At 42.0% G+C, this 123,130-nt stretch overlaps 2 protein-coding genes, 1 long non-coding RNA gene, 4 other non-coding genes and 1 pseudogene across 10 annotated transcripts; 3 read left to right on the forward strand and 5 right to left on the reverse strand.

Annotated features, from left to right (window-relative positions):
* Positions 1-20,339: 20,339 nt before the first annotated feature.
* Positions 20,340-28,136, forward strand: LOC147005672 (peptidyl-prolyl cis-trans isomerase D pseudogene; annotated as a pseudogene).
* Positions 28,137-37,544: 9,408 nt separating this feature from the next.
* Positions 37,545-39,900, forward strand: Crh (corticotropin releasing hormone). Its single transcript, XM_021159183.2, has 2 exons — positions 37,545-38,029; positions 38,708-39,900. The coding sequence occupies exon 2, from the start codon at positions 38,722-38,724 to the stop codon at positions 39,283-39,285; it is 564 nt and encodes a 187-aa protein (XP_021014842.1). The 5' UTR covers positions 37,545-38,029; positions 38,708-38,721; the 3' UTR covers positions 39,286-39,900.
* Positions 39,901-41,468: 1,568 nt separating this feature from the next.
* Trim55 (tripartite motif containing 55) lies at positions 41,469-89,029 on the reverse strand. 4 transcript variants are annotated; one of them, XM_029475361.2, is made up of 11 exons: positions 88,606-89,029; positions 87,938-88,110; positions 74,587-74,752; positions 72,085-72,180; positions 63,325-63,558; positions 63,045-63,067; positions 62,820-62,944; positions 61,503-61,744; positions 59,967-60,254; positions 58,798-58,885; positions 41,691-41,783 (listed from the first exon to the last, which is right to left on the reverse strand). In XM_029475361.2, the coding sequence occupies exons 1-11, from the start codon at positions 88,771-88,773 to the stop codon at positions 41,773-41,775; spliced, it is 1,614 nt and encodes a 537-aa protein (XP_029331221.1). In that variant the 5' UTR covers positions 88,774-89,029; the 3' UTR covers positions 41,691-41,772. The 4 variants fall into 4 exon arrangements, with proteins under 4 accessions (XP_021014285.1, XP_029331223.1, XP_029331221.1 ...); XM_021158626.3 differs by lacking the exon at positions 58,798-58,885 and having other exon boundaries at positions 41,469-41,783; positions 88,606-89,027; XM_029475362.2 differs by lacking the exons at positions 41,691-41,783; positions 58,798-58,885 and adding an exon at positions 55,360-58,743.
* An 11,656-nt stretch (positions 89,030-100,685) lies between these two features.
* Positions 100,686-103,960, reverse strand: LOC115030622 (uncharacterized). Its single transcript, XR_003836214.2, has 3 exons — positions 103,505-103,960; positions 101,230-101,302; positions 100,686-100,931 (listed from the first exon to the last, which is right to left on the reverse strand). It is a non-coding gene; the product is annotated as an uncharacterized LOC115030622 (long non-coding RNA).
* Positions 103,658-103,730, reverse strand: Trnaa-agc (transfer RNA alanine (anticodon AGC)). The gene has a single exon. It is a non-coding gene; the product is annotated as a tRNA-Ala (tRNA).
* On the reverse strand, positions 103,855-103,943 carry Trnay-gua (transfer RNA tyrosine (anticodon GUA)). Its single transcript is given in 2 exon segments — positions 103,855-103,890; positions 103,907-103,943. It is a non-coding gene; the product is annotated as a tRNA-Tyr (tRNA).
* Positions 103,961-104,260: 300 nt separating the features above from the next.
* Trnay-gua (transfer RNA tyrosine (anticodon GUA)) lies at positions 104,261-104,354 on the reverse strand. The gene is made up of 2 exons: positions 104,318-104,354; positions 104,261-104,296 (listed from the first exon to the last, which is right to left on the reverse strand). It is a non-coding gene; the product is annotated as a tRNA-Tyr (tRNA).
* Positions 104,355-104,679: 325 nt separating this feature from the next.
* On the forward strand, positions 104,680-104,752 carry Trnar-acg (transfer RNA arginine (anticodon ACG)). Its single transcript has one exon. It is a non-coding gene; the product is annotated as a tRNA-Arg (tRNA).
* Positions 104,753-123,130: the final 18,378 nt, after the last annotated feature.

Consider the following 123,130-nt stretch of genomic DNA (forward strand, 5'->3'; position numbering starts at 1 on the left):
TTTTTCACAGTTTTTAAAGGGTCAGATACTTAATATCTTTGCAAAGAATTTGACCTCTATGTTATGGGTGGTAATTAAAACCAAGAAAATAGAGAGTTTTTAGGCAATTTGTTAAATACATATAAAACATATTTATATGTATTGGCTATTGCAACCTTTAAGAATAATTGTGTTTTAGAAATGAAAGAATAATGAGGAAGACAACACCGAGGATTTATTCATTCTGTTCTGGGCTAAGCATCTCACGACATTAATCTCATACGTGCTCCCTAACAACTCATGTTGTAGGTGGTGTCACTAAATCCTGTTTACAAATCAGCCCTGCAAGGAACATCTCCAACAAATGGCTAGCCAAAAACTTGAACTCTGCTCAGCTGATTTCAAAGAAGCCTGAACTTCTGAGCCCATAAAGATGTGTTTTCTTATCCCCACCCTTTGTGGACAAGACACCCCTGAGTCTTTTGTAGCATGGGTCTTGCACTAGTGTTGTATTCCTGGAACTCGGCTAAAGTCTAGGACTCAATTAGGACAGAGATAGATCAAGTGACCAGGCTACAGAGCTAGTGCATTATCCCTCCTGTGCTAAAGAGTCTCATTTATGACTATTAATATTGAAAGGGATGAAATGCATCTTTAAATCAGTCATCAATTTCCCCTGCCTTCACACTAGCTGCAGAACCACTCCTGAGAACATTCAAGGTAACTGGAAAGTCTGGAGGGCTGAGGCTCCGTGGGGCTCCTGGGAGGTCCTTATTTTCCCTCATTCGTACAGAGGAAACTGAGGCAGGCATTAAATTATCTGCTCACAGTGCTATAGGAATAGAGCATCCGAAGTTTAAGATGCACAAAGCTTCACTAGGAATCTCATTAAAGAGCAGATTCTGGTTTTGTGGCAGTGAAATGGGATCTGTAGTCTGTCTTACAAGCTGCTAGGCAAAGGTGATGCTGCCCTCCTTGGACTGCACTGGGAAGGGAGAGAGAATGGATATGACAAGTAAGCTAGGAACAAGAATTAAAGCAACTCCATCTCCTACCACAGAGATAATTGCTCACCTACAACTATCTATTGCTGTTCTACTCACAAGAGCAAGGAGGTAAAAGCAGCCTAGATGGATGGATAATTAGAAATGGCTACATATACACATATACAACAATAACAAAATTGAAATCACAGCATTTATAGGAAAACATACAGATCTGGAAATTATTCAGAGATGTAACCTAGACTCAGAAAGACAGACAAATAAGGCATACTTTCTCATATGTAGGCCCTTGTTTTTAATGTGTGTGTGTGTGTGTGTGTGTGTGTGTGTGTGTGTGTGTGTGTGTGTGTAAAACAGCAGTCAACCTCCAGTATTGTTACTTAGAAGCCACCACTTTGTTTCACTGAGGCAGGATCTCTCACTGGGATCTGTAGCTTGCTTATTAGGCTTGGCTAGTTAGCCAGTGAGCTTCAGGGATCCTATTGCCTCTACCTCCCCATTAGTAGAATTAGGAGTTAGCTACTGAATCTGTCTTTTGTGTGGATTTTGAAGATCAAACTCAGGTACTTATTGGCATGGGATGATATTTATCAATTTGTCTATCTCCCCAATCTCTTAATTCAGTTGCTTTAAAAACATCACTAGACTAGAGCAGTCCAGTCGCATAGTGAGAGTACCTCAGAAAGCAGTGAATTTGTCACTCGAGGCATTCAAGTAAAATATATTGACTTCAAAATCTGGGGTTGCTAGTCTTTCACAAGTCTGTTTAACTGCCAAGTCGTTTGATACACATGAGCATGACTGATAGGTCCCCTTCCATCCTGAGGAATCCATTCAGATGGGTATCACCATCTTTCCCCTGGTTATTAAAATTGCAAGTGGAAAAATTGCTTCATTCATGTGCAGCTGCTCACATCTCTATCCAAGACAGAGGGGCAGAAATAGACTTTTTATTGAGCCTTTTCCTCCCAATTCCCAAATGGAATTTTTTTTTGAGTTCTAAAGTGGTATCATTTCATTTTCTGTATATAAGGGACATGTCTTTATTCAAAAACTAATATCATTCAGATATCATATCTCTTTTATGTACCACTTGTAAATAATAACACATCTCTTGGATGATGTGAATCAGGCAAAGGAAAACTCAATCACTGGAAATCATTTTTCCCATCAGTCTTGCTACATGTCTTAACAATTCTCCGTCATTGTCTTTCTTGTGTATGCAACTATCAAAATGAGAATGAGATACAAATCACTAACACTAGGCTATTATCAGCACAGCTATCTTGGACAGATCAAGTTTGGATATAGTGTTGTGTGCTCATGAGAGCACAGGGTTGAGCTTTGCTGCAGGCAGTGCCACTGGCTGACACCTGTAGCTGTTAACACTCTGGAGTCTCCACAATGTGTGCAAACTGCCCCCATTTCCTGAAAGCCACCACTAACCAATGACATACTAATGGAGGTTGATTCCTGAATGATGCAGGGACTCCTCCAACAGATAAGACTCTTAGATGAGGATTTCCACCAGTGGACTAAGTATTCCTAGAAGTTAATCTACTGTCCCAGATACTTCCTCACCACGTACCCTTTTTCTATTACAGGCATTCTACTTGCACTAGGATCTCCTTGCTTCCTCTCTTTATCCTTACAGGTATTTCTCCTCCTAAGTCTCCCATGCATCTGACTCTCAGAGGACCCAACCTCACAAGAGTGGTGGTGAGAGTGTTCTGAGAAAGCATTGCTAAGCTGGGAACGTGCAGCAGGCCTACTCATAGACCAGAAGACTAAGAGGACACCTTCCCGATGTTACAGAGGACATGGGAGGTCCCTGACCAAGGGTGGAGCACCAAATACTAAAACTTGCACTCAGAAAGACTGGGACCAAAGGCTTTTAAAAATCTCGAGGAGAAAAGCAGATGTCTACAGGGCAGTAGGGTTTACTGGTTACTACTGGATAGTATGCAGACAATGGTACTGCAGCCTTAATGAGAACCTGAGGACTAAGCTGACAGTCAGAGATTCTTATTGTTAGCACACAAAGAGCCATGCTTCTGCAGTAGAAGTTGGATACAGATGCATGTGTGTGACTGATTAGATAGTTGGGGAGAGCTAAGGAGCAAGTCTATTACGCTAAGTTCACAACTCTGGTGTTAGAGGCTGGAATGGTGGAACATGGGGTAGAATGGTCTAGGTGTACATTTCTGAAGACTGCTCCAAATGATCTGAATTTTCCAGGGAATCTCACCTTTTCCTGGGTATGGCCCACAACTCAGAGGTGGAAGACAACTGCATTGATCTCTCCACTGCTCAACAGTTCATTCCAATTCCTTACTCACTAAAATCCTAATATTTGACTGTACCTGCTGAGACCAATAAATGAGAAAAACACTTAAGAAGTTTCAGAATTTACTAGAATATACTTGTCACTGGGGAGGTCTCCTGGTAATAGACTCCAAGGGAGCTTCATTAAGAGGATGGAATAATATATGTGAAGCCTGGTTCATTTCTAGAGCTGAAAAATATGTGTATGTTTTGAGGTATTGTAAGTTACATGAAATTCTATATACAGAACATTATACATTAAGGACTTTGTATCACTGGGTGTCCGAGAACCTAACCTCCCCCAGATACTACAAAATGACTGTACTGATGTGAGAAGACTTGGTATCACATAATATTAACACAACAAAGTTTGGCCATGGGAGAGGCACTAACTAACCAAACAGACAAGATGGCTTAGCCAGTTGACATTTAGAAACCTTCATCATTAACCACTGAAGCTGAGAGAAACACCTAGGGAGTGGCCAAGGTCATTGAGCTGCAGCATATGTTTGGAGTACTTGCTATTCTTACAAATAATCTAAATTCAGTTTGTAGAACCCATTCTGCTTCCTGAATCTGGGGAGGAGGGGCAGTGGAATGATAACAGTTGCCATGCATGTGAATAACTCAGATCTCAAACCTCCTACCACAAGGAATATTGACTGCCAGTTCCAGATCCACTACCACATTTTGTGGCCACCTTCCCCAGTTGAGTGATAAGCATGTCTTCCTAAAAGATGTGGGGCTTCTCCTTGCAAATCAAGCTCCCTCTCTCTGTCTCTTTCTGTATCTCCCTGTGTATCTATCTCTCTGTGTGTCTCTGTCTCTGCCTGTCTGTCTGTCTCTCTCTCATTACATAGATCAGATTGACCTCAAACTCACTGTGCAGCTAAGGCTACCCTTGAACTCCAGATGCTCTTCTCTCTACCTTCTGAGCTCTGGAATCACAGGTGTTCAACACCATGCTTGGCATTCCTTGCAGGCTCATAGCAAAACTAAACAGTGCCCCATCACCTTACTTTCTTGATGCAGAACATTTATGAGAAATAGACCTACCACATACCTATTACAGGGGAGGCACATGGCAGGTACTCCTCAAATGGAATTCATTAAACATTCATTGCAACTTTAAGAGAAAGATGTATTTTAGTTGATGAGAAAAAATATAGGAAAGTTTAGATAACATAGTTAATGAGGGCAGTAATAAAAATTGAATCTAGGACTGAGTGAAGAAGTCAGCTGTTTCTCTTTATTGTATGTGTGTTAGTTTAGGTTGTCTGAGAAGCAGATGCAGGGAATGGATTAGACATATAAGAGACAGTGGCGGAAAAACCCCCAAACACCATAACATAAAGGAGGGAAAAGGACAAGCAGATGTCTTCAGAAGGAAACTATGTCTCAATCCTGTTCCTGTGATGGAGAAGGGAGGGGAAGAAGAGAATGAGACAGGGAGAACCTTAGTCATTTCCACAGTTTAGGAAGCTCCAACCAGCTATTGGGGAATTCTTAACCACCCCTGTTGGAGGAGGAGACACCTGAAATAGTACAAGATGATTCTGGAACATTCTATGATGAACTATCAGCAATGTCTTAGAAGAGTCTGTTGCCTGACCCTAACCCAGAACCAGAGCAAGAATCTGTATTTGAATAGGAAAGGGGCTACTATTAAAAGTTACCCCTCCTGTGTGGCTCTTTTCAAGAATCCTCAGACACAGACACAGTACAGGACACAGGGACTTTTCCTTAGGCTTCTGTGACCAGGAAGAACCTCCTTGAAGTTGCCTTGGTTACCGGACACAACCTCAAGATGTTAAAGAGCCACTTCACAGTCCTATCCAGATCTTAGCCTGACCTCAATTCACACTGTAGAATTTTCAGGAAGAAGAAACAGAGGTGTGGGGAGGGAGGGAGATGGAGAGAAAGAGAGTCAGAGAGCAATGAACAAATAGTTTAGTCCATAGAGCTGCAAAGCAAAGTGACATCGAACCCAGAACTGTGAGATATCCCAGCAGTCTCTAATTCTCTACTAGTGCTCTTGGATGAAGTGCAGATGCACATTAATAATAGAAATTACATGGTTTTGTTTTTGTCAACTGAGTCTATTCAGAATGTCTTTAGCAACAGACCTATCATGTTGAGGAGTGAAATCGCAATGTGGAAGAGAAGCCTTGAGCCACCAGGAAAGAGATCAGGAGGTTATCAACATGGGCTGAGTGATGAAGAGTCCTCCCTACTGGGGGCACTATGTAGATAACAGGGTTTGAAGTAGGAAGGGGGATTGCTCCATCAAAGGTAATCTCTCTACCAATCTTTTAAAAAATAAGTTAAAAAACATTTCTCTAAAAGAATGTAAATCTACTTTTGATGTTTCATTCTATTTTTTCTTACTTTCTAAATGTTTCAAAGGCTTGGAAGAGGGACCAGAAAGACAATTCACTGGTTAAAACACTTGCTATGCAAGGCTGGAGAGCTGAGTTTGAGTCACAGAACTCAGAAGTCAGATGCAGTGGCTCCTATCAATAATCATAGCACTCGTGGAGAATGAGCCAGAAGCTTAGGGGCCAGATAGCCTAGAGTGCACTGAATAGTGGCAGACTTTGACTCAAGACCAACTTGGGAAGCAAAAACTAACACCTGAAAGTTGTCCTCTGGCCTCCACATGTATAGTGTGGCATACAGATTCCCACAAATGAACACACAGACACACACACACACCTGAAAGAAATACAAAATTTTATAAACATTGTGGAAGTAGGTAAAGTCTAAATTGCTTCTTTAAAATGAAAGTGCACCCCTGTGGATAAGTTGTCCCCTTGTCTAGCTAGAGCTTTGTCAAAGCAGCTACTCTGGGAACTGCTTCTCTGCGTAGATTCCAGACACCTGTTCTTTGTCATGTGCAATGCAAATTTTCAATTTATTCCAAAGCCTCCTCCTATGGTCATTAGAAACATAGTTACATCTTATGCCCTAAATGAACCTCTCAGGATTGTCTCACATCAGGTGTGGATCCCTAACAAATAATTACAAGCATTTCACTGGGAGGGCATTTCACTGTGACGGCCAGCTCCCTTGTAGCATCCCAAAGAGAGGATCCCTATCTATGGAGCTTAGTGCTTGGAAAGGCAAAGCATTACTCAAAGGCCAGGCATTGTTACAGTGTCATTTGTGGTGTTGTGATTCTCAGAATGGAGGATCTTTCCCATGCCTTGCTTTTCTTTCCATTCTTCAGTCCGTGGAGCGATGGTTTTTAATGAGGCTGAGCTGAGATCATGATGAGAATAGTTTAAGAGTCAGGATAGAGAGCAGAAAGAATCCTTGGCCCAGGAGTAGCATCTGCTCTACAGGGATGGACTGGAGAAGATTATCACATGAAATACTTTGCAGTTTTGCTACAAGACTCACAATTTAAGTTTAATCAATTTTTGGAGCTCTATCTAAACGTTCAGGCAAATTCACACAAGAAGACCACATTTAGGGTACTTTATAAGGCATAACCCCTGAAAAGTAAAGAAAAGCTCGGCCCTTTAAATCAAACTCAGAAATCTAATAGGCTACACAGTGAACTCTAGGGACAAGAACTGAAAAGAAATCCAAAGAACAAGGACACACACTTTGGAGTTGCACACATCATTTTATAGCATGGAACATTTGACATTACTCCTTATTAAAAAAAATATTCCCTCACCTCACTTCTAAGTTAATATCATCATCCCTTATAGAAATAATTATGTTACCAGGGAAAATGAAGGCTGACTACCAAAAACAATTAGAGAAACAAACATGGACTTACTTTAGACATCACTCTGAAAGGACAATGACACTGATGTCATTCTTTAGTGAATATTCATGTGGAATTGGATTATCTGAGAAAAGTCTTAAATGTAAGGGAAGTCAAACTGAGCATGATATATGTCATGGGAACTAGAGATGAAAAGAGTAAGTTGTTTCCCCAGAGATCTGCCTATTAGTCAGTGGGTTCCCCAGCAGACTGCCCAGAATTCCACAGCTAATGGTAGTATTCCTGAAAAATATTTTGTGAGATTAAAAGAGATGAAAAAGGAAGTGATGCAGTGTTGCTAACTGGAATCAGTGAAGAGTTGAGGTTAAAGGGAGCTAAACATCTTAGTTAGAAATTAGAATTTTAGGTGAACCAAGGAATTGAAACTCAGCAGTGAGCGGGTTTTGTGAGCATGAACAGCTCATCAGATTCTCTCCACTGAGATAAAAATGCTTTATAAAAACAGTTTGAGCTGATGTCTCAGCTAGCATAAAAATTGCTCATCAAATGAGAGATAAAATTTTAGTGGAAATTGGAAAGACAATTGTGTTGCAATGATATGCTCAGGAAGCCTATGCCTGTACAGAAAACTGATTTGGGTGAAATTCAGAAATTTTCATAATTAAGAACTTAAGGATTTCTGAGGAACCAGATACTCATCCAGCAAATGGATTGAGCTTCAGAACAACTTTGTTACCTATTGTATGTGTGTTTCTGGTATTTTTCCACTTATGTGTTAATAGAAATGTTTATATATCATTTATAATACAGCTGTATATGTACAAACATATATATGCACATAAAGTCCATCTATTTAATCATGTTTTTAAGCAAGGGTGATGTGTGCATTAACATTGTGCTATAAGGAAGGATACAGAACTTAGTCACTTCACAATGAAAAACACTTATGGAGTAAGGGCAGGCCTGGCTCAGAATTGAAAAAAGCCCTTAGAGTTTGCCTCTCATACTCACTTCCTGCTTACTGTACACTTCCTTGTTAAGTAATTTGATAGGTAAGAGAAGGCAGTACATGCTACTTTCTTCTTGATATGGTTTTCTTTCCAATACTTTTAAAAATAATCCTTGATTATTGACCTCACAATGATCACAGGGCAGCTTGTCAACCAAGTACAGAGAGCTTATACAGGAATGGAAATAGTAATACTCTGTGCCTTCTCATAGTTCCTGGTAATGCAAGAACTGACAGAAGCCATTTAGGAAAGACTATGGCAAACAACTGAATTTCCCGGAGATGGCCACCATTTTGCATGGCTGCAATGGGTATACTCTGGAGAGGCATAGCCCCAGAGCCTTTGTCCCAGGATTGCTTTTCATTGCTGATATACATTTCTGCACTATTACATAGCCCAAATATTTCTGGGCATCAGCACACCCTACTGGGCACATTTCCCATCATCAACATAAAGATGAACTTTCATGAATTAATGCTCCTTAGATGAATTAATGACTTTATAGCATTCCTGATTTGATTCAAATACTTTTAAGAAGAAGGTTTAATGACAAAATTTAGTTTTAAGTTTTGGTTGTTTTGCCAAAAAGAGGTAATAATGTAATAAAATTAGAGTCAAAATAGAATGTAACCCCCCTACCTCATAAAATAATAAATAAAGGCTGCATAATAAGGAACACAAAGAGCTTTTATAAACTACACTAAGAAGAGACATAGGCTTGGGACAGATTTGTGATCTGGGAAAAGCATTCATCCTAAGTCAGGTCCAAGGATGAAGCCACAGGTGTACACTATGATAAAGCAAGGCCACGTGAAACTGTGAATTTGAACTTATAATGAGTTACAGAGTGAAACACTGCTTTGAACTTAATATCAGCATCCTTCTGAAACTCCCCTTCTGTGTAACATTTTATTTATGAGGTAATTTTATAAAGAACTTATTTCTATGAAGGTATAAGAAAGGCTGAGACAAAAAATAAAGTGTGTCTGTCAGGGCTCTGTTCCACTCACCCACATGTATATATGCCTGTCTGTCTATATGTATGTACATACATTATGTACATACATACATATGCAATTATATGTGTGTATATAAGTATGCATGTGCACTTGTGAAATTGATGTAACAGATGTGTTACATCACAACCAGTGTGTGTGTGTGTGTGTGTGTGTGTGTGTGTGTGCGCGCGCGCACGCAAGAGAGAAAGAGAGAGAGAGAGAGAGGGAGACCATGTGCATGGCTGACTTTCATCCTTTTCTCTTCAGCTCATGAAAATTTGATGAACTCTGAGCTGCTCACCTGGCCATCGAGGAGCCCTTGAGCCAAAGTAAAAAGATCCCAAGTAACTAAGTCTTTTCTCTTAATCCCCTGCTGCTATCAGCAGAAATTAAATTGTCAGACGCCATCAGCTTCTGGCCCCAGAGAAAGAGTTAAGTTGCTGGAAGCCAGCAATTTTTGGCTCAAAAATAGCAATAAAGACTTAAATTGCCAGAAGCCAGCAACTTTGGGCCACAAAATAACAGGAAAGAGTTAACTTGCCAAAAGTCAGCTGATTTTGGCCCCACAACCACCGAGACCATACCCGTTCAGTACCTACCTTGGTTTACTCTGTGATATGAATGCAGGCTTTTGACAAAGAGCAATATGAAGGGTCCTTCCATGCTGCTGAATGTACTTTACATGCAGAGGGAAACCGTCATGGATGTGGATGGTTAAGTGGTATAAGTAGTAACCTCATTACCTAGAATTAGCTTCTGTCTTTCATGGGCTCTGAATACAACCTCATTGCCTTTCTTCATCCCATTCTTCAGCTCCTTTCCTACAGTAATATAGCAGATACATTATGGGCACAGTTATTAAAGGGTCTTTCCTATATTAATGTGTTCATTAGTACAGCCCCTCCAGGAGGTAAATGCTATTATTATCTTCATCTTATAAATGAAGAAGAGCCTCAAGGACTATACAGCATTTATTCAGAATCACAGCCAGTAAATCGCAGAGCCTGCATTCTAAACCACCACAGGGCTCAGTCTGGAGTTGTCCCCAATTGCTAAATATATTGCCTTTCACACCAAAGGAAACTAGATGGAGAAGTGAGATGGTAAGGACTATGTCTCAGCTATTAACCTCCCAGAGCTATGTGTGATAGGGGACTGGAGGAGGCTTTCTTCTTGACAGCTTTCTATTTCTATCCTTCCCTATCTCTAGAAAGGACAAAGTCCACTAACAGTACTAGAGCCCATCTCAGTGGAAACTAGAGTTCTCAAACCATGTTGAATCTGCTCAGGTTGTGGTCCAAGGTCAAGACCTATTGGCTATAGTGAGTTAGCAGAGATAGGAAAAGGGTCCTCAAAGGAAGATACATGGGTTCTTCCAGAAATGAGTCTCTCAGTATGAAGCCAGTAGATAGGGAATTGCTTCCTGATGAGCAGAGACCAGGAACTCTGGCTATGCTATTATCAGTTTTAATGTCTCCATTCCTCACAGGGTCACAGGTATAGAACATGAGAGAAGGTGTTGAGAAATGTGGGGCTCCTGTCAGACCTCTTCATTCCTGAACGTCATCATGAGAGATGTTCTCTCCTTTTATTACATTTGGTTGGTTGGTTGGTTGATGAGTTGTGTCCATGCATTGCCACAGTGTGCACATGGAGCACAAAGTTAACAACCACCACCATATTATGCTCTGTCTTTCAGGAACCAGGTAGGGCAAGTATCTCCTGAACTGTATCTGGAGCCAGGAAGGGAAATCTCGGTTGGCTGGTGTCTGCACTACCAGTGCATTTTGCATCTAATGTACAGGTTCACCTAGAAAATATATTCCAAAAGAAGCAGACATTTTCTTTGTCTGGAGACACTGTGGGGAGAGCCACAGCCATTCCCAACCCAGTCTAGCCTGCCACACATGATCTATCAGACAGCCATGTTATGGATGCCAGAGACTGTGTTTCAATTACTCCTTTCACCTCATGCCACCACACCACAGTCTGAGGATCTATGAAGAACTCGAAAACTCATTCTTCTTCCATTGCCTTTTACAGTGGCATTTGAAGACAGGCAACTGGATGGAAGTATCTGTATAGTTTAGTTTTCAAATTATCAGGGAACTTTAAAGGGTAAAATAGACTTGGAAAATATACTTTTGAGGGGAAAAGGGAAATTCTATATGAGTTGAAAACATCCATGACTGAGGTGATGGCAAGCTGCAGTTGGGAGGCAGCAGGAAGGTGCTGGAAAGAATGTGCAACCTTCCAGCCATGAGAAGAAGAGTTGTGTGGAAGCTTAGTTGTTGCTTCTTAATATTGGGGAACAAACTGCCAATATATTGTGATGAGATTATATGAAGTTAAATCATCTTATTTTCCCTTTTAATTCTTTGTTATACGATGGATTCCTAAATACTCTCAAAACACAAGTTCTTACCGAGCTTCCTAAGGTAGAACCTAGGAAACAAGGAAAGATCCACTGTTGTCTCTCCTCAGGGCAAGTGTTATTAAAATTATGATGTGTTTCACATTTACCAAAGTCATGTATGAAGATGTGCATTGTGGACATTTGAAATTGCTCTTTTCAGTTGGAAGCTACAGGGTACCCTATACATGAAAATGTGTATAAAATGGTATGTTGTTCTTCATAGGAACTGTACAGTGAAGAAAATGATCACTGTATGCTGGCTTTCACAAAGAGTGTTAAAAGAAAACAGACATAAGGCTGTATTATTTCAGTGACATAAGATACATACAGCAAAATCTTTTTGCAGTATCATAGGACTAGAAAAGAGTTACCCCAGAGGAAGAATGACTGGGGGAGGGAGAGGGGGACTTCTGGTGAGTTTCTGTTTTTGGGATAAGTGCTGTGAGCATGGGTGGTTTTGGCATATATGACTATGTGCTTGACTAGAGCATTTTCTCATGTACATTTTTCTTCTGTTAAAAAAATATAAGACAGGGCTGGAGCGATGGCTCAGCAATTTAGAGCACTGACTGCTCTTCCAGATGTCCTGAGTTCAATTCCCAGCAACTACAAAGTGGCTCACAACCATCTGTAATGGGATCCAGTGCCATCTTCTAGTATGTCTGAAGACAGCTACAGTGTACTAATATACATTAAATAAATATATATGCATTTTAAAATATTAAAGACAACATATTTATGCTTAAGTAATCAACATGATATGACAAAAAAGTAGATGATTCAGAGAAAAATATAAGAACTCTTCCCTTCTTCGACTAATAGAGCTTGTGTCTAAATAACACAAAACAAGTCTAAACAGATACAAGAAAGTTGAAATGACTTTCTGAATCCTATCTGACCATCATGAATTAAAGCTGCTTATCAACAAAACCAGAAACAGCAGAAAGCTTACAAACTCCTGGGAACTGAACAATTCAATACTGAATGATAAATGGTTCAAGACAGAAGTTAAGAAAGAGATCAAACACTTCCTCAAATTGAATGAAAAATTAATATAAAATATACCCAAAATTATGAGATACAAAGAAGGGGGTTCTAAGGGAGTTCACAACATTTTGTGCCTACATTAAAAAAATGGAGAGACTTCATATTAACAGCACATCTAAAAGAGTTAGAACAAAGAGAAGAAATAATATTCAAAAAGGAGTAGATGCCAAGAAATAATCAAACTTGAGGCCAAAATCAATAAAATAGAAACAACAAAAACAATACAAAGAATCAATGAAATAAAGTTGGTTCTTTAAGAAAATCAGAAAGTTGACAAACTCTTAGCCAAATTAACTAAGAAGCAGAGAGACGATCCAAATTAACAAAATTAGAGGTGAACATGAGACATAACAACAGACACTAAGGAAATTCAGATAATCAGAAGGCCATACTTTAAAAACTGTACTCCTACAAATAACTGCAAATCTGCATAACAGTGTCTCTTAGCAATAGGACTGAACTGGAGCCCAATTCTATACTTCCCGACCCTCCAGGGATCCTTTTTCCAGGGCCACTTGGATGGCTCTCTTCCTGCAAGGTCGTCAAAAGCCAGTATGCCTTCTTTCCTAAAATGCATTGTCTACTGGAAAAGGAGTATTTACATTACAAGAAGGAAGAAATAAAATGAGTGTTTGCTATCTACTCTCCAGGAATTAGGATGTTTGGATCCATTGTGTGTGACTAGGACTTGAACACACACAGATATCAAGGAGCTGGAATCTACTCAATGTCTCAGAGTGGGGGTAACTGTGTGCGTGCTTCAGGAACATCTGCTGGCTTTTCACAGACTTTAAATGTTACGAAACAGTAGCGTTCATGCAGAACACTCGTCTTATGGCACTGTTTATCCTCAGGAGTCTTGCCATGTCTTCTAAACTGTAGACACTCAGAGCTGCCCTGATTTACATCTAGCAATGGTGGGGATGCAGGCAGTCACAGACAATCAGGGGACAGCCCAGCAGTGCAGACACAGTGAAGTCAGTTTGGTGATGTGGAACGTCCTACTCTTCTCCCATGACCAGCTGTTGAGGGGCCAAGCCTGGGAACCCTGGGAACTTCAAAAGGATGGAAGACTTCAGACATCTAATGTGTTCTGATTGCTTACACACACTCTCAATGTCCGCATCCTATTCCCTTTGGTTATTCACTATTTCTTCAAATGTGCTTCAGATTAGGTGAGCAGATAATGAGTTTTTATTACATCCTTCCTCTAGACCAAACAACTGGAGGAAGCGTCTCGGTTGTGTTCAAAATATGCTTGTATGTTGTGCTTCTTTCTTCAGATTCTAAAATTGCTGCTCAGAGAAGCTAAATTGTGTCCTGAAAAACACAGCCAAGCAGAGTTAGGACTCAATGCTAAGTCATGTGGTGTGAGATTCTGAGTAATACCCAACATGTCTGCTTATGCTGATAATGCACATTGGAATTGATGTAATAGCTTCAAGCATTTTCATGAGAATTAAATTTGCGTTAACCAATTGAAGGACTTCCCTACAATTTGACATCTGTTTGACTTAGATAAATTGCACTTTACTATTAGTTCTTTCTTTCTTTCTTTCTTTCTTTCTTTCTTTCTTTCTTTCTTTCTTTCTTTCTTTCTTTCTTCCTTCCTTCCTTCCTTTCAGGTATGAGTGTACTATCTTCAGAGTGCCCAGAGAATCTCTCTATATATAATTCTGAGGATGCTCAAAGACTGCTTCCATGTCCCCTAGATGTATTCTGGCTGCCACGTGGCTCTTCCTGCTCTGCTGCTCACAGCTCCTTCTTGATCACCTCTTGGCACCCCACCTCATGAGAGCTTTATTGACATGGTCATATAATGTGGTCACAGCTCTTTTTTGTTTGTTTAATTTGACTTTGTTTTAAAACATGGACACAATGCTTTCCTTTTATTCATTAATGCTTATTAATATCACAGCATGATGCAGTGGCATTTCATGAGCATTGCTATGGAGAAAAGGGAGAGCTAAAACAATATTTCATATATCAATAATTCAGGAGTCCTGCCCCGTGATCCTTCTCCACCTATCTCTCTAGTCCCTCTCCTGCCCACAGAACAACAGCTGTCTTTCCTTTACAGGTATATGCCATGTTTTTCTTCACAGTGTATATTCAAAATAAAGCAAAATGATTGTCAAAACAAGGGACAATTTGATAGTTGGCTTTGTAATTATTGTACCTTAGACTATAAAAAGATAGAATGCCATTGTTAGAGTTATGGACATTCTCCACTTGAAGCATCTACAGTCAGGATACTCTTTCTATTCAGGGTTCCAGCAGGGTGAATAAGTAGGCATTTCTATATATGCATGACTGAGAAAGACTCACCAAATTAACAGCCAAGAATAAAGAATCTACTCTCAAGAGTATATTCTAAATTCTACTTGAGGAGCAGATGCTTCCAACAACTCTCTAAAATAATCCATTTTTTTTTCTCCCAACCTAAGATACACAAGAGTGATATACAGTTTCATCTCGGAACAACAGGAATGTGTCAGAGTCTATCTAAAACATCATTGATTTTCCCAATATATTTCCTTTACAATTGAATTAGGCAGTATTTGGTGGCCTCACTTTTAACAATTTATTTGTTTTTATTTTATGTCTATTATTGATTTGTCTGCATACATGTATATACATCCTATTTGTACCTAATGCCCCCAGTGGTCAAAGAAGATATTGGATTCCTTGGAATTGGAGACAGTTTTAAGTATCCAGTGGGTACATGGAATGAAACTTGGGTCTGCTGGAAAAACAGCCAGTACTCTTGACTGCTGCACCATCTCTCCAGCTTCTTCCCTTATAGAAGGGAAGAATTACACTTGTTTGTTTAATTACACTTGTTTGTTTAATATGTGTGTGTATGTACATGTGTGTGTGTCATAGTACACCTATATAAGTCAGAGGACAGTTGTATATAATTTGTTGAGATTATAATATAATTACATGATTACCCCCTTTTCTTTCCTCTTCCCATTTGCCCCTTCAGCTCTCATTCAAATTCATGGCTTCTTTTTCTTTAGTTGTTGCTGTTGTTGTGGTGGTGGTGATGGTGGTGGTATGTATTCTTAATACATGACTACAATATGCTCAGTCCATATAAAACATATGTGTATATGTTTTTAAGACTGATTATTTTGAATTGGATAATCAATACTTGTGCTTTTCCCCAGGGAAGGCTATTTCTCCTGAGCTTGGCATTCCATAGTTACCTGTAGCTCATTGTTTAGGGCTGAGGCCTTCTAAGCTTTTCCCTGTCCATGTTATCTATGTGTTGTTCTTGTTCAGCTCATGTTTAGGCAGCCATGTTGGTGAGACTTCATGGATAGTGCTTATCATATTTCTAGGAAACACAATCTCCCAGCAATCATCCTGATCCTCTTGCTCACACAATCTGCCCCTGCCTCGTCTGCCTGATTCCTGAACCTTAGGTGCAGTTGTGTTGTAGATGTATCTGTTTGAACTGGGCTCCACAGCTCTGTGTTTTGATTGCCTGTGGCTTTTATAATTGTCTCCATCTGTTGCAAAGAGAAGTTTCCCTGATGAGAAGTGGTAACTACACATATTTGTGTGTATAATGACAAATCCTATGAATATAGTTTAGGGATTGTGTTGGTTTAGTAAGTGGCAGCTGTAAGTTCTTCTCCAAGATACATGACTTCCATGGCCCTGGGGAGTTGGCTGGGATTCTAGTACCATGCATGACTTTTTTTTTTCTTGTTCACCAGGTCCTATATCCAATTACAGAGCTGTTGGTTAGTGACAAATTATGCATGACACTACTATACTCTTAGGGTTATTTTGCCTTGCTGGTTGTTATGGTTCATAGACACATAGACAATAGTCCTGCCCAGGTAGGACTGTGGGTTGCTTCCTAATTTGGAAGCTTCAATGTCACTTTCTGGTTTTAAGAAACCTAGTCCTTAGGAAGGAGGCTTTTAGATCAGATCCAGCTTCGATCAGAAAATGCCTTTGGGAACCAATTCTCTCCTTCTACCATGTTGGAAGTTGAACTCAGGTTGTGAGGCTTGGCTGCAAGTGTCTTTATCTGCAGAATCATTTGCTAGTGCAAGTACCCCTATATTGATGTACTAGTTCTTATATGCTTATTCAAATATCAACATTCTACAGCCCCAATTACAGTGTGTGATTGCTTTCCCTTCATGAAATAATAATATGCAATACAATACCCTAGGGCAAAGAGCACTGTACTCATCCTTCTACTGCACATAGTAAGTACTCACTGCTGCTGCTGAGTTACTTAGCAAAAGAACAAAATTAGTCTCCTCAGTGAGCATTTGTTTTCCAGGCTCCACCCCAACATACTTGCACATCAAAGGTGTGATTCAAAAAAACAAACAAACAAACAAACAAAAAAAAAAAACAAGCAGAGGACGAATCAAATTCAATGCTTCATAAAAATACTTTTTTTGTAAAGGTAGAAACAAAACCAACTAACTACCTTCCCAGGATGGAGATAACATCTACCCTAGATGTTCTTGAAGCAATGAAACGTGTGTCATAATTGGAGAGACCTCTCAGAAAATAAATAAAACTCCAACTCTCCTAAGGAAGCCATAAGCACAGAGGGGAATGACGAAGGAGATCATTATCAACCTGGTATTTTTAGAAGTTCTTTGGTGACAGGTTGGGCTTTTGAGAATCGGAAAATGATAAAAATAATCTTGTTATTCCACAAAGGAGGCTCTAAATATATCAGGCCAATTTTGAGCACTGGCTGAGAATGTTGAGAAAATATTTTTAAGTGTTGGTGAAATGATAGGCTTTGGGGGCAGCCCTGCTGCGTAAGAGATTTGTCTTGAAGAGATGAGAAATGTTTGCAATGTGGGTGTCACACAGTAGCAGCAGAAAGTGGTTTCTGGGTTTTGTTTCCCAAATTTTCAAGATAAGAGTCCATATGAAAGAATTTTTTGAGATATTGATAGCTAAAAGTTGCCATTTAAGCCTTTTGTTTTGCCTAATAAGGTCTTTCACTCTCCTGCATGATGACCATGCTATGCAGATCTGAAGGACCCTGTTCTTAACTCCACTATAGACCACAGAATTCTAAAGAACTCTCTTATATCTTCTATCAGTAGCTATTATAATATGGAACCCACATTTCTATGGGACTCAGGCATTGGATTTCAGGCAGAAATAAGGATTTCAGGCAGAAATAACTTTCTGTTTATATGAGAAGTTTGCCTCTGTATATATTCAGCTACCAGAGTCTCTTAATTATTTAAGATTAGTCATAAGTTAAATAGGACAAAAATGGTGTTATAGTTTATTGCGTATATATTTAAGGAATTTGGGATAAGTTTATGGATCTAATTATGGAAAGGAGAATGAGGGAAAAGCCCATAACTGACAGTTTGCTTTTCATTCAAAACACAAGTCAAAGTGAAACGCATTCTCCGAGATTTATGCTAGTTGATCTTTTCTTAATAATTATCTTTCTGGTTATTTATTTATTGTCTTCTCTGCCTGAATTTGAGTCTTTAAAGTATTCTGGTTATGTCTCATTTGAGTATTTTAAAATATAAATTAAGAATATAAATTCACATATCAAAGAGACTTTATGTACTTTTGGGGGGAGGGCATGAGGAGTGGTTTCTAGCAATATTGACTTTATTTCACTGGATAGTATAATTGTGATAAGTGAACTTTACTGAGACCAGTGAGACTTGACTATAAAACTGAAGCAATAATAAAATATAAAATTGAAAGATAGGAAGGGAGCTAAGAAAAAACATCCCAGATTTACACAGTAGAACAATAGGACTATAGCCTGCCATGTAGATCTCACTTGTGTGAAAGGCAAGGAGTGAAACCTCCACAAGATTTGAGGACTTCTAGTTCATTTGTCCCAAAGTAGGCATGACATCAGTTTACCTGCCACAGGGTCCACACAGTGCTTCATCTGTCTGCTGTATAGACCCTATCATCAAAGCCTCTTGAAAACTACTAGTGTAATACTGAAGGAAAAATGAGTCAATGCATAGCAAGTGGTGTTGTCCACTCAACTTATTTCCTACGTGTGACTTGGAGAAGAAGAGAAGAAAAATGAGACCTAAAGGGATAACACTATTCTCTCCCAACTAGAGGAAAGGCCATGGAGCCTATGCCTGCATAGACAACATGGAGGAGGGAACCTGGGGACACTTAAAATGGAAGAAAGAATTAGATTGGGACCAAGAAGGCCAAAAGAAGGTTTTATGAGGTTGCAATATCCAGTTTGGCAGAGTCACTTCCAATAGGCAATATTTTCATCAGGAATCTGCATGCTTTTTCCAGTGTCCTGTGGAGTTTCTACAAGTCAAGAGTTTTATTGTTGGGAAACATTTTTGTTGAAAGCTCTTTAGCCTTATGCACCAAAATGAAATTCACTGTAGTTAGCCTGTGTGGGCCAGCACTCCTTGAAAGACAGGCGTCTTTTTCTCAGGCAGGCCTAAGTAGCATCCCATCGAGAACACTACTTGAGTTTTCTACACCCTAAAGCCATTTTACTGGAAGTGTTCCCCTCCCTATAGTAAGAACGAGAAATACAAGAGGAACTCACCATGATGCGGAACTTGCAAAAGATGTCCAGAAAGAAGACAAATGCTTTTGTAGGGTTGCAAATAAAAGGCTCCAGTTCTTCCAGTTGTTGTATATAAAGTCAGTACTAATTGGCTGAGTAAGTCTTTTGGGTCTTTTAATGAAAGCTTTGCTAAGTTTTCTCAGACTACTGGTATTCATGAGCTCAAGTGAAGAAGGCAGCTACCAGTTCCCAACCTCCATCAGATTTCCCAAAGTGCAAGCCTGTAACAGAGGGCAGTGAATTTCCAGAAATCTCAGCTCTTCAGAAGAATATCTTTCTCACTTTTGTCTAGGTGTCCCCGCACCTTAGCTGAAGGGGAAAGGACTGAGTAAGTCCATATGCTCAAATGCATTGTAGTAATCTGAAGCCCATGTCATTTGTCATATGATTCTGATGGTTGAAATAATTACTTAATGGAGATGCTGAGAAGATACAATAAGGTCAAGAGTGAAAACTTGACATTTATTAAAATAATGTTCAAAAGTTTCCCAGTGACCTGAACTGATTGTTTCTAAATGGATAATAGCTTGGATAGACACCAGACATTCTGGAAGACAAAGTTCTAGGGTTCCTGTAGAGCGAGGTGAGCTTCAGGAGCAGTTAGTGTGGGTTTCAGACACAAAGACAGCTTTCAAAATCATCCTACCCAGACCTAGTTTACAACTTCCTAAAACTTAGAATTTAATTTTTAATAAAGTAATGCCAGTAGGAAATATGGGTTTAAAATAAAATATTGCTAATAAAAAGCAAGTTTCTCACCCAATTGCCCCTTAAATCCAACAAAAGATGATGTCTTGATGAATTAAGCCTTATTTGTTATCTAGCATCTACCATTCTGTATTAATACAAGTATTTAGTTCATTGTACCTATTGCGCTAGATCCTCCCAAAGCTGTCATCACCACGTTTAGTGCCTTTGTGCGATAACTTCAAAATATATAAAACACTATTTTACAAGGCTACTAGCACTCTGTCCTTCTAATCCTTTACCCTATCCATCACTAAAGTGGATCTCTTGAGTCCTTCTATGAGCCCTCAAAATCTTCCTTCCTTCCCTTTCCCCTAGTTCTGTCATTTAAATCTTTACCTCTGTGTTTTTAAAGTCAATGACGTAGCACTCTTCTGTATGACCATAATTATCGAATGATTTATTTGTAAGTAGCATACAAGAGCTTAAAATTAATACCCAGTATATACCCAAGGTAGTTACATACATGCAAGTTATAAGACAAATGGAAGACAATGATTGCATTGTTTTTCTTAAATGGACTTTTGTTGTTTTTCCACACATTTATAACTGCCTATATTTTATTATAATTTTGCTCCTTCTAATGGTTTAAAACTGTACATGCTATTTATTAAGGGATCCCTTTACCAGGAATTCTCCATTCTTTTTAAATCTACATTAATTAACTTCCTATATTTGTGCTGATTTTATTACCCTTGGATTTTACTCTTAATTTTCTGTGTTAAATATCATGTTTTCTGAATGTTAAGAGTTCTTTCTCTGGAATTACTTGATGGACTTGGGTACATTGTTCATTTCCCTTAAACGGGGCTGCTCCAATGTGCATGGAACCTTAGATGAGCTTTAAACAAATTATTTAATTAGAATAGTATTATAAGGTACCCGGCATGTCCTGGTGTGATCATTTGTGGTCATGGCAATTAAGAGAAGGGGGTTTGAGTATGATGAATTTGAGGCAATCAGGCTACATAGCAAAATTTTGTCTTGAAGAATAAATTATTTTTTTAAATGACAAGTATAAAAGCATTATATAACTCATGATCCCATATTGGGATACAGTATTCTGCTGAAAACAACTTAAAATAATGAAGATGAGATCATAATATTTATTATTTTGTGAGTATATAAAAATTCTTCATAGTGTCTGATCCCAATCTTGATTGGTAACTACACCATTTTTGAATAATTTTATACTCCTACCACAAAAGAAAAAAATATGTTTATAATGTCAAGTGCTTAGGAACATGTGGTCACTGAAGACAATGTGGTCACTGAAGACAGACACGTATCTATGTGTCTGTATTGTTTTTGTAGTACCACTTATTAGATTCTGCTTATATAGTCCATCGTGACTCTAAATATCAGCATCCAGTGAGTTCTTCAGATGTTGTGGTTTTGTTTCATTCATGATGGCCACACATATATATAAGCAGAGCTTGCAGGAGAATATAAGCAAAAATTTATGTTCTGATTATATCATATTTACCACTTAGAATTTTACAACATGGAGTAACATGTGTTATAAACAATGCTTTCTTAATGGTATAGTTGCTATGTTCCCAGAGAAAAGTTCTTTTAATATTAACCAGACCCTTCTCTTCCACTCACTGTCACCAGTAGAGAGGACTATAAAGAGTAGCCATACTGGTACAAGCAATGTTTCAGAGTAGACAGAGCTTTGGCTAATCTGGGAATATATGACATAAGTGTATCCACAGAAGCAGATAGGAGACATCAGTGGGAATAAACCACTGCTGTTGCAGAGAAAAGGTGCTGAGCACCTGGAAGAAAATGGCACAGCTACCACAAAGACTGCCTATGTGGTAGCTGCCCTGGGGAATGGCTGAGGGCTCAAATGAATAAAGAATGCTGTCTCCTCATTTGCCTTTGAGTTCTGCACTTTGGTGTTGGAGATCAGAGGTAATATGAAAAAATAAAGCTGGAAGAGAACTGTCTTATGGGACCAAGTAAGGACAGGTGTAGACTTGTATATGATATATGTATTTGTGGCAGTTTAAATGAGAATGTTAGCATAGACTCAGATATTTAGTCCCTATTTGGGAAAGATTAGGTGTGTCCTGGTGAGAAGAGGCATGCCACTTGGAGTGGACTTTGAGCTTTCAAAGCTCATACTCTGTCCATGTGTGTGTATGTCTCCAAAGTTGTAGATAAGATGTAACCTGTTAGCTACTGCCGCTGTGCCTTCCTGCCTAATGCCACCACAATCCCCACCATGATGATCATGAACTTACTCTCTGAAGCTGTAAGCAAGCCACAAATGAAATGTTTTAATGCTTTCTTTTATAAAACAAAACAAAATATTTTACATGCACCTCTATCATGATGTGACACCCTCTCTGCACTCATGAGAGGCCAAATCAACAGACTACCTATTTAGAATTTGACTCTCTAAAACTGTGAATGAAATAAATCTTTTATCTTACAGGTTATACTTCCTTGGGTATTGTGTTGTAGTAGTGCAGAGCTGGCTGACAGAGAAATTCAACATGCCAGGCTTGGTGGATCACACCTTTAAACCCAGCACTTGGGAGGCAGAGGCAGACAGATATCGAGTTCGAGGCCAGCCTGGTCTACAGAGTGAGTTCCGGGACAGCCGGGTCTACACAGAGAAACCCTGTCTTGAAATACCAAAATAAAAATAAAAATAAAAATAAAAAGAAATTCAACAAATGCCAATGTCATCTTGGCAGCTAGTCTCCATGGTTCTGTGAAAGAAATATAGCACTCATCAGTAGGAACCCTACTGGAACCAGGGCTTGACCAAAGATCTGAAGATAACACTGTGAGGTGAGTCATCAGTTCCTTGAGGACATCTGGTCAACACTGAGCATAGTGGAGGAGGGAGGGTAGATCTAGTCTAACTGATGGTGATAATGCTAATGTTAGTCAGATTTCTCAATTTATTAATACTATTTTAAATTTCTCTCTATTAGTGATTCTCAATATCTTGTCTTTATTCCTGTTTACTGGTATTTTATGATAAGTCTAAAGGTATATATATACAGGTGGATGTGTATACAGAAACTTAGTAGCTAATTGTTCTGAGTATTCAGCTGGCTTCTTAATGTTAAGACTCATCTCATTTAATTCTGAAAGTCCCTTGTGATATTTCTGTGAAGATTTCTTTCTCCTTCTTGTTCTTTCTCTTCCAGTCTTGTTAATCAGAAGTGAGGCTGCCTGGAATTTCTTGTGTATCTTATCTTTCCCTTTCATATCTCACATCTCCTTTTCTTTGCTCTATTATTTAACTTTCCTAAACCTCTTTGAACTTTAGGGTCATAAGATTTTGTTGTTGTTCTATTTTATTTTATTTTATTTTATCTTCAATTGTACATTGTTTTCCTCTCAAACTCTAGTAAAATGGTCTTTGGTTTCCAAAACAGTGAGCTACAGATCAATCAAGAAAGACATCCATTGTTGATCTCTGATTTCTACATGTGTGGGCAAATGCACACACTGTGCTCACAATCTTCATGAATATATAAGCACATACACACACTAACCTAAGTGCACACACATGCACGAGCAAGCACACTCACACCCACAGAGCTGCAGGAATCCAGCCCAGGAGAGGGGCAGTGGTTTTGAGGCCCTCTTGCCAATGAGGTTCCCAGCACCTTCAGTGAAGAAGCTAAACCCATCCCCAGCAGCCAAGCCGTCCAACCCCAAGAACCTGCTGTTCTTCTTTGATGTAGACATTGGTGAGGAGGGAACTGGCCAAATCATTTTAGAATTGTTTGCATATATTGTTCTCAAAACTGTAGAAAAAAAATTGTGCATTGTATGTAGGAGAAAAAAAGCATTGAATCCAGAACTGGGAAACCTCTCCATTTTAAATGACCTGTCTACCAAATCATTAAGAAATTTATGATTCAGGGTGGAAACATCTCAGATCAGAATGGGACAGATGGAGAAAGTATTTATGGTGAAAAAGTTGAAGATAAAAAATTTCATTATAAGCATGATCAGGAGGGTTTGCTGAGCATGGCAAATGCTGACCCCAATGAAAATGGTTCTCAGTTCTTTATCACAACAGTTCTGACTCCTCATTTGGATGGGAAACATGTTGTGTTTGGTCAAGTAATTAAAGGACTGGGTGTGGCAAGGATGCTAGAAAATGTAGAACCGAGGAGTGACAACCTGTCAAACTGTGTGTTATTGCAGAATGTGGAGGACGGAAAGAAGGGGATGACCCACAAAGATGGCTCTGACGATAGTCATACAGATTTCACTGAGGATGCAGGTACAGATTTAAAATATGGAGATAAAATTTTATTAATATCTGAAGACTTAGAAAACATTGGAAATTCAAGTCTCAGAACTGGGATGTGTCTATTAAAACACTGCGAAGGGTTTAAGGTGCTTGGATAGTTCAAAGGTTATTATTGAGAAAGCAGGTTCATCCAGACTGCAGCCTGTAGCCTTAGGCTGTGTGCTGTGTGCCTGTAAATTGAAGGTGTCAGATTGGCATGGGGCAACCGACAGATGTTTGGAGGTTCCTGAAATGCACCTGTCAAACACCAAAGCAGTATCCCAAAAATCCAGGATGGCAAGGATTAAGGTGGTATGATCAAGGAGTGGCTGGTCCTAAGACAGCGCAGGAGATAGCCCAGGAGATAAAGCTATCCCGGCAGAATTGCTTAGAGTTAAACAAATGATAAAGGCACAGAAAGATAAAGAGAAGGCAGTGTATGCAAAAGTGATTGCTTAATAAGGGTTAAAAGTTCCTTAAATACTGTAGTACATTGCTTATATAAGGGATAATGTGAGTTACTGTCTACATAATCCCTGATGTGTTTCCCTTGATTATCTGTCATTGTTTACAAAGAAATGCTGATACAGGTTCCTTCTTAATAAAGATTTATGAGATAATTAAAACAAAAAAAAGCTCAGTTACCTTCTAACCTAGTGTTCTTTCCAGTAACTCACCTCCTTCAGGATGCTGCTGTTTCAGTGGACAAATTGCTATTCTCAGCAGAATGTCCTTTCTTTAGAACAAAGGCCACCTAAATACTGGTGTGTTTTTGTTGTTGTTGTTTTGTGTTTTAATTACCAATTCTAACAACTGCAGTTTGGGGAATGAATCCTTTAAGTAAATTTCTCAATTAAAATAAAAAACTACAATATTAATAAATAATATTTTAAAACTCAGACAGTTGGAGTGGGTCACTAGACAAGTGATTGCACTTATTTATTCACTTTTTTATCCCTTTTCCCTAGGAGTGTGCATGTGTTCCTATGTGTCTGCACAAACTCGTATTTCTCTCTGTGTGTTGATGGGGAATGTGACGCCTGAGCATTTCTGGGCTCACTGAATGGGTTTGCTTTAAAAGAAATAGTTGACCTGGAAAGTCTACACGGTGCCTCCTGGAAGCCTGCATACACACATCCAATGTTACTAACTTCCATCCTTTACATCAACAGATCACTCAGAAGTGTCTTCTAACACCTCGACAACAGGGACTTGACCCAAGTACCCTTGTCCTAGTTGGGCTGACAGCACTGGCAGCCTGATGCCAACTGCCCATCAAAAAACAAAACAAAACAAAAACCTCTCACGAGGTTTTCAAAACATATAAGCATGTCAGGCTGGTGCAGGGAGTCAGTATTTTTGGAAGAAAACAGTCCATAATCGCTGTCTACATTTCAGATTCTCAGTCCATTGCTTTCCTCCAAAACATTAAAACTAGATTGACAAATCACACTGTCTCAAGCCACCTTTCCAGTGTCCACTGCCAGACCCTGGAGCCTGCAGGCTACTTTTCTCTGACATCACCTGGCTGCTATTGTTTTGCTGATAAAGGACACTCCAGGGAGACTGAAAAGCTAGAAGGGTGAGAACCGGCTTCTGTTTCCTGTTTGCTTGCTGTGGGTGTTAGCATGACTCAGTAACAATGCTGCATGCCAATCTCTCATTTCCTGCACCACCCCCAACCCCGAACTGCCCTCGGGTTCTCAGTGCAGAGGTTCAACTTAGTTCTTTTGAGCTCATCTTCCTCACTTACAGGGCAGCAGCAGCTCCACTAAAGCAGGTTCCCTCTGGGACTCTCAGCTCCTTAGGGCCCTTTCTCTGAGCTGCAGGTATCAGGATCAGGTGAGAGGCACCCAGCACTCAGAGGTGGAGCCCCTCCCCTTTGCTTCCTGGCCCCCAGGGAAGGAGTTATTTCAGCAGCTACCTTCTCTGTACTTTCTTTATCCTTTCTTTTTTAGTTCTCCAAATCCTGTTTTCCCAACTCCTATATCAAAGTTTCCCTGTGAACTAACTTTACCTTTGCTGTTCTCCAGACTGCGATAGTTCAATCAGCAAACATTGGCATATTGCCAAACCCAGCGGCTGTCAGCCTTTTTCTCATTCCACAGCCTTCCTCTGCCTCACATTACATTTCTGACTACTCGCCCATGGAGTCAGGGCTCTGTTCTTTCTTGCTTCCTCGGCTATACTCCATCTATCCCAGCTCAGTCTCCCGAGTGCCGACCTCTTCCTTCAGCCACCCATTACATCTAGGCTTTTCCCAGCTTCAGTTGCTTCCTGAGAATTCTAGCTCTCGGATTTTCATTCTGGTCTTCAGAACTCACTCTTGTGACAGTGGCAAGAAGGACATTTCTATCACAATGTCCCCTAGGCTTTCCACTCTCAATAGCTTCCAAATAAATCTTATCTTCCTTGTTCACTGTTCCCTCCTGTGCTTACCATCTGCCTCACTGTCCAAGGCAAAAAATGAGATTCCTTTGGCCATCTTGTCCTGCCCCACCAAGTTCTAACTCCTGTGTCCTACACATACCATAGTTCATACAATGAGAATTACCACTTATCAAAGGTCTTGGCATGTTCCAAAGGTATGTATCAACTCATTTAATCCTCACAGCAATAACTAAAAGGAGCAAGCTGTCCTTTCTTTTATGAATAAACCAACATGCAGAGTGTTACTTGGCTTGCCTAGTTATATCCATAATGACTCACAGCTGGGATTTGGATCTAGGGAGGCAGATCACAACCTTTTGATTGACAGGTTCTCAAGCACCTTGGTTGCTTCTAGATGGCCTGAATTCACTTGAAGATTTCTACAGAGCGTTGCTGTCCTTCAGTCCTCAGCCTTGTGCCTCCTGCACTCAGCACAGGACATGCTTATTACCATCACCAATTTATCTGCCATCCATCAAATAATCCAGACTGATTGAGTATACTTTCTGAAGTCAGAATCAGCTATTCCCACTTAAAGTCCTCACTGGCCAGGCCCCAGAGAGTTGGCCTCTGATGACTGTTCATGCTTTACCTCTCGGGTTGTCTTCCTCTGAACTCCTTCACATCTTCATGTGCTGCAGGAAATTGCACTTCCTGGAACCCGGGCTGATTTCCCTTAGTCTTGCATCTTCCAATCTGAGGCTGCGTCTCTGGAATAGCCCCCGTTCTAGTGCTTGTCTTTTCCTTGTCTCATCTTCGTTATTATCTTCTACTGCTCCAAAGAGACCTTTTTATATCCTTACCTGCCTCCTTCCCATGGCAGAGGTCTTCCTCTTTGCCTATACATAGATCGCATATTGTAAGGTAGAAATTTTAAGTTTGGCCCCCTAGACCATGTTGGAGCCAAGAAAGAAAAATAGTTGGTCCCTGAAGTAGCCTGTTCTGAGAACTGGCTGACCACAGAACAGGTAATTACACAAGCTGGTTCAGTGACTCTGATCCAGGAACTAGCCAACCACAAAAGTTAGATTAAAATCTTGAGAACAATCTTGAGAACCAGGGAGTCTTCCCTTGTTATTTTTTTGTACCCCATTGTGACTTTTCACTGGTATTCTCGGTATTTTCCAATAACGGCCTCCCTACCCCCTTGGGTTGTGTTTTTTTCCTTTAAATACCCCCTCTCCCAGTTACTCGGAGCCCACACAGTTCTCTACCCGTGCATGGTGTGCGACTGTGGGCTCCAGAGTGTGCCTGGAATAAAAGTCCTCTTGCAGTTTGCATCAAGACTATTTCTCATGAGTGATTTGGGGTGTCGCCTCTCCTGAGTCAGAACGTGGGGGAGTCCTCAAGTTGTGGGTCTTTCAATGTCACAAATGTACTTTGTTCACGTGTCTTCCTCCATGAGCAGTGGACATCTTAAGAGTAGTAGAGATTCTTTTTCTTCTTTGTTTTTACCTCCAGCACAGGGACTAGAGCAAGGTAAATATTTGGTTCCTAGTACTCTCTGTCTACTGGAGTCCAGTGGTCAGAGCCTGGTGTAGGGTATTCTGTTGGGCACATATGTAACAGCTGAAGAATACTTCCTAAAGACAATCAATCACATAGCAGAATTACCTGGAGAAAACCAACAACAACAACAAAAACTTTGCAAAATGTTGTGACTTGCAATACGGCTGCAAAGACCCTACCAAAAAGCAAAGGGAAGAAAGAGAAACTAGCCTTTCACCCAAGGCTGAGTACTAATCAGCTCCTTCTGTTTTGTCTTCTAAGATAAAAGAATCACACTGTGCAGAGTAATCATCTGGCTTCCTTGTGCATGCTTGTTCTTTACTTCATTATGCATAGAATTTACAAGGTGCTTTCTGCTTCCTTTCCATTTCAAATAGTTGGTTTGAAATTTTAGCGAAGGTACACACTAATTATCAGCTTTCTATACAGAAAATATTAATTTAGAAACCAGCGTGAGGCACAAACAGCCACGTATTCCTACGACAGAATGAGGCATTGCAAGCCTTTTGGAGGAGAGAGAGATGGATCAGGGAGATTGGGATCTGTTCTAAGGGTCTCTGTAAAGCACATTTGTTAGTGGCTTGTAACCACTGCCCCTTCTGGTAGTTGCTGGACAGAATGAGCTGCCCAGCATGGTTTATACATAAGAGGAAGAGAATTCATATTAAAGAAGGAATGTGGTTGTGAGCAGCAGAATGATTAGCATTCTATGCTAAGCCAACTGCTGGAGTCTTCTCTTGTAGGGCAAGCACAAATGGTGTGACATTTTTTATCATCACACCTTGTGGTTAATGATGAGGAAAGAGGCATCCTGAAAGCCTGACACATCTATTGGGTCTGTTCCTTCCAAACCACGGGACTGCCCTTGGGAGGCCTGAGTGATAAGGAGAAGGGGAGATGAGAGAGTTCTAGCTCTTCCCACATACCTGCTGGAAGATGTGAGCCAACTTACCCATTCTGGCCCTCTGCTTATTCATCTCTGTAATGTGGATAATAATTCCTACTTCCCAGCAGGGCTCAGGGATAAAGGATTAGAGGCACAAAAGCAAAGTTTCTGGAAGAAGCACAAACAAAGGAAGCTATTATTGTACTTTTCTTGGCCCAAAAGGAGGGAGCTGCAGTGCCCCAAATTTCTTAGCAGAAAGATCTGCGTCTGGCTTTTGAGAAGCTCCTCAGCCAAGGAAAAATCCCTGTAGAGCATTCCTGATGGTGTTCTAGGGGATGCTAAGGTGAGTGCTTAATATTTCATAAGACCCCGACTTTAGGTACAGGGAACTTTCGGGATAGCATTTGAAAATGTAAATAAAAAAATATCTAATGGAAAAAAAAAGACCCCAAACACTAATGCTCATCTATAGCTCATGTTGTTCACACTCTTATTCTTGGCTCTTAGTCTAGTAGTCCTTTACCCAGGAAATTTTTCTGTGCTGGAGAGAGTTGATGTGGAATGTAGGTTTCAATTTCGTCCAGGTTACCCAGCTATGAAGAAACAAAGTCAGGTGTACAGTATACCAGTTGCCAACTGACATTTCAAAGGTCTACATCCCACTAGGGATGTTGGCAAAGCTATTTGAAGAATTTTGTTCTTAAAATATTTAAGAAAAGATACTATGACAACTTCCATAAAAATGTCATTTATTTTCGTGTGGTCATGGACTAGGTGGCTTAAACAATGAAAACGAAACCTGATTTTTCACCATCCTGGAGGACAGGAAGTCCACGACCAGGCTCTGGCAGATATACTGTCTGCTGTGGGCCATCTTGCTATCTGATGACAAAGAGTTGGAAGGGAAGAGAGACCATGTTTTATGAGACAGAGGTGTCTTTTACGAGAGTGCTAAGCTCACGCAGGGTGTCTCTATATTCACATTCTGCTTATCTCACAAAGGTCTCATCTTCAAATCTCATGGAATGAGACTTTGGCCTAGGAATTTGAAGATCACACAAACAAAAAGTTTATTACATGGTGCAGCTCTTCAAAGGCTGAGCAACACTTTACAGCAGAAACCTATGAAGTTATGTAATTATAGCTCTCCATTCAAATTAAAAAAAAAATCCTGTCTTTGCAATCACTGTTGTTTCTGGGAAGCTAAGAGAGCATCAGCAAATGGAAGAATTTTAGAGCTATTAAGAATTAAAGTACAAAGACAACAGGTTGGGAAATTAGGTGCAACTCAGACATCTCCATATTTAACTTCCTGTGAATACGACTATTAAGTCCCACTGCTGCTTGAGGCCATTAAGTCTTTTCCTATTATCCTAGAGATGTTACTGCTTAGATCCCTCCTGAAATGTATGCAAAAGAAGGAGAGCAAATGTGGCAAGTCAAACAATCCTTACTCCATATGTGAGCTTTCCCACAAGCCCCTTCCAAGTGCTCACTGGCTATCAGAAATATAGGGCCACCTAGAACTAATGAGGCCTTTCTACTAAATAGGACACAGTGAGCCTCCAATAGCCAATACTCAGTAGGCATACGCTCTGTATTAAGTGTCCATCTATGAAGGAGTGGGAGGCAAGTTCACAATCAAACTAAGAGGCAAAGGAATGCATGTATGGTAGTATAATTGAAGCTTTTGTGATGGGAGCTAATATCCCATCTTCTACCTATCGACCAAAGAAACCGTGGAGAAGAAAAATAACTCGATGTAAAGTTCACAACAGTCATGAACACAGATCCAGGAATAACATCTTTGAACACAGCTCCTGAATGGTGGCTACTCCATTGCTTATTGCCCCTTGGGTAACCAAATTCCCAGAAAACCAAAACAGTGTCTTCTTGCCATGGTCAGTTCTGTCTAGGTCACTTCCCCTGAGAGCCAGGCCCAGAAACCTTGCACTGAGACCTTGAAATACCCTCACCTGACAAGAGACGCTCATGCCCTCATCAGTGCACATCCTGATGAAAGCTGACCCTTTCAAGGGCAAGAAATTCTGAGCACCCTAAAAAATGCAGGGTCGTCATAACCCCAAGATTCTCTTCTGGAGTAAAACAAGCCATTTTCTGCCCAGAAATGGTAAAAATAACTAGCAAGTCTAAGTGTTGGCTTAAATGCTAGGTGTCAAAGAAAGGAAACATAGCAAGATTCCAAGGAGTGCTGCTGGGGTTACTCTGTTCCCATTTAGTATCAGGGTAACAAGCTGTGTAGGCAAGTCAGTGACAAGAACTAGGACACTACAGAATAAAAACATAAAAACACGAAAAATCCTCCAGTAAAATATATGTTCGAATTTGTTTTAACTCTGCCCCTTCCCTTTTGGAAAAACTAGTAACATCCTTAGGAGCCTTATTTGAGGACCTTTCTTCAGAGCCTAGTAATGTTTATGAATATAAATGTCTATTCAGGATACTTGTCTAGTGGATTTCTTTCTTGTGGCCAACTATTGTAAAATGATTCATTCCTGAAAATTGCCTTTCTTGACAGAAAGTTCGCACACATCCTACCACTGCCCTCCATCCATTATCTGACACTAAAACAGAAAATTTGATGTATTGTGATGTAAATAGAAAGGTCAGTCATGTCTATCGTGACCAGAGGAGTGGGGCTTGTCAGAGAACTGGTCATGTTCCTTTCCTGATGTTCCGAGTCACCTCACCAGGCATAGTTATTTCCTAACTTTGCTAAAGAGGTGATAAGATCCTTGCCATTTTCTGGGCAAAGAAGATGAGGCATCCACGGATGACTCCTGGTTCTGAGAGAATAATTGACTAGTGGGAAGTGAGATGAAGCCCTGTCCTCACAGGATGTCCACAGGTGAAGGGTCCTGGGCTCTCTGGGTCCTCTCTTTGCTTTCTGCTGCTGCTGCTCCAATCACCACCATATGTGGTATCTACTCTGTAATAAGCATGTGTGTGGCGTGTGTGTGTGTGTGTGTGTGTGTGTGTGTGTGTGAGTGAATCATTACAGACTGGCCCCCCAGTCTGCTCCCTACACTGCATTTGGAATGCATTTACATGTATATCCCCTCTTTGAGAACACTAAAATGGCAGTATCATCCTGGTGAGATATAATCCCTAGTAAGACAGGGGATAGAAAAAGAACCATATGTGTGTGAAAGAGCTTGACCATACTTCTGAAGTAATATCAGAGAAAAAAACGAATGAATCTTTTTTCTAAGATTCTAAGGAAGCAAAATGGAGAAACAGATGTAAACTATTGCTCAGGGGCAATAGGATAGAGAATGTGGAGTAAGTCCAAGGGAAAAGGGTATGTATGGCAGGCAGGCAAAAGTGCTGAACTAGGGGTGAGACCAAGGTCAGATACTTGAAATTCTAGGTATGCAAGATTCAGACTCTCATTCTCTGGAAATGCAAGGCATCCAGATGTCTGCCTAGTATGTCCAAACCAAACAGTATGATTTTATGAAATCTGTTGTTAGGAGCTAAGCTGTGTCTTCCCTGAATTCACATATTGAACTTCTAATGCCCAGGCTCTTAGAAGGAATTGAATTTTGAGAAATGGCCTTTCCAAGGGTAATTCAGTAAAATTAGGTCAAAGGCAAATGCTTGTGCCATATTTTTTTTATTACATCTTTTCCTCAATTACATTTCCAATGCTATCCCAAAAGTCCCCCATACCCTCCCCCCTACTTCCCTACCACCCATTCCCATTTTTTTGGCCCTGGCGTTCCCCTGTACTGGGGCATATAAAGTTTGCATGTCCAATGGGCCTCTCTTTCCAGTGATGGCCGGCTAGGCCATCTTTTGATACATATGCTTGTGCCATATTTTAAGCAGTTGAGAGAAATAGCTGTGGATTTACTCTAACGCTTGTATTATGTTAATTGGGTTCCAAAATTTGCATGAGAATCCCCAGCATGTAAGACTCTGAGGGTCCCTGCTCACAGTTGGTTTGGATTGGTAAATAAAGTTGCTGGAGGCCAATGGCTGGGCAGGGAGGGAGACAGAGGCAAGACTTTAGGATTCACAGGCAAGGGAACAGAGAGAGGATGGAGGAGAAAGATTTGCCCTGGAGGGAAAGGAGAAAGACCAGGCCTGAGAAGTGTAGGACAGAGAGACTGTCAACATGTAAGAGTCGGGTATCCTGGCCCAGAAGGGTTGCAAGCCTAGGGTATGGGGCGGCTAGGATGGAATATAGGTTTTAATAAGTAATAATTCAGGAATATCATAGGGGAGAGTTTCATGGAAGTTTGGAAGTGTCCAGCCATTGAGCTCTTTAAGGCATATTAAAACAAAAGGCTGCGTGTGTGTCTTTTATTCAGGAACCCAGAACATTGGGGTAGGTAGAGAAGAACAAGGCCAGGCAATTTGAGCAGGAGTAACTGGCCTACCACAACAGGAAATAATAGAATACAGTTGTGCTATTGAGTTATTTTATGATGATATAGTTCTAGATGAATTTTCTGTCCTGTGTTATTCAATGAACTATGGAGTATCCACTGTACTTACTTAGCTTTTGGAGTGACCACTGCATTAATTCAACAGGCAAGAAATATGAGCTGTACTCAACAGGCTAAGGAATGTCTACTACATTTATTCAAAAGTCTGGGGAGTAGCCACTGCACATATTCAACAGTCTTGGGAATATCCACTGCATTTATTCAACAGGATTTAGAGTGTCCACTGCACTCATTAAACAGAAGAGTGACCAGTGCATTCTTTCAATAGGCTAGCAAGTACCCACTGAATGGACTCAACGGACAAGGGATTTATTTAACAGGCCAAGGAATGAATCTCCATTGTGTTTTGAGAAGGAACTTATACAGAAAACCCATGCCCTGTCACACAGTGTCCAGTCTATGCTGTGACAGTGACTAGTGAAATGTGAGATTTATGCTGAAAGACATCCATGATTTTAGCAGAACATAAGCATACAGGTCCTAAACTTAATCTCAGAAAGAGTCCCACAACAAAACACTTGTTAACCAAATAATTAATGTGCGTTGCCAATAACACACACAGCATGCAACATATTTTGATATATATAATAGAACATGATAGAACATCTAAGTGGAACCAACTAACCTGTATGTCACCTTACATACCATTTCCTATGGTAAGAATATTTAAAATCCCTCCCTCCCTCTTTTTTTCTTTACATTTAGGTTTTAAAATGTAGGTTTTATTTTAAAGTAGAGATCACAATTAAGACCACAGGATTAGTCCAATTAAGAAAAATATATGATCTCATCACAAACCTTTGGGGACAGGTAACAAAGTGGTAAATGTGATTAGCTTTGGCATTCAGAAGAATTTTGTACAGTGTTGTTTGGCCAAGTCTTACAATTTATGCCAGGCTGACTTCCAGCTTGCAGTTCTGCTGCCCACTGAAGGTGCTGGGATTAGAGATGTGTGCCTCCACAGCTAGCTTACATGCTCCATTGTGTTTTTCAGAATCTTCCATGTTCTCTATAGAGAGGATGTATGGCTTTGACACCAGAAGAGATTGCTAGCAGTTACAATATTGTTCCCAGGGAAGCAGTAAGGAATTTATGTTTTTGAAATCCTTTCTTTATCATCTTATGATGATGCCTATCAAATCTACCTAAAGTGCAGTGACCACAATGATTAAGCAACCTGACTGTGAGTAAACATGACAGGTTAATGTCAACTCAGTTAGCAAACTTGAAGAGTGTATTTGATGGCCTGGATTTTGCCAATAGGAGTATATAAAAGTGCAAAGGGATGCAGGCGCTAAGGAGGTACCTGCTCTCTGTCTCTTTGTGTCTTTGTTCTTAAAATCTGTCTCTGTCTCTGTCTCTCTGTCTCTCTGTCTCTGTCTCTCTGTCTCTGTCTCTGTCTCTCTGTCTCTGTCTCTCTCTGTCTCTCTCTCTGTCTCTGTCTCTCTCTCTCTGTCTCTCTCTCTGTCTCTGTCTCTCTCTCTGTCTCTGTCTCTGTCTCTCTCTGTGTGTGTGTGTCTATGTGTCTATGTGTCTATGTGCCTGTGTGTGTGTGTGTGTGTGTCTATGTGTCTATGTGCCTGTGTGTGTGTGTGTGTGTGTGTGTGTGTGTGTGTGTGAGATACTATGGCTTGAACCCAGGGCAAGTTCTCTGTCACTGAGTCCCATACCCTACCCTCTTGCTTCTCTTTTATTTAATTAATCTGTGTTCCATATTATTTAACTCACTCCTATGTTACATTGCTTTTGATAAAGTATTCTGAATAGGAATTAATCACTACTTGGTGCCCATATTTCTTGAACAGTGTTTCTAGGATATAAAAGCATTTGTGTTGGTCCTTTTATGACTCCTTTCAGTAAGTGAAGTGCTATCTCTTGGTGTGAGTCTTGTAATAGAGATTATTAGTGTCTTGTGTAGATCATATCTACATTTTTATGTCTGTAATCACACATCAATAACATAATTTCAAGAATCCTCCCTACTCCCTATATTCTATAAAAAGATAAACTTAATTCTTTTATTTTTGTGTGAATTTTTATTTTGCATTTTCATTTTTAGGTGCATCAGTGCACTTAAAAACCTCACATCACAAGATTCAGTTAACATGAAAATAGCAGTGTGCACACACAGACATTTAAAGCCAAGGGGCACTGCACAAAGAATTTCTGTGTTCTCGTGCCTTGTGAATAAAAGGAAAACCCATGAAAAGGCCTTCAAGAGCTGATATGTGTGTTGCTCCACCTAGTCCTCTCGTCTCTGCTCATTCATGTGCCTCTGCTGGGAAAGAAAGCACAAAGGATGCCGTAATGCTGTGTAAATAGTGAGGCCAGCAGTAAAGAACTGGGTTCTTGTTCTGATTTTATCACTAGCTGAGTAACTTCAGATTCCCTCTGGTTCTCATTTAAGCCAAGCGATCATTTCTAACATGAGTTCTCTGTGGTTTGCTTCAGTAAATTATGGTACCTCACAATTTATATTCCAGGTAAGCCCCGCAGCAAAGGCTCAACAGCAAGAGTGGAGCCCGAATAAAAACACGCCCCCCCTGTTGTGCCGATGGGAGGGATCTTGAGGGCCAGGAGGTTAGTAAGAGCCCATGTGTGCCACTTCTTCCCCCAGGGACCCTCCCTGACTTCTCCTGGAAAGCCCATAGGCATGTCTCTCTCTTACTTCCTCTTCAGGACTCATTGGCCTCCTTTCCCTCTCCAGACTGGCACTTAAGCTGAACTTTATGAATGAGCAAAGAAGGGGTCAAGAATGAAAGTAAAAACAAAACAGAGACCAACAAACAAAAATCCCAAACACTGAGGTGAATTTTAACCTCTAAAATGCCCACTGTGACAATAGTGAAGGTTCTTCAAGCCTCCTTGTCAATGTAAACCCACTTTTCCTCTAAAGCACAATTTAATCATTATTTATTAATGAATCACACTTCTCCAGTGGACAGAATTCTTCCTGCGTTCTCTTCTATCAGAAATGCATCCCATTCATTCACTTATGAGCTGACTTTTCTGCAACCTCCAGTGTTTCCCCCACCTCCCTCTTGTTTCTAGAAGAGTTATCAATTAGTACAGGCCCCAAACAGGGGTGGAAATCTGGATTGCATTACTTGTGACAGAGAAAATGGCAGACATAACCAGAAACAGGGAACAGGAGATTTTGGATAAACAGTAGCGGTGGTTATGAGGCAGCTGAAACGAACCCCAGACACTAGAGTTTGTACCAGCGTCTTGAATTGCAGGATTAAAGGTAACTACTTCCCACTTAGACGTAATCTCCATTCAACTCAGAACTGAGAGTAGATTTATAGACATGGCATTGTGTTCTATAATAGTGTCAGAAAGCAATAACTAAAGACACTTGTGGTGCACATTTGAATGTGGAGAAAAGAACAGAACACATAATAAATAACTTGAGTGGTTTGCTCTGCACACCATCATGGTTTCACAGTACACGGAGGTGAAATGAATGATTCTCTTTTACAGACTCAATAACTGGTTTTTTTTTTCAGGTTATCAAACAGCTTAAGTTTTTTCAACACAAAAGAACAATGCCTCTCTCATTGGGTTTGCAGTGTAGACTCCGATCAGACTGTTTAATATACACAGTTCACCCTGCTCTTCTTGGGGGAACAGTTCTGATTAACTTTAGATTCTAAGAGAACCATAGGAGGCCTGAGATTCACTTGAAACTGAGGCTTTTAAGAGACTTTGTTTATGGCCTTCATCGTTAGAATAGCTCTTTTCTTGTAAAGGAAAACACTAAGCTGGTTTCAAGAAATGTACTGGCCTTGTCTTCAGCTCCATAATTCCTATGTATACTCTTGGGAGGACTAAAGTGGATAAAAGCTCAGACTTGGTTGTCTCTGTCCCCTAGTTCTTCATTCTCCTCCAGGCAGAAAGATGGCAGGCCATAGTAACGTCAGATTTCAGATACTGAGATGTTTCCTGAGAGGACAGCCTGACAGAAAAGTTAGGTGGGGGTGCTGAGGCACCAGGAAATGTCCAGATCCACCCCTTTAATGGTGGCTACCTTCTTGGAAGCTCTGCACTCCCCACCTCTTCTTCATTCCCCTCCCACTCTCTGTCTCTTTTCTGGTCCGTATCTGGCCTATCATAGTAAGAGGTCAGTATGTTTTCCACACTTGGATAATCTCATTCAAGAATTTTTGTCAATGGACAAGTCATAAGAAGCCCTTCCATTTTCGGGCTCGTTGACGTCACCAAGGAGGCGATAAATATCTGTTGATATAATTGGATGTGAGATTCAGTGTTGAAATAGCAGAACTCGGTCCCTCGCTCCTTGGCAGGGCCCTATTATTTATGCAGGAGCAGAGGCAGCACGCAATCGAGCTGTCAAGAGAGCGTCAGCTTATTAGGCAAATGCTGCGTGCTTTCTGAAGAGGGTCGGTCGACATTATAAAATCTCACTCCAGGCTCTGGTGTGGAGAAACTCAGAGCCCAAGTACGTTGAGAGACTGAAGAGAAAGGGAAAAGGCAAAAGAAAAGGAGAAGAGAAAGGAGAAGAGGAAGAAAACCTGCAGGAGGCATCCTGAGAGAAGTCCCTCTGCAGAGGCAGCAGTGCGGGCTCACCTGCCAAGGGAGGAGAAGGTAGGCAGCGCCTAGACGGGCGCCACCAACTTTGTGCTGCCTGAGCTGCTGTGGTGAGCCCCGGAGCCAGCTGCCCATGTGCTGGAATGCCTGTGCCTATGCATGTATGTGTGTCGCTAACTGTGCCTTAAAATTCCGATGACAGTGGCGATGTGAAAAAGCGAAGTTAGACGGCGGCTGCTCATCTTTATCCACTCAATCCAATCTGCCACTCACTGCTCATAGTCTGTGCAAAGAATGGCTCCCCTATTGCATCCCAGGTCCCCAAGCAAACGGAGCAAGGGCAGGAATGGAGACAGAGGAGGTAGTTCTCAATTTGGAAGTAAAGGATGTCCGAAAGGGGGCGATTAGGGTGTGCGAAAGCTTAAACCTGTGGCACTTGTCCGGGCTCAGGGAAGTCGGTTTGGGGAAGTCGTTTGGGAGATCCTTAGGAAGAGGAGCCAGGGGGTGTCCCTTCTAGGTCTCCAAAGAAGGGTCACCTGCGGGCTCGCACCAGTTGAGCTTTGCAGGTACCTAGCTTCAGCACCGCGGACAGCGTCACCGAAGCCTAGAGCCTGTTCTTGTCTGTGGGTGTCGGATAGGAAGCCCCGCTGCACCTTCCAGCTGAGCTCAACTCTGACCAATCTTACCTTTCTCCCCCACCTTCTCTCTCCCCCGACCTCAACCTCGGTGCTGCAGAGAGCGCCCCTAACATGCGGCTGCGGCTGCTGGTGTCCGCGGGCATGCTGCTGGTGGCTCTGTCGTCCTGCCTGCCTTGCAGGGCCCTGCTGAGCAGGGGATCCGTCCCCCGAGCGCCGCGGGCCCCGCAGCCCTTGAATTTCTTGCAGCCGGAGCAGCCCCAGCAGCCTCAGCCGGTTCTGATCCGCATGGGTGAAGAATACTTCCTCCGCCTGGGGAATCTCAACAGAAGTCCCGCTGCTCGGCTGTCCCCCAACTCCACGCCCCTCACCGCGGGTCGCGGCAGCCGCCCCTCGCACGACCAGGCTGCGGCTAACTTTTTCCGCGTGTTGCTGCAGCAGCTGCAGATGCCTCAGCGCTCGCTCGACAGCCGCGCGGAGCCGGCGGAACGCGGCGCCGAGGATACCCTCGGTGGCCACCAGGGGGCGCTGGAGAGGGAGAGGCGGTCGGAGGAGCCGCCCATCTCTCTGGATCTCACCTTCCACCTTCTGAGGGAAGTCTTGGAAATGGCCAGGGCAGAGCAGTTAGCTCAGCAAGCTCACAGTAACAGGAAACTGATGGAGATTATCGGGAAATGAAATGTTGCGCTTGGCCAAAACGATTCTGCATTTAGCACACAAGTAAAAATAAAAATTTAAAACAGTATTCTGTACCATATTGCAGCTCCGATATCATTTGTTTATTTTTATATAGCTTGAAGCATAGAAGATGTACAGGGAGAGAGCCTATATACCCCTTACTTAGCATGCACAAAGTGTATTTCTGTGTAGTAACAAAACAGCGTTATTTGTATTGCCCATGCTTAATTTCTATGTGCAAATAAGCGTCTTTATAGCGATGTCTTAAAGAAAATGTGGACCCAAGGAGGAAACCTTTTAAAAAGCAGATGGGAGTCATCCAGTTGTGTTTATTTGGAGCTGCAGTGAAAGAGAATTCATTCTTGAGGAGTGGCTAGGACGAAATGTGTAAGCTCTTTGAATCAACTTTTTCTTGTAAATGTTTCAGTAATAAAACATCTTTCTGATTCTTGGTCAATTTGGTTGTGTAAGAGAACGTTAAATATATTTTTAATAAAATCTGCAAAGGTTGTTGTGGCTTTATTTTTCCTCTTCAGTGTGCATACAGAAATGGCCCCAGCACAAGACATAAAAACAATACAACAAACAACTTGCCCCCTCAACAAAACAGCCTACATTTTATTTTCTCCTAAAGATAGGAACATTTGTCACATAGCTTACATTGGCCCTGTAATTTGTCCTGGGCTTTCCTCTGTACCTCTCAGACTTCCCTTCTGAGATTAAATTAAATAATTTTAGAGGTTCCTCCCACCTCTAAAACTTGATAATTTTACAATTGAAAGATCAGTCACAGTGGAAATAACATGCAAGCCTAATTAGCTGAGGACCGAGGAAGTGTGGGCCTCATGGGAAGTGGGTGGAGGTCAGAGGACAAGGGGAGAAGGTCAGCTTCCTCCTACCATGTGAGTCCTAGGACCTGAACTGGGTTCTTCAGGCCCAAGAGCAAGCCTGTACCCACTGTACTACTCACCAGCCTAGATAGGAGAAACAAGAATGCAAGCATCTCAAGCAAATAAACATATTCTCAGTGAAAGGTCACTTGGGAAATTTTTTCTTAAAAAAAGAACATTTTGACTTTAATAGCTACACAAATACCTTTCACATTTCTCTCTATCCCAGTCCTAATAACTGCAACTTGTAGGCCTGTTATTTGCTTCTAAAATTAAACAGCACTTCTAATTTTAATACGTTTGCTTTAGTAGTTTAGTTACCACCCTAAAAATTTTAGTTCCATAATTAATACTTTAAAATTAATTTGTATATATGAAGATGGCACTTCTCTTGAGGCCCTGGAAATATGCTTGATTAATGGCTTAATAATAAAACATGAATCACTGAATACATTGCTAGGAGACTGAAGATTTAAGATTTAATTTATTTAAGAGTTCATTTAAAGTAAAGTTACACTTATGTGATGAAGGCAAGGAAAGAGAGAGAGGAGAGAGAGACAGAGAGAGGGGGAGGGAGGGAGGGAGGAAGGGAGGGAGAGAGAGAGACAGAGGGGGAGAGAGAGACAGACAGAGAGAGACAGAGGGAGAGAGAGAGAGAGAGAGAGAGAGAGAGAGAGAGAGAGAGAGAGAGAGCACAGGGGGAGAATTGTGTGTATACTTAAATCCATGCAGTTGCTCCACAGATTATTAGATTGCTGCTATGGCAGGACACTTAAGAAAGTAGACAGTTCCTCTCAGAAATTCAATTAAAATGCCTAATACATGGATACAATTATGAGATATGTAAATAAGATTAGAAAAATGTCAAAAGTGTTGCCCTAGATTTTTGGCCTTCTGGACTATGGAAGTGTGGCTACGTGTAAAGGAAAGTCCTGTCTGCACACCCATGGCATCCGTAGGGAAGAGGAACCTCTACAGCGCCCTACATAGCTTTGGTCAGTGACCAATCTCCATATTTTGATAAATCGGTCAGCTTGGAACTGACACTGAACATCACCTACCACCTGCAATGCTAAGGAGAAAAGCGAAAGGCACAAGTGTCCTAAAATACCCAGAAGCCCGGAGGCTGGGAGAGTGGGGAGTGTTCTGCCACTCTGTTGCCACTTGGCACTGATGGCTGATACACACACGTGCACCACACCTACACAACCCTCAGAAGGTTTCTCACACAAATGAAAGATTTGCAGAAGATCAAGTTTCTTCGGAAGAGTATTTTCTGTAATTTTGTTCTGAGCATAATCATTTTCTCAATGAGTGAGATAGTCATCTGGAATTAAAGGGTGGTGGTATTGTTTTGTTTTGTTTTGCTTTCAGACATCCTGTCCAGAGGTCCCCTTCATATGAATCGTGGTGAATTTCCACCTGTTTCCTGCTGCCTGTGTGCTTCTCAGCCAGGCAGACAGGGGGCAGCAACGAGAATAAATATTATTCATTTAGGGAATTCAGCCAGGAGAAGGAGAAGACGTGGCGAGCTGGCTCAGGATCAGCCCCACCCCCACTCCCCAAGGCTGCAGACTGTGCCTGGGGAGAAGGGGCCTCAAATCCAATCTGCAAAAGAAGAAAATGTGGGTGAGAGGAAGGAGAGAGTAGACCTTTGGGGAGTTGGTCCAGTTACTGGTCTACGGAGGAGAGAGGATGGTGGTAGTAATTGTATGAAGCATAATTATTATTAGGGACAGAAAGCAAGCTTAGGTCGTCTTAGTTATGGTCAAGAGCCATTCAAGTGAATCACGTTCATAATTCAAAAAGAATAGCAATAGCGCATGCAGTGGAATGGAGCTCCGGTGGGGAGAGGCCAGGGTTCCCTGCTTGGCTTTCCCGAGTTAAGTCACTCATGGTTTACTGACATGACAGGCTCATTCACACACAGAGATATCTAGGTTTACAAAAATCTGCAAAACTATTAAAATCCTGCTAAGTTTTAACTCATAACTCAGTGACGGAGTTAAAACTCCCAGCTGTCCTAGGCTCGAGTTGCATCCCCAGTGTCACACAAGACAGAGAGGCTGAGAGAGGGAAGAGAGGAGGGAAGGGGTAGGGGAGCCCAAACTTAAATGATGTTGCTATCTTATGACAGTGCAGCTTATACTCATATTCATATAATCCCTCCACTGCTGACGTTAGAAGTTTCTACCAGATTACCCTCGTGTGCCATCAGTGGGGGTATGTTCCCAGAACGTCAGCATTAGGTTATATTACTGCTGGGGGCAGGGGGGGGGCACCAATGCTCGTGCACTGAGACAATAGCAGTAAGCCATACTGCCTAGAAGAATCAAACTCGAGGAGATCACTGACAAAATGTTACTATGCAGACATTTATAGGTTTGTAAATCGCTTCAACTTTGCAAGACCCCTCAGTTTTGCAAAGCCAAAGTATTGATCTTGAACAAATCCTGAAGTGAGTGTCTCTAGGCAATAAAATCTTATAACATTCACACAAAATCAAATCTAGTGTCAAAACTTCTAAGAAAATACTTTTGATAAATATCTGACTGATACAGATTGTAAATTTAATTCACCTGACCAACTCAATCTTATAAATGAACTTCATGTTGTTTTGAGTTTTAAAAATAACAGCTTAATGGAACAAAGAGCATTCACACACACACACACACACACACACACACACACACACACACAGACTCGCAATTTGATTGTTTTCATTCAAACTGTAAGGAGACTATGATAGACCTGGTTTGTCCCACGGGAAATGATCAAGTGTGTTCTTGCACTTTCCTGGTAAACTCTGCAGTATGGAAATGTCAAAGGCTCAGAAGGAGTGAGGCAGCATGTGTACCCAAGCACAGAAGCCCTGGGGTGAGGGTGGGGCGGGGGTGGGGCTGAGGTGGGGGTGGTGCTGGGGGCGGGGTTGGGGTTGGGGTGAGATAGGACTGGGGTAGGGCGGGGCTGGGGCGGGGTTGGGGTTGGGGTGAGCTAGGACTGGGGTAGGGCGGGGCTGGGGCGGGGTTGGGGTTGGGGTGAGCTAGGACTCGGGTAGGGCGGGGCTGGGGCGGGGTTGGGGCTGTGATGTCTGACCAAGCAGGACTTCTGTAAGTATGGGTATATTGCTGCTGTGCAGAATAGTTTTTAGAGGAAACGAGTGCTTGGCAGGCCCCTCCCCAGATCTCACCAAAGAGGTGTGAGGTGTCATTCAAAAAACCCAACACAATTATAGTGAGTTATTTGTTTTTAGGATTCTCTTTTTTGATATTAAATTGCTTCCTGGAAGCAAGTTAATAAGGGCTGTGAGTTCATATAAGAATAAAAGCGAAGCACTCTATTTTCAGGTGAAAGCATTAAAAAAACTAGAATGTGGAGTAAAGTAGGTTTTCTTGGTAATGGGTTAGATATCCCCTGAGGTGAAGCCAGGTGTGGAAGAGTTCAAGGTTCAGCTACATAATATGTTGAGGCTAGCCTGGGCTACTTAAGATTCTGCCTCAAAAAAAGAAAGAGAAATCGAGGTAGATTATCTTCAGAGCCCTATGACTGCCCAGCTATGTTTTAACATTTGTTTTAATATTTTAATATTAAATATTTAATAATTTAATATTTGTTTAAATTTTTAATATTTAAAGCTGCTGTCTAAATTTTCAGCTGTTGATACGGATAGCTGTCAAAGCCAGATTAAATCATTTGAGCTTGTTGCACTTATACCTACCATGGTTCCAGACAGTAGTTTTGTTGTTGTTGTTGTTATTGTTCAAATTGTGAACTCATAAATTGTCCCTTTCAGAGAAGGAATTGGCAGAAATTAGAGATATCTGGAGTATCTTCAGTGCTTATATTATCTTTTGGGGCTGCAAACTTACTAACCATTTCAGCAAGAAAGCTCCCCTGGCCACTTGGCAGGGATTTGACTCTCAGATGCCATTGTAAACTTCAGTTGTTAACCTGACACACCCGGGGAGGAGGGATTAGGGAATCGCCTGCATCTGACTGCCTGGTGGGCATATCTGCTCTTTGATGTGTGAGGACCTAGCCCACTGTGAGTGGTATTTTTCTAGGTCAATGGGTCTGGGCTGTACATGATTCTATTTGTACCAAAAAGATACTTTTTAAAAATGTAATATGTTGAGACTGCCAGGGAGCAGGGAGGTCTGATGGGGTGGGGTGTGTGTGGGAGGAATGCAATGAAGAACTGTCAGAGGGTGGACCAGAAGGGGGATAATGACTGGACTATAAAAAAGAGACTAAAGAAAATAAATTTTTATAAATAAATAAATAAATAAAAATAAAAATAAAAAAGTAGCTAAACCAACCAGTCAACAGCATCTTCTATGATTCCTGCTTCAGGTTTCTAACTTGATTTCCAGCCTTGGCTTCCTGGGAAGGTGAAGTTTAACATCTAAGCCAAATAGAACCTTTTCTCCTCAGGTTGGTCAGCATTTTACCACATTGGCAAGGAAGCACACTACGACTCCAGACCAACTGCTTACTAGCTGTTTGACTTGGGAAAGTGATTAACCATTCTGAGCTTGGTTTTCTCTTCTGTAAAATGGACATTAGATCCTGTGTCACAAGGCTGCTGTAAGGATGGAGTAATGTAACATATACCAAACACTTTGCACATCCCTGCTTCACATGCAGTGATTCCTCCCTCTCTGTTTTCTTTCGTCCTCATCTCCCCTCTAGCCTCCTCTTATCCCTAACTACAGTGAAGAGACTCTTCAGTCCCACAGAATGACTTGGGGACTATTTCTGGTGGAGGTATACAGTACCAGTCATCTTCAGCGAGGAAAGGCTGTTTGGAAATTGTAGTTACTTCTTACCCTTTCCAGAAGTGGGGGCAATTTATATGACAAGACTCTTTGGGCATGTGGTCAAATTGTGGTCATCTATGATGCTCTTCCATGTATCTCAAGTGGTCCAGCTCTCTTAGGATTATCTCAGGAGGCATAGAAACCACCATCCAGCGAACCAAAAGCAGACTTTCTTTCCTAAATGGAGTCCTCTGCGTTGTCTTCCAAAAGTTGGCTGTACTTCATTATACATTATTTTTGGCAAGATGCTTGCCATAGAGCAGAACAATGTGCTGTCTGTGACTCCTGCTCTGTGAAGAGGACAAGGGACTTCCAGTACACATTATTTTTAAGTTTTAACACTTCCCTTAGGTGGCTTCAATGTCAACCTTCAGTGCCAACCTGACTGAATCTTGAGTTGCCTAGGAGATGCACCGGTACAAACCTGTGAGACCCTTTCCAGAGAGGTTTCATTGAGGACTGAAGATGAACTCTGAATGTGGACAGCAGCATTTATGGGCTGTGGTCCCAGACTGAATAAAAACCAGGGAATAGAGGACACTTGCTACATGCCAGCATTCACCTCTCTGCTTCCCAGCTGAGGACCCAATATGAACAGCTGCCTCCTGTCCCTACTTCATGCCTGCCTTGCCACCATGGGTGGGCTGTGCCCTTGAGGGACCCTAAGGGCTTTTTCCAGTCCCACATGCTCCTTAGAGCTTCCCGCTCCTGCCTGGAGTCAATGCTAGGCCAAGTTCCATTCTCCAAACACAGGAACATTCTTGAGTACAAAAATTCTGCGAATGTACTGCCTGATAGTCACCTGACCCTCTGAAAATTCCCAGGTAGAGTTCAAATGCATGTCATAATCTGCCCATGCTTGCTAGTCAATAGATTTAAAGGTCAATATGATTAGCCAATAAGTTTGAACTGTAACCTTGCTGATGTAACCTGTGTCCCTAAAAAGTATAAAACTGCTTTTATTAGCCATCCGGGCTTGCCTTCTTAGTAACTCCCCTTGAGGGTTGACCCAGACTCGCCAGAAAATAAACTTCTTCCTTTTGCATCAATCTGCATCTTGGTGTCTCACTTGGGGGCATCTTAAAGTAAGTGCCACTGACCACGGGTGGAGGTCTTACACCCTCAAGTTGTGAGCCACCATCAACTCTCCCTCCCTCCCTCCCTCTCTCCCTTCTGTCTTACTTCTCTGCTTCTCTTCTTCCCTCTCTTCATCCTTCCCTGCCTGCCTACATGTCTGCCTTTTGGTAAGAATCTGGTCACAGTAATAAGAATTTGACAAATACAAAGTTTCTTAAAAAAAAAAAAATCAACCCAGTAGTGGAATAAAGAGAAAGAAGCTCACCTTTGTCTCAACTCTTGATGGAATTTGGTCAAAACTTGCAGAAAGAAATAACGTACTTCCCCTCAGCTCTTCCCCTGAGGTGAGTTTGACTGAGTATTCTGGATATTCATAAAGCAAGTTTCTCGAGGGACACAGAACATTTCCTTTCCTTTGATTTTTTTTTTACCATTGTTATTAAAAGTACTTTGAGAAGGGATAAGTGAACGTCAGCGTATGACACTAGCTTATTGCTTTACCCCCCTGGAGAGTAGGGTAAAATGAGGTGCTTCCACCCAGGAGCATGTATCATGCAGGCATCATCCTTGACCTCCTCTGCCACCAAGAATCACCCCTTGCATCTGCCAGAGGCTGGTGGGCAGCAGACTCATAAGCAGGTCGGCTCCAGGTTATGGATGGTATATATAGTAATTTAAAAATATGAATCAGTTATAAACGTCAAAAATTCAGGTCTGAAGATACAGAGATAGCCACTGTTTGGTATTAGTGGGCATGTAAAATGGATATTCATTATGGAACATGGCATAGGGGAGACACAAAACTAACGAGGGCCAGCTGAAGGCTCAGTGGGTAAGCATGCCTGTATGAAGTCTGACTGCCTGGGTTTCACTCCCCAGGACCCGCATAGTGGAAGGAGAGAACTGACTCTTGCAAGCTGTCTTGACCTACACATATGCCATTTTAGTTGCCCTCCCTTGAAGTAAATATAATAAAAATATTTTGAAAATTAAACAGACACCATGTGGTACAACAATCCTACATCTGTGTATATGCTCAAAAAAACTGACAGAATCTGTGCAGGTTTTCACACCATGCCATAGCAATATTATTCATAGCAGCCAAGAAGCAGAAGCAGTTTCCAAAGGAGGGGATAAATAAGCTTTGATGTGGACATACAATGGAAATTATTGTGCCACTTTAAAATGTACTCGGATATATACGAAGACATGAGTGAACCCTGAAGGAACCTTCTAGAAGCTAAGTGAAATAAATCAGATTCACCAGGTAAAACAACGAACGCTTCCATTCATGCTCCTAGTGCAGCCACATGCACAGAAACAGAGAAGATGCCAGGGTCTGAAGCTGCAGGAAGCAGGATTGAAAGGTTTTGTTTAAAAGGTCTTGAGTTGCATTTCTGCAAGATAAAAACTGTCCAGGGGTTGGTTACAAAACGCAGTTAACATTGCTGATATGTACAATTAAAAGAAATGGTGACGATAGTGAATGTGCTCTGCTCCCTGGCACAACTTAGGTTTTTTTTTTGTTTTTTTGTTTTTTTTCTTTTTTTCAATGAAAGTGACTTAGTATGAAAATCTGGACTTAGAAGTTCAGCAAAGAAAGCCGAAATGTGCTTGTGTGGCTTGCGTGACAAATGAAGCAGACCTTAGCAGACAGAGTTTCCTCATCCTGCAAACCTCGCCTCCCTCCTGCAGAGCCAGCAAGAACTGTGCCTGTTGCTGTGCTTGCACAGTGGCTATGCTTGGAGTGGAACTGAGAGGCTGGGGGGTCTCCACCTTGTATTCATGCCTGTGTCAACATACGTCTGTCACCTGGGCCTGTTTGTCACTGATACTACTTTGTTGATTTGGTTTCGTTTGCTGAGGTTGGCACCCAGGGCCCCATTGCACACACTAACCACCAGTTCTGCCATAGACCTCTACCCACAGTCACAGCTCATAGCTCTTAACAGGTGTCTTGTTTTGTTTTTTGTTTTGTTGGTTGGTTGGTAGGAAATTGTAAAACAAAACAAAACAAAACAAAACAAAGAAATAAAAATGCTCAGTGCAGACTTTGTTTGATTTCTATGTTCAATGTGACTAATTGAGGCCACAGGGAACTAAAGTGACTCTATGGGAACTAAAGTGACTCTATGGGAAGATTCTTGACAGTGGATGAAGTCAAGAAACTTGTCAGACTCTCGTGAGAGCAAATTAGGCCCTGGGATCTGACCATGGGTATATAATCGAGTGTAGTGAGAATGCACGAAGATGCCGTGAGGAGTTTATTCAGCAGCCCCTCTACAGCCACATTTAGGTGGGACATTCTTTTAAGCTGGTAGAAGAGTGAACTTCAGTGCCCCAAGATGCCTGTCAGCTTCCCAAGGTGGGCGTTCTAGTCACTTTCCCTTTCCAAATGTTCTCTGTGCCACTCATGACGGTGCCCCATCACAGTTTACCATAGCTGTGCCCTACTCTTTGGGCGATCAAGTGCAATACCATGAATGGGATACATCAATGGGAGGTGATGATGTAATATACACCCTCCAGATAACATATTACTTAGGAATGATGAGAGATCAATGATACCAGGTCACTGAAGGAATGGTGGAGTGGGGGCAGGGGATTGGGATCCAAGTGTACACACACGGGCTGCCATATCCAGTGCCTGAGAGTTGCAGTGAATGCCAAAGAGAAATTCAACCTGGCAGAGTCTGGTTACTGCTGCGTGTTAAATGCCATTCTTTTTAGGTCAGTTCAAAAGAACCCTTGCCCAGCTATAACAAAGTCTGCTTGCCTTGAGGAATGAGGAAGGATAAAGATAGACTTGAGGTTTTCAAATGGGCAGCCATCCAGCATCCATTCTTTACCTGCTAGCCTGGATCAGAGAATCAAAGCCAGATGTTCAAAACAGGTGTGAGCAGAAATCCTAAGCATTTAGAATGTTTATTCAAAGAGAGCCGATTCTAAGCCTTGCATAGCTTATGTATTACACACTCTTTAGAATGCTTATTCAAAAAGAACCATTTCTAAGCCTTGGATAGCTTATGTACTACACACCCTTGAAGGAGAAGCTAAGAACAGCTCAGATCCTTGGACAGTTACCAGTTGTCAGAAGTCTGTTCTGTGGCTCTAAGCCTTGGAAAACATCATAGGAACTCAGTTCACAAGAATACAGGCATTTCTCCTAAGAACAAATCAAACAGTGTTATCATGAAGCATAGAGCTGGATAAAATGTATCCAGTCTTCATGAATGCTAGGGGAAGAAACAATAGTGAGTCTCTAAACAAGAGAGGAAGGAACACACTAAAGAACACCTCTTCTTGAGAGAGTCTGCATTGAGTGGTGAGGTGACCTGGGAGATGTATTGCTATAAGCAGAGCCTTCTTGGAAAGTAAGACTAGAGCTAGAGCAATAGTCTTGGGCCTGTCAGATGGAATTAAATGTGCTCACACTTTCCTAATCCTGAGGAGAATGCTGGCATGTGCCCTGCTGTGCATTATTGATGTTGGTATAAAGTCAGTCTTCCTCTCAAGTGTGGCTGTCACAGCTGTACCAGTATGGTGGTCGGTGTACATTCTCTCTCTTTCTGAGAATGAGCCATATTTTTTTCACAAAAGGGTTTCTCTACATTGTATTAAGCAAACAATCAAATATGAAAATCAAGATGGGCTGACTCAACAATGGAAGACAGGAACTCTGAGTTTAAATAGAACTCTCTTTTGAAAGGATGTATGTGGAGCCTAGAAACCAACCCCTGGTTCTTTGCAAAACTTTGCAGCCCATTGTGTGTGGTAAATCAAAGTAGAGGGCTTCTTGGTCACAGCGATCCCAGGGGAGAGGGGAGATTCACCCACTTTTTTCCAGTGCCTGTGTGACCTTCATTACACTGTGCACCACACTCTGGGCTTAAAGATATAGACAAAAGCCCTGAGTTCCCAGCTGCTCTGTGATCCTGAGCAAGCCCCCAGGGTTCTTCTGTATGGGGCTGATTGGAGATGATTCTAGGCATGAAATGAAGCAATGTGAACACACACATTACAGCTGCCACCACAAACCAGGAAACTTGGGATATATTTACAGAGTGTCCCACCTCACCAACAGCATAAGAAAAAGGCTGCATGGGCTAGAGAGATGGCTCAGTAGTTAAGAGCACTGACTCCTATTCCAGAGGTCCTGAGTTCAATTCCCAACAACCACATGGCTCACATGGTGGCTCACAACCATCTGTAATGGAATTTGATGCCTTCTTCTGGTGTGTCTAAAGACAGCTACAATGTACTTATAGATAATAAAATCTTTGAACAAGAAAAAGGATACATCATGAAAATCACTGAGACATACAAATAAAGACAAAGCAACAAGCAGGATGGGCAAAGGTCTGAGTTAAGTCAGAACAGTAAGCAAACTGCATCTCTGTCCTAACAGCTCCCCCCACACCACTCCCCACGTCCAGCTCCCCCAGAGAGTCATCCCTAGTGCACAGAGAGTCATCCCTAGTGCCCAGAGAGTCATCCCTAGTGCACAGAGAGTCATCCCTAGTGGCCAGAGAGTCATCCCTAGTGCACAGAGTCATCCCTAGTGCACAGAGAGTCATCCCTAGTGCCCAGAGAGTCATCCCTAGTGCACAGAGAGTCATCCCTAGTGCACAGAGAGTCATCCCTAGTGCACAGAGTCATCCCTAGTGCACAGAGAGTCATCCCTAGTGCACAGAGAGTCATCCCTAGTGCACAGAGAGTCATCCCTAGTGCACAGAGAGTCATCCCTAGTGCACAGAGTCATCCCTAGTGCACAGAGAGTCATCCCTAGTGCACAGAGAGTCATCCCTAGTGCACAGAGAGTCATCCCTAGTGCACAGAGAGTCATCCCTAGTGCACAGAGAGTCATCCCTAGTGCCCAGAGAGTCATCCCTAGTGCACAGAGAGTCATCCCTAGTGCACAGAGAGTCATCCCTAGTGCCCAGAGAGTCATCCCTAGTGCACAGAGTCATCCCTAGTGCCCAGAGAGTCATCCCTAGTGCACAGAGAGTCATCCCTAGTGCACAGAGAGTCATCCCTAGTGCCCAGAGAGTCATCTCTAGTGCACAGAGAGTCATCCCTAGTGCACAGAGAGTCATCCCTAGTGCACAGAGAGTCATCCCTAGTGCACAGAGAGTCATCCCTAGTGCCCAGAGAGTCATCCCTAGTGCACAGAGAGTCATCCCTAGTGGCCAGAGAGTCATCCCTAGTGCACAGAGTCATCCCTAGTGCACAGAGAGTCATCCCTAGTGCCCAGAGAGTCATCCCTAGTGCACAGAGAGTCATCCCTAGTGCACAGAGAGTCATCCCTAGTGCACAGAGAGTCATCCCTAGTGCCCAGAGAGTCATCCCTAGTGCACAGAGAGTCATCCCTAGTGGCCAGAGAGTCATCCCTAGTGCACAGAGAGTCATCCCTAGTGCACAGAGAGTCATCCCTAGTGCACAGAGAGTCATCCCTAGTGCCCAGAGAGTCATCCCTAGTGCCCAGAGAGTCATCCCTAGTGCCCAGAGAGTCATCCCTAGTGCACAGAGAGTCATCCCTAGTGCACAGAGAGTCATCCCTAGTGCCCAGAGAGTCATCCCTAGTGCCCAGAGAGTCATCCCTAGTGCACAGAGAGTCATCCCTAGTGCACAGAGAGTCATCCCTAGTGCACAGAGAGTCATCCCTAGTGCACAGAGAGTCATCCCTAGTGCCCAGAGAGTCATCCCTAGTGCCCAGCTCCACGAGAGCTCCTTCTCCAGTGTTCACTCACAAAACTTGGAGAAGTGAATTCATGACAAGACTGCAAACAGTTTACATAGTATTTGGCTTTTTATAATGGATACATCAATTTTATCTCCCTGTTAAAGTGGCAGTTATTATTTTGCTCCTGAGAAACAGAGCCTGTAATTTCAGAGTTGGTTTGTCTATTTGACCTTTCAGTAAAACAGCTAAATTGATCATTATTAGAATGTCACTTTCCCAGCAGAGGAATAAAAGTGCAAAAATAAATAAAGTTCCAGTGTTGTGAGACACAGATGCGAAAGCAATGTTAATAGAATGAGCTCATTAAAACTTATTTGCTAGAAAAAACTATATTCCCTCATACAACCTTCTTCTCTGTAGAAGTGACTTCATCTCACTATCACATCCCCCCCACCCCGATTTCTTGCAATAATTAAGTTCCGACAATGTTACCCAGTAAACGGAGGCCGTTCCTGAGCACAATCAGTTTTCACTTTCTTCCTTGCAGTGAGAATTCCAGCACAAGGCACCCACAGAACAGTGAGTGTAAGCTTGCGAGTCCTGAAACACAGTGCTTCTCACAGTGGGGACTCTGCTTAAAAATGATTTGATACCCTGAACACTTCAACTAAATTTAAGGGACATAGCTAAATTTTCGTTCACTTTAGTTTGTTTTGGAAAATTAAATAGATCATTTCAAAGAACACAGGACATATAGTCACACTCAAGGGAAATCATGTTCTCTGTCTCCTATCTCTGTTAGCTTTATTTATTTTTTTAATGCAATGAATAAATTGTGAAATTAATCTCACATATAGAAGCTTCCTGGCCTTCTTATCTCCTGGATTGCTTACCTCTCAATCTCTAGTTGCAGTTAGAGGGATATTTTCATGCTTGAAACCATAGTGGATGGGTTAATCTCAAAGGTTATTTATATAAAACCATCTTATTATTTTATTTCTTTATGTTTAGTAGCACTGGGTGGAGATACAGGGCTGGCTATTGGCTCTGGCACTTTGCCCCATTACTCATACTCACTAGGAGGATGAGAACACTTTCAGGGGTCTAAATCTTGAACAGTATGATATTTGATAAGTGTTCAGGTCTGGATACAGGTACTGCTCTGAAATTCTAAGAAATAAAGAATAGCCAATAGCCCCCCTCAACTTTCTGATCACTACACCTGTGCCCCCCCCCCATTTTTATTTCTGATGACTGCATCTGCCCCCAAACACACACACACACACACACACACACTTGTATTTTTTATCACTGCACCTGCCCCCCCCCATACACACACTGATCTTTCTGATCACTACACACTCTCTCTTTCTTCCTCCTTAGTCTTTCTCATCTCTATTTTTTTTCTTCAGCTTCATTATTTTTTCCTGTGGGGTCATTTTAATAACATGTACATTTTTAGATCCTGGATGAGAACAAGTCAGTTATGAATTACATTTCCCTGATGACTCTTTTCCCTTTGCTTCTGTTTGTAATGGGCCACTGCATCTAACCTGTACATACTCTCTTCTATGTTAGGATGATGAACCTTAAGGTACAGGGAACCCACATTGCTACTGAGGCTCTGCCTCTGATAAGATGGTACAAAGGAACAGGGCAGGGTACTATATCTTCTTATGGATCAATCCTTCTGAGTCAACAGGACACTGAGTGCTTGAAGTCACCTACTCATGGCAGAGTTGCCTCTGCAGTTCTGTGAAAACGTAAGCATAGGCATATGAAATGATGCTAAACAGAATTAATTGGCAAGAGATTGTGAATTAAAACCATAAGAAAGAACACACAGATACATTACAATGGCTAAGTGTAGAGGACGATGCAGTACTCCACTGGATAAGATGATAAAGGCCTGGAACTCTCACATTCTCAGTGGGAGGACACAATTAATAGACTGTGGAAAACAGATTGATAATTTCTAGTGAAGTTATTTATACAACTCTAAACCTAATAGTTCCATTCCTGGGTACTTACTCAGAATTAATAAAGGAAAAATCTTGGGCATAGGTATGTCATGAAAATGCTCAGAGCCCCACAGAACAAACGGATCACCAGATCATAGTTAGCTTAGGTACTGCCCTTGGCCCTGTGTATGGATACTGGAGAATTGAAACCAGGCATATTGGATCCAGTCTATGAAACTTTTCCTGAAGACTGCTAGATGGAACAATGCCCAAGGATTTTCAACACTATTCTCCTCCTGGCTTCTCCCTTTTTACCAGCACCTAAGGTTTAAACATATCACGGCAGCTACAACCTGTATGTGAATAGAGACCATTTATATACACTCTGGGGTGTCCCAGAGCAGGCAAGTATGAGCAGAAAACAGATAAGTTTTGTTATTAAGAAATATTTCATCTTGGGATCAATTGTTGAAGAAAACATAACAATGTTAAATATGAAAGTACCTAAATAGAACTTTAAAATATCTGAGGAAAATCCCTCATAGATCTTCAAGGTCTAAGTAAATTCACAAGTATAATAAGAGGTCTCAAAATTCCTTTCTCAGCCATTAATAGAACTGAGAACAGAAAATCAGAATGAGCACTGTAGACTTGAACTACATCATCAATCACCTGACTTGACATATTTATAGAAAATGTAAGGCAGTCACAACAGGAAACTTGTATTTCTCAGAACATGTGCATGTTCACCAAGTCACATTCTGAACGGTAAATCATAAATTTAGAAGGATGGAAGCACACAATCAAATAGAATCAAATAGTAAAAAAAAAAAAATCTGGAAAAGAAATCCCCAATGTCTCAAACTTCATCAACCCTCATCTAAATAACCCATGCATCAGTGAAGAAATTATTACACCAATCAACAAATGTTTTAAAGAAAATTAAAAAGACACATGTTAAAACTCATAGGATCCAACTAAAGCAATGACTTTTTTTTTTTTTTTTTTTATTACATATTTTCCTCAATTACATTTCCAATACTATCCCAAAAGTCCCCCATAGCGCCCCCCACTTCCCTACCCACCCATTCCCATTCTTTTGGCCCTGGCATTCCCCTATATTGGGGCATATAAAGTTTGCAAGTCCAATGGGCCTCTCTTTCCATTGATGGCCGACTAGGCCATCTTTCGATACATATGCAGCTAGAGACAAGAGCTCCAGGGTTCTGGTTAGTACATTATGTTGTTCCAACAATAGGGTTGCAGATCCCTTTAGCTCCTTGGATACTTTCTCTAGCTTCTCCATTGGGAGCCCTGTGATACATCCAATAGCTGACTGTGAACATCCACTCCTGTGTTTTAAAGCAATGACTTTATGGCACCAGACATTCATATTGCAGAACAAGAAAAATAATGAATCAACAAATGAAGCTTTCATCATTAAGAAGAGAAAGAGAGAGAGACAGGGAGAGCAAGCAAGAGAATAAAGATAAGAAAAGATAAGAAAAAGTAAGAACAAGAAGACAAACAATAAATAATAGAAAAGGGGCCAAAGATCAAGAAAACCAATAAAACTGCAAATTAATCCTTTAAAAAATAGTAAAACTAATAAATAGTAAAAATAATTTTAAAGTCAGGTCAAAGGTGACAAACTTATTCATTTGAAGGTTTTTTATAGCACAATAATAATCAGTTAGTGAAGAAAATGAAGAAAAATGGCCTAAAAGAGAATTGAGAGAGGCCCATGCAGGTTCAACCAACCACATTTCTAGAAGGAAGGGGGAGTCTCTCAAAAAGGGAAAGAGAATGTGTCATGACAGGTTCACGACAACCAAGAAAGGAAAAAAAAACCAAAACAAACAAACAAACAAACAACCCCTTCAGTCTCACCTTATATATTCAGACTAACAAAATCCCACTAACGCTTAAAAGCTAAAATTATAAAAATACTACAGAACATAGGAGTAGGTCTTTGTGATTTTAAATTAAGCAATGTTTCTTACGTAGAATATAAGTCAGAACCCATAAAGGTAAAGTGACCAAGTCAATAAAAGTCATTTAGTCTTTGAATCAATACTGTTGAAGACCAGGTAAATTTGAAAGGTAACAAACATTTTAAATAACTGTATTGATAGCTACAAAATGACATAAAATTGTCACAGCTCATTAAAGTATACCCTTGCAATGGGTCAGCTTTAGTATATGTATAACTCAAGAAGGCTGCCTTTAATAAAATACACATTTTCACCCATCTCGCATCAGACTGCCTCTAACGTGTACATCTTGCCTTTGTCCTACTGAGACACGGGATCTTAGCAACCCTCACATGGACATGGGGCAGACATCACAGGTTGCATGGAGTTTACAGCTTCACAGGCAGGAACAACACCCGTGCAACCACTGAGCTATAAATAAGTACCTAGGGAGATACTTGCAAATCAGCATGAAAGCATGTAGTTTCTGTGAGAATTTAGCAACAGAAAATGCAATTTGAGAAATGCAAAGAATTGTCCGTTTGCTGGGCATCTTGTGTGGTTATCATTGACTCTAAATGAGTCCCCCTATGACAACATCCTGAAATGGACTCCAGATGTCTCTGCACTAGCATCCTCACTTTCCAACATAGCTGGCAGAGAGCAGAATGTGATCAAAACAAATTGCATGACACTCTGAAAACTCCACATAAAGTTTTCCCAAAAAAAAAAATCAAATTTCAAATAAACATATGGAGAGCATCAAATGTTATTTCCACCAAACTCTCTTTGCTTCAGCTAAACATAGTAAACACGAGCTCAAACTTTGGGTCTCTGCACAGTTTTCTAGCAGGAATAGGTGAGAAGGTTCAAAGTTCTTCCTGCAAAGGGGAAGAACTAGCACCTTTTAAAATATGAATCGACAAGTGGGATGAATCCAAAAATTGAAAACAATAATTTTCAGAGAAAATGGGGACAAGAATGGTAACAGTCCACCTTTGATCTATTAAAGAGTAGCATATTCACACCCCTCCCCCAGTGTAGAGGGAGTTGATTTCTGTTTTTCCATGACCAGATCATGTAAGAATGATCTGCTTGTGTTCTGGAGTCAAGGGTGGGATTTACAAGGAATATGTAGAAAATACCTGGGAATAAACCACCTTAAAAGGTTTAGAACTCAGCCACTGGGGCTGAGGTGAGCTTGAAGGCGAACGATTTATTGTGATGCTTGGGTTTCTGAGGCAATACACCTCCTGTCCTAGAAATACTACTAGTGACCATCAGCGAGTTGGGACAGCTCTGGTATCACATCCAAGATATTTAAGAGAAGACCAGAGCTGGGCATGGTGACACACGCCTTTTATCCCAGCACTCGGGAGGCAGAGGCAGGTGGATTTCTGAGTTCGAAGCCAGCCTGGTCTACAAAGTGACTTCCAGGACAGCCCCAAGGCTATACAGAGAAACCCTGTCTCGAACCTCTCCCCCTCCGCCCACAAAAAAGAGAAGACCAGGAGTGCAGAGTGACATTACAAGCTAAATGTATACTGGGCAAATAGTTATCTAGTGGTTCTGTGTATTGAAGTTGCACCAGACTTTGGGACCATTGTGAGGTCTTTACAACCCTGTTTATGTCTGATTTCCTGGGTCCAAGAGTGGTTCCCATTATGATCAGGTTAGCTTTGCTACATAAAAATGCCTTTTCTCAAACATAAAACTGCACAATCAAGATGGCTTTGTAACAACAAATACCAAACCACTGCATCAAACCCCAGCCCTCCTGCCTCACTCCCATCTCACCATACAGGCAGATGAATGCATACAGCCATGAAGCATGACACCCCCTCACAGCCTCAGAGGATATTGTAAGGATACAAGGTGACAGGGTTCCAAACCAACATTCTTAGAATATAGCCGGAACCCTTTAGACAATTATTCAGATCCACAGTTAGCACCTGCTTCCAGTAACCATGTAGCTTTCTGTCCCTGTTTTTGTGCCCAAGACCATTGGCTATGATTCCATTTTACCACAGATAATGTGAAGAGCAGGAGTCAGGCCACTGAATAGATGATATGCATGACCAGGACATTTGATTGTATACAAGTTCACAGCTGACTGTTTAGACATTAGGTGGGTGGAGGTTTTGCTCACACAGTTACAGATACAGCTGGTACACACAGAGATCCTACAGCCACTGCAGAGCAGATGGCTAATGAGACAGGAGAGAGGCCTTTCATGACAGGTTAGGGAACCTAAAATAGCTGGTGCCTTTTAGCTCCAAGGATCCTGGACTTGGCTAAGGGCGCACGGAGCAAGGGCTTAGGCCAGTAGAGCCCTTCACTCAAAAGTGAATGTACTTGAGCTCTGCAAATACTGCTAACTAAATTGGTAACTTTCAAAGGATTAAAATCAAAATATAATATGTCACTCCCTAAGCAAACCTAATAGCTTGCCTATGAGAAGTGTAACTTGAAACATAAGGAAGGGACTGTTGAATGAAATAATGGATTTTCTTTGATTTAGATTCTTATGGTTTTATGTGCATATTAATGCCTGTCTCTTCGCTCTATGTACCTAATGACTGCTACACAAGCAGTATCTTTTTCTCAGAGACCTCCTCTCCAAGGAAAGACCCTGAAAAGAATAAAGGTTCTAAGAAAACTGAGAAATCACTTAGTCCTAGACTAGTGCAGAGTCTGACCTGAACAGCATTCTCGACAGGGTGCCTCCTGAACATCTCTGGGAAGACAGGGGGAACGCTGCTCCTAAGCCTACATTAGACCTACATGCTCCTGAATGGGTTCTTTGTTGCTTCTCCCTCTGCTAAGCTGGACCCCTCTAATGGCCAATAGGAGGGTTCATCCCTACTGGAATACTGAATAATTGTCTATGACGTCAGGTTCTCCATGCAAGGGTAATGGAGGGAGTCTTTTTGAGACAGTGCATGGGCCCCTGTACTATAGGGAGGGAGCTTGGGGCCTTGAGTGAAACAGTTTTAGATGGCTGAACATCAAGGCTTCTGAGGAGTGCATCTCTGAGCCTACAGAAGAGGAACACTATGAAAGAAAATACATGAGATGTTAGTAAATGGAAAATAAAATATTTCCTACCCATTAAAGCAAAAATCAAGCACTGAATCTGACTCCAGATGTAGTAGAGAATAAGAAAAGCCAGAAGTGCTAGGCAGATTGCTAACTCCTGTGAGAAAACAAGAAGAAATCTTCACTGACATCATCACAAATAATTTCTTTTAGACATATCATTTATACAAACTTTTTGCACTGGATGGGAGATCTACTATTTGTTACTTGTGGAGATATTGTACAACTGTGAATAGCAGTCAGATACAAAAGCATGGCACTCAACTCTCCAAACTGATGTCCCTCTGACACCTGGAGAGACTGGGTCCACTTGAGCCGATACAAGATACTCATGCTATTCACTGTTCATTGACACCTGATGGTGGAGGACTACAGACCCGCACAAGTTGAATGGCAGCTTGTCTAGCAGCTCTCACTCCTCACACACATTATTTGGAGTCTGCCTGACTAACATTCTTCCTCCGGAAGAAACTGAAAATGGGCTCTATCAGCTCTTAGAGACACACAAACATCTAATGAAGCATTAGAAGGAAGGCTTGGACTTCAAATTTTCATTATAAAAGTAAAAGTTTATCAGGCCATATCATTAAATTTTTTTATCAATGTTTCTATAAAAATACAGGAAAGCCTGTGTTTTCCTGCCTGGAGGAACACAAGGTTAAGAAGCACTGGTTTGATTAAGCCAAGACTATCGAACCATTGCAAGTGCATTTCTGGAAGACATAAATCCAAGATGATTTTGCAGAGCAAATTTAAACGAATTCAAATATGTTTCTTGGTGATTGCTAGGAATGACTCCAAAGCAGGTGGTTAGTCTTCAGAAGCCCAGGGGAGATCATGAAGGCTGAGTAAGGGCAAGTAAACTTCACAAAGAACCAGCAACACCAGCCAGCCAGCCATTGCAAATAAAACAGCTTTGCACAGCATGCCTAAGGGCTAGGCTTGTTTGCACCTCATCTCCATGGGGAGATGGGGTCACCATGGACAAAGGGAATCAGCTTTATTTGGTTCTTTGTTTACTCTTGAGTAGAATGCTTAAGTGCAAGCCAGCCATGGAGAATGAGCTAGTGCTGCATTTTCCCAGGGCAGTGGCTTCCCTCTGATCTCTGGATATGCCTATTCCAGCAGGGCTGTGCAAATGTGGTAAAGCATACAGACACAAGAGCGTCAACACTAACCTGAGAGGTAGCTGCAGTTGAACTAGACTCCTTACCACTCACTGCTGCCTGCTCATTGGTTGCGGCTTCTGCCACTTCTGCGGACTGCACACTGGAATCCTCAGTGCCCAGAGGCCCTATTTGACCCAGACCTTCACTCCCATGAGTGCAAGGTGGGTTGGAGCTGGTTTTCCGGCTTTGGCCTTTATACCAACTAGGGTAAAACAAGGGATCCGCAGTTTCCGCTGCTGAAGGGCCTGAAGTTTCAGACTGTGTGGTCTGCTGAGAGCCAATGGGCACCACCTCCCCCTTAATCAGAAGAAATGGATTGGCAAATTAAAAAAAAAAAAAAAAGAAGAAAAAGAAGAAGAAGAAAAAGAGGAAAGAGCAGTTGGTGTCATTTCCCTTTGGGTTTGAACACCCTGAGCTCTTTGGGGTGCTGGGGCAAAATGCTCATCACTGGGCTGTGCCTCTGACTGGCATCTACATGTTTATGTTCTTGCCTTCCACTAGATGGTAGCCCAGATGGAGCAAAGCACAAGCCTTGAGTGAAATGTTGCATATACAATACCACATATGGCAAGTTATTGACCAGAATTAACTCTGGCATTATGAATGGGTTTCAAAACCTGATTTTTAAAAATCAACACTGACCTAATTGATCAAACCCATCCCTCATTAATGTTGTCCCTACTTTCAATGTCAATGCAACTGGGATACTCAGAAGTTCAAGATTCTGGGAAATAAAAATTGTTATGTCCTGGATTCCTATGGAGACAGAGTACCAAATAGAATTCCATGTCCGAGTTCTCTGGGGTTTTTTTTTCTCTGTCAACAATCTCAGAATCCCACAGAAGCAGAACCAGAATTTTTGATGAGCCTGTTGTTCCCAGCACATACAACAACTGAGATTCTGGGCACAGAAGTGCTCTGGAAGTCCACATAAAGCCCCAGACAGGACAGTGGCCTCTAAAAGCCTTGAGTAAGCTGAGCAGGTGCCTCTTCAAAGACTTTGGACTACACTTTCTTCAAGTAACAAACAAATGGAAAAACAGGCTTCCTCTGCTTGCCCTCCGAGGAGAAGGCAGAGGTGTGCTTCAGGATGAGCTACTCTACCTGCTATGCCTTCTCTAGTTACTTCCTCCATTATGGACACGAGAGTCAAGGTTCTGAAGTACAATCATTGTCATTCTAACCTAGTATAATTTCTACACTGTACTCAGGAACAAAAGGTACTCTATATTCTCATGAGCAACTCTTATTGCTCTATTTCTCTCTCTCCCTCCCCCCCCCCCCCACATACACAGAGATTGCCTCAGATCTGAAAGTGTTGGAAGAAAAGTGGCATTAAATTAAATGTTGCTAACCACAATAATGGTGATGAACCTTCTAGGCCATCTAGAGGGCGTTTCTCTCTGGCATTGTAACTGTCCTGATCTCCTCTCGTCTGCCACCAACAAGTATGTCACACAGTTATCTTTTTCTTAGAGTAGAATAAATTGTTTAGAGTACTTGGCAGCACGGTAGTTTAGCAGGAAGGGGCTAGTGAATGGTTACCTGTGTCAGCAGGACATCTGCAGCAGGTGGCATGGATGACAATGGTTCTGGAGAGGAAGAAGGTAGTGGCTCTGGGGCGACCTGGAGCTCTGCGGCCAGCTGAGAGGGCTCTGCAGCTTCCTCCAGAGTCTCCACTTCCCCTGAAGATGCTATTTGAACATTTTCTGCCTCTTCTACTTCTACTGCATCCTCTCCTTCTCCTTCTTCATCTATTTCTCCCGCATCTTCTTCATCTTCCTCTTCTAGAGAGATAAGATATTTTTAAACTTTTTATTAACTACTACCATTGTAGCCATAGAGACAGTTAAAAACTAACAACTACAAGCCTAGGGACACTTAACAATGGACCAGGTCTACCATGTTGAAATCTTGTGGTTCTCACAAAGAACCATTGCTTTGCTTTTATCCCCACTATGAAGCTGTGTGCCCTGTCCCACATACAACCTCACTTATAGATCGCATTTCTGACATAGCCAGCATTTCTATAAGCTCCTGGAGAGAGGAGGTTTTCACCTACTTATTTCTGTCTTGTTAAATGGAAATGCAACCCTCTTCCCTATCAGAAAACACTGGTTTATTTTAATTCAGTGAATGCATTCACTTTTCATTATAATAAATATAATTAAGCACAAATCATAATAAATCATAATAATCTATTATGAAGATTTGGCTGTAAACTTGTGTCTGTGGGGCTGGTGTAATTTCATGGCATAGCTGGAGGTCTAGCCCAGTACTGTTTACATTTCTCTTTTACATTGCTATGACTCAAGGCAGTGACAACTGGTGTTCAATCCAGAGTTATTGTCCCCCCTCAAGCATTTCAGCAGGATATTTCTAAGAATGGGAATTCTGAGCCCAAAGTGAAAGACACAATTATAGCTCATGGACCCTAGCCTATTTCCACACGACAACCAACTCTGTGACTTGTTACTATCTCATTCTCAAGTTGAGGGACTGTCATACCTAGCTCAGATGTCTTCTGTGTTTTCTTTTCAACTGGCATTTAAACTTTTTCCTTTACATCAATATGATTCATACTACATGGTGGATTTGAAGTTGAGTTATCATCACTTATCAATTATTAATGATTTCATTACCCAGAGTCAATCCCTTGATAATGAATGACATTAAAATACTATAAAAATAAACAGTCAATGGCCATGTGATCCTGTAGTAAGACTGAGGGTCACGCTGGTTTGTGATCCTGTGGAGGTCTGCGTGTCCATTCTGAAGGGTTTTGCACATTTCCCCCATTCTGCTTACTCGGCAGCTCTTGCACATGTGCCCTTCGAACAGATAGTCAAAGAAGCTACGCACCTCTAGAAAAGTCAATTTCACGGATAATTTTTTCTTCTCTATTGAGATTGACAGTGAAGTTGCTCATGATCTCATAACCTTGTTCTAGTTTCTCCATCTGAAATGCCTTTGATGCTTCCACGATCCTGTAGCAAAGACACTTGTTATTTTCTGTTACTGTTTAAAGTCTGGTGACCTTGGGTAAAAACGAAAAGTGTGCTGTTCAATCCAAGAGAAAGTACTCACTTTTGCAACAGGGTCTTGGCATTCTGTGAAAGCAACAGAGAGGAGCTTACTTGAACTCTTTGCATGAAGTTGGTGAAACTTAATTCCTCCACTTGTGAGTCTAAATCTCCTAGCTCAGGTCCTAAATGCCACCCTCTCTACTTAATATCAAATGTATGAAGCTTTTAGTTAATGAAATAGACTTTTAAATGAGATCTGAACAAAAGAGTGAAAATGTGATCACAGTTAATTCTCAGCACCCACCCTTCGGGTTTGTGTCTCTGCTGCCAAAAAGCATTACCTGCAGAAATACTGCCATTTCAGGCTCATCCATGAACTGGATTCCTGACTCCACCAACTTGGATACGTTCTCCAGGTGATCGGAATACTTCCTGATAAGAGTTCGGACATGTTCCAGTTTCTCCTCCTGTGTTCGAGTGATGGCTTGGGTCATTTCAGTCTTCCTCTCCTCCAGGATGCCGTATAGGTGATCAAACTTCTCACACAGGTCCTGTTTCTGCTTTCTGCAGCACTCCTGTTAGTTGGGTTAACCAGGGTTACAAATGGGTTGTGAGGAAAATCAGCTGGACATTTTAGGAGACAAGAGCATTTATCTATAGAAGGCATGCACTTTTCTTCCCGCTTCGGCTGTCTCTGTAGGTGTAAACACTGGGGTAAAGCTTTGAAAGCGGAATATCATTGTTTAACTTTCTGAAATTTCATAATAGTCACCACCTGTGGCACATATCTACCAGTGGAAACAGATTAACAAAAACAAACCAAAACCAAAAAACCAACTTCAAACAAGCAAACAAAAAACAAACCAACCCACATACTATTAAACAACTAGAGAAGGGCTAGAGAGATGGTTTGATAGTTAAGGGTGCTGGTTATGCTTACAAAAGACCTGGGTTCAATTTCTGTCACCTACATTGTGGCTTACAACTATCTGTAGCCCCAGCTCCAGGGCATCCAATGTCCTCTCCTAATTTCTGTGGGGATAGGCAAAGCACTCAAGCACATAAAATAAAAGGGTGAAAGCCAGGGTACAAAGGTAATTTTTTTTGTGTGTGTGTGCATTTGTGGAGCATACTTGCACTTTTAGACAGACCCAGAGTCTATTTCCAAGAATGACTATATTTATGTCTATTTATCTATCAATCTATATACACACACACATATATATATACTCAAGACATAAGTAGAAAGAATGGTCTGGCAACAAAGGGCACAAGGTTTACTAAGCTGAAAGAGCATGAGATAAAGGTCCCAGTGAGATCACAGGTGTCAGACATAAATTACTTGGGTTGCCATGGCAGGAGAGTGAAGCGAAATAACCAAGTATCTCAACCTACATGCAGCCCTGAGGCCCTGGACACAGGAACAGTCAGATCTTAAGACACTGGCGTGCGCTCGAGTGCACACACACACACACACACACACACACACACATACACACACACACCGAGCCTACTAGAGCTGAAAAAACCAAAGGCAGATGAATGGGAGAGCCAGACGGTTAATTGTGATGTAACATAGATTCATGAGGCATATAGACACCACCTATGACACATATCTACATCTGCTAAAGAGAGGGAAATGTTGAAAGAAAGCCCCTCTCCTCCTTCTGCAAGTCTGACTCTCACATTTACAATATGTGGCAGTTCAGTACAATCTAATCTATAAGTATAAACATACATATTAGCATCCCCATTCTGTAAACAAATGATAGAATAGTAGGTTTCCAATTAGGGTGTATGACCTCCCAGACAAGACCCTTAGATCAGGATTATAGTACCAGTCATGAGGTTCCTAAGCTTCAGTAAGAGTGTGTCTAGTTCCTCCCATGGTAGTGGGCATGGTTAATGTAGATACTCATAACTGGTCAAAGTGCTGAGAATAAGTGGGGGTTGATTGGCCCTAAATGGTACATTTATGTCACTCCCTTACTCAAAGCCAAAGAACATCATAGAAGTAGAGGAGATGAGTGGGGGAGGGGGGACAGAATATAGGAGTCAGAGACGAGAGGAATGCTATAAAATGATGTCTTGTAGACATGACATGGCTGTGGCACTCCTGAACTCATAGAAGCATAGTTACTTGTCAAGACCTGCACAAGACTGAGCTGCTAACATTGCTTACAGGGAAGAGGATTTCTGAGTCTTTACCCTGGCTTAGGAGTGTTGTGTGAAATATTAAAAATGGCACCACCCCACACTAGTGCCGGCTTCTCTCTGGCCCCGGTGGTCTTGTTGCCTCTATGGCTAGCCCCAAGCAGCGGTCTTCTCAGCTCCAGTTCGCCTGACTCAGAGGCGCTAGTACCTTTCTAGTCATCTACCCCCTGAGGCTAGCTGTCACAAATCCCTGTAACCCAATAAATCAAACTCTAGAAACTTATAATTATCAGTCAGTTTTATATATCAATAACTTCTCAATTCACAAGATGACCACACAATAAATTCAAAGCCAGTTGATAATGATACAAACTTCCCACCTAGATTATACAAGTTATCCCAATTATTCTACCCTTTTATGATATTCGTAGCTACCTGTGGTTATATGAAGCCACATGGATAAGGTTCATCCTCTTCTCCATCCATTTTCTCTCATCTCCTCCTCCTCCTCCTCTCTTCCTGCCCCTGTCTCTGAAACTCTTAGCTCTGCCTTCCTTTTCCCTGTCCAATCATAGGCTTCTTGTATTAATATTTAAATTAATTGGGGGAAAATTCTGCTACATAGGAGCTATTGGCAGTTAATGACTGCTGGGAAAGAGGGTAGATTCTTTTCAGAATTATTACCACTGCTAAGTTGTCCATGCTGCAGTAAATAGCCCCACACATGAGCTCATGCAAACAACCTACGTGAATACAATAATATAAAAACAGAAAGTAGGAGAAAGCTTTGGGAAGAAGGAAATATTCATGGAGAGGTATTGGGAGGAAGATATGATCAAAGTATATTATACCCATGAAACTGTCAAATTTTTTTTTTTTTAATTTGGTTGGTTTTTGGTTTTTGGCTGTTGTTGTTGTTGTTGCTGTTGCTGCTGCTGTTGCTGCTGCTGTTGTTATTGTTGTTTGAGACAAGGTTTCTTTATGTAGTCCTGGCTTTCTGGGACTCACTATTTAGACCAGGCTAGCTTCAAACTCGCAGAGATCCATCTGCCTCTGGAATGCTATGTTTAAAAGCATGCACCACCAAGTTCAGCCCAAATAATGAAAAATTTAAAACTTCCATAAAATGTTTGTGAACTGAACAAAGGCCATTTATTAGGTCGGCTGAATCTAATATCTAACAGAAAAGGCGCATGTTCTCCTCTTGCCTATTTGGCCTTTAACATGATTCTCTGTAGACTGTGACAAAATACAAAAACAAAAACCTCCCCCTGGAGTGTGAAAATTCAGCCTTCACCCCTGGAACTCTAATTGGAACTCTGAAGCTTTGATAAAATACAATTTTTAAGTAACCCAATGTGGTTCACACAGGAAACTCTTTAGAATGGCAAGTCTCACTTATTCGTTTTGTTCCCTCTGTGGCGGACTTGGTGCCCCTCGATCTTGGGGACAGGACCACAAGAATTCTATCAACAAACAATAAACACCCTGAGTGTCAGTTTTCTTAGGTCAATTAAGGAACAGGCATGTACTACAACTGAAATAGTCAATCATTCTGAATCAAATCCTTCCCGTGTCTCTGTAAATATGAACCTGCACCCCTCTCAGTGGTGACCCTGTAGTACCCTGCACCCCTCTCCGTGGTCACCGTGTAGTATCCTGCACCCCTCTCCGTGGTCACCGTGTAGTATCCTGCACCCCTCTCCGTGGTCACCGTGTAGTATCCTACACCCCTCTCCGTGGTCACCGTGTAGTATCCTGCACCCCTCTCCGTGGTCACCGTGTAGTACCCTGCACCCCTCTCAGTGGTCACCGTGTAGTACCCTGCACCCCTCTCCGTGGTCACCGTGTAGTATCCTGCACCCCTCTCCGTGGTCACCGTGTAGTATCCTGCACCCCTCTCCGTGGTCACCGTGTAGTATCCTGCACCCCTTCTCAGTGGTCACCGTGTAGTACCCTGCACCCCTCTCAGTGGTCACCGTGTAGTATCCTGCACCCCTCTCCGTGGTCACCGTGTAGTACCCTGCACCCCTCTCCGTGGTCACCGTGTAGTATCCTGCACCCCTCTCCGTGGTCACCGTGTAGTACCCTGCACCCCACCCCATGCTCACTGTGCAGTAACATGAAAAATAGAATGGGGAAAATGTGGCCTTTTATGGGAAAATGCAGATTTTTTTGTATCTATGTATCTGTAGATAGGAAACTTTAAAGGATGGTTATTGCCTGAAACAAAAACAAAATCAAAAACAAAAACAAAAACATGAGCACAATCATATTTCCCTCTTCTCCACAACACCTTATTCTCTTCCAGAATCCCCCCTTGCGTTTTACCATGCTTCTTTATTATAGAACTTTATCACAGATTAAGGCCAAGTTCCCATTCTTCCTCCCCTACGTCTCTAGATAGCAATTTAAGCAAGATGCATAGTTCATGAACTTGTAAGTTTATTTTTTCATATAGTTTCCATTTTCTTTTTCTTTTTTTTTTATAGTTTCCATTTTTATCTTTTCAATGTCTCTGGTTTCTATGTTGTGTGTGTACATGAACGTGTGTGTGTGTGTGTGTGTGTGTGTGTGTGTGTGTGTGTGTGAAAGAGAAAGTATGTCTCTCTCTCCCTCCCTCCCTCCCTCTTTCTCTCTCTCTCTCTCTCTCTCTCTCTCTCTCTCTCTCTCTCTCTGTGTGTGTATGTGTGTGTGTGTGTGTGTACATGCACCTTGCCCCTGCATGTGTGTGCTTAGCTAGTGAATTAAGATCTCATACATTGGTTGCAGGACATGATCAATGTGGAACCGAACTGGAAGCCACTCCCTGTTGGGAGAGAAAAGCCATCAACAGTCTTACCCATTAGTGAACCCTACATGCTCCTCAAAACACCAAAGTTATAGGAACCACTTAACCTCACGACAACTGTTTAAAAGATGCTGTGTATATGGTTGACAGGTCAGATTGGATAATTGATACTGTCCCTCTGAATCTACAGCTCCAAGACCCTGTAACTCAGAAATGTGGAGATATTTTTGATGTTCTTTAGGCTACAACATTCCTCTGTCCATTCCCAGCCAGTTTTAGAGTGTCACCAACAGAAATAAGACATAAACATGAGACTCAGTTTAGGCATGTGCCATAGGCATGGCAGAGACATTCTAAAGTGATTATGACTGCTGCTTTCACCATGTAAGGAGTCCAGTTCTGTGTCTAAAATAGCCTGAAGATAAAGCCTGAGCTTGGCCACTTGTCACTGAGCAACTGCCATCCCTCCACCCATTTATGTCTCCACCACATTCCTCCAGCATCCATCTGGACACACTTGTGCAGAAATGCAGCTGCAAGTGAGATACAGCACTTCAAAAGTCCCATTCCATCCCCACCAAAGAAAAACCAGACATCAAGTTACTAGTACTGAACAAAGAACCATCTTAAGTGAAATGAAGATAGCAAGCCCAAGCATTTGTTTGCAAGGCTGCAGGTAATAACACTTAGAGAAGTTCCATGAACACAGAGCAGAATGTTTCCAATAAAGGAACACACTGAAATTGTAGGTACAAGCTGAGCTTCGGGCCCTGCCCTCTCAGCCTGCTCTCTTGCTCATCAGTGTAACTCTGTATTGGCCAGTGTCTGAGCTCTCCCAACTGGTGCTTACTCTGTTGAATTGCACTATTCCTTTGTGTGAGGAGGATAGTTATGTGACATACGGCATTTATATAATGCTTGCTGATTTTATCATTGGCATCATGGCTTTTCTGGGCTTGTCCAGACCATGTAAAATCTAGGGGAACCCTGTGAAGCCCAAGGGCAGGAGAACACAGACTCAGGAAAGCCATGTGGCTTGATGAGCAGAAGTTTAGCTCACTGCGTTCTGCAAATAGCATGAGTCCAGGAAATGCTCTTTTCCCTTGCTACCAGTATTTGGAGTTCTCACAAGAATAGAGCAAATGCCAACTTCCCATTCATTACAATTTTCTTCCTTGAGTGAGCTGCTCAGCTTTGCCATTTTGACTAAGCAGGACCCTGATAATCTTACATCATTTACAACAGGCTCCAGTAAGTCAGCTTATCATTCAGACAAGTGTACATAGTCCATGATGATTCATGGTGGCATGATATACCGCTAATCTCCCTAAATGAGCCCTTTAACCACAATTTTATCATCACAACAGCATGAAGCAGTGTTATCACACCACTGTAAAGCAGGGAAGTTGAAGAACAAATAACATAAGTTGTTCCATCTCCCACTACCCTATGGGGGTTATAGGAATGAAAGGTAGATGCTGGCCTGGTCTCAAACCTTTTGAAACAGAGCATAGGAATCACAGTTAATGACCCCTACATCATCTCCACATGAAAAACATGCATATCCACACATCTGCTCATTCACAACTGGTTGTTACAAGCTATTAAAAATTTCAGACTCACTCGGCAATGGTGGGAAACACAGAAATACATAAGTAAGGCATTGAGAATTGCCAGCCATGATGGCTTGTCTCTATTCCCAGTATTCAGAAGGATGAGAAAGGACATGAGTTCAAGGCCAACCTTGGCTACAGCTGATAAACTGCCACAAACAAACAACAAACAAAACCTCCAAGCCCAGTCCTGCTATTAAAAGTCCTGACCCTTTAGTATTTTCCTCTTGACCATTCTTCCCATGAAAGTACTGGTATAAGACATGAATGTAGACATTCAAAATGGTCATGTATAGACCAGTATATCCTACACAATATGCATGACCCTATACTGATGATGTTTTTTTTTTTTTAAATCTTATTTTCTAAAGAAGTCCAACAACTGAAATAAACACATGAACAGGGATAGAGTTTACTTTTCTTCAAAGCACTGGAAACTGGGCTAGGTGACTTTGTGTACCAGAAAATTGTTCTTTACCCTCAGCCAGTTTTTATTTTTATTTTATTTTTATACAGGCTACTCTAGAACTTCTAATCCTCCTGACACACCTTCCTGAGTAGCTGAGATTAGAGGTGTGAAATTAGTAGTGAGATTAGAGGTCACCAAGCCTGGTATGAAAGTGAGAACTTTAAAGACCACCAACATCTTAATGCCTTGGAAGCAGTGATAATATACCTGTGTTAGAAATCTGTAGCTGTTGGATAGTCATTACCAGTAAGAAAGGGTGATAATTCTGACCTTGGCTGCTCTTCATATTGTCCCTAACTAAACCCCTTCTGCTGATTTAGCTTTAATCCTGTACTTTCTTGGCTTGCTCTTAAGTGTAGCTAGAGACAGCTGCTTCCTTCTGAGACCCTGGCTGGGCTCTGTGAAAGGGCCTGTTGCCCTTCCTAACACAGCCAGAATCAACTTGTTTCCCTCACGCAAGACTTCAGTGGACCACAGGACTTTTCCACACATCTTTTGATGTCTTTATCCCAGACAGGAAGCCAGACTCTCCATTGAGAGTTTCAGGAGGTGGCTAGAGATTGCCTTGCTCAACACAAGTAACAGGCTATTTATAACACACAAGACTCAACCTAGCACACAGTGGACTGCTGATTCATGGCCAGTGACTGACTGATCTTCATTGTAAATAAGAGGAAACAGTTTATATTGTTCATTTCTGAATCTCTTCAGCTCTTCGCCAAAGAAAATATTTCTTCAGAAAGTAAATCTCCAAGTACCCAAGATATTTTTAGCAATATGAGTGTGGAGAAGAAAGGAAATTTATTTTGGTGATGTGTAAATCTAAGATGGGATAATTACAACTAATTGAAGCCCTCTAGAAAATGGCCCTAGACTTATAATAGACTTTGCCTTGATAATAGAAAAGTAGTAAGACCTCACACTTCATGCCAGATATTTTGCTGAGCATCTTCATTGAGCCTGTAATCTCTATAGAATAAGTGTGATTGCCCCCTTTTCACAGAAAAGGAAACCAAGTCACTGGACATGCTTATAGTAATATGTGTGGATCTTAAAAACAGAATTCTAGATTCAAAACACAAAGAAACTACCATGCAATAGCATTTGTAAAATTAAAAGGCATACATAGTATGATGGTTTGAATGAGAATGGTCCCCATAGGCTCATATATTTGAATGCTTGGTCCCTACTTGGTGGAACTTTCTCTGGAAGGATTAGGAGGCCTGGCCTTATTGGAGGAGGAGTGTCATAGGGGGTCAGCTGTGAAGTTTCAAAAGCCAGGACCAGGCTCAGTCTCTCTCTGCCTTGAACTTGAAGATAAGATGCAGGTTCTCAATTACTGCTACAATGCCATCCCTGCCTGTTGCCATGTTCCTCACGACCATTGTGATGGACTGAACCTCTAAAACTGTAAGCAAACCCTCAGTTAAATGCTTACTTTTATAAGTTGCCTTGGTCATGATGTCTTTTCCTCGCAACAGAAAAGTAACTAAGACACACATATATAAAACAATCTGTATTTTATAAGAACACACACACAAAGAACTGTTATCTTTGGGAAATAAGGACAAAAAGAAATAAGAGGTAATAAGAGAGGCCTGAGCACAACAATGAGGAGGGTGTCCCAAAAGCTGAGTGGTTAGTACCTCAGCCTCCTAGCCTCTATTGGGGAGATTTTTCTCCTCCTCAGGGTCCTTATGATGACTGCCAGGAGAGCACAGGTATGTAGCTCACACCTGAAACACCAATCAGCATATCTGAAGACTGTTTAGGTTTTCAGCAAGAAATCTTGTTAAATACCACAGTACTCATTTCCATTGCTGGCTACTGATTTGTCTTGTTTGTAATCTTTCAAAAGGAGTTCACTGAGGAAGAGCCACACACAAGAACTGTCTGAGCAACTGTGGTAAAAATCTACCTCATCAAACTGTGTGGTAAGTTCTCTAAAGCAACAGGAAGTGTTTCAGAGAATATTATCCAGTTGGGAGGGGCTTTCCAGTGTGTCACTGAGACACTCACTATCCCCTCAGAGTATCCGGATTGATTTCAATTCCCTTTGAGCCGGCTGACTTACCTCAATAGTTTTACAGGTGTCCTCCAGCTGGCTGATCACACCCTGGACTCTATCGTTGCTTCCCACAAGTACAGCAATACCATCACTGAGCTCTGACTAATGAAGAGAAAAGAAGACTCAAGAGATTAGGGCTTTCCTAATCATGGATGGCAATGGCCTACTCACACCATTGTCCTCAAAGGGATGTTAACCCTAAGGAGTAAACAAGCTCCAAGCTCATGGATTTCTCCTGAGACATATTCTTACCATGGGTGAAGAAGAGGAAGCTGCTCATGAGCTGCATCTCCAGTTTAGGCTGGTGGGATTGCTGAGTGCTACCAGCCTCAGGTCCCAGAAAGGAAGTCTGAGGATGAAGGTGGCCAAGGAAAGCCAGAATTTTCTGTCATTATTAATTAAGGTGCTAATTAAGGACCTGTAAGAGGTATGTGTGGGATATTACTCTTTATCCAAAACCCAGAAAATATAATTAATCCCATCTAAAGACTGAGGCTGGAGCCAGTCATAAGAAATCTGTGAGCTTCTTGATATTGCAAGAAAACTTTGATATATGCTTGGATTTGTGTTGGATGAGGCTCCATAATTTTAACATTATTGATGGAGAACTAGATTCTGTTAAAAACACAAAGAAAGCCTAATTATAAGCTATCGATAATAGTATATTGAAGTTGGAGGCTTCTAAACATTGTGTAAGTGGAACAATGTGACAGACACAAATACGTGACATTTGGAACTCAAAATTAATTGTTTGTCTAGTGTAGTTCAGGACTAGTTTTACTTGAGCAATAAATGCAGTAAGTATTCACCTATCTGGTGTATGTATATTTCAATCCTACTATGTTAATACAGTGTAGATACATGCAAATGCTCACTATACTGTTGCACAAACTTAAAACTGTAACATATGACTGGCTTTAGCAGAGACAATGCAACTCTAAAAATCCCTGTGTTCTTTTGACCCCCAAAGTATTTTTCTGTTCCTATTTACCCTCCTCCTAAACTGGACTTGGAGCCACAAGAAGTGCAGAATGGGGACTAGGGAAATCTGGCTCTCTTCTCCCTTTGACCTAAACTTCTCCAGGTTTTTGAGAAAGACATACCAATATAAACCTGAATTTTCCCACATTTGAAAGGAGATTTCTAATAAACCTGGATGTAAGGCATTTGAAACCTACAGTCTTCTCTACATGTAGAAGGTAGCTTAGAAACCTATTATTAAACAAGAAGCTACTCTGACCAAAGAAGAAAAGGCTGGGAGTCCAACTTCCTGCCCCTCTGCCCATCCCATGGACTTCCAGGCCTGTGAGGACTGTAGTCAAAAGCAGATACCATACAATTCTACCATGCTGGGCCTTGGGGCTAAGGGGGTCAGGGTAAAGAAAATAAAAAGTAAGTTGAAAATAAATAACACCACCAAATACAAATCATGGTTACTGGTCCTAACAGGTGTCACAGAGTTTGACTTCCAAAATTATATCAACTCTGGTCTCTGATATAAAATTGAAATCAATGATTCTAAGTGGAAGAAACTGAGGCATGATGGGTCTACTGACACATGCACACCTTTACCTGCATAGAAGCATAAATTCTAGGCAGCTGCTACATGGTGCAGAGCTGATGAGATTCTATAAAGACTGTATTGAGTTAAGAGTGAGGAGGCCCAGATCTAGTTCCTGGGATGAAGGACATGTACTACATTCAAAGAATGCTTTGAAGGCAAGCAGGAGGCACAGATTTAAAGTTGTTTTGTAGATGTGTGTCATGATTATGAGTCTCATAGACAAGGAGTTGGTGAGAAAAGGCTTTGAAGAAGGCAAGAGAACATTTATTGATAAACAATAAAAAGGGAGAGTGAAGAGCATCTCACTCTTATCTGCAGTTTGAACTCCGAGTCATCTTTATCAGCTGGCATTTGATCAGCCCCCTAACACTACATATCTTTAGCCATCTCCAAAGGTCACAGAGAGTGACCCAGCCCTTCTGCTCTTTTCTCTCATTTTTCTCTGGACACCTCTCTGGGCAACTCCATAACCTTGAAGAAAATGGAATTTGAGACAAACTATGAGACTACTTCCTGTGAGGCCTTCCACTTTCTGTGAGGCCTTCCATTTCCTGTGAGGCCTTCCATTTCCTGTGGGGCCTTCCCCTTCCTGTGAGGCCTTCCACTTCCTGTGGGGCATTCCATGAGGCCTTCCATTTCCTGTGGGAACTTCCACTTCCTGTGGGGCCTTCTCCTTCCTGTGGGGCCTTCCACTTCCTGTGAGACCCTCCCCTTCCTGTGAGGCCTTCCACTTCCTGTGAGACCTTCCCCTTCCTGTGAGGCCTTCCACTTTCTGTGCAGTCTTCCATTTCCTGTGGGGCCTTCCCCTTCCTGTGGGGCCTTCCACTTCCTGTGGGGCCTTCCACATCTATCTTCCCCTTGATTATGCTGCTCCCCTCTTTGGTCACATGGAGCTAACTCACTAGTGCTTAAAGTAGGCTGAGGAAAGGAATTGAACTTCCTACCTTCTGCCTCTGGAACACATGGGTCAGGGGAGCCACCTGGCAGTCCTTATGAGCGCCAAAAACCTTGCACAAGGAGCAGGTGGGCACTTCACAGTTCAGACAGTAGATGTTGATGCGTTCCTCTTCATGCTCTTCACACATGGGCTGGTCCAATTTTTTTTCTGGCCTGGGAGGAGATAAGACGATAAATAGCTATCAACCTCCACCAGGGCAAAGCAGAGGGGTGGCAAACTTTGCAAACCCTATTGGTCCCTAACCTCCCAACCCTATCCTGAAGACTCCCAGAGCCCTTCTATGTTTGTCCGGTGAGAAGTGCTAACAAATCTCCATCTGCTTGAGTACTTGGGAGCAAAGACACTGATGTATGACATTCTTCAATTAGCATTTGTCTAATTTTATAGTGTGTTTGCATCAGTTCAAAACTATAAAACTGCCCCGTGGAATTCCTAAAAGTTCAACACTGGTCTCTGGCCAGCCATTTGGAACTCACTCTAACTCTGTGCCCACAGATGAGCTTACAGGTTCCTCTCGAGATCTTCCTATGGGTGAAAAGAGAAAACTACTGATAAAATGCATCTCCATTTTAGGCTAGTGGAGTCGCTTGCCTATAGCCCCAGAAACCTTTCCCACCTACAAGTCTGAGAATTGAGGGGCCAAGAAGAAACAGAACTAGATAGGTGTGGGTGCAGCCTCCTTACATAAAACCCAGAATATCTCATGGATCCCATATAAAGACAGCCTGGCGAGAGGGCTTTAATGGGTAAGGAAGGACACTTGCTACCAAGCCTGATGGTCTGAGTTCAATCCCAGGACCTACATGGTAGAAGGAGAGAACTGACTGCTATAAGTTGTCCTCTCTATGAGTATCTATTACACACACACACACACACACACACACACACACACTACAAATAAGTACATGTAAAAATTTTAAAGTTAAGGCTCGGATTGTTAGAAATTGAAAATAAACCCAAATTCAAAAGTTTCCTCATATTCCCAAATATAGTTATTTTGAAGCATCTCACTACAGCCACTACATTTTTCCCATTGCCATTGAATTACGTTTCTTAAAAACCACAGGATTATATGGATAAGAAATCAAGTTATAAAGTAATGGACAGGATTGCTAAAATCTGGAATAGAACACCGAACTGAGAGTTACTTGTAGTGAGAATTCAAAGTATTAACACATGAAGGTTTTGTTTCAAGTATGTGTGTGGATTGTATATGTACACTCTATAATGTAAATGTACATATGTGAAACATATATATATATATATATACACACACACATATATATATGTGTGTGTGTGTGTGTAGTTTATATCATTCAGATGTGTAAAGATAGATTGCGAGTCTGCACAGGGTCAGCTCACAAACTTTGAACGGTGAGTGAGGGGACTGCAAAAGTGACACAGCTTCTGGGATAGGCAGAAGCGATACAGTTTCTGGGACAGATGCTGTTTCAGGCTACAGATATCTGGGCACCTTCCCCGACAGAGGAGAGGTGGCCACCTATGAGGACTGTGACTCCAGAGGACTGTGACTCCAGAGCAGGTGAGGGAGCCATCTTGTATCCCGGGTCCCTCTGAGACCAGTCTGTGCAGGTGAGCACTCAGACTGCAGAGGAAACACATCTTATGTTACAGGCTCTGTTTCAGGCCTTCATCTTCAGCCAGGAGGCTGGTCTGAACGCCAGACCTGTGTGCACCTTCCCCACAAGAGGAGAGCTTGCCTACAGAGAGTACTCTGACCACTGAGACTCAGGAGAGAGCTGGACTCCCAGGACTACTGACAGAGGCTAACAGAATCACAGGAGGAACAAGCTCCAGCCAGAGACAACTATAACTAATGGCAGAGATTACCAGATGGAGAAAGGCAAACATAAGAATCTTACTAACAGAAACCAAGACCGCACACCATCATCAGAACCCAGAACTCCCACCTCAGCCAGTCCTGGATACCCCAACACACCTGAAAAGCAAGATTCAGATTTAAAATCATATCTCATGATGCTGGTAGAAGACTTTAAAAAGGGCATTAATAACTCACTTAAAGAAATACAGGAGAACACTGCTAAACAGATAGAAGTCCTTACAGAGGAAACACAAAATTCCCTTAAAGAATTAAGGGAAAATAAAACCAAACAGGCACTGGAATTAACAAAACCATCCAAGACCTAAAAAGGGAAGTAGAAACAATAAAGAAAACCCAAAGTGAGACAACTCTGAAGGTAGAAACCCTAGGAAAGGAGTCAGGAAACATAGATACGAGCATCAGCAACAGAATACAAGAGATGGAAGAGAGAATCTCAGGTGCAGAAGATTCCATAGGGAACATGGATACAACAATCAAAGAAAATGCAAAATGCAAAAAGATCCTAACTCAAAACATCCAGGAAATCCAGGACACAATGAGAAGAACAAACCTACGGATAACAGGAGTAGATGAGAATGAAGATTTTCAACTTAAAGGGCCAGCAAATATCTTCAACAAAATTATAGAAGAAAACTTCCCAAACCTAAAGAAAGGGATGCCCATGAAATACAAGAAGCCTACAGAACTCCAGATAGACTGAACCAGAAAAGAAATTCCTCCCAACACATAATAATCAGAACAACAAATGCACTAAATAAAGATAGAATATTAAAAGCAGTAAGGGAAAAAGGTCAAGTAACATATAAAGGCAGGCCTATTAGAATTACACCAGACTTCTCACCAGAGACTATGAAAGCCAGAAGATCCTGGACAGATGTTATACAGACCTTAAGAGAACACAAATGCCAGCCCAGGCTACTATACCCAGCAAAACTCTCAAAAACCATAGATGGAGAAACCAAAGTATTCCATGTCAAAACCAAATTCACACAATAACTTTCCATGAATCCAGCCCTTAAAACAATAATAAAGGGAAAACACCAACACAAGGATGAAAACTCACCCTAGAAAAAGCAAGAAAGTAAACCTTCAATAAACTTAAAAGAAGACAGCCCCAAGCACAGAATCCCAACTTTAATGAAAAAAATAACAGGAAGCAACAATTACTTTTCTTTAATTTCTCTTAACATCAATGGACTCAATTCCCCAATAAAAAGACATAGACTAATAGACTGGCTACACAAACAGGACCCAACATTTTGTTGCTTACAGGAAACCCACCTCAGGGAAAAAGACAGACACTACCTCAGAGTGAAAGGCTGGTAAACAATTTTCCAAGCAAGTGGTCCGAAGAAACAAGCTGGAGTAGCCATTCTAATATCGAATAAAATTGACTTCCAACCCAAAGTTATCAAAAAAGACAAGGAGGGGCACTTCATACTCACCAAAGGTAAAATCTACCAAAATGAACTCTCAATTCTAAATATCTATGATCCAAATACAAGGGCAGCCACATTCATTAATGAAACTTTAGTAAAGCCAAAGCACACATTGCACCTCACACAATAATAGTGGAAGACTTCAACACACCACTCTCACCAATGGACAGATCCTGGAAACATAAATTAAACAGAGACACATGGACACTAACAGAAGTTATGAAACAAATGGATTTAATAGATAAATACAGAACATTTTATCTTAAAACAAAAGGATATACCTTCTTCTCGGCACCTCATGGCACCTCCTCCAAAATTGACCATATAACTGATCACAAAACAGGCCTCCACAGATACAAAAATATTGAAATTATCCCATGCATCCTATGTGATCACCAAGGGACTAAGGCTGATCTTCAATAACATAAATAATAGAAAGCCAACATTCACGTGGAAACGGAACAACATTCTACTCAATGATTCCTTGGTCAAGGATGAAGTAAAGAAAGAAATTAAAGACTTTTTAGAGTTTAATGACAATGAAGCCATAATATAACCAAACTGACGGGACACAATGAAGGCAGTCCTAAGAGGAAAACTCATAGCTCTGAGTGCCTCCAAAAAGAAACTAGAGAGAGCATACACTAGCAGCCTGACAGAACACTAGAAGCTCTAGAACTAAAGGAAGAAAATTCACCCAAGAGGAGTAGACAGCAGGAAATAATCAAACTCAGAGCTGAAATCAACCAAGTGGAAACAAAAAGAACTATTCAAAGAATCAACCAAACCAGGAGCTGGTTCTTTGAGAAAATCAACAAGATAGATAAACCCTTAGCTAGACTCACTAGAGGGCACAGGGAAAGTATAGTAATTAACAAAATCAAAAATGAAAAAGGAGATATAACAACAGAACCTGAAGAAATCCAAAACATCATCAGATCCTACTCCAAAAGGCTATACTCAACAAAACTAGAAAATCTGGATGAAATGGACAATTTCCTAGACAGATACCAGGTACCAAAGTTAAATCAGGATCAGATTATAGATCTAAACAGTCCCATTTCCCCTAAAAAAATAGAAGCAGTCATTAATAGTCTCCCAGCCAAAAAAAAGCCCAGGACCAGATGGGTTTAGTGCAGAGTTCTATCAGACCTTCAAAGAAGACTTAATTCCGACTCTCCTCAAACTATTCCACAAAATAGAAACAGAAGGTGCTCCACCCAATTCATTCTATGAAGCCACAATTACTCTGATACCTAAACCACACAAAGATCGAACAAAGAATGAGAACTTCAAACCAATTTCCCTTATGAATATAGATGCAAAAATACTCAATAAAATCCTTGCAAACTGAATCCAAGAGCACATCAAAATAATCATCCATCCTGACCAAGTAGGCTTCATCCCAGGGATGCAGGGATGGTTTAATATACGTAAATCCATCAACGTAATCCACTATATAAACAAACTCAAAGACATAAACCACATGATCATCTTATTAGATGCTGAGAAAGCATATGACAAAATCCACTACCCATTCATGATAAAAGTCTTGGAATGATGAGGAATTCAAGGCCTATATCTAAACATAATAAAAGCAATGTACAACAAACCAGTGGCCAACATCAAACTAAATGGAGAAAAACTCGAAGCAATCCCATTAAAATCAGGGACTAGACAAGCCTGCCCACTTTCTCCTAACTATTGAATATAGTACTTGAAGTCCTAGTCAGAGTAATTCAACAACAAAAGGAGATTAGGGAAAAAGAAATTAGGGAAACAACACCCTTAACAATAGTCACAAATAATATAAAATGCCTTTGTGTGACTCTAACTAAGGAAATGAAAGATCTGTATGATAAGAACTTAAAGTCTCTGAAGAAAGAAATCAAAGAAAATCTCAGAAGATGGAAAGACCTCCCATGCTCATGGGTTGGCAGGATTAATATAGTCAAAATAGTTATCCTGCCGAAAGCAATCTACAGATTCAATGCAATCCCCATCAAAATTTCAACTCAATGCTTCAATGAGCAGGAAAGGGCAATTTGCAAATTCATCTGGAATAACAAAAAACTTAGGATAGCAAAAACTATTTTCAACAATAAAAGAACCTCTGGTGGAATCACCATGACTCACCTCAAGCTGTATTATAGAGCAATTGTGATAAAAACTGCATGGTACTGGTACAGTGACAGACAGGTAGATCAATGGAATAGAATTGAAGACCCAGAAATGAATCCACACACCTATGATCACTTGATTTTTGACAAGGGAGCTAAAACCATCCAGTGGAAAAAAAGACAGCACTTTCAACAAATGGTGCTGGCACAACTGGTGGTTATTATGTAGAAGAATGCGAATTGATCCATTCTTATTTCCTTTTACAAAACTCAAGTCTAATTGGATCAAAGAACTCCACATAAAACCAGAGACACTGAAATTTATCGAGGAGAAAGTGGGGGAAAGCCTCAAATATATGGGCACAGGTGAAAAATTCCTAAACAGAACAGCAATGGCTTATGCTGTAAGTTCAAGAATTGACAAATGGGACCTCATAAAATTGCAAAGCTTCTGTAAGGAAAAAGACACTGCCAATAAGACCAAAAAGCCACCAACAGATTGAGAAAGGATTTTTACCAATCCTAAATCTGATAGGGGACTAATATCCAATATATACAAAGTGCTCAAGAAGCTGGACTCCAGAAATTCAAATAACCCCATTAAAAATGGGGTACAGAGCTAAACAAAGAATTCTCAACTGAGGTATACCGAAGTAAGGGCTGAGAAGCACCTGAAAAAATGTTCAACATCCTCAATCATCAGGGAAATGCAAATCAAAACAACCCTGCGATCCCACCTTACACCAGCCAGAATGGCTAAGATCAAAAATTCAGGTGACAGCAGATGCTGGTGAAGATGTGGAGAAAGAGGAACACTCCTCCATTGCTGGTGGGATTGCAAGCTTGTACAACCACTCTGGAAGTCAGTCTAGCGGTTCCTCAGAAATTTGGATATAGTACTACCAAAAGATCCAGCAATACCTCTCTTGGGTATATACCCAGAAGATGCTCCAACTGGTAAAAAGGACACATGCTCCACTATGTTCATTGCAGCTTTATTTATAATAGCCAGAAGCTGGAAAGAACCCAGAGGCCCCTCAACAAAGGAATGGATACAGAAAATGTGGTACATTTACACAATGGAGTACTCCTCAGCTATTAAAAACAATGAATTTATGAAATTCTTGGGCAAATGGATGTATCTGGAGGATATCATCCTGAGTGAGGTAACCCAATCATGAAAGAAGTCACTAGATATGTATTCACTGATATGTGGATATTAACCCAGAAACATAGAATACCCAAGATACAATTTGCAAAACACAATAAAATCAAGAAGAAGGAAGACCAACATGTGCATACTTCATTCCTCCTTAGAATAGGGAACAAAATACCCATGGAAGGAGTTACAGAGACAAAATTTGGAGCTAAGACGAAAGGATGGAATATCCAGAGACTACCCACCAGGGGATCCATCCCATAATCAGCCACCAAACCCAGACACTATTGCATATGCCAGCAAGATTTCTCTGAAAGGACCCTGATATAGCTGTCTCTTGTGAGGCTATGCCAGTGTATGGCAAATACAGAAGTGGATGCTCACAGTCATCTATTGGATGGAACACAGGGCCCCCAATGGAGGAGCTAGAGAAAGTACCCAAGGAGCTGAAGGGGTCTGCAACCCTATAGGTGGAACAACAATATGAACTAACCAGTACCCCCAGAGCTCATGTCTCTAGCTGCATATGTAGCAGAAGATGGCCTAGTCGGCCATCACTGGGAAGAGAGGTCCCTTGATCTTGCAAACTTTATATGCCCCAGTATAGGGGAACACCAGGGCCAAGAAGTGAGTGTGGGTGGGTAGGGGAGCAGGGCGGTGGCGGGGGGGGCGGGGCTTCCAAGGAACTTTCCGGATAGCATTTGAAATGTAAGTAAAGAAAATAGCTAAGAAAAAAAAGAAAAGAAAAGAAAAGAAATGAAATGAAAAGAAATGAAAAGAAAAGAAATATTGCAATGTAAAACATACTGTCCACTGTGGGTCATAAATCCAAGTGTTTGAACACCATAGTATTGGTGTGTGGGATTATGTAGCTGCAGTTCTGGACTCAGAAGGCATAGGACAGACGATATATCTGTATTGTACTAGACAGTATTTGACATTGGCATGAGTAAATGCTGGGAAATATCTATTATTTAATCTTATAGAAGAATCTTACAATTCTAAGGAAGCTACATGAGGTTCTAGTCCCAAGATTTTGCAAGAGGAATTTTTGTCTGCTCCCATAGCTGTATATGTTAATGAAATCTATGGCCTCCAGATTTACCCACCAATCTGGGACTCAAGCAAGGAAGCACGGCTATGAATGGAAAGATTGTTCCCCTTCCCAGGTCTGCCCCAGAATTCAAGGCTTTGTTTTTATTTTCTTTTTTTTTTCTGAATATCCTGTGCCTGGAGCAGAGCCTCACAGAGAGGAGCCCTGCTGAAATATTGAGAGGAGACCAGAATTGATTGAGACTTTGTGGTCATCTGGAGAATAGGATTCACAAGCAGGCCTTCTATCTATACATTATGTTAAACTTGGGCTTTGCTGAAGTCTGGAGCATATTTGCTGGCATATCACAGCACAGGCATGCTAACGCCCTTTATCTTCCCTAGGCAGGTCCACATGAGCACATATTGCTAATGCTCTTGCTCTGTTACGATGTCAGCAGATATGAACTTACAGAGTGGGACTGCAGGAAGCGCACACACACACATTGAGCATATGGAAACAGCCAGACTGTTATATTTTATTTTTGTTCATGATTCACTTTACTCTGTCTTTCATAATACATTGAGAATTGCTTCCTTTATTTCATTGGTTTGGCTTTTTGTTTTTGCTTTGCTTAGGGGCAACATGGGTCTAAAGTCACCAATCTCTCCTAAATAAATACATAAGAAAAATCCTGCATTCAACTTACACCAAATAACAGATCTGAAACAAGTCTGGTGTAGAGAACTGAGGGTGTAAGCACTGTCTGTTAGAGTGGCTGGGCACACAGCCATGACTCCAGGCTCAGGGATGAATGTTCGAAGTGCCTCTCGCTGTTCAATACTGTGGAGACCTACAGATTGTTCTCTCTGGTCTCCAGGTCTCTGGGGTTAGCAGAGCCTTTACTGAAGAGTGAGCAGGAAGTCCTAGTTAGGAAGTTCAGTTAATGCTGTTGTAGTTAAAGTGAGCTGAAAGTTTGATTCCAGCTCAATTTCTGCATGTGTTGATGTGTGGCCTTAAATGCAGGACTAAACCTTTGATGTCAGTTTCATCTAGAAAAAAGACTAAGGGTCTTCTAACTAAATGTGGCAGAATGAGCAGGGGCAGTTATTTGTGTTTCCTGTGGAAGTCTCCCTAAAAAGACCAAGGAAATAAAAATACATAGAGCAATAAACACAAAAGGCAAGATGACATGAATAGATGTCTACCAAATGCCGACAACTGGAAACAGCTAGACAATTTCTGCTGGGAGTTGTAGACAGAGAAGCTGGAAGTTGTAGGAAATGTCAAGAACTGCGGCCAGAATCTTCAGCAGAACTTAGGGGATATCGTGAAGGTGCAGGTGTAAGGGCAGGGCATGTAATGAGGAGGAAGATAAGGAGATTGCATATGGAGATTGCATATGGAAATGTGCTCCATAAAAGCAACACTGTAAGCCAAGAGAGGAAGACATGGGTTGAAGTGGGAGTAAATAAGAGCAATCCCACACAGAGAGTAAGGCCCAGCACTGAAAAGGCTCAAACTGCAGAAGAAAGCTGATAGTCTGTGTGCAACATGAAAAACAAAAAGCAGGGACTAGGACCATCACAGTAAGATACACATGAGGTGGGAGAGTTGTCTCAGTGGCTAAGAGCACACCTTGCTCTTGCAGAGGACCAGAATTTCGTTCCCAGCACCCATGTGGTAACCTTGTGACCATGCAGAACTCCAGTTCTAGAGGACCTGACACTCTCTTTTGACCTTTACAGGCATTAGGCACATACATAGTGCACATACATGCATCCAGGCAAAACATTCATACATATAAAATAAAATATAATAAAATAAAATAAAATAGTCTAATTTTTTTTTTGTTACAAAAAGACAAACCAGTAACACAGTTATCATTGGTGATGAACAGCAGGATGTTGCTCAGAAAATTAAGTTATAGCATTTGGGAAGTGAGAGTTGAGAGCATGAGAGACCTCACACATATGTAACAGATATACAGCTTGGTCTTCATGTGGGTCCAGAACAACTGGATCGGGGGCTATCCCAAAGCTGTTGCCTATATGTGGGATCTGTTCTTCTAGCTAGACTGTCTTGTCTGCCTCAGAGGGAGAGGTTGCATTGAACCTCACAGAGACTTGAAGTGCCAGGGTTGGGGGGATACTGAGGAAGCTCCCACGGCTCAGAGAGAAGGGGAGGGAAGGATGGGGGAAGGATTGTGGGAGGGGATGCCTGGGAGGGGGGCAGTGAGTGAGATGTAAAGTGAATAAGCAAAAATATAAATAAATAAAATTTTTAAGGAGTGTGAAAGATAGAGATTGGAACAACCCTTCTCACTAAAGGCCTTGTAGTCTTGTTTAAGACTCATTTAAAATTAAAATATTTATAAATTTCATTCCCACTGGAGCATTTAAAAGAGCTGGGGAAATGTCTGAGTCAGTAAAGTACTTGCCATGCAAGCGTTAGGACCTGAAATTGATTCTAAGCAACCTTTCAAAAGGACAGGAAACAGTATAGTGGTGTGTGTCTATGGTCCTAACTCTGGTGAGGCTCAGGAGAGTTCCTAGAGCACTAGCTAGCTGTGCTCCTGTTTCAGTGACAGACTCTGTCTTAAAAGATAAAGTGGGGAGTAACAGAGCAAGACATCTGATCTACCTCTGGCCTCTACACACAAGTGTCTAAAGACCTGCCTGTACATGAACATGCAGACGTGCATCACACACACACACACACACACACACACACACACACACACACACACACACCACAATTTGGTAGGTTGATAATAGAACCCACCTCAAAAGTTTTTGGGAAAATCAAAGAATCACACCTGCATCCGAGGTAAAGCTTCTGAAAAGAGTGTAAGGCACAACACAGAGCCGTTTTGTTAATTACATTAACAAATTAGTCACTATGTTCAATAATAATATAAACCAAATTAACTGTGGATAGTGTATCATTATACAAAATGCTAGATAAGGCCAGCATTTGTCAAGAGTCCAGCTGTTCTGTATGAGGCCAGAGTTGAAAGATACTTCAAAAACCCATTGTGGCAGTATTTCCCCTTTCTGTTGACAGTACTAAAGTCTATACCTGGGGTTAGTTTATTCTGTGCACTGAGAGTTATTCTAAGGTCATCTAATATATCTCAAGGCTTGGAGTTCAGGTCTGTTATGACTTCCCAATTTCAGGAACATCTAATTTTATGGGACTAAGCACAATTTAGCCAGCTCCAAAAGCAACTCGAGTTTAATAAACAATGTAAGAATTTTATAATCACAAAAATATCCCTGTTTCACTTGGTTTTTGCTTTAGTGGTAGGGATTTGACTCACTGGTTCTCTACAGTTTGGTCCCCAGCCCTTGAAGGGACATCAGGCTGACTCCATTGGTAAGGCAGTTTTACTAACACACATTTTAACATTTTCTGTCCTCTAGATTTCATACCAAATACCAAATGCTATTATGTTCATATTTGAAGTTCCTACCAGGTGAGTAGAGAGACAGAAAAAGTATTGTAATAAATAAAACACAGAAGACTGTAGTATGCTTGTCTGTGCTGCTTACAGAACTAACATTGTAGAGCCCCTGCTCTGTGAAAAACACTGGATCTGATACTGAAACTGCTGTCACAGAAATGTCTTTTCATAATTGGTTGCTTACTAGTTGCCAGGATAATCTCTTAAGTAGACACCATCTTTCCTTTTACTTTTCTCCCTCCAAATCCTCCCACCTATCCCTCTTGCCCTTTCAAACTCATGGGCTCTTTTAAAATTGTTATTGCATGCATATATCTATACATGTGTACATTACTAAATAAGATCTGCTCAGTCTATACAATTTTACTCTTATTATGTTTTCAGGTATGACCATTATGGCGTTGGATAACCCTGTGGGTGTGCTCTTCCCTGGGGGAGACATTCCCCACTCTCAGCACTTCTTAGCTGCCTGTGATTCTTTGCAAATTGAAGTCTTTCCCCATCCACTTTTGCATGTCTACTGTTGTTTTCCTTGTTCGCCTCATGTTTAAGCAGTCGTGTTGTAGGGGCAGTAATGGGTGTGGCTTCTGACACTAATAGGAAACATAGCCTCACAGCAAACTCCCTGATCTACTGGCTCTTAGAGTCTTTCCACCACTTCTTCTGCAAGGTTTCCTAAGCCTTTGGTGTGGGAATGGTTTGTAGATGTTTCCATTGGGATAACTCTGTTGAACACAACAAAATACAATGCAATCTGATCTGGAACACGATAACACCTTCCTTCTCGAGAGATTAGGAAGCAAGGAGACAGGTGGCTGCGGTACGTCATCAGCAGTTCTTCCTCACTTCCATCTATAGCCTGGTGCTAGCTAATTTAGCTCTGAATCTTGAGCAGAAACGAATGGCCATAATAATCACAATAATTACATGTTATATTAATTGATCGACTTTCCTGCAAAGAGTGCAAGGCGTTTATAGCCCTGCAGATGTTTCATAAGCACAGCCTCTGGTAATAAGGATCACAACGGGCCCATTTCTACACAATTTCCATATGGATACCAAGGCTTTAGACTCAAATGACCTGTGCAGAACGGAGATCAGGGTCTTCACACCTTCATGCCTTTTAGGAATAAACTCTGTAGTTTTGTCTCTAGGAATGTAAAGCTTATGTGGTGTGATAAATGAGAAGCCTTTTTAAATGACTAGTGAATGGATTCAGGTGACATAGCAGTCAATCAGCAAGTGCCTGCAAAGAGTATTGCGTAGCAGGGAACCAGCCTGAAATGTGTTCCCCCTTCCCATTTCTGTAAATGACACTCCTGAAGGCCAGCATTATATCTTGCCTTGAATGTTCCAATGAGCCAATATTATGACAAGTGATGAGGTCAGAGTGTTTTTAAAGTATAAGTGTTACTGTTGTTTAGACTGTTTTAAGGTAAGATAACTAGGAACTGGAATATTTTGGAAGATGATGTTTTTTAACTTATACATGCTTGGGCTAGAATTTTTCTGTATCAAAGGATCTGGAGTTTACAAACTGGTCATGTGTCATCATGTCTATTGTTGTGTTTTATAAAAAAGAAGCCAGGGATATGTTTGGTGGAGGCACAGTATGGTTGGTGTGGGGAAGGAGGGCCCATGCTGAGGCATCCCTTCCTCCTGAGGTACCAGCCACATGAAGGAATGTAGTATAGAATAGTTTATTTAGGGCATGGGAAGGGGAGTTGAGGGAGTGGGAGAGAGAAAGAGAAAGAGAGAGAGAGAGAGAGAGAGAGAGAGAGAGAGAGAGAGAGAGAGCGCGCTCCATGAGCACCACGTGGAGAGATGGGGGAGGGGAACGAGGAGAGCCAGGACAGAGAGGGAAGAGGGTAAGAGAGCAAGAGAGCAAGAGCAAGAGAGGAAGAGGATGAGGAGGCAAGCAACCCCTGTTATAGTGAGTCTGGCATATCTGGCTGTTGCCAGGTTACTCTAGGGCAGAGCCTAGAAGAAATGCTAACGTCTATAATGAATGTAATACAAGGCTTTGAGGTGGATCCCGCCTCTATCAACATGACTCTCTTTGATGCCACAGAAGCATGCGCACTAGCTCCCTTCTTTCCTCCACACACAACTCTGTCTCATTGAAAAGAAGTGACGTGGAAAAAGCCTTTTAGTGAACAGCTAACACATGACTGGTAACAAACATGCAGTGTATCAGCCCACTAAGACGAAAAAAAAAAAAAATCCAGTAAATCTCGCTCTCAGAGCTGCTCTTACCTGGTGGATTCCTGCTTGTAGATATCAATAATGTTTTCCACGAGCAGGTTCCTCTGCAATCCATAGACCCCATGTCTGTCTAACACCACCTCATGTCTGCAGGAGGGACAGCGGAAGCGGCCCCCCGATGCCACGGTGGTACCTCCTCTTGTGGGTAAGTACGGGTTAGAGGCCTGTTCTTGCCAAGCAAGAAAAAAAAAGGAACTGAGTAATCCCACAGACAGCCTTTTGGAGACTTATTTTCACTCTCTGACACTCCACACAATATGAACTCCTCAGAGCTTACTGTACCTGGTCCTGAACCACAGGGCCCTCCCTGGTCCATAGCCATCTCCAGGACACCCTGGCCAGCAAGAGCATTTTACCCCTGCGGTTCCCTAACCCAGAGTTCCAACCCGAAGCTCCAATGCTCAGACCTGAGCGGTAGCATTTTCAATTCTTAAACAGATTCCGTGGATCAGTTTTGTTTTACTATAAACAAAACAAATATGCTTCTAAGAATTAAAAACACAGCAGGACTTGTGAGGAGCAGGTTGACAATCAAACCTGGGGAAACAATCCAAATACACTAACAGTCTCAGAAAGCTCTCTAAGGGAACTGGCTTTGATCTCAAAGACTGCAGGAGACACGGACACTTCTACAGCTTCCAGATTCCAAACAAACCTACCTGGAAGATGTCACTGGCACACTTCCTGCACAGGTTGTGCTGGCAAGGGAGAATGACCACAGGCTTCGTGAACATCTCTAGGCAGATGGGACATATCAGTTGCTTTTCCAAGTTATCCATGGTCTGCTGCTCTTTGGAGAAAGACTTGTAATTCAGAGAAGTGCTCATTTCCTCGCCGTCCCTGTCCCTGAGTGTGCTGCCAAGGGAAAGGTGCTCCCGAACGGCTTCTGTAAGTGTTTCCTGGAAATAATTCCAAGGACCTGATCAAGTGTCCTTTATGTCTCTCTCTCTGTGGAGGACATTGTTCCAGGCCTGGCTCAGATGGGTGATGGAGCTGTTTTTAGCAACCCAAGGTCACATGACCCTGGACTGACTTGTCCATATAAGACAGTGACAGGAGGATGGATTCTGACAGGTGACAGAGAACAGGAGTCAACATTCTTGCCCTGGGGAGTAAGAGAGTGGGTGGGAAGGGGATTACAAGCCCCATTTAGCAGGGGTTATGAAGGGAGGGCAATCTGAAGCCCACAGTTGTCAACAACAAATGCAAATGTGCATGCTTAGTATCTGAGCCATGCCCTCGTGAGCACTTGGGAAGAACTTAGTGACAGGCTTCTGCAGAATGCAGCGCTACAGTGTAACTGTATAAGAAGCATTGTTTCTTCAGACAGCAGGAAACAAGCCACCCAAAGGAACATGGTAGCAACTTCTCAGGTGCAAGTAAGCAAAGCTTGTTCTGTAAAACTCCATCCTGATCTGAGCAGGGCAATAGTGTAAAGAGCCATCCATGATATCACATTTGTCAAGATTACAGTATAGGAAAATTCCAATTTAAGAATGCTTTCACCATAAAAGAGTGTGCTTAGACACTTACACATGTGTGTGTGTGTGTGCGTGTGCGCGCATGTTTACATGTGTGTGGGTGAACATGTTGTGCACGTGCATGTGGGGGACATATGGCTGCTATCAAGAATCTTCCTCCATCACTCTATATTATTCATGAAGTCAGGATATATCAAGTGAAGCCAACATTAGCCAAGAGGACAAGTCTGGCTAGCGTCTTGCTTAGGGGATTCCTCTGGTTTCCCTGAAATTACAGGTGGGCAGCCACAACCGGCAGGCATTTACGTGAGTCCTGGGGATCCGAACTGGAGTCATCACACTTGGGTAGCAAGGGATTTATCCACAGAGCCATCTCCCCAGACCTCTTTTTAAAAAAAAAAAATTAAGAACCAAAATGTTGAGTATGTGGCTCTCCACACACAACCCTCGTTAATTCTCTACCCACCCCACATACACCCTAAAACATAGAGACAATCTGTAAGAGTCTTTTTAAAATTAAGCTTGCTCTGTGACAGTAAGACTCACTGGGATAGCAACTGGCATGTGCATTGCACACTATAATTGCACTTCTCCACCTGTTGGAGGAAGATGCCAGTGCCTTTGATAGCTGCAGTGAATACTGTGTCCTATATAACTTCCCAATCTGCTCCTAAATGTTTGTGCATTTTAGCCTTCATCCAAGGTCATGTTTTAAAATGATAATATCCCTGGTAATTTCTCATATTCTTGGACTGCTCTTGAATCATGAACACAAATTCTGACATTTGCCAGGAATTTGTAAAAATTTTAATCAATATGTGTTGTATGTAAAACCTGGAATCAGATAAAAAGCAAAATAAATTTTATGCCAGTTTTTTTCCAAATAATGTGCAAGAGAATCCTTGTTATAAACAAAACTGAAAACATAGCCAGAGCCAGGGGTATCTGGGAGAGTCTAAGACATCAGCCCATTGTCTTCTAGTTCTGCCTAACTTAATTCCACACGGCATAAGCAGAATAAGAAAGATTGGGGGCCAAAATATCACAGTGACATCTAGTTGAATTTCTCAAGGAAACTATGTTCCACTAAAATCTTATGACCAGGCAGTCCCTTGGTCTATACAACTCCTGACACACCGATCTTCCAGGTCCTACAAGAAGAGCCAATTGAGCCCTCTGCAATTTTCTATGCCTTTTGCCACCCCAAGTCCTTATACTTCCCACATTTCTCCAAAGAAAAGATTATTCCCAGGTTCTGTCCAGTATCAGAATCAGTTCTGCAGGCCAATTCTTTGTTAAAACTTGCTACTTTGGTGCTGGCATTAAATCCTCTGACCAAAAGCATCTCAGACAATGAAGTTTCTTCCCTTGGTTGGTTGATAGGTTAGTTGGATGGTTTTTGGTTGGTTACTTGATTAGTTAGTCAATTGGTTAGTTATTTAGTTGGTTGGTTGGTTAGTTGTTTGGTTAGTTGTTTAGTTGGTTGGTTGGTTAGTTGGTTCACTGCTTTGTTGGTTCGTTTAGATGGTTCTATCAGATCGCATTCCATCATTTTGTGAGCTTCGGACAGAAATTCAAGCTACACAGCCTGAGTCAAGGCTGAGCTACAGGAGATGTTGTTCTAATTCTCATGCCAGTTTTTATGTGAATTTTTTAAATCTTATTTCTCTATGATTTCAAAAATCCAAAGCAAAACACACACACAGTTAGTGCAATAAAATGTAGGTCATTGTGACTGGCTGTGCAGTCTTGTTTTATATGCCTGGACAGTGTTATTTGTAAGCCCTGTTATCTAATAAGAAGTTATACAAATACATAAGGATCAGGGGGAAATTTTGGAGGAGTCTCTCAAAACTTTCAATATTTATGTAGCAATTGCAGTGAAGATGGGAATTCATGCCTCTTTCCTGATGAATTACACCCTGTCACCTCACTTTACCAGTTAGATTCTGTTTATAGCTGGCTATGGGGCTCTCAGCTCCATATATGAGATTAATTTCCAGGGGACTTTCTATTTCAGAAGTAAAAGCCCTTGAAATCTAAAGAAAAGTGCCTATCAGTCAGGGTTCTCCAGAGGAGTAGAATCAGTAGTAGAAGCCTTCGACGCTCATGTGTGTGCGTATGTGTAGTATTGTAAGAAGGCTTGGCCCGATCAGATGACATCATCAAAGGCTGTCTAGATGCATAATGCCCTTCTGAAGCCTAGAGGTCTGCAGAAACCAATAGGTTCTTAATGCAGAAGCTTGAAGTTCAGGACAAGAGAGACCAATGATGTAGTCTCAGCCCAAGGCAGAAGGTCAGGACGGCCCTGAAGAGTCACTAATGCAAGTTAAAGGCTAAAAAACTGAAGTCCAGTGTCTGGGAATGACAGCAGCAGCAAACACCAAACCACCCCAAAAGATCCCAGGGTGCCAACAACTTTGGATGCCCTTCTCTTCCTCTCTTTGTTCCTAGGCTCCAACTTCCCTCAATTCTGAGTATGTCTTGCCTATCAGTTTGAAGACTGACATGAGATTTGGCTCTAGAGACAGCTTCACAGCACACCCAGAGAGGTAGTTGACTGATATTCTAGGTGTCTTTAATCAAGTTAATGAGCAAGATCAACCACTATGGTCTTTAAACTAATAGTGTACTACTCATGACTCATTTGTCAGTGGGGCTGTATCCTGACAAGTCTATCAGTGTGTGACCATCAGGTCAGAGTTACACAAGCAGAGCTAGCAGAGGTAACTGGGCACTTGGGCTCTTTGGTATGTTTTACTGCTCCTAGACTACAAGCTGGAACAGCATGGTGTGGTGCTGAATGCTTCAGGCAATTATAGCTTAGTGGTAAAAGCATTGCACACCTGAAGTACAGCGGAAAAAAAATGGATATAAAGGATGAAAAGATTGGAAGCTGCTCTAGGTGAGATTGTGCGTTACTATGAAGCCTGGAACAGGAAGGCAGACTACTGTAGACTGTGCTGGACCTGTGCTCAGGGCTGCTCAATTTATAAATGGATGAATGAATAAATAAAAGTTACTTATTCAAAAATTATTTGACATTAGCTTACTGTAATTTTATAGTTTTTTGAGGTTTATTTTGCTTTGTATCCTGTACATGCAATACTCTCAGAGGCTAATAGGAGGTGTCAGATCCCCTGGAACTGGAGTTCATATGGTTGTTTGCCACCATATGGTTGCTGGGAATCCAACCTGGATCCTCTGGAAGAATAGCCAGTACTCTTAACTGTTGATCATCTCTCCAACTCAGTATTACTTTTTACCTTGTAAACGTTTAATTTTGTACTTTTGCTTGATAAACATTTATTAAACTCAGCTGTACAGCTGTAATAAACATTTATTAAATACAGCTGTAAACTAATTTCTGCATATTTTCATTATATAAGGCTCTTTTGTGTTTATCTGTATTTTATTCCTTTCACTGAAAATTAAGACATAAGTATACAACATCAATCTAGACTCCTCTCTAGGAGCATCACTACAAACATGTCCATAATGCACTATCAGTGTCGTTATAATCAGAGAAGTCACCAAGTGATGTAATCTCATGGGGCTATCAGTATATATACTAAAGCTCCATCAATGACTGAAAGTTGTGTGGCACATGAGTTGTACACTGAGGCAGGGCCTTTTGTGGAAATAACCCATTCCTTCTAAAAAAAAAAAATTCACTGAGTACTTACCATATGTTCCTATTGAACAATGCTCTGGGAATTGAAAGATTACAGAGATTAGGCTGCTGCCTGCAAGGAGCTCAATATGATAGAGATAACACATTCACATGTAGGAACCACATGGTGAGAAGGCACTAATGAGGAGTGCTAGGAATGAGGAAAGCTTCAGGGTTTGATAGCTTTGGAATAAATCAACTTGGAAAAGACACATTTGCAGAGACCTGGAGGCACAGGTATACAGGGAGCATCAGAGCTTTTAGTAGTTTGGCCTACAGTGAAGAATGCCTTACTGATGCATTGGCATTCCATGAATACTATACTAAAGGGTTGTTTCTTAAAAACTTACTAAAACCAGACACTAGAAAGTCATTAAAAATTTCTCTTGATAATGTTTCCATGAACTCATGTCTGTGTTGGTGGAGTGACCTTCCTGATGTGATGGGGACAGATGACAATGCAGGGGACTTGCTAAAGGCAAGATTGGCAACTTCCAATAGTTCAAATAAGAGGTCAGCAAGCCCTTGCACAGGGCAGTAGCAGTGGGAAGGACAGTAGGAAATGGACTCTGGGGTTATGATAGTAAACTCAATGGAGATGACTCGGATGTCTAGCATGGTCCACCAGTGCTGTTGCTGCAGGGGATGCTACAGTGAGTCAGCAGGCAGACTCTCTGGGTTCTGTGGCTGCCTCACCCTGTGCTATCAGGAAAGTACCGTCACCTAACTGGATTTAGATTGTGCCATTTACAACTGATTAGGGTTCATAAATAACTTAGCAGTATTTTGTCAGGAGCCATCATAGGACAAGCTAGTAACTAGCAGATGATCTTTCTGAGATAACTACCCTAGATTAAAATCTACAGTATGCAAGGCCCAGGAGAATCATTTTAAGAAAGATTCCTGCTATTGATATGCTTTTCCTGTTATAATTAAACATATATGATGATCACTATGTATTAGTCCACTCTTTTGAGTAGGTCTATGAAGATGTACTGTCTTGTAGTGGTGCTATATAGTCAAATAGATAACTTCTTAATTATTTATGATGACAATTATTTATGATGATCCTATAAGAATTCCTTACATATATCAGTGATTATTAAGCTCTTTTATAGTGGGACTGCTATTAGGTCCTTTCCTGATAGTCAAAACTGCAATGAGAACTCTGCCAGTCTCCGATTGTGTCACCAGTTAATTGCTTCTAGATAGGAACCAGACTTTCTACTACCCAGAGCACATTCCAAGAGGTTGTAAAGCCATTAACCAAAGGTCATTAAAAGTGAACTAGCAATTTATTATAGGTGCTAGGACAGATTATAGGTGCTGGGACAGAAAATAAAATCTTGAGTGAATTTATCTATACAGACATTTACTAATAACTTAGTCATGGTTTTAACTCTCCATGAACCTGTGCAACTGCGACAGGTGATGAACGTTTAGCCAGATAATTACTCGTACTGGATATGCATGTAAACATTCACTGTTGTAAACTTCTTATTCGATTTATAATTTGAATTTTATGTGTGAACTTGTGATGAAGTTTGACCATGTGATCATATATTCTGAAAGATGTATAAGTGCTGAGGACAAAGAGAAGAGTCAGAACTGAGCTGAAAAGAACTTTTATGAACAGAACACTTCTTAGACAAATTGGAGGAAAAGAATTTCCCTTATCCCTCTTTTTTCATTCATTCCTTTTCCCCCCTTTGTTAGAGAACTTTAATAGGAAACCTTTTACAACTTAGTAATACTACAATCACTTTTCAGAGTGTCCTCTTTTCTTCCTGAGGCTTCTACTAGCAGGGTGAAAGTTAGAACTATGCAGTTTCTGCTGAGATAGAACAAGGCCACATTATTTAATCCTCTGAGTTTAAGCTACAGGTGTCAATTGCCTAAGCCAGTAGCTTTTTACACTCAGAAAGAGCAAGAAAGGTTTTAGGACATTTTAGAAGTCCTAAATTACATTTTCAGTATAGTTAGAGAGCTAGAACTTCGAGAGACCCTCAGTCTTTAAAGCCACACTAGAGTGCTACTCTGTGTTGCCTCTCAACCTGCTCCAGGCCAGGAGGCTACAGGTATGGAGGAAATATCTCAGAAACAATATTACTGTTAATTTGAATATCCCGCTTCCATTATTGGATATATACTCAACTCCCAGCCTTCTTCCTTTCTATCTTCTGCTTCATTGGGCTATCTTTCACCTTTTGTCCCTGCAGACCACATGGGAAGCAGCTAGAACACCATAGGGATATATGCAAGCACTGAGTAATCTTCACTTTGCCCTCATCCTCGTTTTTCCATCTTTTGACTCTGCCTTCTTTCAAACATCAGCCATCTATGTGGCTGGTTTGTGTGTTGGAAGTGAAACACAGGGTGTACTCTAGAGAAGAGCCAGAATATTTAGTCTACTTCCAAATTCTTTGAAGTACAGGAGACAGAAACCATCCAGGACTACATATTTAAGGTCTTCATGGAGTTGTGAACACAACACAGTGGCCTGGAGGGTCCCTGGACTGTGTGCATGCTGCCCCTCCTTCTCCCTGCAGGCTTACCACACACACCCGACAGAGCCTGAAATCCCTCAATGACATGGGACACTGGGGTGGTAGAAGGCCTCATTAAGTCTTCATGCCTGAGTCTATCAAGGTGGTGGAATCATATTTAGAGAATCTTGAGAAACTGAAATTTCTAATTTCTGAAGTGAGTCTGGGGCAATGATGACAGTCTCCAAAAGCCTAGATAAGCGACTCAGAGTGTATTTGGTATTAATTGATGACTGCCACCAACCCCAGTAAGATCTGTGTGACAAGTTCCACAGACTAAGGTGATAGACTTCAAAAGAAAGAGTCCTCCTGGAACCGATTGTAAAACTCTTGGACAGAGAAAAAATATTGAGCCATAGTTCTCTTGACAACTTATCCATTTTATCTTTTTATTCCTTTTCCTATTTACAAGATGTTCCTGATAGCCTAGGCTAAGATCTTAAGTGAAAATAATGGGTCAAAAAACCATCCCTCGAGATAAAGTTGCTAACCATGACCTTATCTCTGTGAAAACCAGTGCTTCACTTTATAAATCATGTATAAGATAGTGTTGATAAATAAAAACTTTCTCAACCATAAAATTTTATATGGCTACACATGTGTTATAAGAAGTAGGCTTTAATATATTGTTTTAAAAAACCTTAAACAAAAAGATTAAAACAGTTTAAATTTATGCTTTAAAGATTTTCAAAATATCAGGTACTAGATGTTAAATTGAAACTGATCAAAAAAATTTATTAACGCTCTTAAAATTTTGCCACTAGTCTTAGATGATTTTTATATTTTACTGTGCCAAATGATTATTACAATATCACTATTTCACTGCTTCACTAAACACAACTTTTCAGAGTTGTAATATTTGTTTCTTTATACATAAAAACCCTTGTTTGAGAGCTACAAAATATACTCGGATTCAAACTGCCTGTGTATTTGTTTTTGTTTGTCACCGCCAAATCCTTACCCACCTAGCCTCAAGGACCCTCGTCCCAGGGACCCCCATGCCCAACTGGGATGGTCTGTGACAGATGACAGCAGAAAGGATTATGACATTCTCCTGCCTCTAGCCACCAGATCAAATGGAAGAAGGCTTCAGGGGCCAGGGCAAGGCAATTCTGACACTGACCACATGCAACTGAGCCACACTTGACACAAGAAGGACACAGGGCCTCATTTTAGCTCTGTCAGCAAAGTAGGTTCCAAGGTCACCTAAACTTCTGATCCAGTGGCTACATACTCAAGGATTCTCACTACATCTTCAGTTTGAAAAATTGCTAATGATGACTCATAATTCAGAAAAGCATTGTAATTACGGTCCAGCAATAAAAGCTAAATATAAAATGCCCCCTACCCCAACCACCCACTCGCCACTTCCCCACCCCTTCCACTCCTTGCCCATGTGTTTGACCCCTTGGATCCTGCCTGGTGGTGAGTCTTTGGAAAGTTGTGAAATCTTTAAGTCTAGGAGACGGAGCCTCACTGGACAGAACAGGTCACTGGTTGCAGGCCTGCCTCTCTTTCTGTTTGCTCTCTGCTTCCAGAGACAAGGAGTGCCAGCTACATGCTTCTGCTATGTCTTTCCCTCCACAACAACTGCTGCCTTGTAGAACAGCAAGCTTTCTTTTGGCAGGAATTTTGTCACAGTGATGAGAAAAGTAACTAATGCAAGTCATACATATATATATGTGTGTGTGTGTGTGTGTATAATAGACATTATTCTTACATTTTTTTAAGAGAGTAAAAGGAGAAAGAAGATAAAACTTAAGACCAGCCAGAAGACAGGACACACCAGGAAGGACTTGAATGGTAGTCTCCAGATGTGAACTTGCATATCCTCTGTAAGTGGCATGAAGATACACCATCCTCCAGGAACATAGATGTAAGACCAGACAGAGAAATGTTATCCAGGGAGCCTTACTCGTGCTTCTGAGTACAAATTTATCACAGAGGCATGCTGGGGTTGATTGCTGGTCATGTGACTAGCTGTAGCCCTCCTTGCTTCACAGAGGCCTGGCTGATACTCTGTGCCTCAGAACTCCAACATTCTAATCATAGGGTTACTCTAGCCATCCTGTTCAGTCTGTCCTGAGACATCTTATTAGCATAAATTATCAATGACATCATTCGGGAAATTCTAAGAATTTAGAGAAGGTGGGACCAGTGCCAAATTCTTTATCATTCACTAAAACCTCAGTATGATCTTCAGGGCTGGGGAAGGGAGACACTAAAATTATTTTTACTCCTGTTTCAGCACAATAAATAAGTACACACCTAGTTCCAGTCAGTCTGTATAATGCACTTCATAATAACTGTTATTATCACTGTGGCCAGCTGTGGCTGAGAACAGTTGTCCAGGGGTATAGTTGTCAGGATCTTTTTCCTATGAAAGTTCCAGCAGGACTTTCTATGGTGATGAAGATGTTCTATCTGCACTGTCCGACCTTTCTACTGAGTGATGAGAATGTGTATAGATCTAGACTGGAGTTTAATGTTTTAAATATATTAAATAAACTTACATTTTTGTGACAGGAAGCCATTTTGTTCACTGATGTGTTTAATGCCTCGGTGTTTCATGCCCTTAAAACACTTCCGATTATCTAAGAACAACCTGGTGCATTTCTTGTTAGACGATTGTGCAAAAACTTAGAGAGCACTGTCATTGATAAAGATGGACTTGAACATGAACCAGAAAGGGATGGAGACAGCTCTCCCTCCATGCTGCATGTGCTTTATCAGGCTCTCCTTCTAGGGAGACAGCAGATGCTGAAGCATCAGGAGACACAAGCTGGACTTGATGTTTGTATCCTTGGTGACAGTGAGTGACAAGGACCTATGAAGAATCCAGAAGCCTGTGAGGCCTAGGCTGGAATTCTTCTGGCCTTGGCCTAGGGGAGCCTCCTCTTTCTTCCTTTCAGTCAGAGCACAAGGTAACCAGTTCATCAGAACATGTGCACCCGTGTTTACTTTGGTTGGTCCCCAAACTCCTGTTTCTTCATCTCCCTGTCTGCTCGTTTTCCCGAGCATCCCTCTCCACTTTCATGCTGCATGTGCTTGATCACGCCTGCCCCTTCCTAAGTCCCTGGTCTCTCCTCTGTGGGCCTGGTTCCTAGTTTCATGGCTTATACCCACACTCATCCCCACAAATACACTCATGTGTAACATGTGTGCGACACATGTGTCATTTGTCTTCTGAACCATTGTGGTCTCATTTAATATGAGACTCTCCAGTTCTATTTTACTAAAAAGTCTTAAATTGAGTTTTAAGCATCATTTAATTTAAGTTTATGTTTAAATGACCACATGTGGTGAGTGGTTTCTTATTGGACAAACAGCCCTTGAATACAAAATTAAAAAAAAAAAATCTTGGGGAAACTAAAGTATATATCAAGGATTCTCCAACAGGAGCTTGGCGAGCACCATTGGGAGACTGTGCTTAGAGCTCAAATATAAATGCCCATTGGCTCCAGATGGTTAGAAGAATAATCAGAGATTTACTCCAACTTTCAGAATAGGTCAGAAAATTCTGGGGATAGGAGGAATTTGAGGCATTAGTCAAAAGTGGTAACATTTCTCAGCACTCCAGAGTACCTAGGGGACTTTTATTTATTCCTGGCCCCTTCTGTCTCATCAGTACAGGCCCTTGGCTTCAACAAATATATGTTCACCATACAAAATAGGATTTATGGTCAGAGATGAGGTGAAACCAACAGGAAGTATTAGATACAGCTGTATTAGCTATTTTGCTTATTGTTGGGATAAAATACCTGATGAGAACAGTTTAAGGAGGAAAGGGTTTACTGTATTGACAATCTGAGAGGATAATCTATCATGACAGAGAAGGTGTGGAAGCCGGAGCAGCTCTGGCAAGGTGTTGGGAACCTAGGACAGCTGGTCACTGAATCATGGTGAGGAAGCAGGGGGTATCTAAATGCTGGTGCTCAGGGAGCAGGGGGGATCTAAATGCTGGTGCTAACACTTTTACAGGGTGTAGGACTCCACCCAAGGGAATGGGGAACAGAGCTCCATATTCCATGGTTGGTCTTCCATTTAGTTAAATCCATCTGGAAGTGCCTTCACAGACATGCCCAAAGGCTTCCTAGGAGATTCTAAAAATCAGTCCTTTGGCAATCAAGATCAACACAGACTGAAAGAAAACCAGGAATTGCAAGGCCAGTCTTGCTTCTGGCTGAATATCTTGTACCCAGTAAAATCAAGGAAGTTATGACTGATTCCATCATTAAAACAAAGAAAAGTACAAATAAAACAAGATAAGAACACCAGACGATGTGAATGCTGGAGGCACTGGTGAGCCCTGAAGGAGGGGGCTTAGGAAGAAAGGACACACACACACACAGGCCATGGCTTGCAGCATTGATTAATTCTCCTCCAAATTACTTTAATCCCAGAACAAAACAAAACAGCAAATAATTAATCTTGGGTAAACCAAGTGTTCTTGGTGTGTGGGCAGAGATGTGCTAGCTCTGCATGTACGTGCATATGACAGCCAGACACTGATATCAGCTGCCATGAGCTCTCATGCTCTGAATCTTCTGAAGACAGGACAATTGCACAAGCTGACTGGTTAGTGAGCCCCGGGACTCTTCTGTCTTCATGGCCCAGCACTAGTGTTGCAAGTGTTTTTATGTGGGTGATTGAGCCAACTCCTGGGCTAAAAATGTTAGTAGTTTTCTGCAGTACACATCCATCCGTCCTCCTCCCCACAACTATTATAAGCAAAATACACTACACATTCCATAAAGAAGGCTACACTTTATTTGAAATTTAGATGAACTGGGTTTGTTCCAGGCTCTGCTGTGTTCTGCACAACTTGGCCCTGGAAACATGACTCAAGGGACACAAGAATGAAGAAATGACAGCTAGAAAAGCTGTGTGGGGGCACCTATGATACAATAAATCCCCCCAGAAAGTTCCTGTGTATATCACAGAGGGAAGGGGCCAACTCCTCCAGAGAGAGGCCTCTGAGAAGCAGCATCCTCAGCATGCACACATCCAGAGGCAGGAAGCTATGGTTGACAGTTTCTGCATACACTGGTTTTAACTAAAGGTCAGTCACTCCTCACTAGTTCTGGGAACAGAGGAAAGCTTTGTCATCCTTGTGAACCTCACCTGGGGTAAGCTTTTTCCTTCCTTGGGTCTGCTACACTGGGGTCCTTGACACAGATTCCATGTTAACAATATACTGTCAGCTGGGGTTTCACCTTCTCTCCACAAGGCTTGGTAGATCACCCAGATACAATGGCTCTTCCTTTGGTTTCCTATAGCCAAAGCTGTGGTTTTAAAAACAAAAAACAAAAAAAAAAAAAACACTTCCTAAAAAACATGAGCGCCTTGTGCATTCCTGTTTTCCCAGTGTGTGGGAGGTAAAGCCAAGGCCACACCCCATTGAAGGCCAGTCCAGAGTACACAAAACCACCACCCCTTACAGTGACAACAGAGGCAAGACCCTCATCCTGAGAATTTCTGCTTTTATGTATTAATCTTAAAAGTTACTGAGAAATAAACCAGCCCTAGCCCTCATCTGTGTAGTAAGATCCCAGTTATTGCCTACTCAGAAGAGCCCAGTACCTGATCAGAAACTCCACTGGTCACTTGCCATGTTGCCTCTGCTCATTGGGTCTGTTACAGTTTTTCTTGCTACCTGGCAACAAGGAGTTTAAACACATGACTTTAAATTTTGAATGAGAAACGACATTTCATAAAGATAAAAACCACAAGGAAGGGAGTAATTTCAAGTGCTTTACGCGCTGGCATTTCTTGTATTAAGCTTATTGCAAACTGTTCCCTGGAAGCTGTGTATTATCTTGATAATGACTCCACCTTCAAAGCTGTTCTTCCTAGATGTCACTTCATCGCAAAGATCTTTGAGAAAATGTGTAAAAATTAGCATACCGTACTTTCTTCTGAACATCTCTTGGCACAATTTTTGTTGTTGTTGTCGGTTTTTGTTTTGCTTTTGTTTTGGTTTTTCTGTTTAGCCCTGGCTGTCCTGGAACTCACTCTGTAGACCAGACTGGCCTCGAACTCAGAAATCTGCCTATCTCTGCCTCCCAATTGCTGGAATTGAAGGTGTGCGCCACCACCACTCAGCTTCTTAGCTTTTTGGCACAATTTCTGTGCTAGAAATACCCAGTGAGATGCCCAGCAAGTGGTCCCATCTGACGATGTCACCAGGCTCTAATCCTCCTTAGCACCACTGGACCCACACACCCCTGCCGCCATGTTCTTACAAGTTCTTAGTAAAATGCCAGTGGTTACTTTTACACATACACTATTACATGGTCATCCCATAATGTGTTTAACCACATTCTGTATTTTCAGTCTTGGTCTACTTCCCTGGCTTGGGAAAGCCCAGCACCCCTTTTCTGCACCGTCGTATGTGTTTAGACAACACCTATGCAAACATTCCACATAACTCCTCGGGGCCTGCGGGTGTGGCATGTTCACCAGGCCTCTTGGTACTGAAATCTGTCCCAGGCTCTGCAGTGTGCCAGCAAAATACCAGGCCGCATTTATGCCTCTCATTCCCCTCCCCTCCCCTTTCCTTTTCGGCTTCCTTTTCCTCCATCCCCATCCCCTTCTTACTGATAACAGCTGTGTGTTTACTGTGTTCCAGGACCTCTGCTAAGAGATTGAAATTCTATCTTAAGTGAGAGGAAGTGCCACACGGCCATCCTGCTTTACGGAAGATGAAAGGGAAACAACCCAGATGTTGAGCACCCTGTCCATCGTCCTACAGAGACAACACAAGCCACTGGCTCTCACTGCCCTCGTGACTAACCTCTCTGTGACCCAGCCTCCTGATTTCCACATCTGAACCTCTGCGCTTCCCTGTCTGGATTGCTGACCTCAGGAAGTGACTGGATTCTGGTGCAGATACCATCCCTACTATCCGACTTGACACTCCTTTCTCTTTTTACCACATACAGTTACAGGAATTATTGTTATTGTTCACAAATAAGATTTAAGTGGCAGAGCACTGTGGTGAACACCAGTAACCCCAGTTCAGGGAAAGCCGAGGAAGACAGTGAAGAGCTAGAGGCCTGCACATTCTGCTCTGGCACACGCATACACGCACGCGCACACGCGCACACGCGCACACACACACACACACACACACACACACACACACACACACGGCACTTGGGAGGCACAGGCAGCTCAAGCCCAGCTCCTGAAGCCTTTGAGAGAGGCCTGGTGAACATGCCACACCTGCAGGTCCAGAGGAGTTACTTGGAATCTTTGTAAAATAAGAAAAATACATAATTTTATGTAGGGGGATATATTTAAGTGACTTAACGATTCAATCAAAAACTTTATTGAAAATAACAAAATAGGATTAAAAATGGAAAGATAGAAAGTGGAAGACAGCTAGAAATTGCAGCAGATTGTATACACTGGAAACAAAAGCACACAGGTTGCCCAGGACTCTAAAATGTACAAAGGAATTATGATTTATTATAATCGTCAAAAGGCTAATAATTCTGCCCTTGGCTGAAGTATATGTGTGTGCGTGTGTATGTCTTTTAACGAGGGAGCCTAAATCGGACCTTTTTTTTTTTTTTTTTTTTTTTTTTGGTTCGGTTTGGTTTGGTTTGCTTCATTTGTTCGTTTGTTTTAATTTTCAGTTTACCCTCTGTGAAGGTCCCTAGTCTACGCGATGCCCTACAATTTCTTCCTGGAGAAGACTAGAGTCCCATACACTTCTGAAGAAAATCACTCCAGCGCCCCACCACCCTTAGGCCTCGTCCCCCGTGGAGCCACACAGTCCCGGACCCTCAGCTTAGCCAGGGTTTAAAGCTGGGTCCATTTCCGGGTTTTGCTGGGGGGCGGTGTTACATACCGGTTAGATGCATGCCTGGAAGTTTCGGACACCACATAAAATACAAGGTTGAAATTCATCTCGCTGAGTTTTGCCTACTGTCTTTCGGCTCCAATTGAGGTGTATAACAATTAAAAGAAAAACTACATAAATGCAAAGACAAAAAAAGGGAACTGGAGGATGCGGGCATCGATCCCGCTACCTCTCGCATGCTAAGCGAGCGCTCTACCATTTGAGCTAATCCCCCTCTGCCGGCATCTGGCCTTTATGTGCTCCCCTAGAGGAGAAGCAGCGCACTGCGAGGCATAGAAATTTGTTATGAACATGCTTCATAGATAGGATTAAAAGGTAAAGGAAAATATGAAGCTCTTTCCTTCGAGCCGGAATCGAACCAGCGACCTAAGGATGCCCACAGCCACAAGCCTACAGTCCTCCGCTCTACCAGCTGAGCTATCGAAGGGAGCGGCAAAGTGCTTGGCGGAAGGGCTCCATAACACCACGTCACTGCTGCGCGCGGCCGGGAAAAAGGTCGCCCCGGTGCGTGGAACGCCGGCTCGCGCAACCGCACACGTGAGGAACCGACTTAATGGTAGTACACCCGTACTCTGGGACTGGTCGGAGAGCGCTCTCACTATGAGGTCGCAAAAGGTTGACGAGTACGGAAGAATACAGAGAAAGTCCTCGAACCGCCAAGATGGTTAGCGAGTACAGTGGCTGAGAGTGGGGCCCTGGGCAAGGCCGGTAAGTCATAGAAAGCATGGAGAAAATATTACTGTCTCCTTCGAGCCGGAGTCGAACCAGCGACCTAAGGATGTCTCCTAACCGGGGAGTTAGCTACAGTCCTCCGCTCTACCAGCTGAGCTATCGAAGGGACGTAAGGAACATTTCTGCCCCTTGACATTGAACGCATCTCAATCAGGAGTTCGGGTGACAGAGGGAGCTGCGCATGCGCACTAGTCAGGACTCCAGACGTTAGGGGCGCGTGTCGTTCTACGCATGCGCACAGCCACCGTTTTGCCTCCCGCAATCCTCAGCGGCCTAGAAAGGACCCTAGCACAAAGTCCTCGGGAGGCCCAGGCTCTGGTTCTCTTTCTTCGCCTGGCCTGCCTGTGTCACCTATGCCCTTCTCACTATGAGACTATAGAGAACGATCTCATGCTGTCATCTCGAAAGCCCCTAGAGCAGCCCATGTTAACGGGCCAGTGGCGCAATGGATAACGCGTCTGACTACGGATCAGAAGATTGTAGGTTCGACTCCTGCCTGGCTCGAGCTTTTGGCCCAATAGTGTTGGGCTAGCTCAGTACTTATAGCAGTTTGCATTAATAACCAGCCTGTCCCTGCTCCTGGCCCCATCACCCCTCTTCAGGCACGTGGTGCAGGGCCATTCATTAAAATACATTTTTGACATGGTTCTGAAGCGTTCAGAAAAATATTTTATCTAAGTGGGCCATTACTTGGCATTTTAAGACAGTAAAATGATGTGATTGTCTCCATATTCTGATAATGCGCCCACACAATTGTTGGGGAGGCATTTTGTTTTGTTTTAATCCACACATCGACTTGGGTCTTTTCATCAAGTCAGGTGTTTGAGCCAAAGGAGCTAGGTGGGTGTTACCATGCCGACGAGATAGCAGCTGGTATCTTTAAAGTTGTTTAGTGTTTTTCAGGTTTAAAAAAGGAAAAAAAAAGGAAAAAGTACCTTTATGGAAGTTGGAGGAGTGTTGCTTTCCTCCATGTAAGTTCATAGACAAACCAAAGAGCCGCTATCATGTTCTTAGTTCATTTTCTTATTTTGCAAGGGTAGGAAACCAGTGATGATTATCAGGTCATCGTCACAGCATCTTTGCACTGTGAGAGACACCATCACCCTCAAGCAACTTAAGAGGAAGAAGCACAGGGGACCAAGAAGTGGGGGATGATGGTGGTTTCTTTTATTTTTTGTCTCTTATTACAAAATTTCACGTGAGCTACAGACACAGTCACACAGGGAAGCCCTAGGAAATGGAGGCTATAGTGTCAGGAAGGCTTCTTCCTCAGTGCCTTCAGCTCCTTTTTCTCTAGGGCCAGAGGGCTCCCCTACAAATCGCTGAGCTTTATGGATACCCCAGTCTATCCCTGAGACTCCTTTCCAGTCCTCAGGCTAGACTGCAAATCTCTCCCTTTTCCTGGCTGTTTTTTTTTTTTCCCCATAATATGTCAAGAGAACATTGTGTGGTAGTGCATATGTGCATGCAAGCATGCTTTCCCTTATTCCTCTTTGAAAAAATTTTATATATATATGGAGTGGGAGAAGGAGCAGTAGGAAGAGAAAGACAGGGAACCATTGCCACCTCCAAAGCTATAGGAGGTACAGTCACACCAGAGACTTTATATAATGCTTGGGAGTTCAAAAACAAATGAGATTGTAGAGACACTCAGAATAAAGAGGGCGAAGCCTGCATCCAGCACCTCACAAAGACAGAACCTTTGCCTGGAAGAGCCTATGGGATGCAGACGGGGACTGGGGGTGGGGCAGAGCAGAGCCTAGTAGAGGTGGAAAGAAAAGGAAGCGCTCCAGCCTGACTGCACTCTCACAGCGGGGCATCCTAGGAGCTCTTGATTAGATACAGTATGCTCTTCAGCCCTTCCCAGTAAATGAGAAAGCCCACTTGTCTCTTAAATGGGGAAACAACACCTTAAATAGAAGAAAGTTCAAATGAAGCAAATGGCCCAAGAGAATTAAAAATAAGATGAACAGAACACAAGTATGTTTCAAAATGCTTATGGTTCTCCTCTAGGAATCCAAGAAGGTATTGCAACAGTGAATCAGAACACGGGTAGCAAAAGCATCAGAGAGCAACTGAGTTCTTAAACCCTAAAACCAGGTCTGCTCAGGCAAAAAAAAAAAATTGTACGTCAGACACAGATGATGACCAGATGTGAAGATGTAAATCAGAGAGCACATATCTCAAAGCACATCAGACATTGGAAAGCAAAAACATTATAAAAGTGAGAGCACGGAAAAGAGATCCAGAGAACACAACTCCCGAATACATGTTCTAGAACACAAAGCAGAGACAATCGGGGAGCAAAGGGGCCATCCATGAGGACTGGATAAAAACAGCCAAGGCTGAACACAGGCTGCTGAAATGTAAAACCCTTGGAGGCTTTCACCAATGAGGGCCCAACAAAACAAAAGACAGCAGCCTTGAACAAGAATAAGAATTGGTCTGTAGCCAGACCTAGCAGCAGCACACACTAGAAGACAGTCGGACAGGGCCTTTCTGTGAGAAGACAACTTTGAGACAGAACTGCCTACCCAATCAAATAGCCCATGTGAAAGCAGAAAGGTCAAACTTGCAGGAGGCTCTGTGCTTGTTTGAATGAGAATGACCCCATAAGCTCAATATATTTGAATGTTTGGTCCACAGTTGGTGAAACTATTTAGGAAAGATTAGGAGGTGTGTCCCTGGGCATCAACTTTGAGGTTTCAAAAGCCCTTACCATTCTAGGTGGATCTCTCCTTTCATCGCTCCCTGCCTCTCTTCCTCCCTTCCCCAATGACCCACCTGGTGGCTATGTCACCTTCTTTTTACCATGATGGCCATGAACTAACCTTCTGAAACTGTAAGACCCAAGTTAAATGCTTGCTTTTACAAATTACATTGTTCATTGTGTCTTACTACAACACTTGAAAATTAATACAGTCTCTACATATTTTTCTGACAGAAAATAAGTATAATTTGAAGATGTCATACCGACAAGTTCTCCAGGCAGATGGATCTGAGAAAGAATTAGAATACACATCTTAATGTATACATTTTTAATGTAGAAATGGAGAGGGGGACCTGGTACGAAAACATGTAGTGATGCTGAGTTGACAGCTTCTGCCAGCACCTTTGGTAGTTCCAAAGCAAGGACTGCCCTTTAGAAGAGACCCAAGAAGGGCAGAAGCAGGGGGGCCCTTTGTACCACTTCCTGGTTCAAAGGCTGGTAACCTCTGGAGGATCCAGAACATCCTGTTAACTACTGTACTCATCGATGGACAGTGACTCCTTTCCTAGCAACAAAATTCTACGTCTGCCACAGAAGTACTTCTGCAAAACAAAATATCCAAGAAACAAGAGCACATAGTACTTAAGGGAAAAAAAGAGAGAGAGAAAACCAATCCAGCAGCTGGATGACAATTCGTCTCAGGCTGACAGCTGCTGTTATTGGGTATTATTTTCTCCACTTAAGAGTTCAGATGTCTTGGACCCCAAAGTAAAATTGGCAGGTAGTAGTGGGTCTTTAAGAGGGTCTTACCTGGTAGGAAGCTACTAGGATCTTGAAGCACGTCCTCGGAAGGGTTGTAGGACCTTGTCTCTCCTTGACTTCCTGTTTTACATATATGCTCCTTAGCTCTAACTGTATACTTGACATAACCTAGAATCACCTGGAAAGAATTGTCTAGATCAGGCTGGCCATGTCTGTAGAGGATTGTCTTGTTAGTGTGAGAAAACCTAGCCCATTGTGGTATCATTCTCTAGGCAGGCTACAAGTAAGCGAGTAAACAGACCGGTTTCTCTCTGCTCTTGACTGTAGGTGTGATGTGAGCAGCTGCCTCAAATTCCTGTCTCAATGATAGACTGTACCCTGGAATTCTTAAGTCAAATAAATCCTTACTTCCTTAAGTCGCATTTTGTCTATATTTTACTACAATAAGAAAAATAAAACTAAGCATCTCACAAATACAAAATTTCTCTGTCACTTACTATAATCACTACAGCCAGAGACCATATGTTGTACAGGACTATCTTTCAAGCCAAACTGACACCATCTTCAAAAGTCCCACCGGGCTTGCTCACTAAAGATCACAGCAGCTAAGGCTCCCTCTCAGAAGGATGAGTGGGTGAGAAAAGCCACCATGTAAGGGTCTGAAAATCTGTGAAAGTGTAGGACCCCCAAGAAAGAGCCCCCCACTCAAGTCTCGGGACGCAGGGCTACCCAAAGAAACACGAGAGACTTCCTTGAGGCAAAAGCATGAGGTAGCTTTAATGGCGGAGCTCCAGGTCGATATGTATCACACAGGAGAAAGAGGAATCGACCACGGGGCTTGGAAGCTAGGGGTTTTTATAGTAAAGGGGCTGGGGCTGAGGAATTGCTGTGGTTACACATGATTGGTTCATTCAAACATCAGCAACATGATTATGAGTCAGCAGAGTAGTACGTGCAGGCCGGGGTGTATAAGGATTCTAAAGCCGGGGGCTTCTCTGAGTTGACAATGCATCTGGTTAATATTTCAGCTTTTAACTGTGCTCCCTATAGAAAGGGGGGGGGTGAGCAGGAGGCGCCGGGCTATTTGACATACATTACATGAATCACAGGTCTCAAGTTTTATTTCCTTTCAAAAGAACACCCCAGACTCAGATAGTATGCAAAGAGAAAGAGCATTTAGTCTGCAGAAACAACCAATATGTGAATGTCAACCATTCTCCAAAATGGCAAACCCGGACAAAGGTGCTCAGGCATTCTTAAGGGAATTGGAGGAACTCTCTAGAAGGAATAGGTATTCTAAAGTTTCATTGGTGGGTGCTAGGGGGTCACAGGTCTGCATTCTATGATATATCATTGTTGGTAACTAAGAAGAGGGGGCTGGGGAAGAGGGGGAAGGGGAAGACCCACACCCCAACAGAGTTCCAACTATGCTCTGGTCAGTCAGGCGTAGGAGGGCTGCTATCTACCTTCCACTCATCCCTGGGTGGGCATCTAAGCCTCTGACTGACTCTTCCGGGGTGGCAAGGGGCAGCCCTACCTGGGAGTCCAAGACCTACTTTGCTAAAGTACCGGGGTTATGGGAGAGAGGAAAGAGGGAAGAGGTTCCCAACACAGGTGAGAGTGGGTGCAGAGGATCTTGAATGGAGCAAAGGAAGGCCTTCAATCTGGAGATTAGAAACGGAGAAAGCCTGTCTCATCCTCCAAGTGGGCCTTGATGAGCAGAGACATTCAATGGTTTTAGTGCTTTATTGTAGAAAGGCGGGGGGGGGGTAGAGAAAAAAAGTAAGAGGGAGAGAAAAGAGGAGAGGAGAGAAGACAGAGAAGAGAGAGGAGTGAGGACAAAGACAGGAGAGAGCTGGAGAGAGTGAGGAGTAAGAAGTAAGAGAGTGAGGTGGGACTGAACAGTAGAACCATGGCCTGAGGATGGTTATCTGATATAAATGTTTCTTCTCTGAGGCCTCTTGTATGCAAGCCTCTTATGCTTAGGGCATTGGACAGTACCTCTGGCAGAACATTTAAATGGCAAGTGAACAAAGAGTACAAGATTGCAAAATCCACAGCACTCAGTAGCATGCAAAGGATGGCTGTTTAGAGTTAGAGAACTACAGGAAAAAGACAGTGTTGCTGTCTTTTGGCAGCAATATGCGTCTGAGAACCTGATAATGGTGAGGATAGTGCTGTCCTGAGCACGGGTTTACAAATAATCTTGAACAAGTAAGTGAAGGAATTCAGAAGATGCTAACCCCAAATCTGCTGCTTTGATATACTGCTTGTCTTGAGCACGAAGTACCTGAGAAGATCTGCCTAAAACCAAGCATACTATTTCCTAAGAGAAAGGCATTCTCACTGTACAGGGAGAGAACATTTTTAACAGAATAAACCTAACTTATAAAAATAACTTTTCCTTTTCATTAGTTTCCCACCCCCGGATATTTTCCAGCCACTCTCACACGTCCCACATTTACCAGTTTTCCTTGAAGAGGCTCATATTATTTTAGACCTAATGGCTTTTTCAGGTCTTTCTTTTTCTTATGAAGACACACATATTGCATAATGTACTGCATAAAAATTCATTTCTCTTATTACAGCTATGGACTAACTCCAAGGTTTAGCCATAGAACCTAAGCAGATAGAAGATTTTCCTCTGATGTCATCAACATAGAAGGAAGTTTGTCGTCTCCACAAATGTGAAATCTGTGAGTAATAAGGATTAGCTATATTATTATGACAAACTAAACTCTGAAATCTATGTAAAATCATGACATCCAAAGACCCCAATGACAACTCCCAGCTTGCACACCCTTCAAGAAGTTTAACTGGAGACCTTCATGCTACAGGCAGATGGCTAGACTGACCAACCCCGTCCAGTTCCCAGGGTGCCACAGAGCCTCGGTGAGGATCTTGTCTTTGTTTCCTTCCCTCTTCTTCCTCAGTCTGTCTGGGGGTGGAGATGCAGGAATCTTTCTTCAGGGACACCTTGTCCCTGTACTTATTTGCCACGCACTCCAGTCAAGTCTGCTTGACAGGCTGAAAAGCCTGGAAGCACTTACGAGGAGAAGAGTTTCACAGAAACTCACCTCCTGGAGCTTTGGCGTTCTCATTAACCCATATACTCATACCCTATGCCTGAGTTAGTCTGGTGTATGGATCCACATGCTCTCTTTTAGTATTATCTTATTATTAGTGTCTTTTAAGATTGAATTCTGACATACGTAAGCCCCCACCAGTGTTCCAAGGTTCCAGAAACTGAAGAGCTTAGAATCCGGTAGAAATGCAGTAAAGAAGTTACCTATTCAGTAACGAATTAAGCATTACAAAAGACGGAGCCAACAGCTCAGGGCTGGTCTGCAGAGTGTTTACCATGAAAGAGCCAGGGAATCTCACTGAGATATAAATCTTCAGTACAGGCTACATTGCATATTAGAAGCAAGTTGGAGAATTCTTCTGACAAATGGAGATTCTCCAGATACTTAAAAGTTACACTCATATAAGAATTTAGCAAGGCCTAGGAAATAGGGGGGCATTCTGCTAAGAGCAGAACCCCCTGGTGCTAGTCTTCACAAGGCTCAAAGGAGTAGCATTAGGGTGTGAAGTCCTTACCTGTCATTAAGCTGACCCTAGGCAGGACTGCTTTATCTTTACTGTAAACATTTACCTGGTTCCTGTAAATCCTTTTGAAGTCATTCCTTTGTTTTGTGTCAGGCAACTTCAATGCACTTTGCCTGCTGTGACTTCCTACCCCTTTTATTTTCTGTACTATATAAGACTGGTGTTCACTTTGTGACAATACATTCAGATTCTACACAACCTTCTGTGTGCTTCTGTCTGTCACTCGCCAGCTCCTTGCCCATCTGCACCCAGAGACTCGTTCCACACAGACAAGGGACCCAAAGGGTCTGCAGCACTTATTGACAGCTGTTGGGCTATTGCAGAATGACGAAAAGGAAGACACAACCTCCTAACCTGATGGAACACTCAGTTCTGGAGAGGCAGATAAACAATAACATGTACAGTAACTCAACAGAGCTGAGTGCCAAGAGAGAAATGGAGAGAGAGACCTGGAGTGTGGAGAGGAATGTGCTTATCATGTTGGTGCGTAAACACAGAGGGGCAGAGGCATAAACAGTTGCTGTGAGACACATGCACACTAATGCACACAGAGGCTCACCTGCATTCCTTCCATACAGTGCAGCAAGCATAATGTTAAGTAAAAGTAAAACTTTGCCAAGCTCTATTCCCTCTGTGTTATGAAAAACTAATAGAAGATTACCAATTTGGAAGTTTGGCAGGCGGATAATATATTTTTACTAATGGAAATTTCACAATTTGTACCTTATTTTGTACAAAGGGAAAATTGGGTATAATTTCAGTTGTATTATGAATAGGTAACATTTAAAGTCATGAAAAGATTTTTGCATCTCATTTTATTAGTGGTATTGAAATGTCTTACTTTTTGATGCCATAGCAATGTTCTTATCTCAGTTTTATGGACTCAGGATAATAAAACACCATACGTAAAGTTATTTTATACACTTAATGCAATCGCTTCAAGTTGGGAAGGGATAAATCTGGATGTATTGAGTTTGAGTACCATTCTCACTTTAAGAAGTCATGTCTGACTTTATAGAATTCACTATCAGAGAACATTGTAATTTAGCAGATAAACCTCAAAGCCCAATTACCTTAGTCCAAATCATGTCGTTCCTGTTATCAGGATTCATGGCTCTCTGACCCCCAACCTTTTCATCTGTGAAATGGTAAATGATTACAGCACTGAACTCACTTAGATAGGATTATATGAATTAACTTACAAACGTCCTGAGAAATGACTGACAAGTGTGTGTGCTCGAGGCCTGAAAGTGTTCACAGGTTTTCTTTACACCCTCTTGGAAATAATGGAAGGAGCTGATGTATTAGAATTTTTAAGATTATTTTTTTGATGCTGGGAATGGGACGACCAGGATATTGTATATAATAGGCATGCACTCAACCATACAGCCAACACCATATTTCTTTATAGCCAACCACTCCAAAAGCTATTTTGAGACAGGGTCTCACTAAGTAGTCTTAGCTGACCTTAAGCTATGTATATCAGGTTGGCTTCAATCTCATAGGCTTACCTCTACCTCTTGAGTGCTGGGACTAAAGGCATGCACCACTATGGCAGGCCCCCAAATTGCTTTTGAATTTAAAAAAATCATTTCACTCATAGATTGTTACAGCTATTGATTGATCAGAGAATGTGAAAAAAATCTATGAGGAGTGTACTGGCTAGTTTTGTGTCAACTTGACACAGCTGGAGTTATCACAGAGAAAGGAGCTTCAGTTGGGGAAATGCCTCCATGAGATCCAGCTGTAAGGCATTTTCTCAATTAGTGATCAAGGGAGAAAGGCTCCTTATGAGTGGGACCATCTCTGGGCTGGTACTCTTGGGTTCTATAAGAGAGCAGGCTGAGCAAGCCAGTAAGTAACATCCCTCCATGGCCTCTGAATCAGCTCCTGCTTCCTGACCTGCTTGAGTTCCAGTCCTGACATCTTTGGTGATGAACAGGTATGGAATTGTAAGCTGAATAAACCCTTTCCTCCCCAACTTGCTTCTTGTTCATGATGTTTGTGCAGGAATAGAAACCCTGACTAAGAAAAGGAGCCATAAAAACTTTCCAAAAATAAGGTACTCTAATGAGTGGGAAAAAGGGGATGGGAAATCCTCACACTGCCTCCTGAGGAAGACACAGAAAATTAAATAAGGACATCCCAAACAGTTGTCTCCCTGAGCTGCAGGAAGCAGTTGAAAAGAATGGTAAATGCTAGAGACCGTGAAAGGAAAATTGGAGACCTTGAGGAAGATTGGCCATGAGTGTGGGGTTAGTTTTCAAGGAGGGCTAATATAGCTGTACATAAATGCATGCTGGAGAAAGGATTTAGCACAGCAGGTAATGTCATGGCCAGGTCAGCTAGCCTGTTCCAACCCATACTAGCTTGATGGGGCTGTTTCCTGCTCTTCCTGTACTTAGTGTGGAGAAAAGAGACTGATAACATGCTATAGTACCTTGTCTCAGTATCTTGGGAGTATTCAGTTAAGTCTGCTCAAAATGTAAGCATCAGATAGCAAGCTATCTGTATCTATTAGCTATTACACTGAAGATGTATTTTGATATATGAATTACATTGTGATGGCTATTCTTGTCAAGTTGACTACATCTGGAATTCACTAAAAACTCAAGTAGCTGAGCACATCTGTCATGGATTTTTCTTGACTGCATCATTTGAGGTGGGAAGATCCTAAATGAGGGGCTTTCCCTCATGGCAGCCTAGATACAGAGCTTGGAAGAAAGCATCTTTTGCTTTCTGCTTGCTGGCTCTCATTCTTAGTGGCCAGCTCATATTCTAGCTGCTGGGGCTCTCCCTCATGTCACTATAGCCCGTTTCCACAGGATCTGACACAGGCTGAAGATCAGCTGAGATATTCAGCCTCACACACTGAACAAATATTTGATTCTTGAACTTTTTTCTTAGAAGACAGCAAGCAAGAGCTTGCTTCTAAAATAGTATTCCTCATTAGTGAATTCATACCCAAACAGATCACTTTTTAATCTAAGAAACTGTTACAATTCTATCCCTGGAGTGAAAATATTCCTCAAGAAAAAACAATAATTACTCTCACCAAGCCCCAAATCTGCTGATTAAATAAACACTGAGAAAATGAAACTCAGCATCCAGACAATAGGAGTGAGAATGCTGTATCCCAGCAGACAACACAACAGAGAGAGGATGAGCCTGTACCTAGTGGGTTTTCAGCCCTGCGGTAGCTCATGACCAGACTTTTGGCTATGCTACTGGAAAGCTCTGCTGGCAGGCAGTGGTGATCAGGAAGTGTCGACGACTGCAGTATAACTGCTGGTTTCATTCTCAGAATGCAATTTATCTTCTTGAGCGCAGCCCTGAACCAGCATGACAATTCCAGAAACTCATATCATGCTTCCCTGTCACTGGAAAGGCTTTTCTCACAAATGACATATGCTGAAAGAAATAACCAACAGGCTAGTGTGTTAACTTCCTACATAGTTGTTAGCACTGTGGAAAATGCAAATATAAACTATAATCTAAGACACAGGACTAGAAGTCACAGGTATTTTGAGTCAAGTGCAGCTTGACAGTAACCAGGCTTAGCAGGTTTAGCAGATTCAGGACTGGGTCTAAGTTCTTGCAACTATAGTTGAAAACCTCTTGGGAAGGGAAAGATGAAGTTTTTGTTTTGGTTTTGGTTTGGTGCTCATATTTTTGTACAACCTGGCAAAAGGGATATTGGACGGGAGGGTTTGGTTTTCCCAATGGTTTTTCTCTGTTTAGAGGAAATGTCTTTGAAACGGGCATAACTCTGAGTAAAGAGGAGTGAGTGGTAAGGGAAGACATGTTGCTCAAGTGTTTAAAAAACAAAACTCCATAAACCAGCTGACCAGCAGTCAAGGGGCAGTGGACAGTTCTATACTGTTTCATTTCAGAAATCTATCACAAAACATGATTATTGCAAAGAGAGCATAGAAAGCTTCCTTAAGAGCAAGCACTGCAGTAGCCATTTTATTTCCAATAGATACTTTCTCTCTACAATGCAGGGTCAATCCTCATTTCACAAATATTCCCTGAATAGTTACTATGTGTTGGGCATAAAAAGACACAATTCCTTATCTTCAAAGTATAGAGATAATACATTAGTGGAAGATACTAAGGACAAATGGGGGAAGCCCCCATCTGAACTCTGAAGATGGCTCACAGAAAAGACATTTGAGAAAAGGTACATAGAACAGTGGTTCTCAACCTGTGGGTCATGACCTTGACCCTTTCACAGGGGTTCTCCTAAGACTATCAGAAAACAGAGACATGAACCTTCCAGTTTCCATCTCTGCCTGCAACAGATCCTCTGCCAAAGGGCTCCATACCCAAATAGCACCAGGAGGGAGCTAGCCTCCCAGGAGTGTGGACAGGCCTGTGAGTGCAGGTAGGATCAACACTGCTACTCAGAGGAACCCACCCCCACCCACAGAACCCTCAGGACACAGGAACTAAGGGGCAGCCTGGGACAGGAGTTTTCCAGTCCTCTTAGAAGAAAGTTGGTCTCCCAGAAGTATCTACACACCTGCAAGCACAGGTAAGACCACCCCTTCTCTTCAAATTCCTTGCCCAAGAGGGACCCTCACAGAGCCATCAGGATACAGAAACCAAGGATCAGCTGGTAACAGGATCCTTCAGGTCTCTTTCTGCACCCCAGAGCTGACCCTGTACCCACAGTTCTCCATACCCAAATTCCTCCCAGAGAGAACTGGTCTCCCAGAAGTACTGACAAACAGGTTTGTAGGAGGGACAAGCCAGTCAGAGACAGCAAGACCAGATAACACCAGAGATAACCAGATGGCAAAAGGCAAGAGCAAGAACATAAGCAACAGAAACCAAAACTATTTGGCATCATCAGAACCCAGTTCTCCCACCACAGTGAACCCTGGTTATCCCAACACACCAGAAAAGCAACATTGAATTAAAATCACATCTCACTATGATGATAGAAAAATTTAAGAGGGACATAAATAACTCCCTTAAAGAAATACAAGAGAAAACAGGTAAACAAGTAGAAGCCCTTAAAGAAGAAACACAAAAATCCCTTAAAGAACTACAGCAAAACAGAACCAAACAAGTGAAGGAACTGAACAAAACCATCCAGGATCTAAAAACAGAAAGAGAAACAATAAAGAAATCACAAAGGGAGACAACCCTAGAGATAGAAAACCTAGGGAAGAGACCAGGAATCATAGATGCAAGCATCACCAACAGAATAGAAAAGATACAAGAGAGAATCTCAGGTGGAGAAGGTACCATAGAAAACAGTGACACAATAGTTAAAGAAAATGCAAAATGCAAAAAGCTCCTAACACAAAACATCCAGGAAATCCAGGACACAATGAGTAGACCAAAGTTAAGGAAAATTGGTACAGAAGAGTGAAGATTTCTAACTTAAAGGGCCAGTAAATATCTTCAACAAAATTATAGAAGAAAACTTCCCTAACCTAAAGCAAGAGATACCCATGATCATATATGAAGCCTACAGAACTCTAAATACACTGGATCAGAAAAGAAATTCCTCCTGTCACTTTATAATCAAAACACCAAACGCACTAAAGTGTGAATGCTTCAGTTCTTCTTAGAAGGGGGAACAAAATACTCATAGGAGGAAAAATGGATAAAAAGTGTGGAGCAGAGACTGAAGGAAAGGCCATCCAGAGACTTCCCCACCTGGGGATCTCATATACAGTCACCAAGCCTGGACTCTATTGTGTTTCCCAGGAAGTGCATGCTGACAGAAACCTGATATGGCTGTCTTCTGAGAGGCTCTGCCAGAGCCTGACAAATACAAGGCAGATGCTTGCAGCCAACCATTGGACTGAGCACCAGTGTGGGCCTGTGCCCCAGAGGCTTTCCATGGTCTGGTCTGGTGCGAGAATTCCCTCGAAGGGGAGTGAATGCGGCAGGGAAGCGAAGTCTCTTCTGCCCTTTCTGCTGCTACAGTTGGCTCTACCTCCATTTCTGCCATGATGTCTGGTTACTCTACTCGGTTACTCCGTTCTGCCCTGCACAGAGCTGTGTCAGGATGGACCGACAAGAGGTCGACTGGCCAGTGAGGCACTCGGAGGAGCTTCAGGTGATACTTCAGGAGAGCAGACCTCTTCCCAAGTGTTACAGCTCTTAGAACAAAAGGCTCGGTCGATGGAGTAGTTCTCTTGCACTTTTAATTCCCTGGATAGCATTTATATACAGTTTTGGGGGTGATTCAGGGTCTGACAGCAGATACCGCTCATTGGCTTAAACTGAGAGCTTGGGGAAAACCTTATTTGCATGTAGGAAGGCTTGGTAGCTGCTCCTACATGACTGATAGCCACATACCTCTCCCTCGGGGGCTGTGGGGGCTATGGGAGCTATGGGGGCTGTAATTTCTACAAGGGCAAGGGGCCTAGGAGACATAATCAAATACCTTCCATCCCATGCAGGTGGGATTCACAACTGGGTCACTGGTGTTCCATACCTTTGCTCGACTGGAGACCAGGGTATCTGGGCATAGCCCACCGCCCCTCACACCAGGTTCCCTGATGGAGGAGATGGAGAAGGGACTGTAGGCATCGAGGGGGTTTGCAGCCCTATGGGAGGGAGCAACAGTTCCCTCCATAGGGAACTGTTGATCAGATCCCCCAGGATCTCCTGGGGATTGGACCACCAACCAAACAGTACACATGGAGCAACCTATGGCTCCACCTGCATATGTGGCAGAGGATGGCCTTGTTGGACATTAGTGGGAGGAGAGTCCCTTGCGCCTGAGGGTGTTTGATGACCCAGTGTAGGGGAATGCCAGGGCAGGAAGGCAGGAGTGGGTGAGTGTGTTGGGGCAGGGAGTGGGGGATGGGATAGAGTGTTTCAGAAGGGGAGACCTGGCAAGGGTAAAACATTTGAAATGTAAGTAAGAAAAATAACCAAAAATTAAAAACAAAAATAAAAAAATAAAACTCTGCCACATGTTCTGCTGCAGCTATTAGAGCACTTAGGTCGCATATAGGCCAGGGAAAGGGAGCCCAGCTTCAGGCTACATTTGCTCAGCTCAGCCTGATGAAACTGGAATTGTAATCCTATCCCCATGTCTGATGCCTAGATACCCCTTAGTGTAGGCTATATATTGTCTTTGAGCCCCATATTCCTTTAGAAGCCTGTAAGCCTTTGTCCCATGGGCTGCTTACTAAAGTCTCTACTTCAGAACCCTTTCTGCTGTGGCCCTTCATTAAAAGACCCTTTGCTAAAACCTGTCTACTCACCTATACAACCTACAGAATCTCCAGCTTTTATCCAACAGTGCTTCTCTCTGGGCTCTTTAAGGGAAAAATCTGTTTCTCTTGAGCTTTTCTAATTCTGGACTATGTTTCTTGACTCATGGCTTCTTGCCTCCATCTTCAAAGCTTGCCTTTGATCACTCACTGGTCATGTCACAGATATCATACATTCTTAATTGGGACCCTCTCTGTAAGTCAGGGACCCAAAAGGAGCCCTTTTATGTATGTAGATTTCCAGGGTAGTCATCACAAATGGGCTTTAGCCTACATACCATTTGTAATGTAGAAAGAGCACATCAGTTACTCCAAACAATGATATATATTTTTGTAAACATGAATATACATATTCGTCTTTATCTTTCTGGCTCTGGGTTACCCAACTTTGGATGATTGTTTCTAAGTTTTATAATTCTCAGCTGAGTAATATTCCACTATGAAAATGTACCACATTTTCAGTATCTATCCATCAGTTAATGGACATATTGCTAGTTTCTGGATATTATGAAAAGAGCAGCAGGGATCATGAATGAATAACTATGAGGCCCCATGCTCAGGAGTAGTTGTCCAACACAAATCAGACCCCAATATTTTGTTGTGGTTTTTTGTTTTGTTTTGTTTTGTTTTGTTTTTTGTTTTAAAAGAGAGAAAGAATGTAAAGTTGGATGAGAAAGGGTAGGGGGAGGATCATGAGAATTTGGAGAGAGGGAAAAGAATATGATCAATATTTGTTATATAAAATTCTCAAACAGCTATTGGATGAACACACGGCCCCCAGTGGAGGAGCTAGAGAAATTACCCAAGGAGCTAAAGGGAACTGCAACGCTATAGGTGGAACAACAATATGAACTAACCAGTACCCCGGAGCTCTTGTCTCTAGCTGCATATTTATCAAAAGATGGCCTAGTCGGCCATCACTGCAAAGAGAGGCCCATTGGACTTGCAAACTTTATATGCCCCAGTACAGGGGAACCCCAGGGCCAAAAAGGGGGAGTGGGTGGGTAGGGGACTGGGGGGGGGTGGGTATGGGGGACTTTTGGGATAGCATTGAAAATGTAAACGAGGAAAATACCTAATAAAAAATAAATTAAATAAAAAAATATTTTAAATGACTATAATCTAATATAAAGACTTTGAAATCTCCCACTCTGGGAGCATGGTGCCAGAATTAAGGCAGAAGCCACCGAGAGAAGGATACATGACTCTGAATGACCATTGCAGAGCTGACCATTGCAAGTCACTTTCCTTGGACAGTATCTCTCTCAGGTAAAGAGCCATCCTTACTTTCCTGTTGCTGAGGCACATTCTTAGGAACTCATTCCCTCACTCAGAGGCATTTGCCTCATACTACCATAGCCAGAAACAAGCTGGGTTGAAAATATTGGCCAAAAACCCTTTGAGAATTTGATTCTGCCCTTTGACTTTGATTCCAAATGTCTGGCTCTTAACCAGTAGCATTTTTGGACCAAATGCCTGAGCAAGCTGGAAACAGAAGTTTAAAATTCCATATGAGAAAGAAAAAGGATGTCTGAGAGAGAACGGGAAGATGAGCTTTACGATCATAACTTGCCATCCAGAATAAGCCAGGCCTTCCTGTAGTCAGAACACAGGAAGGAAATGTCAAATTACCCACAGATTGGGCTATTTAGCCTTTTGTTTCCTCCAAACACAAAGTAGTATTTATTTGTTGGCAACAGCGTTCCCAGCACTTGCTGGTTATTGAGGCTATTAATACTGGGTATCTTCATGGGTCTTGTTGGGTGAGAGAGTTTATATGCATAAGAGTCACATTGCATTTGTCTGCTTTCGCACAATTTAGTTTGTGTAAAACCAGCTTGCATTTGCTAAATGATTGATATTCTAGAAACTTCTTCATGGCAGGAGCATCATCTAGTCCCCAGCAACTTAGAGGTCAGAGTAGACATGAAGTCAGAGAGAGGGAGAGAGGGAGAGAGGGAGAGAGAGGCAGGGAGGGAGGGAGGGATAGGGAGTTTTATTGTATTCTCATGCTTCTTGGTCCCAGGTGAAGCAGGATGAAAGGACAGGGAATTGTGGTGACATGGGGAGATTCATCGAACATTACTGGTAGAAGCATGTAAGACAATGAGAATGAGGCTGATTTAAACTTCAGGGGCCTGATTCAAGAGGTTTAAGAATGGAAGAATATTGATATATAGTCTGGAGAACTTCTGTGTAATATTTTGGTGAAGAATGTGGTTGCTTTCTACCCTTTTCCAAAACATCTGCCTGAGGATAAGTTAAAGAGCTAAGGATTAACAGCTTTAGCAGAGGAGATAACCTGACAGCCTAGTATTGATTATGTTGCTTGGTTATTAGTGGCCACTCTAATGCAGATCTATTATGAAAAGGTGCAAACTGAACAGGAAGAAATACAAAATGTTTAGGTTTAGAAGAAAAGTAGCACCAAGAAGTATAAACAGATGAAAGAAAAGCCTGGTGCTAAGTGGAATGAAGGGAGTGGTGACTTCGCAGCCAGACCCCACACAGCTAAGTTTACAACTTATGAAAAGAAATTAAAGAAAGTTTAGGGCTCCCATGGTGGCACACATACTTTTTTAATTATTATTCAGAATAGAGAACTTCTATTGTATGTACATGATTTATGTGCAGTAATAATTCTTATCTTTTCTGCTAAGTTTTCCCTGACTGACTCTTTCATTACATTGTATCCCTTCCCTTGGGTGGCACACATCTTTAATCCAAGCAATCAGAAGCAGAGACTGGCAGATCTCTGAGTTCAAGGCCAGCCTTGTCTACAAAGCAAGTTCCAGGACAGCTAAGCTTAGATAATGAAGGAAACCATCAAAACCAGAAAGCTGATGAAGATGTAATTGAATTAGTAGGTCATGTTTCAAACCCAGCCAGCAACAGAATTGGGCAGCTTCAGCCACTTGGTTCTGGCTTTAAAATCAAGGACAGAAGAAAGTGATTATTGAATCTCCCTCTGTGTCCAAGGAAAGCCACTGAGGCCAGGCATGTGTCAGGGTGACCCTGCATGGAGGCCTACAGAGGCCATTGCATGAAGTTGTGAAGGTGAAGCTAGGATTGCCTTGAAGACACTAAGATGTTGGAAATTCGAGAGCCATGGGATCCCTGCCAAGGAGAGTTGTTACCAGGGAGTGGAACCAGCCCAAGATTAAGAAGTGTGTTTCAGTCATCAAAGCTGAAAGGAGTTGGAGATCTGAAAAGCACTTTGACACTAGACATAGAGACGCAGAGTTAAGAGTTTGCCCAACTGATATTTGGTCTTGCTTTGATCTAGTATTTCCTCTTTAATGCCCCCTTTTCTCCCCCTTTGGAGTAGTAATGTATATTGTGTGCAATTGTGTGTTGGAAGTATGTGATCATTTTATTATTATTATTTTGATTTTTATTTTACAGAGGTTACAGTTAAGAGATTGCCACGAGTCTGCAAAAGATATTTTGGACTTTTAAACATGGTTCAGACTAATAGACTATGGGGACTTCTGGAGTTGGACTGAATGCATTTCTGCATTATGACATAGCTACAAGCTTATGGGGCCAAGGAATGGAATGTGAAGGTTTAAATGGAAATGGCTCTCAAAGGCTCATAGGGAGTGGCACTAAAAGGAGATGTGGCTCTTTGGAGTAGGTGTGGCCTTGTTGGAGGAAGGATGTGACTGGAGGTGGGCTTTGGAGTTTCAGATGCTCTCTCTCTCTCTCTCTCTCTCTCTCTTTTCTTGCTCCTTGCTGACCCAGATGTAGAACTCCTGGCTCCTTCTCCAGCACCATGTCTACATGCACACCCCCATGCTTCTCACTATGATGATAATGGACTGAACCTTTGAACCTGTAAGCCAGCCTCAGTTAAATGTTTTTCTTTATAAGAGGTGCAAGTGATCATGGTCTCTCTTCACAGCAATAGAAACTCTAAGACATTAATTTTAAAAAATATACTTCAACTGTTAACTTTGTTACAAATTAATGTCTTTAGGAACTGTTAGAAAGAGAGGGAGTGGCTTCCGAGCAAGCTTTAGAGATGTAACTGGAGAGCCGCACAAACCCCTCTGATAGGTAACCATTGTAAAGAAACCTAGTGGCACTTTTCCCTTAGAGAAGCCCAAGATGACCCAGCAGGTATGCTTGACTTGTTCTGGAACCCCTGTCTATTTTCAACCAGTCTGACTAGCTTCACATTTGGCTCACCTTGAAATCTTAACCACAGATGCTATTCTGTCTGCTTGGAGATTTCCGAAGAGAACCCTTTAGGACACTGCCAGTGTGGTGTGGAACTATTTCCCTATTTCTGGCAACACAAGGATCCTTCACAACATAGGCTAGAACTAGTTTCCATAACTTCCAAACCAAGTCCCTCTGTGCTTCGGTGTGTAGGGGGAGAAACCCCAGTGACTGCACAGTTTGAGCTGAGTTTTAGTGACTCTAGAACTGTCAGAGATGTAACCCTGGATTTCACTTACAATATATATTTAGCAGCAATTGACTATAATTTGGTGGGGTGGAAAAAAGAAGCAAAAGAAAAAGAAGATGGCATTTTATGCAATGTTATAC

Source organism: Mus caroli, unplaced genomic scaffold (genome assembly GCF_978045245.1).
Source record: "Mus caroli unplaced genomic scaffold, Mus_caroli_1 scaffold_3, whole genome shotgun sequence".
Classification (NCBI taxonomy): Eukaryota; Metazoa; Chordata; class Mammalia; order Rodentia; family Muridae; genus Mus; species Mus caroli.

Coding starts and splice junctions, on each gene's coding strand:
- Crh (XM_021159183.2), top strand. CDS start 38,722: ATGCGGCTGCGGCTGCTGGTGTCCGCGGGCATGCTGCTGGTGGCTCTG.
- Trim55 (XM_021158626.3), bottom strand. CDS start 88,773: ATGAGCACTTCTCTGAATTACAAGTCTTTCTCCAAAGAGCAGCAGACC. Junction 72,181..74,586: donor ATGTGTTCCAGAGGCAGAAG/GTAGGAAGTTCA, acceptor TCTCTTCATTAG/TCAGAGCTCAGTGATGGTAT. Junction 61,745..62,819: donor TGAAATTGACTTTTCTAGAG/GTGCGTAGCTTC, acceptor TTATCTCTCTAG/AAGAGGAAGATGAAGAAGAT.